The sequence below is a fragment of the Trichomycterus rosablanca genome, chromosome 14 (assembly GCF_030014385.1).
Source record: "Trichomycterus rosablanca isolate fTriRos1 chromosome 14, fTriRos1.hap1, whole genome shotgun sequence".
Classification (NCBI taxonomy): domain Eukaryota; kingdom Metazoa; phylum Chordata; class Actinopteri; order Siluriformes; family Trichomycteridae; genus Trichomycterus; species Trichomycterus rosablanca.
Genome location: NC_086001.1, coordinates 8703549 through 8818415, shown reverse-complemented (window position 1 = coordinate 8818415; position 114867 = coordinate 8703549). Strand labels below are relative to the sequence as shown.

Genomic DNA, 114867 nt, shown 5'->3' with positions numbered 1-114867 from the left:
GTCAAAACACAGGTTATAAATAATATATACATTAACTTGTAAATGGACAACAGGAGTAGCCACCCCTAGATGCCATACAGAAAACCCAAAAAGCATAGTCTGCCTAATGTGGTTTGACCTAGCCCTGTCTTTTAATATTTAGTTAACTAATAAATCAACATTTATTTAACTGCCAAATCAACATTGATAAAGAATGACTTAGAACAGTACATACAAGAATAATAGAACTTAGTGCATACAAGAATAAAAATTGCAATTCCTGCAGTATTAGGCGAAAGTATTTTGGAGTATTAATGACTAAACTAATGGAAAAAAAATATGAAAGATACCTGAAAAGTCGGAAAAGTTTAGTGCCGTGACTCCGATCCGACTGTCCTTTAAAGAGCTTTTTTAGTATCTGGCCATTTAAGCTGGTGGTTAATCTTCTCAAAATACTTATGCAAAACATAAATCCTTATTTCCCTCCTTTACGTGCTAGAGTTGTCAACAGAAGATGCAAATTGATACAGAGTTGCCTGAGCAGGACAACCTTGGTCAAAAAAGTTGTGTTGATTTTTTTAAAGTAAAATCATTATTTGCATTGAACAAGCATCACATTGAACACAACACACTCTGCAGCTAATATCACCAATTACACAATAAGGTACCCTTATTACTTTACCATTTACTTTACCAACATTAACATTGAATAATACATATGTACTTTGAATGTCATGTTCTGTATATAATCTTAAAGTAAAGAATGTACTTTGATATACATATAGTCCTATATATAGGACTTTTTATGGTTGTATTCATTTAGCAGTTTCAAGCACTACGCTGATTACACTATGCAAAGCTATCGTAAAACATATTTCTGCTAAACTTAATTTAAAGCCATACCTTTGTTTCAATATAAATTTTCTCAAATTAGGTCTTCAGCATATTCTACTGTATTACTGTTAAGGTGGGCTTGATGTGATGAGTTATTCGATTTACATTTGTTATTTGTGTTTAAAATGTCAATTTTTGTGCTGTGTTTGTGCTGCTGTTACTGGATATGTCTACTGTATGTAATTTGCTTTTTAAATGGCTAGGCAAATACTCTTTAGAATATGTTTGCTTTAAACTCTGGCTTTGAAATGGTTTGAACTAGGCTAAAAAAAAACCTCTCCTAAAGAGAATAAAAGTGCGCTTTTTACAAGACTAAATAGAATCTCTATGATTTTATTCAAAGACAGTTTTAGGCTGAGAGAACATCTTTTAACAGCAATAATGTAGCATAATTGTGGTATCAGTTCTTATGGTACAGAAATTCCAAGAGAAATGTATTATTTTAATCTGTGATTAGGCCAAGATAAGAAATCACTTTTATCACCAAGAAATCATGGTTATTGGAGTGACACCTTTTGCAGAGAAAACAATTCCACTAAAAATTAACAACCTCAGGACACCAGTATTAGTACACAAAACTGCTACAGATCCAAACAGATCTGAGCAGCACCTGCAATAAAGAACACGATCCTCTCAATCACAAGTGCCACCCAATAAGAATAGTGTTAGTGACCTAGCCTACAAACTACAGAAAAGATGAAAGCCTATCTGAAATAAAATGTATATGCTTTAGATGCTGTGCATCGTATTCTCATATTGCCGGCAGCTTCAAAGCCGCTCAAAGCATGATGAGTGTTTGACAGCAGTCACAATACAGCTGTCTCTCTAGGCCCACTTCCATGGACAACAAAAGCATGTGACCCATTACCAGAGCATGACCAGAGGATTAAGTGCCTGCAGTAAGTGTCTTGTGTGGCGGAGGATTTACTAGCGGAGGATTTACTATGCTATGTAACAGTCAAACTCTGGGATTACTGGATGCCTTGCAAGACATCATAACTGTCAGTAGTCAGTATACAGATACAGCAGTTAGTGACAAAACTTGATTAAAAAAAATAATAACACATATTTAGAGGCAATCTATCCTAAAATCAGTCACTCTATCCACATCAAAGCACATATCTATACACACTGTTACCTAGTTGGCAATTCTTTAGTCCCTGATATTATCTATAATACATTTACTCCCAAGGCATTATCATTGTTAACAGATAGACATGGTCACAATGTAACAATTAAGGTAAAAAGTAGATACCCCATTTTATTATTTTATTGTGTCAATTAATAGCAAATGTGAAAAGCAATTTCAGTGTTTTTCCAGTTGTTACTATGTTAGTTACCCAAAGCAGTCATTAGATGGTGCACAGCACTGAGGATTGCAACACACCTTAAAGGCATTTGATGCAGAGTAATTCCTGCAGTCAAGTTGTACACAAGCTAAAGTTTTTCACCGCTTGATTCTACAAAAATGGATTACGAACACTTTCCTTCCAAACACCTGCCAGATCAGGAGGATAATAATTTGGGGGCTCGTCCGGGATTGGTGCCATTTTCCTGATGCCAGCTACTTATTTAAAAATGATTCTGGTTTTAGGTTCCTGGACAACATAAAGCGTTACTTCAATGGCTTCAGTGACAAACAGATGTCGGTACTACAAGACCTGTGAAGGGGGAATCCATAGACCGATTTATCAGCTGATCAGCTGTGCCAAGATGAATGTACTCCACATGTTTGCAGGCTCCATCAAGAATGAGGTAGATTATGAGCTATTAAGAAAGGAGGAAACAGATATGAAGGTCTTGTGTGCTGGAGTCAAAGGCAACTGGACTTCTTTTTGGTTCTTTAAAACCTGCTTAACAGATTATGAGGCTGTATGAACATGGTTCTCCATATTAGATCAATGAAGTGCATACCACCAAGGGTTTGTCAGTGAAGAATTCAGACAATCTACAGCTTTTAGTACCCCATTGGGGTTATATAAATGTATTTGTATACCTTTTGGTTTGACTAATGCAATGACAGCATTTTAAAGATGTGTGGAGGGAGTGCTGGAAAGTATCATGAGATAAACCATACCTTTATGTGCTGCGTTACTCAACATCCAATGTAAACCACCCCAGGCAAGTCCTCGGCCAGATGAGGGAGCATGGCATTAAACTGAGACCCACAAAATGTTAGTGGTTCAAAAGGGAGGTTCGCTACCTTGGTCGTCTGGTGTCTGAAGAGGGAGTCAGGCTGGATCCACAGGTTTTGGAGGTAGTCTTGGCACTAAAAAACAAAGATCCTTGTACAGTTGGAGATGTTACGTCCTTTCTGGGGGTTCTTGGATTCTGTCGCTCCTACATTCAAGACTTGGTTGGCCAGGCCACTGTTTGAATTGCTTTAGACACCTGCCGACATGGACAAAGGAAACAACCGAATTAAAATGAAAGAAAACAGAAAGGCAGGGTGAGGATTGGAGATCTGCCATCCAAAACACCTAATACATGGACAGAAGAACATAGAGTGTTGTAGCCCAGCCAGTTTTGGTGACGTTAGAAAAACTGAAACATACAGCTGCTAACATTCAGGAATCAGACACCACCCGATTCCTTGCTGCAAGTTGGTGAGATCAGAGCTGCAGAATATCCGAAAACAGTGAACCATTCTCAGACAGAGCTAATGTTGTGGGAGCTTTTTGCATATATACAGTATACAGCATATATACAGTGTATCACAAAAGTGAGTACACCCCTCACATTTCTGCAGCTATTTAAGTATATCTTTTCATGGGACAACACTGACAAAATGACACTTTGACACAATGAAAAGTAGTCTGTGTGCAGCTTATATAACAGTGTAAATTTATTCTTCCCTCAAAATAACTCAATATACAGCCATTAATGTCTAAACCACCGGCAACAAAAGTGAGTACACCCCTTAGTGAAAGTTCCTGAAGTGTCAATATTTTGTGTGGCCACCATTATTTCCCAGAACTGCCTTAACTCTCCTGGGCATGGAGTTTACCAGAGCTTCACAGGTTGCCACTGGAATGCTTTTCCACTCCTCCATGACGACATCACGGAGCTGGCGGATATTCGAGACTTTGCGCTCCTCCACCTTCCGTTTGAGGATGCCCCAAAGATGTTCTATTGGGTTTAGGTCTGGAGACATGCTTGGCCAGTCCATCACCTTTACTCTCAGCCTCTTCAATAAAGCAGTGGTCGTCTTAGAGGTGTGTTTGGGGTCATTATCATGCTGGAACACTGCCCTGCGACCCAGTTTCCGGAGGGAGGGGATCATTCTCTGCTTCAGTATTTCACAGTACATATTGGAGTTCATGTGTCCCTCAATGAAATGTAACTCCCCAACACCTGCTGCACTCATGCAGCCCCAGACCATGGCATTCCCACCACCATGCTTGACTGTAGGCATGACACACTTATCTTTGTACTCCTCACCTGGTTGCCGCCACACATGCTTGAGACCATCTGAACCAAACAAATTAATCTTGGTCTCATCAGACCATAGGACATGGTTCCAGTAATCCATGTCCTTTGTTGACATGTCTTCAGCAAACTGTTTGTGGGCTTTCTTGTGTAGAGACTTCAGAAGAGGCTTCCTTCTGGGGTTACAGCCATGCAGACCAGTTTGATGGAGTGTGTGGCGTATGGTCTGAGCACTGACAGGCTGACCCCCCACCTTTTCAATCTCTGCAGCAATGCTGACAGCACTCCTGCGCCTATCTTTCAAAGACAGCAGTTGGATGTGACGCTGAGCACGTGCACTCAGCTTCTTTGGACGACCAACGCGAGGTCTGTTCTAAGTGGACCCTGCTCTTTTAAAACGCTGGATGATCTTGGCCACTGTGCTGCAGCTCAGTTTCAGGGTGTTGGCATCTTCTTGTAGCCTTGGCCATCTTCATGTAGCGCAACAATTCGTCTTTTAAGATCCTCAGAGAGTTCTTTGCCATGAGGTGCCATGTTGGAACTTTCAGTGACCAGTATGAGAGAGTGTGAGAGCTGTACTACTAAATTGAACACACCTGCTCCCTATGCACACCTGAGACCTAGTAACACTAACAAATCACATGACATTTTGGAGGGAAAATGACAAGCAGTGCTCAATTTGGACATTTAGGGGTGTAGTCTCTTAGGGGTGTACTCACTTTTGTTGCCGGTGGTTTAGACATTATTGGCTGTATATTGAGTTATTTTGAGGGAAGAATAAATTTACACTGTTATATAAGCTGCACACAGACTACTTTTCATTGTGTCAAAGTGTCATTTTGTCAGTGTTGTCCCATGAAAAGATATACTTAAATATCTGCAGAAATGTGAGGGGTGTACTCACTTTTGTGATACACTGTATATATATATATATACAGTGTATCACAAAAGTGAGTACACCCCTCACATTTCTGCAGATATTTAAGTATATCTTTTCATGGGACAACACTGACAAAATGACACTTTGACACAATGAAAAGTAGTCTGTGTGCAGCTTATATAACAGTGTAAATTTATTCTTCCCTCAAAATAACTCAATATACAGCCATTAATGTCTAAACCACCGGCAACAAAAGTGAGTACACCCCTAAGAGACTACACCCCTAAATGTCCAAATTGAGCACTGCTTGTCATTTTCCCTCCAAAATGTCATGTGACTCGTTAGTGTTACTAGGTCTCAGGTGTGCATAGGGAGCAGGTGTGTTCAATTTAGTAGTACAGCTCTCACACTCTCTCATACTGGTCACTGAAAGTTCCAACATGGCACCTCATGGCAAAGAACTCTCTGAGGATCTTAAAAGATGAATTGTTGCGCTACATGAAGATGGCCAAGGCTACAAGAAGATTGCCAACACCCTGAAACTGAGTTGCAGCACAGTGACCAAGATCATCCAGCGTTTTAAAAGAGCAGGGTCCACTCAGAACAGACCTCGCGTTGGTCGTCCAAAGAAGCTAAATGCACGTGCTCAGCGTCACATCCAACTGCTGTCTTTGAAAGATAGGCGCAGGAGTGCTGTCAGCATTGCTGCAGAGATTGAAAAGGTGGGGGGTCAGCCTGTCAGTGCTCAGACCATACGCCGCACACTACATCAAATTGGTCTGCATGGCTGTCACCCCAGAAGGAAGCCTCTTCTGAAGTCTCTACACAAGAAAGCCCGCAAACAGTTTGCTGAAGACATGTCAACAAAGGACATGGATTACTGGAACCATGTCCTATGGTCTGATGAGACCAAGATTAATTTGTTTGGTTCAGATGGTCTCAAGCATGTGTGGCGGCAATCAGGTGAGGAGTACAAAGATAAGTGTGTCATGCCTACAGTCAAGCATGGTGGTGGGAATGCCATGGTCTGGGGCTGCATGAGTGCAGCAGGTGTTGGGGAGTTACATTTCATTGAGGGACACATGAACTCCAATATGTACTGTGAAATACTGAAGCAGAGCATGATCCCCTCCCTCCAGAAACTGGGTCGCAGGGCAGTGTTCCAGCATGATAATGACCACAAACACACCTCTAAGACGACCACTGCTTTATTGAAGAGGCTGAGGGTAAAGGTGATGGACTGGCCAAGCATGTCTCCAGACCTAAACCCAATAGAACATCTCTGGGGCATCCTCAAGCGGAAGGTGGAGGAGCGCAAAGTCTCGAATATCCTCCAGCTCCGTGATGTCGTCATGGAGGAGTGGAAAAGCATTCCAGTGGCAACCTGTGAAGCTCTGGTAAACTCCATGCCCAGGAAAGTTAAGGCAGTTCTGGGAAATAATGGTGGCCACACAAAATATTGACACTTCAGGAACTTTCACTAAGGGGTGTACTCACTTTTGTTGCCGGTGGTTTAGACATTAATGGCTGTATATTGAGTTATTTTGAGGGAAGAATAAATTTACACTGTTATATAAGCTGCACACAGACTACTTTTCATTGTGTCAAAGTGTCATTTTGTCAGTGTTGTCCCATGAAAAGATATACTTAAATATCTGCAGAAATGTGAGGGGTGTACTCACTTTTGTGATACACTGTATATATATATATATATATATATATATATATATACACATATACATACACACACACAAGAGCTGCAGTTTTGGAGATACTCTGACCCAGTCGTCTAGCCATCACAATTTGGCCCTTGTCGAACTCGCTCAAATCCTTATGCTTCTCTATTTTTCCTTCTTCTAACTCATCAACTTTGAGGATAAAATGTTTACTTGCTGCCTAATATATCCCACCCACTAACAGGTGCCATGAAGAGATAATCAGTGTTATTCACTTCACCTGTCAGTGGTCATAATGTTATGTCTGGTCAGTGTATATAACTTGATTGTATTTTGTAAATATAAGAACATTTTGAATTTGATGTCTGCAACACACTTAATAAAATTATACAGGGTCAGAATAGAGGGAATATCTTATAGATTATTAAAGTTACTCTGCATTGAAATGTTTTACAATAAGCAGGTGAATTGGTAAGATGTCATAATGTCATAATTGGAAATAAAAGAGGACCACCAAAGGCTCAGATGGGTCATGGTTTACTACTTTATGCTAAACATTATGAGACAATTGTAAATCAATTTAAAAAGAGCATAACTCAGTGCATGTTTGCAAACTATTTAGCTTTTTTACTATCTAGGCCTACTATACACAATAATATGAAAAGATTTAGGGAATCTGTAAAAATCTCTATTACTGTTGAATGTGCCATTTTTTATATAAATATATCCACATGGGCTGAGGAGTACACAAAGAAAAAATCATACATCAATTACAGAAAGAGCATCGAGTTCTCTGGATGCAGTCTTATCTCAGATGAACCAAAAGACACTGGGGAAGTGGGCATAAATGGCAACATGTATCATAGTTTTAGTCCTATGATTTCATTAAGGCAACATCTTTTCACAGAATTTTAGCAAGACAATGCCAGAGCTTATTCTGCATGTGCTACAACAGCATGGCCATGTAGACACAAAGTGCCTGTCAGCAGTCTAGATAAATGTATTTATTTATTATGATTTTAACATCATGTTTTACACACTTTGGTTACATTCATGACAGGACAGGTGGTTAATGGTTACACAAGATTCATCAGTTCACAACTTTAATGTCAAACACAGTCATGGACAATCTTTAAATGTCTTTGGACTGTGGGAGGAGACCAGGAGCTCTGGCAGATAAGGGGAGAACTCCTTAAACTCCACACAGAAAAAACCCAGGACATTTTTGCTGTGAAGTGACAGTACTACCCACTGAGCCACCATACCACCTAAATCTCCCATTAAAATGCATGCGTCGTCATGTAAATAGGAATGTTGAGCACCTGAGGTCTTGTATCAAGCAAGAATGAGCAACAATTCTGCTTGGAAAACTGCAACAATTACTATTGTCAGTTCCCAAATGATTAAAAAGTGCATATAATAGGAACAGTGATGTAACACAGTGGTAAATCTGACTAGATCCTAACGTTTCTGAGTGTGTGGCATGCATCAAACTCAATTGTACGTTAAATAAAAGTCAAATAAAAGTTGAAGAGAATTAACAAATCATAGATTCTTGTTTTAATGCATTCTACAAAATGTCTAAAATTTACTGGAAATAAAGAACTATACAAATAAATGTTTCCTCTTACCTGTAAAAAACAGCAGTACAAACAGATGCTTCCTCATTATTGATAAAATGCTGGAAACACATTCAGAAGAAAAAGAATAAAAATGGATCTTCTCAGCAGTGATTTCACTTTCCAGCATGGAAAACAACTAATATAACTATAAGTAATAGCTATTATTAGTTTAAAATGATATTGTATACTAATAAATGAAATATGGAATATAAATGAAATATAGAATTTTAGAGTACCAAGTTATAGTAAGTATATCCTAACAAGTGCTAGAAAATTGGAACTATTAAAAAGAAATATTGTGAAAGATACCTGAAAAAAGATAACTATATGGCTTTCTTAGATCCCACTGTAATTTCAAGAGCTTTCCCCTGTATTTGGTAATCTGAGCTGGTTGTTAACGTCTTTGAGAATGTATGCAAAATGACAATCCTTATTTTACTACTGTATGTGCAAAAATAGTCAAATTGGCCAAAACACTCCAAGGAAACCAGATTCACTGGGACCCTGACTATGTTAGAGTGATTGTACAGTGTGAAAAAAAAAAGAAAAAAAAATATATATACACATGTAACAATGGGTGGGACAAACACTTTTGGCCAAATGATGAACACTTGAATTATTCCAATGCACCCTTAAGTAGGACCATGCAGTCGCTGCTCTTTGTGGTGCTTTGAACTGCAAGGCTAAGTTGTCAGGATTTAATGATTTACAATGGAAATGTAAAGTTTACTTCACAGTGGACAGTGTAACCATGTTCCAGCAGCTTTTAATTTATGGCAGCCTTGTTTTTGGTAATTCCTGGCATACGCCTGACATAACACATGTTTTCTCTTAACAGTTTGAGTTTACAGAAAACCCACAAAGCCTGTTTTGGAGAAAGAAGTATGTGTTTTAATTATTGAGGCACAGAAAAACGTTTTGGACATCCCCATTCTACAATCATGAGCATAGTATAGTGTCTCGAATTTATGTCAGAGGAGCAAAAACCGGGTGAGGATCATTTGGGTTTGATCACTGACCCCTCTGGTCATTGTCTGTAGGGATAAGGATTACAGAGCTGAAATTGTGCAATAGCAGAAATCCATTTACAGCTGTTTTATTGTTACATTAACTAGAAATAAATGACAAATGCCAGGAATCACAATTAATTTTGTTTTCCTTTACCCATATTTTATGCTTAAAATGTTATTTTTTTAGCTAGCCAGGCAAAAACTATTTTACTGTTCTGTATTACTATATTTACATTGCATTTACATTATAATAAATTGGTCCATTACAAATAATTGCCCGGTGCTTCAACAAATTCATTGTTGTTTTAATTTTCTAACATGCAATTAATCAACGGCACAGCAGCTAAGTGGGTAGCACTGTCGCCTCACAGCAAGAAGGTCCTGGGTTCAATCCCCAGGTGGGATGGTCCGGGTCCTTTCTGTGTGGAGTTTGCATGTTCTCCCCTTGTCTGCATGGGTTTTCTCCGGGAGCTCTGGTTTCCTCCCACAGTCCAAAAACATGCAGCCCTGTGAGTGTGTATGTGTGTCTGCTACTTATTTAATAAGTATTGTGTGTATTGTGCATGGGTTTTCTCCGGGAGCTCTGGTTTCCTCCCACAGTCCAAAAACATGCAGCCCTGTGAGTGTGTATGTGTGTCTGCTACTTATTTAATAAGTATTGTGTGTATTGTGCTTAATAAACAGGTACAAAAACATCCTATTTTACTACCTGCACCATTTCTTTTACAAAAAATATATATATTGCTTTGCAAAAATCTAATATTTAATTATAATAATTATTTTAATTAATGGAATTTTTTTATGATGGATTTCTTGAATTCTTGGAGGCACGAACTTCACTGATGAACAACAGCATTCTACATTAAGCTGATATTCTGTCTCGAATAGCAATCGACAGTTGAGGTAATTTCTGCCACCTGTTTTTTACCAGGCACGCAAATTCATATAAAAATATTTAGTGGGGAGCTTCGATTGTTTTTATAGGCATTTTTTTTTTAATAAACATATCTTCATATGGGCGCCCAGGTGGCGCAGCGGGATAGGCCACTGTTCGGCTGGGCGCCATCTAGCAGGCACAATTGGCAGAAGCACCTCTACAGAACGCATTGGCGAAAAGAAGGGGTCTTCTCGGACTGCCCACGTGTTGGAGGAGGCGTAAGCAGCAATATACCCTCTTGGAATGCAATCAGGGATCCCCAGCAGCGGAAGACAAATTGACTATGCTAAATTGGGAGAAAAATGGGAGAAAATGCATTACTTTCATCCAATCATCTACACTCCTTGATTTCTTCTCTTTAGCCTACTGCACCTTTTCCCCTGGTTAGGTGTTAGTGCTAGTTTTCATTTGACCTTACCAGATGCAAATCCAGTATAACAATCCTTTGGCTGATTTCTTACACTTCTGTCATGAACCCTGACTCTGCTGTTGTGCATTTTTATTTTCATGCTGTATTACATTGAGTTGTCTTTGTTCTACCTGTATGTTTAGATGATAACTTTTAATAACCTTTCATTTGTGTACACATTTGTGTCCAACTATTTTAGACACATTAAAAAATTTACAAAGCTGCCAATGGAAAATTATTTCCATTGTTTCAATTGACGGCTTGTTGGAGCCATGTTTTCTTATTATTTAACAACTGGTTAAGGACTGCAAGCATTCACATTTACCTGCAGAATGATTTGCATTTTCTGATTTGTGTCAGTATTTGTTTTAGAAATGTAAACAACGTCATACTCTGTTTTTTCCTAAACACTAAGAGTTTCCATGATTATTTTTTGTCCTTTACTTGATCTGAAAAAATGCATTATTAATTTAAAACCATTGTTTAAATATGTTTTAGAAAGCCTAAATGTTTTGAGTCCTATTCATAAAGACCATCTATATAAAAAAAAAGGCAGGAAACACCTCAAACAGGTCTCCAGTGTCACAGGGCGCACGCGCGCACACGCACACGCACACGCACACGCACACACACACACACACACACACACACACACACACACACACACACACACACACACACTCATACACAAGGAGACTTTAGTATCTCTAGTTAACCTAACTATGTTTTTGGACTGTGGGAGAAAATCGGAGCACCCAGAAAAAACCCATGTGAACACACTGAAAGGACACAGATCGCTCCACCTGGGAATCAAACCTAGGACCTTCTTGCTATGAGACTACAGTGCTACTATACAACCTCAAACCTACCAAAGCAAATTTGTTCTCAGTCTGGCATTTTCTGATAATATATATTAACTGCTAAGCACTTGTTTCTTGTCACATCCTTTACCTCATCTGTTGTCTCTCAGTTGTCTTCCTCAGTCTGATTTATCTTCTTTATCCTCCTCGTCCTCCTCCACTTGTCCATTTATGCCTCCAGTTCCTTAATCTTCTTCAACTCAATGAGGCCATCCTGCAGCTCCTTGCACACTTCTTTAATCTTGGCCGCAAACTTGGGCTTAGTCCCTTTGTGCAGTTCCACAGAGTCTTCGGGGCTAGAAAGAGGCCAGCCATAATTTCAATGGCAATGCTGAGGACCTGGGCGGCTTCGACGGCCCCACCGGCAGCACGCCAGGCTCTCTGGGTTTATCAGAAGCACTTTGCCAGCACTTCCGCCCTCCTTTACCACATGCTTCACGTTCTTGTTATTATATATACTGTATATTATTATGTTATATAGTATAGTTTCCATACTAGCCTAAAAAAGAGGAAAAAAGACCATAGACATTTGATTTTTATTGGGTCTATGTTTTTTTCCCCTCCCACAGAACCAAGGGTTTAATATAGGACTGGCATTAACAGCAAATTATTCACCTCAGTGAATTTGCTGTGAATATATGCAGTCTGTCTTATCTTGCTAACTCAAGGACTCGCACAACCTTAAAAATAAAAGTCGTTTTCCAGATGGAAGCATATGTTGCCCCAAAATGTGTATGTACCCCTTATCATTAATGGTTCCTTCACAGATGTAAAAGTTACCCATGCTGTTGGAACCAAACTCCCCTCAACTTTGCTTTGGTAGCAAGGATATTCCTTTTCCTCTTGGGCCTAAAGAACACCTTGTCCATAACTTCCAAACACAATACAGTGTCTGTATGTAGTCTGTATAATAATGTTAGTATAGTAGTTATGTAAGGCTGCATTTTCACTGTTTTCAATTAAATAAAAAGAAAAGAAAGTAAAGAAATGAAAATACCTGTTCTCAAAATTACTGCTTTCTGTTTTCATTTGCATTGTGCTTACAGTCACAAGTGTTTGTATTTGAAAGGGAGAGATTACGTCAAGGATTTCAGTGATGCAAGCAACTGTGTTCTTCTGTTGTTATTACAAATTTGAGTTTGAATACTGGTTTACAAATACAGATACAGGGGTCAGTAAAACATGTTAGCACACAAGATCTGACCTTTCAGCCTTTCAAAACTTTCTGTTACTGGCAGGCTGGGCGCCTATATGGACAATGATTGGCTAAGATCATCATCTAAGATCATCGGCTAAGATTGTTGGAGGGGATTCTTTAAAACTGCTGCAATTACAACCACTGATGGCTGATCGAGTGATTGTTTCTTGTCATATCCTTTACCTCATGTATGCTCACTTGTCTTCCTGAGTCTGTACATTACATTCATCTTCTTTATCCAACTTCTCTTCCTTCTTATCTTCACTTTCCTCTTCCTCCTCCTCACACTGTCTATGATTTCCTCCAGTTCTTTTATCTTCTTCAGTTCAATTAGGCCATCTTGCAGCTCCTTGCACACTTCTTTAACCTTGACCCCAAACTTAGCCCCTTTGTGCAGTTCCACAAAATCTTTGGCCAAGGACTTTGTTTGTTAGATCCAACAATAATCAAAACATGTAGGGTGCTTTTAAAAGAGCTCATTAACACCTGAGGGATACATCACAAAGGAACTCTATATTGACAAAAGTATATGTACACAATGTTAAATATGTCATTTCAGATGCACTTTTCATTAAGATGAGTGGTTAACATTAGCCTGCATGTATTTCGATGAGTTGAGCTTATTGGTGCAGTATACCACAGGAAGTACAGCTATAATTTCACTTGCCTTTGGTTTATGGCCCTGACTTCAAGACTTTTTCATTTGTGCTAATGACTTAGGTTTCAAATGTTATGTGGCTTATTACATTGAAACACTAATTGGTCAATGGTATTATACACAATACATAAACTGCCACCCTTAAAACACAAAAAATGTCCAGTATTAGTGCAAAATAAATTTTTCTTTTAAAAAGCTTACTGTTTGACTGTTGGTGGAAGTCTGGCATTTGCTTTATTTAATACTTTAGCAGTAAATTACTGTGTTAAACTACCATTTAAAAAAGAAGAGTTAATGTTGGCAGTTATGTGATTTCAGTCGTTTTAGCAGCTGTTATTTTTTATGGTACTGATTGGAGTACATTGGCTTTACCATGATGGTCTGATGTAAATAAAACTGAATTAACTGAGTAAAAAACTAAACACATCTGTTATGAATTACAGGCCGCAATAATATGGGTGACACATTTCACAGTAAGCAGAGCTCTACCTTATCATGGGATTAGAGGCTACAAGCGTGAAGGAAGAACTTGTTTCAAAATGAGCATTCCAGACCTTTCTTACTGCTTGCATGGACAAAGACAAAGGAGGAATAGGAACTTCTTTCATGCATGTCAACCTTTAATCCCATGGCAATAGAAAGCTAAGTATGTGTTCAAATCTTTAAAATAAAGTACATGTTCCAATATTTGAGATATAGTAACAGAACAGTTAAAGAAATAATGCCATGACATAGGGTACATGTCCATTAAAACTATAAACCTTTGACTTCAACTGTATATTCTTAAGTGGGCATTGTTGTCCAGTTAGGTTCTAATTTAAAACCTACATTTACTTTGTTAAATAAACCATCTTATGATGGTTGGACAAGGAATTGCATCAGTTTCTTTGCACTTATAAAATGAGACGAGTCTTAACAGTGCTGTTTAAATTCTATGGATTAATCAATTGTCAGTTAATTCATGGTTGTTCTAATCAACAACAAACTGGTTCTAAACCTGTCCGATAGCTTCCATCAGTTGCTCTCTTATAGAGTTGAGTTCCACCAAGCTGTCCTGTAGCAACTTAGCTAGCAAATGCACCTGCATCATAACCTCTTTCTTGCAACCCTTCTTTACCTCCTTTGAGTCCTTGTTAAAATACTTATCCATGTCAGACCACATGCTGTTTATGGCCACTGTGGCATTATCCATGACTTCTACAGCATGCTCCACTGGTTCTCCAGCCAGACCGATGGTCTGGAGCGCTCGCCGCACCTCCCAGTCACCGGCATAGTAATTATTACGGTGCAGCAGTGGGTGGTAGCGCAGTCGTTGCACTCCTTCGGCCACAAAGCTTAGGCCGCGTCGGAAATCAGCCAGACGAGTCTCGAAGTCCTGCAAAACCACCTCAATCTTCTTACGGTCCTGGTTAAAGGGGATAGAGATTGTAAAAAATTTAAAGTTTGAACCTTAATAATATCAATAATGTAGACAAGCTGACAATTACCCAGCTAAATTGTGTATTTGTTTACCCTTCAAATACAGTAAACCCCAACTAGAGTTCCACAGGCATGGTTATGGTATATACGATCAACAAAACTGAGCAACTTGTGGGAAAAAAACACCAGCCTTCAACCATGGTCAACCAGCTGGTGACCATGCTGCAAATTTGAAGCATAATTATTTTGATCCAAATGGCATTCACTACAGCCAGTTGTCTTGCATTGCAGACCTCCGGTGTAAGAAAATATGTTACTTAAAGCTTACATTTGTTGAACTTTGACCTGAAACTGCTGTGATTTACACAACATTGCCAAACTATGTTAATTAACTTAAATAGCAACAGAGATAACTAAGACACGATCATTATCAAGTTGCCCTCTACCAAGATCTGGAAACCTGGGGAAGTCATTGGCTTGGGTATGAATGGTGCTAAAATCAACCACAGTTTGTCTCAAACCCGCATCAACAACATCCACAGAATGTCTTAACTTCAAAGATCTGATTCACATGAGTTCAATATTCCAGAAATACACATCATTTTATTTGGTTCTTTTATGTGGTTCAGTACACTGTTTTGCATCTCAAGGTAAAAGGAGATCTTTTAATTGTTTTTTTTTTAACAGTGTAAATCCATTCAGATGTAGGAAACCTGGTTGTACCATCAGATTGTACTACTTTTTTCCACTGGTCAGGGGTCGAATTGGCATTTTTATGCATTAGCTTTTGATACAAACGCTTTCCATGAATATAAGCTAAGTATGTAAAGTTTTGGGTGGCATTGGTTCATTCAGATGGTCATTTAAGTTTTGGGGCTGTAATAATACATTTCAAACCAGAAATGTCTCTAAATACCCTTATTCAAAAGACCTGTATATAAACTTTATGGCCAAAAGTGTGTGGACACCAGACTATTGGACATTCAATTTCAAATAAAGGGGTTGATCCCCCTTTTCAAAGCATTTGTGAGGTCAGGGAATAATGTCAGATGAGAAAAATGGGAGGATGGGGGTCTCAGTATATCCTAAAGTGTTCTATAAGGTTGAAAGATCTGTGCAGGCTGCTGAAGTTCCACCACACCAAACTTATCTGGTGCACAGGGGGAAAGTCATGCTCAAACGGGAAATTATCTTCTTCAAACTGTTGGCTTAGGTGTATAAATTATAAAGAATAAACCATATATTTTCAACCCTGTTTGCATTTGGTGTGACAAACAGCTGAACCCAACAACCCAAGAGATGTCCACATACTTTTGGCCATATTAAGTGTTGTTGTGCGATTTGTGTAACTTACGTTCATTTCGTGGACGTTGTCTGAAATGGTGGCTGAAGCTGCAGCGATCCCACCCGCAGTAGCGACTCCCAACCCAACAGCAGACACAATAAGAGAAGTACCAAGCGTAAAGGGTGCCAGTGCCAGGCCGGCGATGGTGGCTACGCCACCCACAGCTGTCGTAGTGCCACCTGTGATGTTGGCGATTTTGGTTCGGCGATGGAAGTTGCTGACATCGTCTCCGATGGCGTAGAGAAGCAGCACGTCTTGGTAGAGGACCTCGGCTTGCTCTGTGAAGCTTTTGTAGAAAACACGGAGGCCACGGTGGACTTTATCAGCAATCTCAGTGAATGATCTGGTGAAAGAAAAAAAAAAGTGTGTGTAAGATAATGTTAATATCAGTAACACTTTATGGCAAAAAATAATATGTGAAGACCGTTCCTGATTATTGAGTTCAGTTTGTTCAGCCATACCTATTGCAAAAAAGTGTATGAAATAAATTGTGTTTACAACTTTTTAAACTGTTTTGTTGAAGATGTTGCTGTCAGAATGATTGTGCCACTGTGCACAAAGTGAGGTTCATATGGAATTGGTTTAACAAGTTTGGTGAGGGGGAACTCCAGCTGCTGGCACCTTAACCACTTGGCTACCACTGCCCATGTTATGGAATGTCCTTGATTGATGGCCCATCATCATTGTCAATTAAGGATGAGAAATTTAGACTTATAAATGTAACACTGCTTCACATCTGTGCTCTTGTAGTAGTCAACAGCAGCTTTTTTTTACATTTGACCATGGCTGATCTGCCACACTGAAAACCATTGTGCTTTTCAACACTGTTTATTTTTGAAGACTGTATAGCTGTATACCTGTTTTCAATAGCTGTGGCAAAAACAGCCCACACCCCACTTGTTAGACCCACTTGCCATGTGGTGTATAACAAAATAATGTACTTACTTTGTTTCATCCTCTTTATTGCTGAATTTCTCATCTGATGGCACCTCGTCCCACACTGAGAGAGAGCATCATATGTCTTTGCTGCATACATATTATTTAAAGTGCTATTTAAAGGCAACATATTAGCATTCTATACTTACATTCCACTGTGTTCCACCACTCCATTAAACTGTCAGTGTCCTGCAAAAAAAAAAAAAAAAAACCCAGAATGAAACAGTACTGAATTAAAAAAGGAGAACTCTCTCTTTAAATGTGTGTGTGAGTAGATTTCTGTTAATGCAGATTTCTTTCTGTGTTCCTAATGTAGATGTCTGTAGTAGTACCTGTTGCAATGACTGATTAGTTGTATTGCCTGTAGGTATGTGTTCAGCATATTGAATGTATCTTTTAACTGCTTGGTGAGTGAAGTATGGAAAACTCAGTATTAAAAACCTAGTCTTTGTTTTCACATTAACAGCTCTGGAATTGCTGCTTACTTAGATAAACACTAATAAAAAAAGGTTACAAACTGGATTTATGAAACAAATGTAACTCTAATTAAAATACATTCCAATATCACCAAACCATATCACAACTGTGGACACCTGTACATTTAGTACTTAAGAGTACCCAGAGTAAAAAAATCCTAATATAAATCTTTAATACAAAATTTATTCTAATTATTATGACCACTAGGTTTTTGTTCGTTGACTTTCCTCTTTAGCTCACCCCAATATGATTTAGGTCAAGCTTAATTCTGTGGCAATTGACCATTTTGTCTGGATTTAATCTAATTACAAATAAAACTCCAAATAGAAGCAAGTAAAAGCTGGAGTATTGGACTTCACTAAATTGCCTCTTGATTATGATTGGTGTCCTGTCCGGGATGTATTCCCAGTCCCCATGCCCAGTGTTTCCAGAAGACTTTCTGCACCCCTGATCCTGATTTTATTTTTTAATGAACTTGCACTGTATTTTAACTGAAGCCTAGATTCAATAATGTGATGTTTTCCATACATTGTCATTTTAACATTTGATTGGTTGGATCCTAGCAGTTAAGGTACTGGAATAGTAAGCAGGAGATCGCTGGTTCAAACCCCACCACTGCCAGGTGCCACTGTTGGGCCCTTAAGCAAGGCACTTAACTCTCAATTGCTTAGACTGTATACTGTCAGCTAATAAATATATATAAAGCCTCTGCTCAATGCCGAAAATGTAAATGGATGAGACTGACCCCTTCATCTTCCTCTTGTACTCCGTCCAGACCCCCTTCTTCGTCTAGCGCTGATACTCGTCTTACATCCATCTGAGAGGACATCCACTCAGCCTAAGAAAAGAAGAGCTAGATAGAGTTTTTGATTCCTTCACATTACCCAAAATAACTACAACATGAATGGTGTTTCTGATGGCAGAAGTGATAAACATTTGTCAAATATTTCTGTATTTCAAATATTTCAGTAAATTGTCAGAAATACAAGAAACAGTCATGCTGACAGTCAGAAATCAGTTAAGGAGGTAATAGTTTTCTTTTTATGTTTTCAGGAGGTGACACTTTTATGGTTGTCAAGCTGGTTTAAGCACATATCAGCAAGTCAAACAGCATTATATAGCTGAAAGAATGGTGTAAGAGTGGGGGTGTTACAAAGCACCAAATGGTCTCTGGTTACTGATATGTTCTTTCTGGGTCCCTGTCCCTATATATATATATATATATATATATATACCGATCAACCATAACATTAAAACCTTGTTTCTACACTCACTGTCCATTTTATGGTGTAGTTCATCTGTTACTCTGCATGCTTTGTTAGCCCCCTTTCATGCTGTTGCTCAATGGTCAGGACTCTCCCAAGACCACCACAGAGTAGGAATTATGTGGGTGGTGGATCATTCTCAGCACTGCAGTGACACTGACATGGTGGTGGTGTGTTAGTGTGTGTTGTGCTGGTATGAGTGGATAAGACACAGCAATGCTGCTGAAGTTTTTAAGCACCTCACTGTCACTGCTGGACTGAGAATAGTCCACCAACCAAAAATATCCAGTTAACAGCGCCCCATGGGCAGCGTCCTGTGACCACTGATGAAGGTCTAGAAGATGACCAATTCAAACAGCAGCAATAGATGAGCGATCGTCTCTGACTTTACAGATACAAGGTGAACCAACTAGGTTGTACTGTCTAATAGAGTGGACAGTGAGTGGACACGGTATTTAAAAACTCCAGCAGTGCTACTATGTCTGATCCACTCATACCAGCACAACACAGACTAACACACCACCACCATGTCAGTGTCACTGCAGTGCTGAGATCATCCACCACCTAAATAATACCTACTCTGTGGTGGTCCTGGCAGAGTCCTGACCATTGAAGAATAGCATGAAATGGGGCTAACAAAGTATGTAGAGAAATAGATGGACTACAGTCAGTAATTGTAGAACTACAAAGTGCTTCTATATGGTAAGTGGAGCTAATAAAATGGACTGAGTGTAGAAACAAGTAGGTGGTTTTAATGTTATGGCTGATTGGTGTATATACAGGATTTGCTTTCACCTTCCACAATAGATTCTAACTACTCTTATAATGCCAGTGAGTAATGTGCTTCGATTGATTAGTACACTAATTTATTGTTTTGTGAAAATGAATGAATGATCTGATTACACACATTAATAAACTTCCTATAATATTTCCAATAACCTTTTTTTGTTTTTACAAAGTAAAGCTTTTATGCTTGTTAAGCTGGTTTAAGCACATATCTGCAAGCCAAACAGCATGCCACTAGGTCAAGTCACAGGTTCGTGCATACTGTACAGTGTCACAGCTCCTCTAAATAAACAAAAACAGAGGTGGTAACTCACAGCAGTAATAACAGCTGTACCAATAACGAAAGTTTGTTTTTAAAATGCCCTGCAATACTTCCTATGTTGATTATCCGACCAAACACGTCAAGAATGTGCATTGACTGTGTTTGAGAAAAGGTTGGGCTGGATACCTTAGCTGCCTCTGAAAGGTAGAAGTTGCAAGACGTGGCACCACGTGGATCAAAGTCCTCAGGAAAGCATGACTGGTCCTTTGCCTTGAGGTAAAAGGTAGAACTGAAATTAAAACTGAAGCTTGATGAGCTATAAAACAGCACACTTGATGATGTACAGACACTAGCAACTAATTTAGTTGGGGGTTTTTTCCTCGCAATCTAGTCATATCCAATTACCCGAACTGCATTGCACTTCCTCTCTACTGATGCTGATTTCTACTTCTGATTGAGGACAGCGAGACTGACACACGCCCCCTCCGACACGTGTGCAGTAGCCAACTGCATCTTTTCACCTGCATGAGGCGAGTTCATATGCGGATCAGCTTTTGTGTATGGACAGCCACACCCTGATCAACGCATTATTCCTAGACTCCAGCCAACAGAGGTCATAATTGCATCAGTTATGAGGTCCCTATCTGACTCCCCACCCTGTATGAACAACAGCCAATCGTTGTTCATGTAGCCGCCCAACACAGCTGGATGGCCAGAGTTGAGATTCGAACTGACGAGTTTGAAATGTCAGCTCTGGTGTGCTAGCGTGTTTTAGCGCTGCACCACCCGCACCAGACTTAAAGTTAATTGACATTATAGAATTATTGTATGTATATTTTTGTTTACTGTTTTGAGGAAAGTAAAACCGGCATCTATACAAATACTTACCTTCGATTTTCTTTTCGGCTTCTGGGATTTTTTCAACTTTTGTGGCTTTGGGTCCTAAACACAACAAAGAAAAGAAATTTGGTTGATAAAGAAATTTAAAATTTAAATGTAGAAGAAAAAAAACAAGGCAAATAAATACCAGACCATTTCTGTCCAACTGTCATCATCTCCATTATCTCCTGCTTTAAATAGACCTGCTCCTCTCGATGGGACTCCTGCATCCTTTAGGCCCTAAATGTAACAAACTGATTGCATGCTGTATTCTGCCAAAAATTTCTCGGTCATAATACAGGAATAATTCAAATAAGAAAAACGTTCACCTTTGAACTTTTGTGAGATGGTGTTGCAACCTGTAATGCAGGAGAATTCTATATGAAATGTAAATATAACATGAAATTTTACCCAGTGTTTACAGTGCACCTTTTACCCTTAATATACGTGTTTTAATAATCCATCTGTTAGGCTTAACATTTTAATGTGTGTAATACTATAAAAACGTGAGTTTCTGTAATTGCAACTTAGCATCAATTTAAATTTCAAACACAGGAAACTGGCAACCTCACAGGCATTTACCTGCATGCGCATGATAAGCATACACATAGATTATATTTTAAATGCTTTCTCTGTCACCTCACAGCAAGAGGGTCCTGGGTTCGATCCCCAGGCGAGACGGTTCGGGTCCTTTCTGTGCAGAGTTTGCATGTTCACCCTGTGTCTGCGTGGGTTTCCTCTGGGAACTCCCCAGTCCAAAGACATGCAGTCAGGTTAATTGGAGACACTGAATTGTCCTATAGGTGAATGGGTGTGTGTATGTGTGTCTGCCCTACGATGGACTGGCGCCCAGTCCAGGGTGTTACTGTGTGCTTTGCGCTCATTGAAAAGCTGGGATAGGCACCTCCCCCACGACCCTAACTGGATAAGCGTTTAAGAAAGTGAGTGCATGAGTGCTTTCTCTGAAACAATATCTATTTTTATTGCATTTAATTGCATTACTAAATTATCTAATTTATTGCATTATTATTGTTACCATAACAGCTAATATAATTCTGACTTAACATTTGAGACAAACAGAAAAAAGCAAAATAAACCTTTGATTCCTCAAAAGGCTGGCCACCATTCATCTTCATTAGATCATCTTCAACAGCACCCTTAAAGTAAAAAATTTGTTATTGTTTTAAATGTATAATATAAATGCAGTTCATGATTTAATGACGCTTAGTAAATTAATGAAATTATAAGTACAATGATTTAATTTTAATACTGAAAACTGAAATTAGTGTAGTAGATATTTCGATATTTATTTATACACTACATGCCACACTTACCTTTGAATGTCGGCGAGGTAGAGTGACTGTAAATTTTAATGGTTCCTTCTGTGAAAGAAAATGTTTTATTATTATCAAAGTAGAAAAAGCACAATTATTTTTAAGTAAGACAGTTAAGTACCGGTTTGCAGTCTTTTATTCTTTTGGATTTGCCATTGCTGTTCTTTTGTTTACACGGTTCATCATGCAGATCAACCTGTAGAACGTTGGAACCACCATTAAAACAAAGGTTTCTAAGTAATATAATATTGAGTAATTAATAATTATTTGATTTAATTAAAGAATAAAGCTTGTTTGTAGCAGAAGGTTACCACAGGTGTAAGGTGTTATGATAGAAAACACAATAATGAGATGAAAATAGAAACAATTGAGATAAAAATGCAGTTTAATATATATTAAACTGAGATTAGTGTAGTAGATTTTTCAAGACTTATTCTTACACTACAAGCCACACTTACCTTTGAATGTCGGCGAGGCAGAGTGACTGTAAATTTTAATGGTTCCTTCTGTCAAAAAAATGTTTTAATATAAAGTACAACAATTATAATCCTTTTAAAATAGGACAGATAAGTACCGGTTTGCAGTCTTTTATTCCCTTCGAGTCACCATTGCCTGTCTTTTGTGTACACGGTCCCTCAAGGAGAACATTCTATAAAATGTTGGAACCACCATTAAAACAAATGTAATGTGGCACAAAAGATAAAGCAGGAGGTTACCACAGGTGTAAGTGTTATGATAGAAAACACAATAATATGATTAAAACAGAAACATTTAAGATAAAAATGTGTTCCATAAAGAAAAAACCTTTGATTCCTCAAGAGGCTGACCACCATTCATCTTCTTTGTGTCATTTTCAAATGCATCCTTACAGGAAAAAATTGTTGTATTATTTTATAGTTATCAGTTTTATAGTTTAAATGTCATTTGTGATCTCTGCAGTGTAAACATATATGTATACACACACACACATTAGACACCCCAGTTTACCTGTGAATGCTGGTGCGGCAGAGACACTTTGAATTTCAGTGGCTCCTTCTGTCAAAAATTCATCATAATTTATTATAATCAGTAATAAATGAAAAATAACAAGTAGTAATATAGATTTCTTAATGTGGGCAGGTAAGTACCGGTTTGCAGTCTTTCTTTTTTGCTTCACCATTCTTCATATTTCGTTTACATGGTTCATCAAGATCATTATCCTGTGGAATGTTTGAACCATTAAAACCAGTGTTCATGACGTACTTAAAACATCATTCTTAAAATCTACCTAATGCTCTCTGGCACTGTTTGTAAGAGTTGGCACAGTGCAGTCCAGCATATTTCACCCATACAGGTTTCATATCATTTATATTTTTAAGTTAAATGCTTGATTTGGGAAGGGGGGGTCTGAAAGCATGACAGGAAATAAACCTTAGAGGCGATTACAGTGCATATTACCAGCACAGGTAAATGTAGTTATTTGATTGGCCCCTGCTAATACAGGATTTCTGGTATATACATTGCCATTTCAATAATGTCAACACAGCTCAAAAAAGTGACACTTTCTGAATCATATAAAACATGATTTCTTACATGACATTACATTTATATTAGGTGCTATACCCTGACAGAAAAGAAACTGTTCTATCAAATCTAATTTAAATATAACCATTTACGACATTCCAATAATAATACCTTTGATTGCTCCAAAGGTTTTGGAGGTAAAAACAGGCTACCATTTGTCTTCTTCAGGTCATCTTCAAAGCCCCCCTTACAGACATAAGTACAACTGTTATAATTATAGATTTATACCTTAAAAAAGCTGTTTGTAAGCAAATTAAGAATTACATTTAATATTTATTGCTACATTCAACACCAAAATTTACCTTTGAATGTCGGCGAGGTAAAACCACTTTAAATTTTAAATGTTCCTTCTGTAAAGGAAAATGTTTGGTTACATTGTTATCAATATACAACGAACATAATGATTTTAAAGTTAGAGTACTGTAGAAAGTACCGGCTTGCAGTCTTTCATTCCTTTGGCTTCACCATTTCTTAACTTTTGTTGACATGGTTCTTCAAGCAAATTATCCTGTAGAATGTTTGAACCACCATTAAAACAAATATTATTTAATAATGTAATCTTGTATAATGAATAATCAATTGTTATATGATGGTCTGTAAATGAATATAACATAAATAACCTTGTTATACAACTTTACTGAGCAGAAGCTGAAGTTTAGCTTTCCACATATAACATTAAGAATTTATAGAAGGGTAATATTAAGAATGCTTTATGCTATGTTATAGCTCATGTTGCACAGTACCTAATCACTCCTGTTACCTATCCACCTATTTACCTGGGAAAAGTCCAAAAACTTTCCAATCTTATTATATTGCCCCTGTCCCAACTTTTTGGACTGTTTTGCCAGAATCAAATTATTGATTTTTCTAAATGTAATGTAATTATAAAGTTAATAAGGGCAAAATAGTAAATAACTTAAGTATGTGTTGGCTCTGTGTGTATTTACTAAATTATTTTTTTGTATTATCTGATCATTTAATACCATAAAGAAAACAATTACTGACACAGAGTCATGTAAATAAATATCAAAACCTTTAAGCCAGAAATAGGATATTCCAATATACTGTATAATACCCTTGATTCCACCATAGACTGGTTCCCATTCATCTTTTTTAGATTATCTTCAGATAAAACCTTACAGAAAAAAAAGTTTACTTAATTTTTGATGTATAATATAAATATAATTCATGATGTCATAATAATTTTTAGTAGTAGGCTAAAAAACGTTTAAAAAATAATTTTAATGTAATCTTTTATTTCAATTTACCCTTGAATGTCGACGAGGCAGTGTGACTTTGAATTTCAGTGGTTCCTTCTGTCAACAATAAAATATTTTATTTGATAATTGTTTTATCAAATACAAAAAAAATGCTGTAAAATAAAACAGGTAAGTACCTGTTTGCAGTCTTTAATTCCGTCATCATTACTCATCTTATGTTCACATGGTTCTGCAAGCAGATCATCCTGTAGAATGTTGAAAACACCATAATAAAATTTTTATTAATAGATTAAAATATAATTTATAAAATTGTTAATAACTACATTACATTATTATGGGGGTTATATAAAAAACAATAATTCAGTTTTGCCTGGTCAACTTCATTTAATTTATTAATAAAAATCCATTCCTGCATTTCGGGCCTGCAACACATTCCAAAACAATTTGGGACAGTAAAGCATTTACAACTTTGTAACACTGTCATTCCTTCTCACCCTACACCTTACATTTAAAAGACATTTTGGCACATAGGACACTAAAATATTAAGTGTTTCAGGTGTTATTTTGTTCTATACTTCATGCAAGCAGGCTCTTCTTTCATTGACATGCATAGACGTCTCTGGAAAAGAAGACGTCTTGAAGGCAGCATATGTTGCTCTAATACAGTAGTATCTGAATTTACTTTTCTGCATTAATGCTGCCATCACAGAAGTGTAAATGACCTTTGCTAAGGGCACTGACACCACCCATACCATGACAGACCCTGCTCTTTGGACTTGTTGCTGATAACAGCTGGATGGTCCTTTTCATCTTTGGTCGGGAGGCACATGAAAAAAAAAAAAAAAAAAAAATCTGCAATACGGATTCATCTGATCACAATACACGTTTCCACTGTGTGATGGTCCATCCTAGATGCCTCTGAGCCCAGAGAAGTCGACGCCGCTTCTGGACATGGTTAACATAAGGCTTATGTGGTTATATCAGCTATTGTTGAGTGGAGGTTCTTGATGCAGTGCCGTCTGAGGGATTTTAAGATCACGGGTGTTCAGCCTAGGCTTGTGCCCTTGTCTTTTACACACCAAAATTCCTCCAGATATTATGCACTGTAGAGAAATAAATATGCAAATCCCTTCCAATATTTTCTTTGAGGAACATTGTTTTGATGTGAACTGGGGATCCTCTGCTCCTCAAAGACTCAAAGTTGACCAGACAAAACATGAAATATACTTTTTAAAATGTAATTCAAACTTTTGTTAGCTTTTATTATTTTTACTGAATACTACAGAGACTTTTTGCTTGCTTAAAATGTATTAATATTTACATTTTACTTTAACAGACAAATAAAGAGCTTAAATTACCTTATGTCCACGATAACTTAAATGAGGAACTATTAATTTTGGCTTCTTCTTCTGTAAATAATAATAAAAACAATAATCAAAACATGATTTCATTAACAAAATGCAAGTTCTAAACTGTAATAGATGTAAAGGATGAAAAGTGAAACCTTAAGTGAATTTTTATTCATTTTTGCATTTGGTTCATCTCTGTCAGACAAATTGTCTTCTGAGGCAGCATTATGCATCTACAGAGAAGAAAAATATAAGATAAATCAGTTATTTCTTACATTGATGAAATAGTACTTATATAATAAAATAATAATAAATGATCTCCGACCTTTGGCAGAGCACTATATGCACCGGTAATGCTGTCAGGAGTTTTCTAGAACACAAAGAAATAAGAATAATGACTAATGGCAGGGGTGGCACGATGGCTCGGTGAGTAGCACTGTTGCCTCACAGCAAAAAGGTCCTGGGTAAGATCCACAGGCAAGGCGGTCCGAGTCCTTTCTGTGCGGCGTTTGCGTGGGTTTCCTCCCACAGTCAGTTTAATTGGAGACACTGAATTGCCCTATAGGTGAATGTGTATGTGGGCTTGCCCTGCAATGGTCTGGTACCCTGTCCAGGGTGTTACCGTGTGCCTTGCTCCCATTGAAAAGCTGGGATAGGCTCCAGCACCCCCTCACGCGACCATAGTTGGATAAGCGGTTAAAAAGTGAGTGAGTGACTAATGGCAGACATTAAGCATAAAAAATGCAAATACAAATTCCAGAAATTAAATTAGCAATAAACATCCAGAAGTCAGACCGCTCATTTACCTTCGATGATGGTGATGTAATGATGAAGGCTCTCTTTTGTTTCTGAAAAAAGGAAATACTAGTATATACTAGTACACCAGTAATACATGTGGCACAAATAAACAATAAATACTATATAACAATAACAAGAACATGCACAAACATACTGTTTTGCCATATTTCTCTCCCAAAGTGTCATCAGAATCAACAGGGATCTAAAAAGAACATTAAAAAACAAATTACTGTGATTCACATTTTAATCAAGATGCAATAGTAAATAGAACCTAATATAGTCAGTTCTTATAAGAATAGAATAGAATGACTTTGTCATATATACAGTGTATCACAAAAGTGAGTACACCCCTCACATTTCTGCAAATATTTCATTATATCTTTTCATGGGACAACACTATAGACATGAAACTTGGATATAACTTAGAGTAGTCAGTGTACAACTTGTATAGCAGAGTAGATTTACTGTCTTCTGAAAATAACTCAACACACAGCCATTAATTTCTAAATAGCTGGCAACATAAGTGAGTACACCCCACAGTGAACATGTCCAAATTGTGCCCAAATGTGTCGTTGTCCCTCCATGGTGTCATGTGTCAAGGTCCCAGGTGTAAATGGGGAGCAGGGCTGTTAAATTTGGTGTTTTGGGTACAATTCTCTCATACTGGCCACTGGATATTCAACATGGCACCTCATGGCAAAGAACTCTCTGAGGATGTGAGAAATAGAATTGTTGCTCTCCACAAAGATGGCCTGGGCTATAAGAAGATTGCTAACACCCTGAAACTGAGCTACAGCATGGTGGCCAAGGTCATACAGCGGTTTTCCAGGACAGGTTCCACTCGGAACAGGCTTCGCCAGGGTCGACCAAAGAAGTTGAGTCCACGTGTTCGGCGTCATATCCAGAGGTTGGCTTTAAAAAATAGACTCATGAGTGCTGCCAGCATTGCTGCAGAGGTTGAAGACGTGGGAGGTCAGCCTGTCAGTGCTCAGACCATACGCCGCACACTGCATCAACTCGGTCTGCATGGTCGTCATCCCAGAAGGAAGCTGACGCACAAGAAAGCCAGCAAACAGTTTGCTGAAAACAAGCAGTCCAAGAACATGGATTACTGGAATGCCCTGTGGTCTGACGAGACCAAGATAAACTTGTTTGGCTCAGATGGTGTCCAGCATGTGTGGCGGCGCCCTGGTGAGAAGTACCAAGACAACTGTATCTTGCCTACAGTCAAGCATGGTGGTGGTAGCATCATGGTCTTGGGCTGCATGAGTGTTGCTGGCACTGGGGAGCTGCAGTTCACTGAGGGAAACATGAATTCCAACATGTACTGTGACATTCTGAAACAGAGCATGATCCCCTCCCTTCAAAAACTGGGCCTCATGGTAGTTTTCCAACAGGATAACGACCCCAAACACAACCTCCAAGATGACAACTGCCTTGCTGAGGAAGCTGAAGGTAAAGGTGATGGACTAAACCCAATTGAGCACCTGTGGCGCATCCTCAAGTGGAAGGTGGAGGAGTTCAAGGTGTCTAACATCCACCAGCTCCGTGATGTCATCATGGAAGAGGATTCCAGTAGCAACCTGTGCAGCTCTGGTGAATTCCATGCCCAGGAGGGTTAAGGCAGTGCTGGATAATAATGGTGGTCACACAAAATATTGACACTTTGGGCACAATTTGGACATGTTCACTGTGGGGTGTACTCACTTATGTTGCCAGCTATTTAGACATTAATGGCTGTGTGTTGAGTTATTTTCAGAAGACAGTAAATCTACACTGCTATACAAGTTGTACACTGACTACTCTAAGTTATATCCAAGTTTCATGTCTATAGTGTTGTCCCATGAAAAGATATAATGAAATATTTGCAGAAATGTGAGGGGTGTACTCACTTCTGTGATACACTGTACATATACAGATGTACATACAGCACAATGAAAATTCTTTCTTCGCATATAATATGTTTTTGAAAGCCATTGTACAGTGTTCCTGGAGCAGAGATGGTTAAGGGCTGTGCTCAATGGCCCAACAGTGGCTGCATGGAAAAGTTGGGATTCGAACTCTCAACCTTTTAGTTGATAGTTCAAAGCTCTACCCACTAGGCTACCACTGTCCCTAAAAATAAGCTGGAAATACACATCATTTTGTCTCGTATTTAGAATCTGGTTCGCATACCAAACAAGGCACAGTTTTAATACCAGATGCCCTTTCTGAGGAACCCCTTATATTTTATTTATTCTTTTACTAGTAAACTTTTACAAAAGCACAATTAAAAGCATCCTCTGTCTCTGTATGACTGTATGGTATGCCAGCTGTACAGCACAAGACAGGAAGGACCTGGCCCGGGTGATGAGGACAGCACAGAGGATCACAGGAAGTCTGCTCCCAGACCTGGATTCAGTGTATGCTGGCTGCCTCCAGAGGAAAGACTTACTAAAGATCTATTCTATTGTATTTTTATCTGGGTTTGGGACCGGCACTGAGAGCACACTGACAAATACAGCTCCCAGTGGCTAGGCTGTTTAGAATACCCCTGCCCCAACCACCCCCAAACAGACACTGACCAGTCATGTCTGTACTTTACTATGGCATCACATGAGCATCCTAATAATGAAACATTACGTCATATAACTAATTACTTACCTTCCAAGAGTCCCTCCTTAATTTTAATTTTCCAGTCTGATGAAAAAATTAAAAGTATAAACATTCAAATTACTACGTTATACTACATATAATATACTAATATACTATAATATACTACAAATATTCAATACAGAATGCGTTTATTCATCATATACACATATGCTGGGGTCAGTGCGCAGGGTCAGCTCATTGTACGGCACCCCTGGAGCAGAGAGGGTTAAGGCTGCATGGCAGAGCTGGGATTAAAACTCTCAACCTTTCAGCTCTACCCACTAGGTTACCACTGTACCACATTATGTACATTTATGTTGAACCCAATCAGACATTCCACTGATCTAAAGCTTAATTAAGAGGGTGTCTACTTTTACTGCATTATATGGCATAAGGTATGTTGGTATGTTATTACTGACTGCCTCCCTCATGCCACTGTCGGGTAATATCATAAACTTCACTTGAGCTTAACAAGTTTTAGAACATTACTGAAGTCTACCTTAAGGGTAAATGGAAAAGTTGAAAAAGAGGGCCCTTTTAGCTGAATTATTAATAAATGGTCTGACCTAGGCAGTGTGGCTACTAACACACACACACACACCAATGAGCTAAAACATTAGGAACATCTGCATAAATACTGTATACACTACCCTGACCTGCCAAGGTCTGGACCCCACAAGACACCTAATAAAGTAGCCACTGAGTGTATGGCTAGTTACATACTGGTTTCCAGTCAGGGCTAAACTCAGGGCTGTCTTCTGGCCAGTCTTCCACACATCTCTCCTAAAAGAATCAAGACACATACAGAACATAAAGAATCTGTTCTCTTTTGTAAACCCATGTCCTTATACATAAATACATACACAAACCCCTACCTGTCCAATAAAAAGAATGTCCTCATACACTTGGCTATTTTCAGCTGGCACAGTTTCCTGTCAAATCAAAACACAATAATGATGCGTGTGTTTGGATTTCTGAATACACTCAAAAACAATGTATAACAGTTTTGTCCAAAAGAATAAGGACGTTTTTATTGGCATTCATAGACATCAGCGGTAGAAGTGGTCAATAAATTTCAATAAAACTAAATTATGACTGAATACAATTTAAGCAATTGAAGATAAGGGGCCTTGCTTAGGGGCCCAAACTGAGGCAACATGGTGGCAGTGAGGCTTAAATTGGCAGCCGTTTAATTACTAGTCCAGTAACTCAACCACTGTGCTACCATTGCCCTAAAAATACTAAATTTCCCAATCTAGAGGAAAGCCTTCCTTAAGATAAAGACTATTATAGTAGCAAGTGGTGAGTGTTCAGTATACACATACAGATTTATGTTCTAGTGTCCACAACCGAAACGTAATACTCATTTTAACTTAAGTAAATAACTAAAAGAAAAAATCTTCACATTACCTGGGTATTGGCTTTAGCCTGTATTGCAGAATTAGGAGACGCACATGTGGGCGTGGTAGGAGACTGGAGGGGTGTAAATTGAGTCTGGGGAGGAGTCTGATAAATTGGTATAAACATTATGAGTGTTGAAAGAGTACCATGGACATCACTACTAAAAGAAAACACTGGTTAAATCATTGAAATGCTTACCTGACTTGGATTCTTGGGAACCCTTCTGCGAGGAACTGGTTTTGGGGGTTTTATTAACACCTTTAAAATGCAAAGAAATATTATGGTCCTTATATTAAGTTTGAAATCACACTGATTTTGTATAATTGATTTTCTACATCTTTTAGCAATGGGTGTGGCTGAATTACCTGAATCACATTAGTTTTACATAACAAACCAATTAAGTATGATTAAGTAAATTAAGTATATGTATCAAACTGGAACCAAGTAGATCATCTAGATGTTCTTACCACTCCATTCAGTGAGGCATTTTGAGGTGGCACAACTGTTGAGCTCTTCTGAAAGTCTCGACTTAATTCTGTAGGAGGTACTTGTTTAGCAAAGTTGTTCACATGTGGCTTAGAATGTCCATTATTCATAAGAGAACCAACAGTTAAATAAGAAAATGGCTTTATTTGACACTGGCTCTGAGATAATGGGGTACCATTTGACTGAGGTGTAGGGGACAAAAGGGTGTCTGGAGAATGCAAAAAACTGGGCGCATCCTGCCAGTTTGAGGCTGTTGTAGAATGTGTAGGTTGGCAATCCCTTTGCTGACTGGCCAGTATGTATTCTAAGAGATAATTGTCAGATGATTGCTGTTCTGTTTTCTCACTGGATTCCTCTTTCCGAGGAAATAGTTGATTGGTCTTTTCAGTTTCAGGAGCAGTTCTAGTGGTGGATGTTGTAGGTTTAGTTTCCCCGTTAAACACAGGAAGTGTGGAGATGACCCAGTTCTCAAGTGTTGGTGAAGATGATGTTGGAAAGTGAGCCCAGCCATTACTTTGTCCAAGGTTTGCACTTGTCAGATTGTTGTTTTCAGAGCCCGAGCCAACACTGGAATCCTGTAGGATAACATTATATTAAGATCATGATTTTCTTTCTCAAGTTAATGACATAGAGAATACTTTAATAACTGAGGAGCATAGCTTACGTTGCCTTGTGTAAAGGGGTTCATGGCTGATGAACTGATTCTATCAACTTTCTGAGAGTTGGAGAGACAGAACCAGAATTGGTTAACTCACTGGTAGAGGTGGGCAGTAGCATGTCATTTTGTCCATTTCATTTCATTATTTGTAGTATACCTTATAACTCAAAGTCCCCTAAACTCAAAACCTTTTGTACCCCTAAACTCAACGTTTCCCTGGAACACAGCATATTCAGTTAAAAATGTATTTATTTAATCTCAAATTAACAATGAACAGCCACTTTGTTCAGCGCTTGGCTTGAGCGGTGCAGTAATACTTAATCATAGTGTGTATATGAGACGAAGCTGCATTTGTGTGGAATAACTTCTATAATTCTATAAGTAAATACACAATTAAAATGTAATTTTACTTTGTGCTTATTTATTTATTCATTTTTTTTAAGTAGTCATTTTTTTCCTGTAGCTAAGCTTGAATTTTATTCCCTTGGTGGGGTGACTACCACTATGTTTCTCCCTTTGTTGAGCACATTTAGAATAAAAAGGACATTATAACTGATTTGCATGCAAGTTTAAAATATATGCAGCAGTTTTCACATCAGTCAGGCAATAATTTGACTATTTTTAAGAGTGGCTACTCTACCAACCTCGGCTTTTTGTCATGTTTTAGGAATATAATGTATATATAAATAAAATGTATTATTATTATTAAAATGTATTATATATAATCTCTTACCATAAGAGATGATACAAAAGGATTCGATGACTTGCTTGTAAAACCATTCTAGAAATAGAAATGTAGAAAAAGGTGCATTCCTTTTATTTCAATCACTCATTACTATACATATTTACACACTAAAATAAATATAAATAAATAATATTTAAAACTGAACTATACAGTGGGGGAAATAAGTATTTGATCCCCTGCTGATTTTGTAAGTTTACCCCCTTACAAAGACTTGAACAGTCTATAATTTTTATGGAAGGTTTATTTTAACAGAGACAGAATATCAACAAAAAATCCAAAAAAAACCATTAAATAAAAGTTATAAATTAATTTGTATTTAATTAAGGGAAATAAGTATTTGATCCCCTACCAACCAGCAAGAATTCTGACCCCCACAGACCGGTTATGTGCCCATGAGGCACACAAATTAGTCCTGTCCCTGTATAAAAGACTCCTGTCACAGAATCAGTTTCTTCCGTTCAAATCTCTCGACCACCATGGGCAAGACCAAAGAGCTATCAAAGGACGTCAGGGACAAGATTGTAGACCTGCACAAGGCCGGAATGGGCTACAAGACCATCAGCAAGAAGCTTGGTGAGAAAGAGACCACTGTTGGTGCGATAATTCGAAAATGGAAGAAATATAAGATCACAGTCAATCACCCTCACTCTGGAGCTCCATGCAAGATCTCACCTGGTGGGGTAAGAATGATTCTGAGAAAGGTGAGGTCAGCCCAGAATTACACGGGAGGAGCTTGTCAATGATCTCAAGGGAGCTGGGAGCAGAGAAATGCTGGATATGACCCCAAGAACACCATCCCCACCGGGCATTTCTTTGCCTCCAAACACGGCGAGTGGAGTTGATGCCAAAGAGCTCAATTTTGGTCTCATCTGACCATATCACATTCTCCCAAGCTTTCTCTGAATCATTCAGGTGTTCATTGGTAAACTTCAGACGGGCCTGTACATGAGCCTTCTTGAGCAAAGGGACTTTGCGGGCACTGCAGGATCTCAATCCATTACGGCGAAGTGTGTTACTAATGGTTTTCTTGGTGACTGTGCTCCCAGCTCCCTTGAGATCATTGACAAGCTCCTCCCGTGTAATTCTGGACTGACCTCACCTTTCTCAGAATCATTCTTACCCCACCAGGTGAGATCTTGCATGGAGCTCCAGAGTGAGGGTGATTGACTGTGATCTTGTATTTCTTCCATTTTCGAATTATCGCACCAACAGTGGTCTCTTTCTCACCAAGCTTCTTGCTGATGGTCTTGTAGCCCATTCCAGCCTTGTGCAGGTCTACAATCTTGTCCCTGACGTCCTTTGATAGCTCTTTGGTCTTGCCCATGGTGGTCGAGAGATTTGAACGGAAGAAACTGATTCTGTGACAGGAGTCTTTTATACAGGGACAGGACTAATTTGTGTGCCTCATGGGCACATAACCGGTCTGTGGGGGTCAGAATTCTTGCTGGTTGGTAGGGGATCAAATACTTATTTCCCTTAATTAAATAAAAATTAATTTATAACTTTTATTTAATGTTTTTTTTCTGGATTTTTTGTTGATATTCTGTCTCTCTCTGTTAAAATAAACCTTTCATAAAAATTATAGACTGTTCAAGTCTTTGTAAGGGGGTAAACTTACAAAATCAGCAGGGGATCAAATACTTATTTCCCCCACTGTACATGTTTAGTAAAATTGAAAGTTACAAAGAAAATTATCTATTTTTATTAAAGAATATAGAAATGAATTATTTCAATGTAATGCATTTTAATGTTATACTGAAATCAAATGGAAAAAAGAACTATAAAAACAATAAAATATATAATATAATAAAAAATATATAAAAACAAAAATTAAAAACAATAATTCAGAAAGATTTAGAGGTATTATATATCTGACCTGAGCTGAATGTTGGAATGGGTTCACTTTGTTCTGATAACCATTCTGTTTACAAAGTGAGAAGTGAGTGTTCAGTTATTTGTAATAAAATCACACAACAGCAAATGAACCATGCAAAGTAACGCCAACCTCACCTGATGGATTCGGCTACCTGAAGAATCAGTGCCACTAAAGCAGTCAGTTATAAAATCACTCTGCAGAAGAACACAAAACAAAAAGCAGTTATGACGATGAGAACTTCTAATGTCATAAACAAGATAGAGCAGTCTGGTTACGTCAACAAAGCCTTGTTTATATAATGAACCAGTTGTACTTGCAGTGTTAATTGATTTAAATGTAGGTTAAATATGTAAGAAACGTGATGATGTGGGAGTGTACAAACTCTGGGGTTAGGTTTAATGCTGACTTAAGTTGGGTGAAACAAACTATACAAGTTTTATTATACAATACATTTTCTATTTTTTTTGCACCCGAAATCAGTGTCAATATCTGTGCCTGTGATGTCTTGAAGCCACATAATTCTAATTGCATGTACCAAAACTGCATTTTACATGTTTATGAGTGTCAGCTTATGTAACCAAGTTTCTAGGCGATACATCCTTAGTAAATAAGGATATGGGTGTATTATTGTGCCTGTGTGTGTAAGATTACCTCATATTGTCTGGGTAAAGGACTTAGCGACACTCTCCTGAGGACTTCCTGTATGTCTGTAATGCTCTATTGAGAAATAAATACCTGCTGTTAAGCACTAAGCCAGATATCACTTTTACTTTCACTTATATCCTATACTTAAACTTGTATAGGATGTGTACAGGTACACTATATGGCCACAGGTTACAAGACATCTTAACTTTGATGAAGGTTTTGAAATTGGATACCAAAAAGCTCATGTTTAGTCCACATACTTCTGGCCAAGTTTATTGTGAGTTTTATCTAAACAATGCGAATCTGCTTGGTCAAAAAAAGTCTACAATCAGTCACAGTATAAATCACCATGGGCTTAAAATACAGACGTTTTAATTGGGCATTGGACTGTGGCATTTTTGTTGAGCAGCAGCTTCTAAACCAATGGCGATGCAAATAAGAAATAATAGAAATAATTCAAATACCAAGTCTGTAATGTTGATTTTTACTTACCAGCCTTGGTTCACCAGATGTGATATTATTTTGCCCACCAGCATTCTGATCTTGTGCATCGCAAGACAGATGAGGTACACCATACAACAAGCTTGCCATTGTTTTTAAACCAGGAACTCTGTTGGTAAAAAAAGATGGGGGGGGGGGGGCATTATGACCACCTGCTTTTTCTACACTCACTGTCTATTTTATCAGCTCCACTTATCATATAGAAGCACTTTGTAGTTCTACAATTACTGACTGTAGTCCATCTGTTTCTCTACATACTTTTTTAGCCTGCTTTCACCTTGTTCTTCATTGGTCAGGACCACCACAGAGCAGGTATTATTTGGGTGGTGGATCATTCTCAGCACTGCAGTGACATTGACATGGTGGTGGTGTGTTAGTGTGTGTTGTGCTGGTAGGAGTAAATCAGACACAGCAATGCTGATGGAGTTTTTAAACACCTCACTGTCACTGCTGGACTGAGAATAGTCCACCAACTAAAAATATCCAGCCAACAGCGCCCCGTGAGCAGTGTCCTGTGACCACTGATAAAGGTCTAGAAGATGACCAACTCAAACAGCAGCAATAGATGAGCGATTGTCTCTGACTTTACATCTACAAGGTGGATCAACTAGGTAGGAGTGTCTAATAGAGTGGACAGTGAGTGGACACAGTATTTAAAAACTCCAGCAGTGCTGCTGTGTCTGATCCACTCATACCAGCACAACACACACTAACACACCACCACCATGTCAGTGTCGCTGCAGTGCTGAGAATAATCCACCATCCAAATAATACTACAAGTGTCAACAATTATAGTCAATCAAAAATAATAACAATACTTTCACTTTGTATAGCCAAGTTTTAACTTGCAATTGCAGCAACAAACTGTGTACACTGACAAGGACTTTACGTATGGACTTAATAGTAATGTTAATAATTAAAGTGTCAGTGTGAGTGTGAATGTGTGTGTGTGTATCTGTGATGGACTGGCGACCTGTTTGGTGTGTTAATCAAACCCACAATGACCCTAACCAGACACAGTGGTAGAACAGACAATGAATGAATGATTCAAAGTATTATATTCAAAACAAAGGCATGTTGGTTTTTAATGCAATGCTGTCTAAGTGAGTAAAGGATGCGGGCATTCAGTATTGGTTTATTGGTTTAAATCTCTAAATCTTTTAATAATTTTATTGACTACTGAAATCCTTAAACTATATGATTACACAGTTGTACTTAGAGCATTCACAGTCTTAATTTCATTAACATAATTGTTTTTAAATGTGTTGCAGCGATCAAAGTTGTAATAAGTGTAATAATAATAATATATTATTTTGTGCTGTTTTAAATTAAATATTTGTATAAAAATAGTAATATATATAATTCGATTCCAAAAACACCGTAGATTATTGACATAATGCATTAATATGTTTTGCAATTTTAGAGCAAGTATGAAAGTACAAAAAATCTTACCATACATGCTAGAGTCAGAGAGTCAGACAATCAGAGCACCGGCAGAGTCAGAGACACAAAATGAACTTTTCGTCAGAGAATCATCCTGAACTGCTTTCAACTGGACTGAAACAGCAGCTACACTATACTACACCTGAGTGAAAATATGCTACAGGTCCAGCCAGTTCAGCTCACTGCAGCTGTCTCATGTGGCGTCAGCTGAACACAATTATAGCTATTTGACGCATAAATAGTACATGTGACGTACATTTAGACAGCTTTAAAACCAGTTAATACCAGCTTTGTGATAAAAGATCCTGCAAATAAACATTTAATAGGTACAGTGTGACATCATACAGTGTAATGGGAGGGAATTTGTATTAGTAACATGGGAATTGTAACACATAATATATCAAGTTGTATTTTAATAGTATAATGACTAAGATTATTAAATACTACTGTTCTCTATAAGCAGGATTTGACACACTAGATTATTAGACAGTCCAATCAGGATCTTGCTGCCTTTTTGTGATTGTTGAATAATAAAATTAAAGCATTTGAGGCAGATTTTCTAACATGTGCTACATTATAACCTACTTTGCAATAAACTGTAGTAATTTGTAATTATGACCTGCAGGTTGTGCAACTGAAAAGTATTTGCATTTTTTGTACATGGGCCTTGGGTTCAAGCCCTAATTTTTCAGGACCTAATTGAGCTTGCTTTTTAGGTAGTAGCATTCACATTCCAGTCCCCATTCCAATCATGCAACATTAACTAAAATAGCACTACGCTGACCAGTAACACTGCATGAGCCATATTTAGAAAAAAAAAGGGTTGGTAACATTTGAAGAATGCACTTGCTAGCCTCACTTTCCTAGATTACTATTAGTGATATGGGAACTAGGAGATAAGATCGTCTGCTAAATGCAGAAAATGTAAATGTAAATCCCACCACCACCAAGACTGGAATCTCAGGTTTGAGTTTCAGGGGTGTCACTTTAAAACGAGATAAAAGACTTGATTGCTACACATTGGCTACAGATTGGTGGCCACGGTGATATTTTCTTGTCACAACAATGTATAAGGTTTCTACTTGATGTAAAATATGTGAAACTCAATGCCCTTCATCTAGAAATTTGTACCTTTAAACTCAACATTTCCCTTAAACTTAACATGTTCACCTTTAAAAAGAAAATAGATGTATTTAATTTCAAATTAACAATGAACAGCCAGTTTGTTTAGCGCTTGGCTTGAACGGTGCAGTAAGACGTCATCAAAGTGTGCATATGAGACGAATCTGTCAAATCCAGTCCGACATAGTATGACATAGAAACAATACTCTTCTCTTTCAGTGTGTTTATATTGCATTTGTGTTATTTTTAGTGGATAAGTGTCAAAAACCTCATTATTTTACATTAGCCTAAAATATATGCAGTTCCACAGGACCATAAAATGCATTAACAGTTTTTCCATCCATCCTTATTAGAACAAATACCTTGAAACTCAACACTGCTCCCAGAAACAAGTGACATTGAGTTACAAGGTACCACTGTATTTAAGGAAAAGAATGTCAGAATGTCATTTAGTCAGAATTTATCCACACATGCCACTCTTATCTAGTGGTTAACTATGAGAGAACACTGTCAGCTAAGGTTGTTTTTCTTGCCTTTCTTTCTTTTCTTTTACAAAAAAACCAACAACACTGCTACACTTACACAAGTATAACAATGCCAATACCATGTTAGTGTCACTGCAGTGCTAAACATGAAAAAATAAATAAAAGTCCCTTATGTCAGTAATTGATACCCTTAGAGTCTGCATAAGTGTGTATGAGTTTGTGTGCTCGTACATACACACATACCTGCAAATTACAATAAGAAGCCTCTCTTACTGACATCTGGTGGTTAGCTATGATAGAAAACTGTCAGACGAGGGGATTTTCTTTCTTTTATTTCCTTGTCTTCCTTTTCCTTTCTTTTTGTAATTTTACAATAAATAAATATAATGCATATAATGCAGTCAGGTGATGTGAAGCAATTTTTGGTACCATTTCCAGTAAGGGTATATAGATTTTTATCAACACAGTCTTAGGTTAACTATACAAAGGTCAGAAAGATATAGCAATTTAGTTAACTGATTTTTATCGTAGAAAAATTAATGGTTCTTTAATATCATTTAATGCTGGGTTATAGCCTCGTAATTCCTTGTTAGGATTTATGATTGATTACAGATAATAATAGTGGAGAGTGGCTACTATTCAATTTCAGCATAATGTGATGATGTGATTAACTAACATTGTAACAAAATAAATCATCCAGTCAAGATGTACGTATGTGATGATGATAACAATAGCTGTACATTATTAACACATGGATAATATTCTATAGTCCATATTACTGCTATAGTCCATATTACTGCAATGTATTGTTAAATAGAAATGTAAAACTTTACTTAGTGCTTTTCCATAACAGCTTCATCCTGGCCTGGATCATGGTGGGTCTGGAACAACTCCAAAAAAAACTTGGCACAGGGCATTATTACAGCCTGGACAGGACACCAATCCATCAAAGGCAGAACATAGAACCTGAGAAAACATAAAATACAAATTTTAAATGATAATTTAGCTACTTAATTAACCAACTAGCCAAAAGTACTTGTTTGTTTGTTTGGGATAGTTAGACTAAACACACCCAGGTGTGATCGGGCCAGCACTTATCTCTGGTCAAGTCTCCAGTTTTGCAGTTGTTGCTCCTAAAGATGGCACAGTCAGGTGGGAGGCAGCTCCATTTACTGTACAGATTAACTTTGTGGATATACTCTACAGTTACTCTGTAGACCACCCATTGCTCTGAACACTTTGTCACCCCCTGTACATCATTTATAATCTAAAAGGGACGTCCATAGTACCCCCACTGAGCACATAATGTTTGGGTGGTGACACCACAATGACATTACCATGGCATTCAATTTAATCTGCATAGTATGTGTATCTTATAAAATAATCAATCTAGGCCGCTCAGGTGGCACAGCGGTAAAACGCACTGGCACACCAGAGCTGACTTTTCGAACTGGTCGGTTCGACTCGGCTCTGGCTTGTTGTTCATACATGGAGGAAAAAGCCGGATAGGGACCTCATAACTGATGCAATTACGACCCCTGCTGGCTGATTGATAGCATTTGTACAGAGTTGGGGGATAATGCAATCAGGGTGTGGCTCTCCGTACACAAAGCTGATCCGCATATGAACTTACCTAATGCAGATGAAAAGATGCAGGGGGTGTGTGTTAGTTAGCTCTCCTCACTTGGGGCAGGGTCAGCACCAGTAGAGAGGAAGCATAATGCAATTGGGTAACAATTGAACATGCTAAAATCGGGAGAGAAAGAAAATAAAACAATCAATCTATATACAAGATAGGCGTACCTAATAAAGTGCACGCACACACAAACACACACACACACACAGGCACATACTGATAGAAGAGAAGATTATGTGAAAAAAAATGAACAAAATTGGAATTGCATTTGGGACAGCCACTTTAAATGTTGTGACATTATGCTTTTTACAATCTTTTTTTCTAAAATTTTATCTGAGTTTGTTTCCTCCCTAATAAGTCTTCATTCTCCCTCAACATCCCAACAACCAAAATCAGCTGACCCACCTTTATTAAAAAGATGTTTAATAAAGGGCTCTTTATCTGATACATTAGCTGATAAACACTGTACTTTTTTGCGTTTTTTATATGTTGTTAACCAGATGTACATGTTTTATCTTTACTTACACATAATTAAATAGGTACATAAATTAAATATAACTGTAAGTAAAAAAATCTAAATATAAAAAAAACAACAACAGTGAAATAAATAATAAAAGTGAAAGTAAAAGTATATCAAAAGAACAGCCAGGAACAGCAGTAATCACATTCTAAAACAAACATTCTTCATGTTTGAGCCTGTTTGGTAATGTAACAACAGGCATTTTTAACTACTACAGATAAAACCTTTTGGTAATGTTTGGTAATGGTTGGTAATGTTTGGTCATGTAACAACAGGAATATCTCTTGTTGCCAGTTCTTAAAGAACACGTGATTCAAAATAAGATAAACAAAAAATGCACCGTGGTAAAGAGAAACCAAAATTGAATTCAGAGGGGACTTCCACATCAACGCTTTAAAAGTATAAACAGTCCGAGTTCTAGACAGTTTCTTAATAACCTTCAGTGAGGTCGACCTGCAACCCTTTCTTTCCTTTGTGAGGTAAGTTTGAGGTTTATGCTTTACCTTCACAAAACAGAGAGAGAACCAGAAAACAGGGAGAAGAAATGTTTCAAAAGTACAATGGCGTTTAAGGCCACTTTCAAAAATATTTTTAAGTTTTGATTTGAAGAATAACGTCGTATAAGTTACAATTTAGAGAATAAAGTCAAAATAATATGAGAATAAAGTCGAAATATTAGGAGAATAAAGTCAAAATATTATGAGAGAAATATTATGAGAATAAAGTCGAAATATTATGAGAATAAAGTCGAAATATTATGAGAATAAAGTCAAAATATTATGGCCAAAGAGTGTGCAGCCGTCATAGGCTTGTCAGATCAGAGAAGCACGAGTCTCAGTACCTGGATCGGCGCTGAAAGCAGCTTATAATGAGTGTTATTGTGGTTATCCAATAACCCACGATTACTTTTGGGTGGCTGTTTGTATTGTATGCTTCCATCCGCATGACATGACGACTAAACCCGTCAAATACAACCATTTATAGCGATGCCATATGGCTTTAGTTTATCGTAGGAGTCCATAAGGCTCGGTTGAAGCATTGCTGATGACGAAGGCAACAAGCGCACCGTTGGCACACGTTCTTCTAAATAAACACAGTTTATTACAAAGCCGTTTCAGTGTCCTTATACTAATAACAAACTGGTGCTGATTGGCAGGAGATTGGGTATTTCTTTATTTGTGATACCGGTACAAAAGTATAACAAATCATAAACATCCCTTATTTTAACACAAGGAGGTTTCTATGGCCATAATATTTCGACTGTAATCTCATAATTATTTCAACTTTAATCTCGTTATTTCGACTTTAATCTTGTAATTAATTCGACTTTAATCTCGTAATTAATTTGACATCAATCTCGTAATTAATTTGACTTTAATCTTGTAATTATACCGGTACCTTGTTTGTGACGCAGTTTTATAGCAGTTTATAAAAGTCATGACATCCCTGTTCTAATTTCATGGTTTGATGATTTTAATAGTAAAAAAATAAAAATAAAAACAACACTCTCTTTAAAAACTTATAGCACATCTATATATTTATAAAAAGTAAAAAGAGTGCAAATTTGTGAACCAAATAAGCTTCTTATGAGCAGATTAAATACATTACACATGAGTAGAGTGTTGTTTGAACATGTCAGTAAAAGAATACTTCGCTTTGTTTTCATCAACAGCTTTAGCCTGGCTGGGGTTGCGGCAAATCTCTTTTTAACGTAAAACACTGGCCACAAGGCAAGAATACTCCAGATAGTGCAACAGTCCATCCCAGGTCTTGACCACCCACCCCAGACATGGTCAATCATGTCTGTGTAGACGGACGCTGACTTATTGTATACCACCACTGGGATTGTAGTTTCTTAAAAGAGTACCACTCAAGCAACTATTGTGGATCGTCAGCCTGCTAAATGTGGGTAAGTTTTTGAAAACACCACACGTATACAGTGTATCACAAAAGTAAGTACACCCCTCACATTTCTGCAGATATTTAAAAAGTAGTCTGTGTGCAGCTTATATAACAGTGTAAATTTATTCTTCCCTCAAAATAACTCAATATACAGCCATTAATGTCTAAACCACCGGCAACAAAAGTGAGTACACCCCTTAGTGAAAGTTCCTGAAGTGTCAATATTTTGTGTGGCCACCATTATTTCCCAGAACTGCCTTAACTCTCCTAGGCATGGAGTTTACCAGAGCTTCACAGGTTGCCACTGGAATGCTTTTCCACTCCTCCATGATGACATCACGGAGCTGGCGGATATTCGAGACTTTGCGCTCCTCCACCTTCCGCTTGAGGATGCCCCAAAGATGTTCTATTGGGTTTAGGTCTGGAGACATGCTTGGCCAGTCCATCACCTTTACCCTCAGCCTCTTCAATAAAGCAGTGGTCGTCTTAGAGGTGTGTTTGGGGTCATTATCATGCTGGAACACTGCCCTGCGACCCAGTTTCCAGAGGGAGGGGATCATGCTCTGCTTCAGTATTTCACAGTACATATTGGAGTTCATGTGTCCCTCAATGAAATGTAACTCCCCAACACCTGCTGCACTCATGCAGCCCCAGACCATGGCATTCCCACCACCATGCTTGACTGTAGGCATGACACACTTATCTTTGTACTCCTCACCTGATTGCCGCCACACATGCTTGAGACCATCTGAACCAAACAAATTAATCTTGGTCTCATCAGACCATAGGACATGGTTCCAGTAATCCATGTCCTTTGTTGACATGTCTTCAGCAAACTGTTTGCGGGCTTTCTTGTGTAGAGACTTCAGAAGAGGCTTCCTTCTGGGGTGACAGCCATGCAGACCAATTTGATGTAGTGTGCGGCGTATGGTCTGAGCACTGACAGGCTGACCCCCCACCTTTTCAATCTCTGCAGCAATGCTGACAGCACTCCTGTGCCTATCTTTCAAAGACAGCAGTTGGATGTGACGCTGAGCACGTGCACTCAGCTTCTTTGGACGACCAACGCGAGGTCTGTTCTGAGTGGACCCTGCTCTTTTAAAACGCTGGATGATCTTGGCCACTGTGCTGCAGCTCAGTTTCAGGGTGTTGGCCATCTTCATGTAGCGCAACAATTCGTCTTTTAAGATCCTCAGAGAGTTCTTTGCCATGAGGTGACATGTTGGAACTTTCTGTGACCAGTATGAGAGAGTGTGAGAGCTGTACTACTAAATTTAACACACCTGCTCCCTATGCACACCTGAGACCTAGTAACACTAACGAGTCACATGACATTTTGGAGGGAAAATGACAAGCAGTGCTCAATTTGGACCGGTGGTTTAGACATTAATGGCTGTATATTGAGTTATTTTGAGGGAAGAATAAATTTACACTGTTATATAAGCTGCACACAGACTACTTTTCATTGTGTCAAAGTGTCATTTTGTCAGTGTTGTCCCATGAAAAGATATACTTTAATATCTGCAGAAATGTGAGGGGTGTACTCACTTTTGTGATACACTGTACAACATTTTCTGTGTTTTTCAATAGAATCTACTACATGGAATCTACTTCTGGAATTAGCTTTCATTTAGTCATGAGCACATTATTGAGTATAAGTACACCGATCAGCCATAACATCTTGTTTCTACACTCACTGTCCATTTTATCAGCTCCACTTACCATATAGAAGCACTTTGTAGTTCTACAATTACTGACTGTAGTCCATCTGTTTCTCTACATGCTTTGTTAGCCCCCTTTCATGCTGTTCTTTAATGGTCAGGACTCTTTCAGGACCACTACAGAGCAGGTATTATTTGGGTGGTGGATCATTCTTAGCACTGCAGTGACAATGACATGGTGGTGTTGTGTTAGTGTGTGTTGTGCTGGTATGAGGGGATAAGACACAGCAATGCTGATGGACTTTTGAAACACCTCACTATTCCTGCTGGACTGAGAATAGTCCACCATCCAAAAATATATCCAGCCAACAGCACCCCGTGGGCAGCGTCCTGTGACCACGGATTAAGGTCTAGAAGATGACCAACTCAAACAGCAGCAATAGATGAGCGATCATCTCTGACTTTACATCTACAAGGTGGACCAACTAGGTAGGAGTGTCTAATAGAGTGGACAGTGTGTGGACATGGTATTTAAAACCTCTAGCAGCGCTGCTGTGTCTGATCCACTCATACCAGAACAACACACACTAACACACCACCACCATGTCAGTGTCACTGCAGTGCTGAGAATGATCCACCAGCTAAATAATACATGCAGAGAAAGAGATAGACTACAGTCAGTAATTGTAGAGCTACAAAGTGCTTCTATTTGGTAAGTGGAGCTGATAAAATGGATAGTGAGTGCATGTAGAAACAAGGAGGTGGTTTTAATTTTATGGCTAAATGTTATGTTATGTATACAGCCCATCTAAATGACACCTTTAATGATCTGCTACAGGGCTTCTCAATGATGCATGTGATGGACCTTTGAATATATTCCATATATGAAGCAGAGCAGCTCAATATGGCATCAGTAAATCTTCTAATATCAAGACTGCTTGATCTGGTTAAATATGGAGAGTGGAGTGAAAATGATGTTGGTGATTTGGTAACTGCACTTGTGAAGCAATACAGAAGCAAAACAGAAATGACTGATTTTAATAAATGGATGGCAAGAATACTTTACCAAGTCGAAATCCACAAAATCAACAAGGGAGATCTGATGGAGGGAGATCACAAAATCAACAAGGAAGATCACTCTGTGGATGACATTCATGCTAAAATTAAAAGAATTGCTGAAGAGCCCGGAGAAAAAGGTCTTAAGGAAATCATTGAGGAAATCAGAGCACAGACAGATATCAGTGAAAATATTCTAGTTGAAGTTCATCACATTGTGTCATGTGTGTCTTCACCACAATATCATCTAGTTCCACCACATCTGCAGGACAAGACAGCTATTTTGTACAAGATTTGTAAAGCAGTAGAGAACACCATGAAAATGAAACCAAGACTTACTCAGATAGTGAGCTGGTGCATCATGGTTCTTTCTGGATCTAGCCAGCTAATCCAGGTCCATACAGGAGAAGGAAAGTCATGCATTGTAGCCATGTTTGCAGCATATCGGGCAATCAAAGGAGATAGCGTGGACATCATCTCCAGTTCACCGGTCCTTGCTGAAAGAGATGCTACAGAGTGGCGTCCATTTTATCAAAATCTGAACATTACTGTGGATGTCAATACAAATAAAACACAAGTTCCAGAACTCAAGAAGTGTTATGAATGTCAAGTGGTCTATGGGACAACTGAGAGCTTTGCAGGAGATTGGTTAAGGGACAGATTCCAAAGAGAAAATGTGAGATCTGTCAGGCAATTTCAGTGTGCCATCGTAGATGAAGTTGACTCACTTATGTTGGACAAAGGACTAGAAGTTGTCTACCTGAACAATGAGATGCCGGTCCTGCAGCCGCTGAATGTCATCTTAGCCGAGATTTGGCATACTGTTAATCAGGAGGAACATTTGGATGTAAAGACAGTCATGGAAGTCATTAAAAGAAAACCACTTCTTTCTTTGGAACAAATACAAGCAGATGCACCATCTGGATTAGCAAACGAGCAAAAGGAATCCAGCATACCAGGCTTTCTAGAGCACATAAATGGTAGGCTAGAGAAATGGATTGAAAATGCGTTTATCGCCAAAACAATGACTCTAAACCATGAGTACATCTTGCATAAAGACACGGTGGTTCCTGTAGATTACAAGTCCACAGGAGTTGTACAAAACAACATGAAATGGGGAGATGGCCTTCAGCAGTTCCTTGAGATGAAGCACCAAACTAGACTGTCAAATATGTGCGTTATAACAAATTTTAAGTCCAATGTGAGCTTATTCAGGAGCTACAAACAGATCTTTGGACTTACAGGAACTTTAGGGAATCAAACTGAACTTACTATGCTACAGGAACTGTATCCAGGCATTAAAACCTGCAAAATCCCATCATTCAAAAAAAGAAAACTGTATGAGGAGGAAGGCATGATCATTAAAGATGAAAATGAATGGGTTCAAATGATCTGTGCTGTTGTTAAAAAGACAGTAAACTCAACAGAATACAGAGGTCCAAGAGCAGCATTGGTCATCTGTGAGACTATTAAACGAGCACAAATTGTCCATGAGGCCCTTATAAATACCCCAGGCATTTCCACTGACAAAATAAAACTCTACACAAACAACAATATGGACAATTCCAAGATCACAAATGAAGAAGTCACAGAAGGTTCAGTTATCATTGCAACCAATCTGGCTGGTCGTGGGACAGACCTCAAGGTCTGTAAAACAGTGAATGCTTCAGGTGGCCTGTTCGTAGTGCAGACTTTCCTACCTCTGAATATCCGCGTGGAACAACAAGGCTTTGGTCGAACAGCACGACAAGGAAACCCAGGGTCAGCTCAGCTCATTATGTGCGACACTCAGTTCTCTGAATCACTCCAACTAGTAATGGCCCTTGCCTCACCTCTACCCATGTTACTTACATTTCTGAATCATCTAACCTCCACTGTGGTTACATTAGGATTCACAAGGTTTGAGTTTGAAGAGGAACTCAAAATCTGTCTGAAAAACCCAGATGAGAAGAACTGTGAAGCAATGGTTAGTGCACTCAGAAAATGTATGCAAATCAACCAAACTTCTGACATAACCAGTCTGAAAGCAGCAAAAGAGGCTAGAGATATGATTGGGCAAATAAGACTATCAGGCTTTCTAAAAGAAGACATCCCAAACATCTTGAAAAAGGAGGAACTATTTTCTGACTATCTTAACATGCTGGACACCATTTATGAACATAATCTGTACAGAGACAGTCATAAAGACATTGTGTCTTCTCTTCATGAATGCTGGGGTATGTGGCTCCTAATGAAATATGATGAAAATAAATCCACAGAAACATTAAAGTTGCAGTTAAAAGCAGACTTGCAAAGTGCAAAAATGAAACTGGATCGTAAACAGTCTCCTTCATCTATGAGCTACCATTACATAAGAGTCGGCAATGAACTCCGTGGCAAAGGTTTACTTGCGGAAAGCATTGAGATGTACACAAAAGCCATTGAAAATGATCCTTGCTGGCTGGGCATTGCTTTTTACAATCGTGCTATATCAATCCTGACTAAGCGAGACAGAGGCTACATTGTCCAGGCACTGGCGGACCTGGAAAAGGCTCAGAAAGCAGTGAAATCCTATAAGGTGATGTTGACTATGACTGAGAATTTTGTCAAAACACCCATCAACAGAAATGATCACAGCATGTTTAACATGCAATATAGAGCCAAGCACCTGACACAGCACTTACTTGAAAGCAATATTCAACAAGCCATAACGGTGTTGAAAACAGCAGAAAGTAAAGGTCAAGGTGTCCGATTGAAAGGAAAACCGGTTGCACTGCTGCTACTTGATCCCCCTGTAGTTGAAATGATCTTAACAAGAATAACAGGAATGCTACATGATCGCTCTTTGGCTGAAATGATCTCAACTGGAATAACAGAGATGCTACCAGAGATTATAAATCTTACATCTCTGGGACTGGACACCGTTTTTTCATTAGAATCTGGGAGTTCTTTTGTTGACTGTTTGAGCCGTTTGTTTAACTAGCCATTAAATGGTTCACAAAAAGCCAGAAATGAAAGCTTGCTGACGGAAAACATTGGATTTACACTTGTTTCTTGTTTCTACACTCACTGTCCATTGTATCAGCTCCACTTACCATATAGCAGCACTTTGTAGTTCTACAATTACTGACTGTAGTCCATCTGTTTCTCTGCATTCTTTTTAGCCTGCTTTCACCCTGTTCCTTAATGGTCAGGACCTCCACAGGACCACCACAGAGCAGGTATTATTTAGGTGGTGGATCATTCTCTGCACTGCAGTTACAATGACATGGTGGTGGTGTGTTAGTGTGTGTTGTGCTGGTATGAGCACTCACTGTCCACTCTATTAGACACTCCTACCTAGTCGGGTCACCTTGTAAATGTAAAGTGAGAGACGATCGCTCTTCTATTGCTGCTGTTTGAGTTGGTCATCTTCTAGACTTTCATCAGTGGTCACAGGAAGCTGCCCACGGGGCGCTGTTGGCTGGATATTTTTGGTTGGTGGACTATTGTCGGTCCAGCAGTGACAGTGAGGTGTTTAAAAACTTCATTAGCGCTGCTGTCTGATCCCCTCATACCAGCACAACACACACTAACACACCACCACCATGTCAGTGTCACTGCAGTACTGAGAATGATCCACCACCCAAATAATGCTCTGTGGTGGTCCTGGGAGAGTCCTGACCATTGAAGAACAGCATGAAAGGGGGCTAACAAAGCATGCAGATGGACTACAGTCATGGTAAGTGGACAAAATGTGTCAAGGTAAAGAGTAAAAGTGGCTAAAGACTAAACATTCTTTTTAGACATGAATTTTACTTGGAGGCACAACACAGTGCTGTATATCATTTTCACAGTATGTATAATTGGGTAGGTTTGTACAAGACTATTCATTAGATATGATTGTTGTATACATTTGTAGTAAATAGATTTTTGTCCAACAAGAGGCTCAGTGAAGGGTTGTGCTATACCCACCCTTCCATGTCTATATTAATACTGATTACAAAAACGTCTTTGACTGTATTCTACCACTGGGGTAAATGTTTATGCTATCGGCACTACATATACATATCTTCAGAAAGACTGCAACAACTACAATAATACAATCAAGTAAAATTCATAGTAACAAAATAATTTATAATGTTAGTTTTGGAAATCTGTAAATAAAATGAAAATTGACTGTGTATTTAAAGTGTTGTGTTATACTGGTATTGTTATGGTTTGTGGGGCTGCAAATCATTAGATTAAAATGGTTAAAAACCCTAATAAAACCTGCTGTATTCTGGTTTTAAAGTGTCCTCATTAATTTCCTGCTGTTACAGACATGACTTAGTAGAAAATTGCATGTATTATGTGCAGTTGATAGAATTTAAATATAAATGATGCTTTACTATAAATGACACTATTCTACATTTCACTGTGGTGGCTATCAAAACCATAGATGATTTTATCAGCTGTTTCTAGCACATTCTTTATGAAAAAAAACCAGACTCTTTACAGCTGTTAAGGCTTGTAAGTTCAGGGAACAGCAGTTCTTCAGTTCTGCATCTGTCTGACTCCAGAGTTTGACCGTATGCAGTCTTAGATTATGATTCAGAAGAGTTCATTCTTATCAGTCAGTTATGACTCCAAAGTTCTCCAAAGTGCACTTTTAATTGTACTTCTTATAGTTTCCTATTCCAAGTAATGCAAAGTTCACACTACACGACTTTTCAAGTTATCAGGTCACTTTACAGTTCACACTACACAACTGGATCTCTTGTAATCGGGAGTCTTTCAAGTCGGTGTGTATTTCACACTACACGACTGATCGGTGATCGGGGGTTTCGCACTACACCATCTATCACCAACTGGAATCGCAGGCAAGCTTTTCTGGTCACGAAAACAAACGCGAGACGTGGCGAAAGGTATAACGATACCATGTCCAAAAATGCACGTCAACAAGAAGCGAGCGATCAAAGTTTGTGCACTGATTTACAGCATAAAATTAAAGAGAAACAATAAATGAATGAGTGGATTCGGCTACATGAACAGCATGGATCGTTCTATAGTGAGTTGGAGGTTAATACATTTTTTTGCAACGCAGCGTGGGTGTTGTGTTTTGTAGAGAACGATAAGGTCAGAAATACTGTAAAACTTGTGTGCAGATGTATTCTGATATAAACTATATTATGCCCCTGTCCCACCTGTTTACAACGCCTCCCCTGCATTTCCACTCGCACCGCATCTTGCGTTCTCATTGGCTGTTCGACATAGCACTCATTGCCAGTCAGGCAACTCAGATTCAGATATCTGACATGCTAGAAATCTCGCTTGGATCGAGTTGTTGAGTAGTTCACACACAGCGATCGAGAGCCGAGTTTTGATCGCCGAGCGAATGCAGAGTTTCTCCCGAGCTGGCAAATCTAGCACCGACCAGTTGCCGAGCAAAAATCTGGGCAAAAATCGTGTAGTGTGAACTAGGCATAAGATAGATGGCTGTATCCATCTTGGATTTAAACTCATAACTTAAATTTATTAGAACAACATTTTTTTAAGCTGTGTACATCAGATAAAATCATGCTATATATTTTTTGGAATATGTGTATATTTAGTATATGTGCTTTGCTTATATGTTTCTAGTGTATCTTTCATCATACAGAGCTGACACTATGGACAAAAATATGTGGACACATCCTTACTTATCATTGCATTAGCCACAAATGCAGATGATCCATTATATAAAATAAGTGTGCTTCAAATTTCATGATCTCAGTTTGGGAATCCATGTATGTGTTAAAAGCAAGTAATCAAGCAAACTAAAAACAGTTCATAAAAAGATTCTTTTTTTTCAGAGCCTGACCTTGCAAGACAAAGTAGAGAACATCTGGGAGAACATCTGTCACATTTGGCATGCTTAGGTTGGCCAGGTCAATCAGTCCTTAATCAGTGGAAGATGCCCGTCACAGTCCTTAAGCTTAAGGCTGTTTGTCTAGAAATGTGCCTTTCTAAAGGAGAGTCTGACCATCTGTCTGGGGTAGAAGCAATAATATCAGGAATCTCTGAGATTAAACTAGAATAAAGCACCAAAGATAAAACCACTGCTAACTGCTAAGATAAACATCAGTGCTTGTCTGAGAGTTCCAAACAAGCACCTAAATTAATGGGGCTCATTGCATGTACCAGGAATGTATAAAAAGTGGAAGCATTTTTTATACACAAGTACATGGAACATGAAACTGAACCTTGTGGGTCACCATACTGAAACATTATAGCCTCTGAAGATTTTTTTTAGCTAAACCAATTCATGTAAGATTTTAGCCTGAAAAATGTGTATGTATAAATAAACATTACAATTATCAGATTTTATGATGAGAAATTAGCTAAGGGCAAGAGACAAGGGGTGGACACACCAGCAGAGATGTTGCCAATGTTTAATAATAACAAAAGACAAGACAAGGTTACACATGACCTATGCTAAGCTAAATGCTAACACTAAACTAAACACACAATAAACCGGACAAAACTATACTAGACCCTAAGCTAAGCTAATGCATACACGCTACCACAAAAGCTAACAAACAAGAACTAGACAATATTCACTAAACAACACTAGAACCGTAAACCAGAACATCAACAAAACCAACATGAGGAAGAAAACCAAATCAAGACAACCATGAAAACCAAAATATACCAAACAAAGTCATGCACTGGGGGAAAAACCAAAATAGTCTCTCCTGAAGGAGCCAGGGCTGCTTGCTTAAATGCTGTGAGCATTACACCTCAAACGAGGTGCAGCTGTGGATCATTAGACTGATTAGTAGACTGATCAGAATTGAGGAGTCTAGTGCTCCTAGAGAGAGGCGTGGCACATCTTCTTCTTCCCCTTCTTCTTGCATACGGGATGCTGCCCACGTGTCGGAGGGGGCGTGGGTTAGCTTCGTTCTCCTCAATTAGAGCAGGGATCGGCATTGGTGGAAGCGTGATGCAATCGGGCAATTGGACGTGCTAAAAAGGGAGAAAAAGGGGAGAAAATGCATAAAGAAAACATATATATATTTAAAAAAGGTTCATGGAACAGCGTTCTCTTGCCAAAGAAAAATCATAACACTTTTTCTTTTTAACAGTCAAACCAGCCCTATTTATACTACCAAATACAAACTATTTATACACAAGAGGAAATAAAACAGTTACTGTATGTATCACAACAAATATATAGCTGGAGAAATCTGAAATCTAAAAACTGTCATGATTCACATCCTTTATAAAGATTTGTAAACATATTTACATTCAGCTTCTGCAAATGAAATAATTATAACCTAATAAACAATTAAAAATATAATAATACATTTAACAATAATTATTCAATTCTTATCAATTGAAATCAGTAGGTGACTCACCTGGTTTTGGAATCATAGCACACACTTGTCATCTTATGGTCACAACCATATCATTCGGGCGGCACGGTGGCTAAGTGGGTAGCACTGTCGCCTCACAGCAAGAAGGTCCTGGGTTCGATTCCTGTGGGTTTCCTCCGGGAGCTCCGGTTTCCTCCCACAGTACAAAGACATGCAAGTGAGGTGAATTGGAGACGGTTTGTGAACTGATGAATCTTGTGTAATGATGAGTAACTACCGTTCCTGTCATGAATGTAACTGAAGTGTAAAACATGACGTTAAAATCCTAATAAACAAACCATATCATTCATTTATACTGGACAGGGTGCCAATCCATCTGAGAGCATTCATTGATTAATCTTTGGTAAACACTTCTCCTGGATGTCTTGGATAGAACGCCACTCCAATGCAGGGCATCAAACACTGCCATTTTCATACTCTCACCTAATGGAAATGTAGAACAGCCAGTTCACTCACTGGCATGGTTTTAGCAAGGCTTGACCCCAGATCCCAGGCACTCACATCAGATAAAACTTATTCATTTGTTATCCTAGTAATAACAACTCAAGCAAGCAAACATGATTTGTATCCCCTTTATTAATACCTTTTTTCAGTTGTTTAAAGCATTACACAGACGAATTAGCCACACTAGCAACTTTGATTGTGTCTTATATTTCACATTTATTTATTTTTTTGTTAATAATATTAAATTCCCTTTTTAATTGCTGTTAAAAAAGGTTTACACAAGAACAAGCACAGATGTTTAACTTGTGAGAAGTGAGCCAGTAACCTATCACAATAAGGAAAAAGGTATGCTTGAAGGTCTAACAGGGATAACTGAAAACAAAAAAGGATAATATAAAACAAAATATAAAGAGAACAAGAACAAGAGATCGCACAGCTTCAGCCACAAAACTGAGAATTACAATCCATTATTATTTTTTTCTGAACAGAAATCCAACATTTCCCTTTTTGGTAGCAACTCTTTACAGAAATGATAATAAAAAATGTACTCAGGGAACTCTAACAATAGTTTAGTATGTGTCCTGGCAGTGCATAAAGCATTGTAATTGTATTCCTCCTGAAGCTTTTATAGCTTAATAACTGAAAGATCAGTTTTTTATTGGTAATTTTTAAGGTTTATGCAACTTGAACCCAGCAATTTTTAACAAAACATACCTTTTACGTAATGCTTTCTGTATAACTTCTGCTCAAGTCTACAGCTATGCTGACTTAATATTGGAACGTCCAAAATTCTAGTGCACACTATACAAGTTCCAGTCTTTTTACATTGCATTTCACCTGCTTTTATCTCCCAATTTAGCATAGTCAATCTGCTGCAGGGGACCCCTAGTGGTGCCCAAAGAGGGGGTGACTTTACTGACACACTCCCACCGACATGTGAGCAGTCTACTGATCCTTTCTTATACACCCACACGTCGGTGGATTTGCACGTGAGGCCGGCTTCGGCACGGAGAGCCACACCTCGACCTCTGCGCTCATTTACTTCTGTGCAGGTGCCCTGACACAGCCCCTCTGTTTAATCTGGTCATTTCCCACCCTGCAGGCTGGAGGCCAATTATGCCTGCTAGAGGGCACCCAGCCTAACGGTAGCAGAGCCAAAACTCAAACCTGAGAGTTCGGAATCTCTGCGCTGGTGTGCTAGCGACTTATCACGCTGCATCAACTAAGCACTCCTAAGTTTTTAGTTTCTAACAAAGTAGTACACTTGTGGTTGCCCATTACCCATGCTTGTAATCTGCATCTCTCGACTACCTAATATCTCCAGCTGTCCTGAGAGTCCAAGCCTCCGATTGTTACCAGCAATCAGTTACATAGTGTTCACTACCCAAAGTACTAATTACTTTCACCGGAAAGTAAAAATAGGTCTGTAAAGAAAATAAAAAAGTTATTAGAGAGTACCTAAGTAATTGCTAAATAGTGTGCTTAATATTTCTTCACCAACAGACAACTTACTGTTTTGAGTATAGTAAGTAATAATACATTTTGCACTAACACCTTTTTGTTTCTACAACAAAAACTTTGTATGTTAAACTACGACAGACAAACTGGATTTAAGTTGGAGTTGATGCACTTTGTGTCTGATTGTCATTTCGGGATTACAGGAGAGGGATTGAGCTGTATAGAGTACACTTTTCCTCTTTAAAGTCATATAGTGTGCACTAGAACAAATATTTGCCCTACAGTCGACCATTATGTGTTAGAACAATATTGGCACAAACCCTGTAACTTGCAGTCTAACTTAACACATACAGTGCAGCCTAATAAGCAGATCCCAGACTATCTAAGGGTTATTTGTTTAATGATTTAATGTTTTAGGGCAGTGCTATGCTGAATATCATTGCATCACAACACATTGTGTTACAGTGCTGGTCTTTCTGTATTGGCTAGTGATTTGGTGGGTTTAATAACTTAAACCTAGATCAATTTGTTAAGATAGAAAATGTATTAGGCAGGTTCTTTAAAGCTCTGCACCAAAGTGCTATCAACATCAGCACAATGCTGTCAAGTGCTGGTTAGCTGACAAGCTGGCAGTGTATGGCTTACACAAAACGTAATCAGGGAATACAAATTTAATATAAAATGATTCATTTCTTAAGCTTAGGGTGCTTCTAAAGTAAAAATTGGCCAACATCTGGACATGATTCCAAATGATTGTTTATTTAGTTACAAAAGGCTACTTGGTAAAGCTTACCAAAAATGATGTAACATGGAAAAACTAAGAAAAATTGCGTACATAATAATTATGTACAAACGCAGGGACACAACGACTGCTTTAACACTGCAAGTAAAGATGACCAAATCCAATGTGTGCATATTTAAGCAGTAAATCAAAAGTATTTTACACATTTTCAATTCCAGTTTGAGCCAGTTGTGTGTGGTACTAAAAAAAAATCCAATCTCAACAGAAGTCATGTGACTTTTTGTCTAAATCAATGTTTGGTACAGTGTGCCATACGGTAATTACTAATATTTAGTATTTAAACGCACTAATGTGTATTAATATTAATGATCCCATGGTTTCATATGGCTGCAGACAATATAAACTACAGCTACTGTGTGCACCACATGTAAATCACATGACAATACAAACAATGTGCCTGCAGTGTTAGAAGTGAGCCCTACTTAGCTTGGATTTGTAATATCTGTAATGTAAAGTTCTCAGTGATCAAAGTCTTACATTTGTGGAAATACATTTACAGCACTATGAGTGAGTTTACTTCTTCTTAGCTCCAGTTTAGCCTTTGGTGTAAAAACCAAACTGTAAACTTTAGAAGGAGATGCTTATTGTTCAAAATTGACCCACATATGGTAGTTAACAAGCTTATGTCTGCTAAATTTAATTTTTTTATGTTCCTTTTCCACGTGTGCTTGTTGTATCAAATGTATAAAGACTAATACACAGCTCATCCCAGGTACCAATTTTTATTATATTATTTGGCTAAGGGCGGCACGGTGGCCTACCACTGTCGCCTCACAGCAAAAAGGTCCAGGCGGGGGTTATTTATTCTGAAAATTAGGGAGCAAACAATGAGCAATTTGGAATTTGGTTATTACACCTGTAAATGCTGCAATAATCCAGGGCCTCTCAAAAAAATCTAAATAATATAGTCTAAATAGTAGTCTATTTGGAAACATTATAAAACACTGATATTTGGAATAGTGTAAGATCAGAGCACATTAAAAACAGATCTTAATTTTGATCTTGCAGTGTTAAGGGAGCCGATTTGTGTTAAGATTTTTAATGCTAATAATTATTTTGATTGTTAATGTTGTAGTATTGTATTAAAGGAGGGACCACAATACATTTCAGCTAAAAAATGGCAGTGAGCATCAAGTTGTAACATTTACAAGACAGTATAATAAAACCAGACATCATATATGCTTTGTGCCAAGTAAAGCGGACATTAAGATATAACAGCCTGGGTGCTAATTGAGTGCCTAGAAATCACCCTCCAACCAATGCTGACCAAGGCAAAGATAAAAGCATCTCTGCTAGCATTTCTTATCACTTTCCAAAAAACAAATCCTCAAAACTTAACGTTTGTACGATTAAACACGTTCCAGATCTATATTCAAACATCATTCAATTCAGGCAGGCAGTTCGGAGCAGTTAATTATGAATTATTTCAGTTGCGTTGCACCTTCACCCAATATTTTTGCGTCCTTTAACACCAGGTAAATGGAAGACACGAGCTGGCTGCCACAGAAAGACACCAGTATTTAGCCAACACCTGATGCCATTACCCAGGTGGGTCATATTATTAGATTATTAAGCACAGATCATAATACTTCGCCTTGATGTAAGCAGCCGGATTGGAAAATTAAAGACTATAAAATTACAGGTAATATCAGAAGAAGAAGAAGAAGAAGAAGAAAAAAAAAAAATCACTCCAAACACACCAAACAGTATACTGAAACAATGTGACACATACATATGTTGAGTATTTCTACTCTATTGTCTTTTTTCTCTATTTCTTAACATGTAATTAAGTGAGCTGTTATGTTTTCATGACAATATTACCATTATTTATAGATAATTATATCATGTTAGAAGTATTACTACTTAGTATTGGTTAGCACTACATTTGGGGTCTTTCTCTAGCCCCTGCCTGCACCACATAGGGTAAAGGGCTCTAAATTAAAAGAGGGATGGAGAGATGAATTGTATCTTCCTCCCTCTTTCCCTATGTCTCTTTATTTCCACCTAAATTTCCTCACCAACCTGTCACTTATCCCCAATGTTCGGGATGAGCGAATCATAAATGAGAATGAGATTTAGTTTTTTTAAGAGAACTATCTTCCTCACTCTTTTTTTAAGGTCTCTCTCCCATTGTCGCCTTACGAATTGATGAATGGATATGACTGATCATGACCCTGTCATAGTAGTGCCTTCCCTTTTAGCCATCCATCCATCTATCCACCTCTCTCGCCCTTTCTTTCAGTCCCTTTTCAGGAGGACACCTCCATCGTGGTGGAGGGGCTGGGCGGCACGTTGCCACCGAGGGAGCCCTGCGACAGGGTGCGTGATCGCGAGCGGGAGCCGTCGATGGAGTAGGACGAGGAGAGTGAAGTCGTGCGCGAGCGGGACAGGCGGGTCATGCAGGACGAAGCCACTGATGGGGGAGAGAAAAGCAAAACACTGTAAATCATTAACGTTCTTCATAAGCTAAGGTTCAGATTACCTAACTATTGAGTAAACTAATTCTTCAGTCTTTTGTCCACAAAGGCAACGTAAATCATCAGTATCAAAGCAGTTAAGATTCTAGCACAAATCCAGTTGGTTTACTTTATAAAAAGACAGTCATGTAAGCAAAACAAAACAAACTTAAAAACTTGAGTTCATGGTGTGAGTTCTGTACGTTGTGGAAAGGCAATGGAGAACATGACTGCAGGCTACTCACTGTATCCCATTCCCTGGATGAAGTATTTGAAGGCTTCAGTCAGCTTGCTGGGCTATAAGAAGACAGATTTGGAAAGAATGTAGCAAAGTTAACAGAGAAACCATTGAAAAGAAAACAGATGTTTGAAACAGATGTACTAGATGTTTAATTACTTGAGTGAGTTGTGGCATTCCACCAGCATCAGCCATCTGTAGAAAGCACAAATAACAGGGGTGATTTAAGTGAATTATTATGTTTTACTATAAAGCAGAGTTTGTAACGAGCTACAAAGAACATTCTGTAGATTACATGATGGATGAAGTTTTGCTGTGTTTATTAGAATAGTAAAGTAGTATCTAAACTAAGATGTCAAGTACAAACAGTGATTATGAGCAACTGTTACTGTTTTTATATGTCTAGGGCGTCCATAAATCCCCAAAATATAAAAGCTTTGTGAAATTCCATTAAATTTGACTCCAGGCCAGCAAATCAACTGTTTTTTAGATGTATACAACACAATTTCACGGTATGTGACACGATTTTCTTGGCCATGAATTAGGCCTTAACAATTAAGTACCAAAATAAGTACTGGGGATTTTTACTGGGAATTGCATCTTGATTGTTAAACTTTTGTCTATTGGTATGTTATAAACACACACTCTGTATTGAATCTGTATTGGGTAAGTCAGTCAAAATGAAATGAGTTCAGGGCTTCAAAAAATCAATTTTACTACTTTAACCCAGTGTCTGTTCTTTTATTAATAATGACAATGCTAACCTGGGTGTGATATGTACACATGAGCAATCTGAATGAAATGATTAGAGCCAGAAGGAAACCGTATAGGAACTGAATGGTACCTTTAGGAATGATGTGGTAGTTGGATCCAGTTTGCTGTTGCACTCCACCTTATGAAAGAAAAAAAACGCAGTGACTTGACTGATCCAAGTACAGAGCACAGAGAAATCAAGTCAAGTATGTAATCTCGGATATTTCCAGGTGTTTCTGATGTTTTAAAATTCTACAATAAGTTGGTGGGTATTGGTAACAGTGGCTTGGTGGGTGGCACTGTTGCCTCACAGCAAGAAAATCCTGGGTTTGATTCCCAGGTTAAATGGAGATACTAAAATTGTCTGTAGATGTGAATGTGTTTGTGTGTATGTCTGCCTTGTGATGGAGTGGCGCTCTGTCCATCGTGTATCTGTGTGACTTGCGCCTATTGAAAGCTGTGACCCTGATTAGGAAAGGTGGCTTAAAAACTAAGTGATTTTTCTTGTTTGTTAAGCAAATTTCACAACTATACAGTGAAAAAAATACAAAGTGTTGATAATGTAAACACACCCAACTGCAGAGAGTGTAAATATACATACATACATACATACATACGTACATACGTTTTGGACACCCCCGGGTTAAATAACTTTTTGCATGACCCATCATCCCTGACAAATTAAGTACAGCCTGGTTAACTTGTTAGCATCGTAAAATCTAACCAGAATCACTGAAGGTATGTTTGGGATAAAAAAAAATGACAAAAGTACCTTACTAACTGTTATTCTAAAGGTACAGAACTTAAGCAAATTTTGGGAGCCAATGTGGCACTAAGTGAATTAAATTAATACACATGATACATAAAATATGTATAAATTATTTAGTGAGATGAATTGATCTACGTGAATTAATTAATGGAAAGGACAGGCTATGCAAGTGACTGGTGAGTAAAGGACGGGCTATTTTCTTAGAGAAGACTGAAGCACATCATGGTGCTTCTACTGCCGCAAAAAAACTTTAAATCTTGTCTTAAAACCTTGATTCTGTGGGCACTAGGGTGGCACAGCAGTCTTAATACACTAGCCTAACTCAAGCTGACACTAGCCCCGAAGAACATGGAGAAAACAATAAGCTCCCACATAAGTGTCGAGATTGTTTAAGAATCCAGCACTGGCCAGACAAAGATTGTAGCCGGCAGCTTCACACAAGACAGAGAAGGCATGTGTTAGCCTGAGGCATTCTTCAATACGCAAGGGTGTGGTGAGACAGACGGAGAACACTTGTATCTAGGTTCTATTCATAGTGAACCCCCGAAAAAAGGAAATGGGAAGAAATAACCCAGATTTTGTAAAAATGCTGCATCACAAAACCTGAAAAGCGTGTTTGGATGAGTGAGAACTTACTGCAGCGTCTTCATATGGTGCCTGGTCTCCTACCACCAGCATAACAGGACATCTGGAGAGAAACGATGACAAAACATAAGACATGGATTTATGCTTAAATATTCATGCCAGGGGGTTCAAACTTTTCTTGTTGGGGGACACAGACTTTTTTGTAATAAAACAAACAAAAATATAACAGACCTACTTGATTAGTAAAAATTACACCTCTTTTTTTATTTTATTTGAGTGACTAATGATCTATCTTTGGGCGGCACGGTGGCTCAGTGGGTAGCACTGTCACCTCACAGCAAGAAGGTCCTGGGTTCGATCCCCAGGTGGGGCGGTCTGGGTCCTTTCTGTGCGGAATTTGCATGTTCTCCCCGTGTCTGCATGGGTTTCCTCCGGGTGCTCCGGTTTCCTCCCACAGTCCAAAAACATGCAGCCAGGCTAATTTGAGACACTGAATTGTCCTATAGGTACCTAGCCGCTAGGATGCATAAACCAGTGCATTGTAGTGCCGGTCCCAAGCCCGGATAAATAGTGAGGGTTGTGTCAGGAAGGGCATCCGTCGTAAAAACTATGCCAAATCAATAATGCAGATCACGATCCGCTAGCGACCCCTAACTGGAGCAGCCAAGGAAATAGATAGACTAATGATGTTAACTAAGATTTTGCCAATTTCACTCGCCAGTTTATAATCCTAATGGGAAGATTATTATACTTCTTTAAATTAAACATACACACTTCCCTCTAAACTGAGTGAAAAAACATTTATTGTCCCAGCATGTCTGAAATCTTCTGCATTCACTGTCTAGTTTTCGTTTCTTTGAAGTCGCCATGTTTATCCAAAAACTTGGGAACATTAATGTAGGTGTAACGTTAATGTTTTGAGTCAGGGGAAAGAAGATGTGGAGCTTTTTTAGATTCGTTTTATGCAATAGTGACACCCAGAGTTCAAACTGTTTTAATAATAGCAATGGGCCACAAAAGGTCGTAGTTTGGACATCCCTGATTTAAGAGATAGAATTAAATGGAGTTCTACTCACTTGAAACCACTGTTGCGGTCAAAGATCAGATCCCTGCGACTAAAAGAAGAAAAAAATAGTTTTAAGTCTTTTTCAAGTGATTTTAAAAAAAGGAAGACAAAAAAGAAAGAGAGAAAAGGCATACTTATTGTAGCTCTTCCAGAAAGACTCAATGTTCTGCAGGTTGGGAGCTTTTGAGATCCTCTCTCTTTGAGCTTTAACGATGTCTGTGTTATCCTCCTGCAAAGAAATTATATAAACATATTTATCAAACAGCTCAAAATCTTGAAGTTTTTTTTTTTTTGAACACATGCTTGTAGCCTCAGGAATAAATACAAACCTGACTGAAAAGGTGACTGAGGATCTGTTCGGCAAGGGATGAAGTCAAGGTGCTGAGCTGAAATCAGAGAAATGGGAAAAGTGTTAGAAAAGGTTTGGAAAAGGCCTTTTACGTCATCCTACGCTCCCAAGAAGAAGGCTGTTTAAATTATTAGATACCTTATAATGCTGCCTACTGAGGTGCATTAATTCACACTGACTGCATGAGGAGGGAGCAGGTAATTCCATAATTCAGTGCAGCAAAACTCACAAAAAATTACAATTATGGCAGACAAAAGAGTTTTAATTTGTATAAATGTGTAGTGTAAAAAAAGTAGAGTTTATTTCCAAATTTGGGCTTGTCAGTGACAATTAAACCATTGTCAGTAAACGGAGGGAGATGTTAGCTGGCATGCTAGGGGTTGTGTTGCCTCAGCCCATTGGTTTGAATGGCCTGAGGCTAACTCTGTTAGCTTAGTAAGCGAAAACTGTGTTCCATGTCTTATTAGAATTCCTTTCTACTCTGTCTGGTTAGCATTAGTTTTTATTTATGAGATTATGGGTATTGCAGTGTACCCCAAGAAGTACACTGTATGGCCACAAATATATTATATGGACAAAAGTATTGGAACACCCTTTCTATCTTTTAAATTCATGTGTTTCAGCCACAACAATTGCCAACAGGTGTGATTAATCAATTATATACAGTAAGTGATATGCTTCTGACTTTGCCGCAACAGTTTAGGGAAGGTCATTTCCTGTTCCAACATGACTGTGTCCCCTGTGCACAAAGCAAGGTCTTTAAACACATAAAGAAAAGCTTGGTTTGAGCCTGAACAGTTTTGGAATGAACCGGAACATTAAATGAGGCTTGATTTTGACCAACATTAAGTAAGTGCAACAACTGAGACCTTATTGTTTTTACACATCAGTACTCAGCAGTTCCATTCTGTGAACTTACATGAACTACCAAGTTGTTGCTGTTTCACTGTGACAGCAGTAATAGTTCACCAGGGTACAGATGTAGTAAGCATACTTGGAGGAATTTTGGAATTTTACAGCAGTGCTGTTGAACCGGGGAGTTCAGAATCTCAGTGCTGGCGTGCTAACAAAATATCCTACTACGCAACCAGTTTTTGTGCCAATGTTTGTCTATCTAGTTGTGTGCTTAATCATTTAATTAACCAGAAAAGGTTTGTCTAAAACCAAACTGTATTTTATTTTTCCATTACAAATTATATAATCAGCAGAACAATTTGAGTGAAAAGTTGAATCTTTAAAAATTTGTACACAAGTTTAAGATTTCTTAGCATTTAATATGTTCATATGTATTGCTGTAAGTCTAAACAAGCTTCTACTGAGTGAATAAACAACACAAGTCGCTTGAGCATGTCCGTGTGAATATCTGTGTGCACCAGACACAGGTTTAAGAAAAGAAAAGTAAGAAAAAGAAAAGTACCTTTTGGGCAGCCCAGTCCATCCAGCCACGGGCGTTGATGTCAATGTTGATCAGAACAAGTCCTTCCACAGAGTCTGGATTATTTAACTAAAAAAAAGAAAACATTTAAATTACCGACCTCTAAACAGTGCATGATTGTATGAACTGTAGAAAAAAAGTCCAATTTAATTAATCTGATCTGAACCTTTAAAACCTCTCCACTGGATAAGAGATGGACAAAAGGGGACAAAATAATGGTCCATCTGGGTTCATTAAAAAAATTCTTTATACCAAATCAACCCTGCATGTCACATGTAGAGCAAAAGTATTCTCAATGCTACAATTGTGACTACGTCTTAGGTCACATGACCCCTTTTAATCACTGATGGAAGTCCCCCAGTAATACACTACGCAGTATGAATGAGAAATGAAAATACAATGAGAGAAGCTTACAGTGAACTTTGAAAGGACGTAGGCTCCTGCTCCGACTCCAACTCCAATCACAGAACGGAAACTGGACACACAGAACACTGGTTAATAGAACGGTATATACACGCTTCCTTTATAGCACACCAAAGGCATGTGTTCTTGTTTTCTTTCCTTTGTGTATTTGGGGCATTCTGTCAGGATGTGCTTTATTATAATAGATGTTTAGCAGATTTCACAGGTTGGTGGGTTTCTCCTTTTATCAGGTGTTGGTGGGTTATTCTGCATCTTGTGTGTATGACTTGGTCTATGCGTCATCTTTGGTGTGTCCTTGATCAAGCTTGTGATTTGCTATGGTACAGTGATATTTTACTTTTTTGATATTCACTCTGCTATTGTAATTGAAGTTTCAGTTTCGGCAGAATTTACATAAAGAAATGAAGTACTGGACTCACTTGAAGAACTGCACGACTGAAGGAATCATTTCTGCAAGCTCATCCATGGACACGTACTGGTACCTAGAAATGAGAAACATGTGCTTAGTGAAGTTAGGCGTGTGGTGATGTACTGTAATTTGAAAAATGTAAGTATTAACAGAGGTAGCTAAACAGTTAAGATACAGGGCTAGTAATTGTAGGGTTGCTGGTTCAAGCCACACATCTGCCTGGTTGCCACTGTTGGGCACTTGAGCAAGACCCTTAACCCTCAATTGCTTGCAATGTATATGATCACAACTGTAAGTCGCTTTGGATAAAAGCATCTGCTAAATGTCCAAAATGTAAATGTAAATTAAATCTGTATGTTTAATGATATTGTTTGATATTTATTGATATTGGGCAGTCGTAGCTCTGTGGATAAGGTACTGGACTAGTGATCAAAAGGTTGCCAGTTTAAGCCCCACTGCTGCCAAGTTGCCAGTGTTGGGCCCCTGAGCAAGGCCCTTAACCCTCAGTTGATCAAAGTGTATTCAGTAATAACTGTAAGTTGCTTTTTAAAAATGTAAAGTTGTAATCAAATACCATGTACAATAAACTATCATATTGTACCATATAAATACTAAGTTGTGTTTTATTGTACCCAGAAGGAAAAAGTGCAGCTCCCTCCTCCTGTCCTGGGGCGTCCACATGAACCACTGTGAAGTTTTTCACAATCTCCTGCATCTCCTCAAACTTGAACAGGGTGGAAAAACAGCTCTTACCTTAAAGAAGAAGAAAGTAAAGCAAGAGATGCTTAGTAATAAATACAAATTTTAATTTTGTGGAAAAGTTATTGACCTCTTTATAATTGCATCTGTTAATGTTACACTGAAATATTTCAGGTCAATAAAAACATATTACAGAAACAAAACTATACTTTGTTAAGAGACACAGTTATTCAACAACTAGATCGTCCAAATAATACGTTTTGAATAATTATTAAATAAACACACTGTAAAACTGCTAAAGTCATTATGAATAAACACTGGGTGTGACAGGGAACCCTGTGAACTGCGGAGTGAAGACAAAATGTGTAAATGACATAGTGTCTGTAAAAGTAATCCTGGTATTTACACTGTTTTTATTGGTGAAAGAGGTGAAAGAGGCAAACGAAAGGATCGCTTGGAGGCAGTTGGAGGCAGTTATAATATCACACCAGATGTGAGGAAATGCTTTTCTATGCATTAGTAAAGGCTTCTAATGAAAACATAAATAATGAGTCATTATAGTCCTTAATGCTAATAAAATGTGTGTGTGTGTGTGTGTGTGTGTGTGTGAAACTCATTATTCATTCCCACATCAGTAAAAGTCAAAATAACTGGGCACTGTGTGTGTGTGTGTGTGTGTGTGTGTGTGTGTGTGTGTGTGTGTGACTTACTAACCATCCCCACCTCATGAAAAGTCAGTATATCTGGCCGACGGGTGTGTGTGTGTGTGTGTGTGTGTCTGAGTAAAACTCACTATCCAACCCCACATCATGAAAAGTCAGTATAGCTGGCCGACGGGTATGTGCGTGTGTGTGTCTGAGTAAAACTCACTATCCAACCCCACATCATGAAAAGTCAGTATAGCTGGCCGGTGTGTGTGTGTGTGTGTGTGTGTGTGTGTGTGTGTCTGTGTAAAACTCACTATCCATCCCCACATCATGAAAAGTCAGTATAGCTGGCCGGTGTGTGTGTGTGTGTGTGTGTGTGTGTGTGTGTGTGTGTGTGTCTGTGTAAAACTCACTATCCATCCCCACATCATGAAAAGTCAGTATAGCTGGCCGGTGTGTGTGTGTGTGTGTGTGTGTGTGTGTGTGTCTGTGTAAAACTCACTATCCATCCCCACATCATGAAAAGTCAGTATAGCTGGCCGGTGTGTGTGTGTGTGTGTGTGTGTGTGTCCGTGTAAAACTCACTATCCATCCCCACATCATGAAAAGTCAGTATAGCTGGCCAGTGTGTGTGTGTGTGTGTGTGTGTGTGTGTCTGTGTAAAACTCACTATCCAGCCCCACATCATGAAAAGTCAGTATAGCTGGCCGGTGTGTGTGTGTGTGTGTGTGTGTGTCCGTGTAAAACTCACTATCCATCCCCACATCATGAAAAGTCAGTATAGCTGGCCAGTGTGTGTGTGTGTGTGTGTGTGTCTGTGTAAAACTCACTATCCATCCCCACATCATGAAAAGTCAGTATAGCTGGCCGGTGTGTGTGTGTGTGTGTGTCTGTGTAAAACTCACTATCCATCCCCACATCATGAAAAGTCAGTATAGCTGGCCGGTGTGTGTGTGTGTGTGTGTGTGTATGTAAAACTCACTATCCATCCCCACATCATGAAAAGTCAGTATAGCTGGCCGGCGGGTGTTTCCTGTGCCATGCACGGTCACATTCAGCAAACCATGAGGAGTCTCAATTTGGTACTCCTAAAACACACACACAAACACACACAAACACACACACACACACACACAATGCTTTTGTCAAATTCAGCCAAAGTTACTAGTTTAAATCAAATTGAAACAGTTGTGAAAAGATTGTGGTAGGGAGTTCCAAGGTTTCCAAAGTAGGGGTTCCAATGCTGAGGAACTAAAAGACCTGCTGCCAACAGTTACAAGTCTAAAACATTTGACATCAACTGCATTATATTATTTACTGTCTATTAAAAATGAACATTAAACACTCAACACCTAAAGCATTTGAGCAGTCCAGCATTCTACATTCATTGTTTAATTGTTTAGTCACTTACCTGACCGCGGTCCAACAATATCCTGGCTGCAATCTCTGCCTCCTACAACAAGAGAGGAGAAAGCAACATTTATTACAACAGAATTTAATCTAATCTGCCATATCTGATGATATTAGTTTTTTTTTTAATTACTAATAATTCAATAATACACTGTACATCACTAAGTGAACTACAGTTGCTTTACTGTTTAGTACATTAAGAACTCTCGGGCAATGCCCAACAAGCCCTCAGGCTCATACACACAATAAATAAATATTTACTACCTTTACTACATAAACCTTACCACAATTTATTTGTAATTATTATTATATCTGACCTTTGCGTTGTCCGCCTGACCCGTAAGCAAAGGCTTTTCTTCAGTATTGGAGATCTCTTGCATTTCAGTTGTCATGATTAATCCTTCCTGTGTCCTGTGCAAAGAAGAAAAAAAGCATTTTAACTGTATTGTTAAAACACATACATGGACAGATTGCCCACTGCCCACAGCAGCTTGCAGGATTCCATGGGGTTTTGCATCAGTCTGTTAATTAGAGAGAGAATTAATTAGCCTTAACCGAGTGCACCGAGATAGGAGCACACAACAATGTTGGCATTATTCAACCTTTATATCCCTTAATGATCATTCAAATGTGACCTTTCGGAGCAGGCTGATGGCATTTAGACGAATCAAGAACACATGGTAGCATGTAAACACACTGCATGGAAACGTTTAGTACAGTTGGAGTACACGGCTCTATGGGAAAAGTCTGGCATGGCGTTAAAAACTGTGTGAGTGTTGTAATTTAAGGGGGTCTCAAGAAGCCACAGCAGCCCTGTTTTTCCTTCCAATGCTTCCCTAAAGCGGCCTGTTATTGCTTCAGTATTACTGAGCGTAAAGCACAGAACAGCTGGGTGTTAAGACTATTAAGGGACAGTGGTAGCCTAATGGGTAGAGCTTTGGGCTATTAATCGGAAGATTGTTGGTTCAAATCCAGACTCTACTCTCTGAACCCCTAAGGACTTATTTTTATATTCTTGTTTCAGTGCACTGACTCCATCTACAGTCACATTTCTTAAATAGTTCAGATCTTTATTCCACATAGTGCTCGCTCCACCCACAGGTCTCCTCACTGATCATCTCAGAGCGCTAAAAAAATTAGAAGGTGAGATTCTATAACAGAAAAGGTAACCAGAGCACTCATGGACAATTTTGTATCTCCAGTTCACCTCACTTGCATGTCTTTGGACTGTGGGAGGAAAACGGAGCTCCAGGAGACACACGCAGACACAGGGAAAGCATGCAAATTCCACGCAGAAAGGACCCGGACCGCTCCACCTGGGAATCGAATCTGTGAGGCAACAGTGCTACCCACCAAGCCACTGTGCCACCTGATTTATTGCCATAAAGCACAGGATAATCATTTGAAAGTCACAGATGTTGTGAACTACAAGATTCTTAATACACTTAAGTTTGCTGCATGAAATATACTGCACCTGGTATCAAACACACTTAATATGTTTAAGTCACATACGTAAAATAATGGTTGTTATATTTAGACATGCCTGCAGTTCAGAAAAAACAGTTGAGAACATAATGTCACTGCTAAGTCAAAATGTACAATTTACAAAATACCTTTACCACAAGACAGCCAACAATCTAGAAAGGTAAGACTTGCAAATCTGTTTTTACCCTGGTCACTGACAGCTTACTATACCATTAGCTCAGACGTGCAACCTCTGGAGAGTAGGCGAGCGCTTCTCTGGTGTATCACTAGGGAGCTTCAGTCAGTGTTAGTGTGACAGATTTGACACTGAGATGACACAGTGAGTCTCTCTAAAGCAAATCAAGTCTAATCTCTCACTCACCACCATGTTTGACTGTTGGTATGACGTTCTTATGGTGGAATACAAGACCAGCTTTACACCAGGTGGAACGGAACCCATGTCTTCCAGAAATTAGTCTACAGAACATTATCCCAAAAGTGTGGTGTTCTTTTTGGTCAGCATTGGTGTGCACCTTGCTATTCCCCCACGGCTGTCATTCCCCCCCCCCCCCCGTGCCTTTCTTATTTCTTATTTCTTATTGTTTATAATCGGTAAAACACGCTAGCACACCAGAGCTGACATTTCAAACTCGTCGGTTCGAAACTCTGCTCTGCCATCCAGCTATTGGCTGTTGTTCATACAGGGTGGGAAGCCGGATAGGGACCTCATAACTGATGCATTTACAACCTCTGCTGGCTGATTGATGGCGCCTGAACAGAGTTGAGGAATAATGCTGATCAGGGTGTGGCTCTCCGTACAGAAAGCTGATCCACATATGAACTCGCCTACTGCACACGTGTCGGAGTCTCACTTTCCTCAATCAGAAGTGGAGATCTGCATCAGTAGAGAGGAAGCGTATTGCAATTGGGTAATTGGACACGACTAGATTGGGTGGGGGGGGGGGGGGGGGGCAAAGTTGTGTTAACTTGGGTTATATTTATCTAATATTAAAAGCAGTTTGATGATCTGAACCATGTGGGTGTGACAAGTACACAAAAGTAGAAGAAATTAAGAAGAGGGTGAAATACTTTTTCACAGTACTGTTTATCACACATGCTGTCTAAATAATCAGTAATAGATTTCAAGTTCTTAGGACAAATGCTTATTATCAGAAAAGTAACTATACAGAAATGATGTGTCTGTAAAATGCATTATACTCGTATATTCATTGCACACATCTGCAGACAAAAATTTCTACTTCTGCAGATTCACACTGTTACCAGCAGATGGCGCTAAAATCCAATAAGTGACACATGCGACTATAAACAGTATATGTTCAACAAGCAGATCATAAACATCTCACACAAGGCTCTTTATCACATTCAGCCTAAAGGGACAGTGTAATTACAGAAGAGGTGGTGAAACTGCTAATTTGCTATGCACAACCAGCAAACAGGAGTCAAACTTGTTCAGCCGGCATGTCTTTAGTTAATCCGATCTCTCGAGGCATCTAACAGCCATCATCATGTTTGTCTGAGCTTGTATTCTCATAAAAAGTGAAATAAAATGTGCAGTAAAGCTATAAAAGGAGGATAAAGGCAAATTGTGAGAATATTACATTTGTGTATTAATAACAACCTGTGTAAGAACATTTGAACTGACGCAACATGGAGTGAAGATAGACTAAAGGCAAGGGAGGCTCACTCCTAGGGGCGATTGGGCTACGCACCACCAAAGGGCGAAGGGGAAGAATTTTTTGGACAGTTTGTTTTGCCTTTGAATATCATAGTCCAATCAGCGTCAAGTTGTGCTCTGTACAGCAGCGCTTTCCAACCTTTTTTTGTACCATGGACCGGTTTCATATAAGATATAATTTCACAGACCGGCGGGGGCGGGAGGATTTAAAATAGAAGAACTATAGAATGGAAAATCGGTGGGAACCCTGAGCTTTTTTCGCTGCAACAAGACGCTGCTCCCACCTAGTGGTGATTAGAGACACTAACACCCCAAGAGTATTGGAAATTTAATTGCTTGTAGCGATTTGTAATTATTTATCCCGCCCGGTGGTTGGGGATCACTGCAGTACAGTACCGCCCCATTTGGGCGATTTCAGTCTGATTGCAAACCGCCCAGATTGCTCATATAGACTCTCATGTTGAGGCTTATTTATCAACTGTAGTCCCTGCAATGCAATCCCAATTGGTTCTGGGGGGGCTAGCCCTTCTGTGCTTGCGACATATGTAACCTGGTGTAAGGATAAGTGCCAAGGTTCAATTTCACCACAGGTATCATTCCATTTTCCCTTAATATTCCTTGGTATTTCTGTGAATCGATTATGCTGGTCACATGGACAAGACTGACCTTCATGCTTGACTGTAATAGGATAGTGGGATAGTATTCATGTGGTTATAAGCCTCGCCTTGCTTGCACCAGACAAACTGCTGGCCACGGTGGCCAAACAATTTGAGTTTTTACTCGTCACCCCAGACAACTGTGTCCCAGAACTTTGCAGACCTGGCCAAATTTCCTTCTGGGGTATTCCAGTTGACCCTTTCTGTGCTTCTCGGTCAAGACTGGCATGCATCATGAAGTCTGAATACTTTTTGAGCACAAAATATAATTAAACTTTACTATATATATATATATATATATATATATAAAATGTAAAAAAATTAAGAAAAACCACAGGAATGAGAAGGTGTGTCCAAACTTTTGGCCTGTACTGTGTGTGTACAGTGTATCACAAAAGTGAGTACACCCCTCACATTTCTGCAGATATTTAAGTATATCTTTTCATGGGACAACACTGACAAAATGACACTTTGACACAATGAAAAGTAGTCTGTGTGCAGCTTATATAACAGTGTAAATTTATTCTTCCCTCAAAATAACTCAATATACAGCCATTAATGTCTAAACCACCGGCAACAAAAGTGAGTACACCCCATAGTGAAAGTTCCTGAAGTGTCAATATTTTGTGTGGCCACCATTATTTCCCAGAACTGCCTTAACTCTCCTGGGCATGGAGTTTACCAGAGCTTCACAGGTTGCCACTGGAATGCTTTTCCACTCCTCCATGACGACATCACGGAGCTGGCGGATATTCGAGACTTTGCGCTCCTCCACCTTCCGCTTGAGGATGCCCCAAAGATGTTCTATTGGGTTTAGGTCTGGAGACATGCTTGGCCAGTCCATCACCTTTACCCTCAGCCTCTTCAATAAAGCAGTGGTCGTCTTAGAGGTGTGTTTGGGGTCATTATCATGCTGGAACACTGCCCTGCGACCCAGTTTCCGGAGGGAGGGGATCATGCTCTGCTTCAGTATTTCACAGTACATATTGGAGTTCATGTGTCCCTCAATGAAATGTAACTCCCCAACACCTGCTGCACTCATGCAGCCCCAGACCATGGCATTCCCACCACCATGCTTGACTGTAGGCATGACACACTTATCTTTGTACTCCTCACCTGATTGCCGCCACACATGCTTGAGACCGTCTGAACCAAACAAATTAATCTTGGTCTCATCAGACCATAGGACATGGTTCCAGTAATCCATGTCCTTTGTTGACATGTCTTCAGCAAACTGTTTGCGGGCTTTCTTGTGTAGAGACTTCAGAAGAGGCTTCCTTCTGGGGTGACAGCCATGCAGACCAATTTGATGTAGTGTGCGGCGTATGGTCTGAGCACTGACAGGCTGACCCCCCACCTTTTCAATCTCTGCAGCAATGCTGACAGCACTCCTGCACCTATCTTTCAAAGACAGCAGTTGGATGTGACGCTGAGCACGTGCACTCAGCTTCTTTGGACGACCAACGCAAGGTCTGTTCTGAGTGGACCCTGCTCTTTTAAAACGCTGGATGATCTTGGCCACTGTGCTGCAGCTCAGTTTCAGGGTGTTGGCAATCTTCTTGTAGCCTTGGCCATCTTCATGTAGCGCAACAATTCGTCTTTTAAGATCCTCAGAGAGTTCTTTGCCATGAGGTGCCATGTTGGAACTTTCAGTGACCAGTATGAGAGAGTGTGAGAGCTGTACTACTAAATTGAACACACCTGCTCCCTATGCACACCCGAGACCTAGTAACACTAGCGAGTCACATGACATTTTGGAGGGAAAATGACAAGCAATGCTCAATTTGGACATTTAGGGGTGTAGTCTCTTAGGGGTGTACTCACTTTTGTTGCCGGTGGTTTAGACATTAATGGCTGTATATTGAGTTATTTTGAGGGAAGAATAAATTTACACTGTTATATAAGCTGCACACAGACTACTTTTCATTGTGTCAAAGTGTCATTTTGTCAGTGTTGTCCCATGAAAAGATATACTTAAATATCTGCAGAAATGTGAGGGGTGTACTCACTTTTGTGATACACTGTATATATATATATATATATATATATATATATATATATATATATACATACATACACAGTACAGGCCAAAAGTTTGGACACACCTTCTCATTCCTGTGGTTTTTCTTAATTTTTTAAAATTTTCTACATTGTAGATTAATACTTAAGACATCCAAACTATGAAGGAACACGTATGGAATTATGTAGTAAACAGAAAAGTGTTAAACAAACCAGAATATGTTTTATATTTTAGATTCTTCAGAGTAGCCATCTTTTGCTTTAATGACAGATTTGCACACTCTTTGAAATTTTCTCAACCAGCTTTATTAGGTTTCCACCTGGAATGGTTTTCCACGAATGTTTGTGCCTTGTCTAGAGTGAATTTTTGGAATTTGTTGCTTTTTTAATGTGTTTGAGACCATCAGTTGGGTTGTGCAGAGGTAGAGTTGGTAAAATATAAAACATATTCTGGTTTGTTTAACACTTTTTGGTTCACTACATAATTCTTCATAGTTTGGATGTCTTCAGTATTAATCTACAGGGTGGGCCATTTATATGGATACACCTAAATAAAATGGGAATGGTTGGTGATATTAACTTCCTGTTTGTGGCACATTAGTATATGGGAGGGGGAAAACTTTTCAAGATGGGTGGTGACCATGGCGGCCATTTTGAAGTCGGCCATTTTGGATCCAACTTTAGTTTTTTCAATAGGAAGAGGGTCATGTGACACATCAAACTTATTGAGAATTTCACAAGAAAAACAATGATGTGCTTGGTTTTAACGTAACTTTATTCTTTCATGAGTTATTTACAAGTTTATGACCACTTATAAAATGTGTTCAAAGTGCTGCCCATTGTGTTGGATTGTCAATGCAACCCTCTTCTCCCACTCTTCACACACTGATAGCAACACCGCAGAAGAAATGCTAGCACAGGCTTCCAGTATCCGTAGTTTCAGGTGCTGCACATCTCGTATCTTCACAGCATAGACAATTGCCTTCAGATGACCCCAAAGATAAAAGTCTAAGGGGGTCAGATCGGGAGACCTTGGGGGCCATTCAACTGGCCCACGACGACCAATACACTTTCCAGGAAACTGTTCATCTAGGAATGCTCGGACCTTACACCCATAATGTGGTGGTGCACCATCTTGCTGGAAAAACTCAGGGAACGTGCCAGCTTCAGTGCATAAAGAGGGAAACACATCATCATGTAGCAATTTCAAATATCCAGTGGCCTTGAGGTTTCCATTGATGAAGAATGGCCCCACTATCTTTGTACCCCATATACCACACCATACCATCAATTTTTGTGTTCCAACAGTCTTGGAGGGATCTATCCAATGTGGGTTAGTGTCAGACCAATAGCGGTGGTTTTGTTTGTTAACTTCACCATTCACATAAAAGTTTGCCTCATCACTGAACAAAATGTTCTGTGTAAACTGAGGGTCCTGTTCCAATTTTTGTTTTGCCCATTCTGCAAATTCAGTGCGCCGATCTGGGTCATCCTCATTGAGATGCTGCAGCAGCTGGAGTTTGTAAGGGTGCCATTTGTGAGTAGCTAATATCTGCCGAAGGGATGTTCGACTGATGCCACTCTCCAGTGACATGCGGCGAGTGCTACGCTGTGGGCTCTTGCTGAATGAAGCTAGGACAGCCACTGATGTTTCTTCATTAGTGACAGTTTTCATGCGTCCACATTTTGGCAAATCCAACACTGAACCAGTTTCACGAAACTTGGCAAGCAGTTTGCTAACTGTAGCATGGGAGATGGGTGGTCTCGTACGGTGTCTTGCATTGAAATCTGCTGCAATGACCCGGGTACTGCGTTCACCAGACATCAACACAATTTCTATCCGCTCCTCACGTGTTAACCTCTGCGACATGTCAATGGCTGTAAACAAAGAGAAGCTTGTAAATAACTCATGAAAGAATAAAGTTACGTTAAAACCAAGCACACCATTGTTTTTCTTGTGAAATTCTCAATAAGTTTGATGTGTCACATGACCCTCTTCCCATTGAAAAAACTAAAGTTGGATCCAAAATGGCCGACTTCAAAATGGCCGCCATGGTCACCACCCATCTTGAAAAGTTTTCCCCCTCCCATATACTAATGTGCCACAAACAGGAAGTTAATATCACCAACCATTCCCATTTTATTTAGGTGTATCCATATAAATGGCCCACCCTGTACAATGTAGAAAATAAAAATAATCAAGAAAAAACATTGAAGAGAAGGTGTGTCCAAACTTTTGGCTGGTGTGTCCAAACTTTTGGCCTGTACTGTATATATATAGTGGGTAGCACTGTCGCCTCACAGCAAGAAGGTCCTGGGTTCGATCCTCAGGTGGGGCGGTCCAGGTCCTTTCTGTGCGGAGTTTGCATGTTCTCCTCGTGTCTGCGTGGGTTTCCTTCGGGAGCTCCGGTTTCCTCCCACAGTCCAAAAACATGCAGTTAGATTAATTGGAGACACTGAATTGCCCTATAGGTAGGTGTATGTGTGTCTGCCCTGCGATGGACTGCACCCCGTCCAGGGTGAAATGGAGATACAAAATTGTCCATGACTGTGTTTGATATTAAAACTTGTGAACTGATGAATCTTGTGTAACAAATAACTACTGCTTCTGTCATGAATGTAACCAAAGTGTGTAAAAACATGACGTTAAAATCCTAATAAATAAATAAATAAATAGCTTGTAATATATATTATATGCTGTATCATTATATTAATATTTTTTATTAAATCTCTTATTGGGAATAAGAAATTTTAGCATTGATTTTTAAATACAATTTTTAAATGTCAAATTTCATGTTTTTCCCCCCACAAATTTAGGTTTAAGTGAACAATTTCCATTTATTTAATTTAACATGGAAAAAAATTTAAGTGTTAAAAATTTGCATAAAAATTTTGTTTATTTTTCCCCACAATAAATTTGAAACAGCAAATAAATAGCAGTTGTGTTGATGTGTTTTCCCCCACTTATGCATAATTCTATTAATTTTTTTATAACTTTAATGTTTTAAAAACATTTTTTATCAATAACACAATTTTATATAATTGAAATTTAAATCGTATTTTGTATTGTATTGTATATACTGTACATATTTTACATTTATTTTTGTACCGTATTTTGTAGTTTTTGTTTGTTTAGATTTTAACGTCATGTTTAACACATATGTGTCATTTTATGGCATGATCAGTATTATGTTTGGATCTGGTTATTGTATTTGTCTTTATATTTTGGGCCCATTTTATATTTTTGTATATTTTGTAGAATATTCAGATCTAATTCAAGATTATTATGATTCCTGCAACAGGAGTGGAAGGTTGGTGACTGTACAAGAGCAAACAGCATAAGCATTACTACAGGCCTGTTATGAAATGCCATCTGTTGTTGCCTGATCAAATGTCAGCACATTGGACAGACTGTACACAACTACTGATAACACTGGTGCAATCCCAAAAGCCAAAGCACGGACTGTCAGTGACTGACAGATATTTCTCAGTATGTGTTTATGCATCTGTTTGTGGCAGGCAAGCTTGAACAATTGTATCCAATGCACATTAATAATAATAATAATAATAAAATCATATTGAACGGTTAGACATATGTCTTCCATCCTTATATCTGTGTTATAATGGTGTAAATTAGTTAAACTCAACACGGGTAACCTTCTGTAACTATCTCAGAGTAAACAGAGCAAGTGAAGCAATAAATGCAAATATACAAGTATTAAAATCAACAAAGATGAGTCACACAATGCATGATATTGAATTCCCACACACTGCAACTTTCTTCCACAACAAACTAATTAAAACAGATTCTCAGCTTCATATGCTGAGGATAATTAAATGGAAAAAAAAAGCTTATATCTGAGTGAAACTAACCGTTATCAAATAAACAACAGACAAGTCAATGCACAGATAACATACAGGCGAAACAGGCAGCCAACATGCACATGACTTGAAGTCTTAGGGTCTGAGGACTAAAAATCTTATATCTAAGTGATGTGTAGAAAGAAACTAATCATTATCAAATAAACAACAGACAAGTCAATGCAACCATCGTGCACAACTGAGGTCTAAAGACTAAATCTAAATCTGTCCTCGGTTGAAACAGTTTCTACAGAAATACAAACTGCTTCTCTCCTAAGCCTATTGAGCTTTTGTGGCAAACAGTCACCCAATCCTAAGACCAACATGTGCAATGCCAAGTGTCAGCTTGTTAACATGATCCTGAGAATTAAATACGATTCTCTGCTTCATATGTTGGGGACAATTTTGTCTGCATATTTAATTGAATTTTAAAGCTTATATCTGAGTGACGAGTAGAAAGAGTTATCAAACTGTTATCAAATAAACAACAGACAAATCAATGCACAGATAACATACAGCAAGACAGGCAACCAATGTGCTCATGACTGAGGTCTAAGAGCTTTTTGGCAAAGTCACCCAATCCTAAGATCAACATGTGCAATGCCAAGGGTCGGCTTGTTAACATGATCTTGAGAACGATGAATCAGTGTACTACCTGACATAGTAATGAGGGGGAAAGATTCTTAGATGCATTTTTATTTTCCCTTAAATATTTACATATACACTGATCTTCCTAATCTTGAGTATACACACAACAACTAAAAAGTCGCCTAGTGGTAAAACAAGCTAATACACCAGATGAGGGATAATGCGTTGATCAGGGTGTGGCTCTCCGTGCACAAGGCTGATCCACATATGAACTCGCCTCGTGCAGGTGAAAAGATGCCCTGACTGTGGAGAGCAGCAGGCTATTGCACAAAGAGCCTAATCGTGTACTGAGAGACATGCTATGCCGCTCTGTAATTATTCCCACCCCTTGTGAAGGTGTCTCGACGCACCACCAGAGGTTGTATTTGCAGCAGCAGTGAGCACACCAGTTGTCCTTATTGTTGGATGGCCAGCCAGGTCAGCAGAACAGCTGGGATTTAAACTCAAAACCATACGGTAGTGCGTTTGATCATTAAACCGCTACACCTCCCAAATGCCCCAAGATTTTATTTATACATTTGCTCCCAATTAGGCATAGCTGATTTGGGGTCCCCAGCAGTGGAAGACTAATGCGTCCAAGCAGGGCACGGAGATGGCACACACTGATCACCTTGTTCCTCCACTTTTGTACAAGCGCCTCAGCTACTAACCAGGGTCCTTACACAGCATCAAAGACCCCACCGCCCTCATTAGTAGGTATTTTCCCACACAGCAGACTACTGGCCGATTTGTCTACTGCAGGCACTGCTAGCAGGCGTCCAGCCTAAAGGTAGCAGAGATGAGATTCGAACTCTGACAGTTTAGAATCCCAGCGCTGGTGTGCTAGCAGAATATCCTGTAGATTTTGTCTTCTTAATACTTAAAAAATACTTTGGACCATAATCAATGCTTTTGTTTCAAGAGGCTACAGGCTACAGAAACTAACTATGTGCAGCAGAGATGATTTGCTGCTTCCAATAAGTGTACCGCCTATTATTATTTTAATTACACTCTTATTTTAGAGTGCAGACGCAAACAGCAGTGATACGTGTGGCCCTATTACTGAATAACAGAAAGATCTCAGTTCATGCAGCACAGTACAAAGCAGTTCTGCATAAGATTCTGCACTAATCAATGCCTCTTTCATTTCATTCTCCGCCCTTCAGCCTGTGACTGGAAAGTCGGACGTCTCCAAGGATGTCTTCATTCTTCAAATGCACTTCGAGGAAATGATAAAGTTGGAGGTTTCCAGAGCAGGGATACGTCAGTGTAAGCTATGAAGAAGTCTTTTGCAGCCTAGTGTGTGAAGCGGCCTACAGTCCACCCCACCCTCACATCTGGAGCAATTTACAAGTATTGGCAGCAGCAAAGTCATAATTATTGCAGTATTAATCATCAGTCGCACTGGAATCGTTACACAAATAGCTGTTTCAATCTTAGTCATTGTTTACATTTAATAGTCATCCTCTCTGCACTTTAGAATGTTCATAGTTCCCAAGTCTCTCAACCCACATTGTTGTTGTCCATGTACAATTGTAGACAAACTTAAAATACAGCAGGTGATTTTATATAATCTGACCAGTAAATGTGAGGTTTAAATATTAGGTTTAGGACTTAATACACATATACACACACACACTCATACACTCGGGGTTATAAGGTGAAGGCTGTGTGATTAGTTGTTGTAACAGGACGACAGCTGGCGAAGTTTCAGTGAAACGATTTCCACACTGCTGCTCACAGGGGACGATACGGAACAAACACACACACACACACACACACACACACACACACACACACACACACACACACACACACACACACACACACACACACACACACACACACACACACACACTCCTTTTCCCCTTTCCTGCCCATTTTCCACTTTCTTGCTTTCCTACTTTGACCTTCTTCTCTATTCAACCTTCCTTGTTTTGGTAGTTGGGTAGAATCTAGCTGCAGGTATACTGTATATGTATGCAGGTTTTTATAAATGTAAATAAAGAAACATAAGCTGCTAAATGTGTGCGTTTTGCTGACATGTCCCTTGTGACTTGTCACCGTATTAATATAATGGTATAATTCTATTATGGTAGGAGTGGTCTCATCCAGGGTCGTCCCCACCCGCAGGAGTCACTAAGCTGTTTAATACACATGAAAACATGTTGTTTTTGACAGGACATGTTATTACAGGTTACACAAGATTTATTAGTTCAAGTTATCAAACACAGTCATGGACAATTTTGTGTCTCCAATTTACCTCACTTGCATGTCTTTGGACTGTGGGAGGAAACCAGAGATCCCGGAGAAAATCCATGCAGACACGGGGGAACATGCAAACTTCACATAAAAAGGACCCGGACTGCTCCACCTGGGAATCGAACACAGGACCTTCTTGTGTGAGGCGACAGTGCTACCCACCGAGCCACTGTGTCGCCAAGATCTCACCAGAAATGCAAAAAAATTTATACCATAATGCAATCATGCAGTGTTGACAGTTGTCAAATACTTTACCAAGACATTTTGTCATTGTTGGAATTTGGTTCGTGTTTGCAAACGTTTGGACACCGCAGCTCAAATTTAACATCAAGCCAAAGGTGTCCCTGAAAGTTCACTAATAAACGTGTGTTTTGCAGATTTGTAACTGAAGTCTACATTTTCACCTGGAAAATCAATAAAGAAAAGAATTTGACCAGTAGTCCAAACATTTTGCACAAGACCATACAGTTGTGCAAGATTCATGCATAAAACAGTCACACACAGCATTTCTGTGACCACATTATGTGAACATAACTTCAAACTGTTCAGTACAGGTTATAAAGGTCTGAAGGAACTCCAGTGACCTGCACAGAGCCCTGGCCTCAACCCAATTGAACACTTCTGGGATAAACATTTAAAAGCCAGCCAGGCCTGTTGGTCTACCATCGGTGTCTGGTATCAAAATTGTACTTTAAGGCACCTAGGTGGCGCAGTGGGATAATCCGCTAGTACACCAGTGTCGAGATTCGAATCTTGGCTCTGCTACCGGTTGGCTGGGCGCCCTTTAGCAGGCACAACTGACTAATGCCTGCAGCAGATAAAACTGGCCTCCAGTCTGCTGGGTGAGAAAGACCGGACTAAAATGTGGGGTTATCAACGCTGTGTGAGGACCTTGGTTGCCCAGGGCACCTGCCTGTACAGAAATTGGAGAAGCGCAGAAATTGGGGTGTGGCTCTCCGTACCTCACGGGCAAATCCACCAGTGTGGGAGAGTAAAAAGGGATTGGTGGACTGCACACACATCGGAGGTAGTATGTGTCAGGCGAATATACACCCTCCTTGGGCATCATCGGGTACCCAGCAGAGGATTGGCTACTCTAAATTGGAAGGAAAACTGGCACAAATTCTGACAGTTACACTCCGAACACCCTCCCAGAAGAGTAAAAGCTGTTATAGCTATAAGGAATTAGTGAGGGGGCAGGCGCAGCAGACTTATAGACAGGTCATAGTTTGGCCATATTGTAAACATGTAAGGTTTGCTTCCTTGGTTTGGTCATCCGTCTGTACATTCAACATAAAAAAAGTCACAAATCTCGTCAGTAATCAAACCTAATAGATGATTTAGCACTGCAAGCACAGCCAGACGAAAAATGTACTCTCAAATAAACTCAAAAACAACCCGGCTCATTGGAAAAACAAACCTAAAAATAGTGAGTGTATTTTATGCATGCACATATATTATCACCTTTTCTGAATTAATAACAGGATGATCACACTTACATGATAGACAGTTGGGCTTGCAGTGCCTTCCAGAAGAAGAGTACAAATAAACACTATATATAATATATTCAGAGTTTCAATACTCTCAGTTATATAATAGATGTAGAAAAATGTGTCCATTTACTGTATGTGTAAATATAATGTCGTATAAAAGCAGATGCTTATTTGATGTGTTTCATTTTCATTGACATTACATTTTCAGTACAATTAAATTCTTTCTTCGCATATCCCAGCTTGTTTTGGAAGCTGGGGTCAGAGCACAGGGTCAGCCATCGTACAGCGCCCCTGGAGCAGACAGGGTTAAGGGCCTTGCTCAAGGACCCAACAGTGGTTAGAGGGTAAGAAAGTCGGATCATAGGTCCTCATAACTGGTGCGACTGCGGCCCCTGCTGGCTGACTGATGGCGCCCGCACAGGGCTGAGGAATAATGCTGATGGGGTGTGGCCCTCCATACACAGTGCCTGTCAAGTGTATGAACTCGACTCGTGCAGGTGAAAAATGCACTATCTGTACTGACTGTACCCTCCCAGATGGAGGGGGCGTATGTCAGTTAAGAGGCGGTGAAGGGTCGAATCAGTATAAAGGACGCATTCAGGGTAACTGGACACCACTAGACTGGGGGATAAAAATTGGGGGAAAAATAGGGGGGAAAATATTTTTTAACAAAAGGACCCAACAGTGGCCTGGATTTGAACCGGCAATCTTCCGGTTGATAGCCCAAAGCTCTACCCACTAGGCTATCACTGTCCCTAAAACGACTTACAACTGAGAGTATACATTGCAAGCAACTGAGGGTTAAAACTGGCAAGCTGGCAGATGCTGGGCTTGGACCAGCAACCTTCGGATTACTAGTCCTGTACCTGAACCGTTGCTAGCCTTGCTCTACTGAGAGAGACAAAGAAACACACGTTTCCTAGTATTAATTCTCAGTAGAGGAGTGTCTGTTTTTTTTATGCATCTTTCTGTACAAAGGCAACCAAGGCCCTTACACAGCGTTGATAACACCACCCCTTATTCCTGCTAGAGGGTGCCCAGCCGAAAGGTAGCAGAGCCGAGATTCAAACCCGGGAGCTTAGAATCTTGGCGCTGGTGTGTTAGTGCAGTGGTCCCCAACCACCGGGCCACAGACCGGGTCATTTATTACCGGGCCACACCGAAAGAATAAATACTTTTTTTTTTTATTGAGATTTTATTGACAATCACACTCTAAAAGATGTTTTATTTTGAAAAAACTGATTCTTTTTTAATAACATCTGTCTGTTCCTCTTGACATGTTTGACGCGTTCCTATTTCAGTCATGTGATACCAAAAAATTAAGCCCACAAGCTAGCTAAAATGAGCAAACGAATGTCTTTGGAGTGTCTCGTTGCAGCAAAAAAAGCTCAGGGTTCCCACTGATTTTCCATCATTGGTGAGTTGTTTTGTTATTCAATTCGTGTTTTTTTTTTTTTTAGTTTTTTCTTCCCTTTATCTCCTAGTTTAGCGCATCAAATTTCTACCCGTCAATCATCCTCTCACTAATGCTGGTCCCTGCTCCTGACTGGGGAGGATGAGGCTGCTCCACGCCCCCTCCGACACGTGCACAGCAATCGAACATCTTATCACCTACACTTGACGAGTGCAGTGCAGTGCTGTGTACAGAGAGCCACACCCTCTACCGCACTCCTTTTTCATCTCCGTGCAGGCACCACCAACCAGCCAGCAGAGGTCATAATCGCACTAGTCTGAGAGAGAATCCCCATCCGGCTTAATCCTGCCCCTATCTGAACAACAGGCCAATCGTTGTTCATGTGGCTGCTCAGCCTCAGCCAGCAAGGCAGAGCCGAGATTCGATACAATATATTCGAGATCTCAGCTCTGGTGAACAGTGTGTTTTCACCGCTGCGCCACCTGAGCGGCTTATATGAAACTGGTCCGAGGTGCAAAAAAAGGGTGGGTACCGCTGTGCTAGGGGACTATCCCGCTGTGCCACCCAGGCACCCAGGTGTTTGGTTTTTTACTACTCAGACATCAGAAATTTCAAGTCCTGACATTTATAGTAACAGAGCAATTTATTTAAATATATCGTGAATATGTGAATCATCTTAATCTGTTGTCTATGATATCAGATCATAATCACACAATGGCGTATTCTTTCTACTAAACTTATAACACAATAAAGCAGTTGTACAGAGCTAAACACTACTTGCTTTGACTCGGTTCCTCACAAACACCCTAAATCACTGGTTTCACCCACTACTGCAGTATGAAAAAGTTATTCAAGTGTTTAGTACATGAATACAGAGCTACAGAGAACACAGATGACATGGAAGTACATGAAGAAATAAAAAACAACATATTTGGGTAGATACATGGCATATTTTTGTCATGAGGCTACGTCTTGCGATTTAGTCAACCACAGAATGAATGGTATTCATATTTAGAATGATCAAATAAAAATACATTATGTACCGTTTAGGAAAAACAGTTTGTTTGTTTGTTTATTAGGATTTTAACATCATGTTTTACACTTTGGTTACATTCATGACAGACACGGTGGTTACTCGTTACACAAGACTCATCAGTTCACAAGGTTATATCAAACACAGTCATGGACAATTTTGTATCTCCAATTCACCTCACCTGCATGTCTTTGGACTGTGGGAGGAAACCGGAGCACCCGGATGAAACCAACACAGACATGGGAAGAACATGCAAACTCCACACAGAAAGGACCCGGACCGCCCCACCTGGGGCTCGAACCCAGGACCCTCTTGCCGTGAGGTGACAGTGCTACCCACTTAACCACTGTGCCACCCTAAGAAAAACAGTAAACAAGACTTTCTGTACGTGAACCTCTATCTATAAATACTGTAGTTTGTAACTAGCTCTTGTAATAATATAATAGCCTGTCCACTTCGATCTCAAATACAGGGTCAAGAAACTAGATACCAAGACACAACAATAAGGGAGTTTGAGATCACTGCGCAGCAGAAGTGGGTGTTTGTGGGGTACATTGTTAATTAATAAATCTAGAAACCATAATCCCTTAAACAATGTAAAATAATGCCTTTATTACACCTGACAAGGACGCTGTAAAAGAATTGTGCTTAAACTTATTACTAAAATAAAAGATCTACACACAATAAAAGTGGGCACGCCAACATCACACATGGGCGAGTAATAAGGGGCTATTTCTGATTAATTACAAACACCAGAAATTGACAGATTTTAAATTAATGATTGTACACCAGTAGGTGCTTGTGTAGCACAGCAGTCTATTACACTAGCCCTTCACCACTGAGGTCAAGGTTTGAATTTCAGAGCAGCCATCAGCCAGCTGGGTGTCCACACAGACACCGTTGGCTATGTCTAGAGATGAAGGGTGATCGAGGGAGTGGTTTGGGGCATCCTGACTAATACCAAAGTCCTGCAATGGTTTATCACCTTGTCCATAGTACACAGATCAGGCATAACATTATGACCACCTTTCTAATATTGTGTTGGTCTCCCTTTTGCTGCCAAAACAGCCATGCAACTGCGATGTATTGTGTATGACGACACCTTTATATCAGATCCAGAATCAGAAACTTCTTCAGCAATTGATGAATTGGACCACAGGGGCCAGCCTTCGCTCCCCATGTGCATCAAAAAGCCTTGGCTGCCCATGACCCTGTCACCGGTTTACCACTGTTCCTTCCTTGGACCACTTCTCATAGATACTGACCACTGCAGACCGGGAACACCCCACAAGAGCTGCAGTTTTGGAGATGCTCTGACCCAGTCGTCTAGCCATCACAATTTCGCCCTTGACAAACTCGCTCAAATCCTTACGCTCGCCCATTTTTCCTGCTTCTAACACATCAACTTTGAGGATAAAATGTTCACTTGCTGCCCAATAGATCCCACCCACTAACAGGTGCCGTGATAAAGAGATAATCAGTGTTATTCACTTCACCTGTCAGTGGTCATAATGTTATGTCCAGTCAGTGTATTTCTGCCAGGACAAAACAGTTGATAATAATTCTATTGATCTTTATGAGAACAATCTAAGACAGGCTTAATCTGTTTCTGAATATAATTATGGGTCACATGTAAATGTCCTACATGAATCAGGGAGCGGGTGCAGCAAGCATATGGACAGGCCATAGTTTTGGCCATATTGTAAACACTTAAGGTTTTCTTCCTTGGTTTGGTCATCCGTCTGTACATTCAACATAAACACAGATGAAAATCTTGTTTAATTGAAAACCTAATTTACATTTTCGGCATTTAGCAGACGGCTTTTATCCAAAGCGACTTACAGTACTGTGACAGTATATTGTCTAAGCAATTACGGGTTAAGGGCCTTGCTCAAGGGCCCAACAAAGGCAACCTGGCAGTGGTGGGGCTTGAACCAGCAACCTTTGGATTACTAGTCCAGTACCTTAACCACTAGGCTACAACTGCCCCTGTAATTAAGCCTAATAGATAATTTAGCACAGTCAGGCTGAAAATGTACTTTTAATTAACTCAAGAACAACCCAGCTCGGTGGAAAAACATACCTTAAAATAGTGACCGTACTTGTTGTATGCACATTTATTATCATATTATCATTTCTGGATAAATAACAGGATGATCACACTTCCATGATAGACAGTTGGGCTAAGTATACTAATTAGACATACTACATAGTACAGTAGCGTACAATAAGGGACACAGCCATTGCATTGCCATTATACTGTATCTTTGAGCTCCACCTTCAGGAGATCGGCTTCAAAATTTTAGATGAAGTTTGTTTCCTCCCACCATTTAAGCCAAAATCAATAGAGGGAATCTCCAGACTTTAATCTCATCAGTGTGTAAGACTATAGACAGCCTAATTTATGTGATTTGATTCAGTTCTTTAGGCTGCTGCTAATATAAATGTCTCATGTTGCTATACTACCCTTCTTGTAACAGAGTCGCTTTTAACCCAGACACTAAAGATGAGCATTTGTTCTATTCTTAGAAAATGATTTAAAAATACATCAAGCTCATGAGGATATAAACAAAACAGGGACTCATAGTACTAAGGGAAAGCCCAGACTCTAAATTCTTTAAGAGTCTTAATATAACACTAACTAAGGATGTCGGCTGTAACATTCTATGATTAAATCTACACTGATCAGCCATAACATTAAAACCACCTCATTGTTTCTACACTCACTGTTCATTTTATCAGCTCCACTTACCATATAGAAGCACTTTGTATTTCTACAATTACTGACTGTAGTCCATCTGTTTCTCTGCATGCTTTGTTAGCCCCCTTTCATGCTGTTCCTCAATGGTCAGGACCACCACAGGACCTCCACAAAGAAGGTATTATTTAGGTGGTGGATGATTCTCAGCACTGCAATGACACTGACATGGTGGTGGTGTGTTAGTGTGTGTTGTGCTGGTATGAGTGGATCAGACACAGCAGTTTTTAAACACTTCACTGTCACTGCTGGACTGAGAATAGTCCACCAACCTAAAATATCCAGCCAACAGCACCCCGTGGGCAGCGTCCTGTGACCACTGATGAAGGTCTAGAAGATGACCAACTCAAACAGCAGCAATAGATGAGCGACCGTCTCTGACTTTACATCTACAAGGTGGACCAACTAAGTAGGAGTGTCTAATAGAGTGGACAGTGAGTGGACACGGTATTTAAAACCTACAGCAGCGCTGCTGTGTCTGATCCACTCATACCAGCAAAACACTCACTAACACACCACCACCATGTCATTGTCACTGCAGTGCTGAGAATGATCCACCACCTAAATATTACCTGCTCTGTGGTGGTCCTGTGGGGGTCCTGACCATTGAAGAACAGGGTGAAAGCAGGCTAAAAAAGTATGTAGAGAAACAGATGGACTACAATCAGTAATTGTAGAACTACAAAGTGCTTCTATATGGCAAGTGGAGCTGATAACATGGAAAGTAAGTGTAGAAACAAGGAGGTGGTTTTAATGTTATGGCTGACTGTACCGTAACTAACCTTGTTTTACGCTCCTATCAAGACTCCTTATCACTACTGTAGTTTACGTATGTAAACGTCTGTATCTCCAGGTGGGAAAATTCCTGGCAGCGAAAAAAAAGAAAGAAAAAAGATCCAATTAAACAATATTAAAGGAAGTGCAAATGGCTCTTTCAATAACTCAAGCAACACAGATTTACAGTAATATAAGATTATCTTGAAGTTTCTGGGGAAACTGTAACAGGGAGAAGGTTCTAAATCGAGTAAGGAAGTCAGCCAAGAACTATCAGAACAATGTTCCAGTGTGAGAAGGTCACACACAGCGGGGGTAAGGTGAAAGGAAGGGGAAAAAAACACACACAAGTTAACTTTCATCTGCCTGTTTTAGGATTCAATAGATCTTGATTCTGTGTTGAAGAAAACCAGCCCGGAAATACAAATTATAATAATAGTAATAACAATAATAAAAGAAAATAGGTATATTTTTTTAAGGTGGAATCATTAAAATATGTTTTTTGGTACTGCAGCACTGAAACAGCTGGTCAGCAACAGTAATTTTTTAATAGCTCACTAATTATCCTGTTAGTTGGAGGCGAGTCCAGAAAAATTAGAAATTTTGTGATTTGGGACTCTGTTGACGGTCAGTGGGCCGAGACTTAATAGCTTACATTCATTGGAAAGATTTGAAAGGATGTCTTGCTGTGTGACTAACAACGTGTGTTCGTTCTGCTTTAAAAGGAGCAGCAGTAGCATCTAGTCCCCCCTTGAGATGGGAGGATTAAAGCAGACCCAAATGCCTGGAGCGAACATGTTTACTATAACCCAAATACAAAGTACCTAAAGTTTAAGTAACCACACATTGGAGGGCATTCCCTGGGTTCTTGAATTCCATGTCTTTGCCATTTTGCACATAGCTTGGATGGTGTGTCTTTAGCCTGGTGGTTTATTGTTCTCATCAATTCTTGTTTGCAAAACCAAATACTGATATAATTTTGAGTATGTATTTGCTAGACTTTATTGCCCTATTGATAGACTTTATTGCCTTTATTGCTTCCCATGCAAACAATATACAGTTAACCGAGTTAATATGTTCAGGGAAGGATTCTACAACCTGATTGTGCTTAGTTGGGCTCCATAACAAGACAATACATCAAGGGAACCATGTTAGAAAATGTGTCCTAGATAAAGTACATTGAATTAAAATAACCAACATCTTTAACACAGTGGCACAAATCAACACTGTGAAAGAAAGCAAAGGCAAACAAAAGTGGTCTTGCCATTTGAAAATATAAACACCAATAAACCAAATGTGGAGCAAAGAAATCAATTATAAGTAAAGCCCTACCTAATTCAAGGTTGTAAAAATCATGTCGGACGCTCAAGTGCCTCATGTTTACAGGTTACTTTGCACTATGAGGTGGTCCTAGCAATTCTACAGCAATTCAGTTAGCAATCGCTTAGTCAAAATGTCCAAGATGTCAAAGTCTAAGGCAGCTAAAAACACTTTGAAAAACTCCCAATTAATTCTGTGGATGCAGAGTCTTTGAGACAGAGCAGGAAGCCTCGCACCATCACTGGATGGTTTAGGTTTACATTCAACCATTAGACTAAGCTGTGCTGTGTATTATAGCTTTTAATCTATCATTCAATTTATGAGTGTAATTTAATGACCGCTGTGAAGTGGCACTTGTTTTTCAAAAATCACAGATTTTTAAAGAAATTTAGCAAAATTTTCCCAGGCCCTGATTACATGACATGACCACACCCCAACAAATCCCAGTGGTGGGTGTTATCAAAGGTGAGCTACAGGTGGAAGAACTAGTGAAAATCAGTGCAGCCCTGAACAAAAATTAAGCAACCCCCTCCAGTGTTAATACACAAGGAAACCTTTATTATTGGTCAGCAAGGAGTCAAGCATCATCATGTAACGTGTAGACAACATACTTCCAGTGCCACAATGAATGGCAGCCTACTCAGTAGCTCTGTGTTTGCAGTGCCTATTACTGCAGTTTTCTATTTTAGTGTATGTTTAGTGTGCATTTTGTGTATTTTAATGTATCCTATGAATATGGAGTCTTTTTTATTTAAGAGAGTGGCAAATCTTTGGTTTATTTGAGGGATGAGCTGTATAATTTCCTTTAGGATCAATAAAGTATCTATCCATCTATCCATCCATCCATCCATCCATCCATCTATCTATCTATCTATCTATCTATCTATCTATCAATCTATCAATCTATCTATCTATCTATCTATCTATCTATCTATCTATCTATCTATCTATCCATCCATCTATCTATCTATCCATCCATCCATCCTTCCGTCCATCCATCTATATATCTATCCATCTATCTATCTATCCATCTATCTATCTATCCATCTATCTATATATCTATCCATCCATCCATCCATCCATCCATCTATCTATCTATCCATCCATCCATCCATCCATATATCCATATATCCATCCATCCATCCATCCATCTATCTATCCATCCATCCATGTATATATCTATCCATCTATCTATGTATATATCTATCCATCTATCTATCTATCCATCTATCTACAGTAGAAGCAGTTAGACTGATTTGTAATTTATGGGCATAGACAGATGCACAATATTTATATCACCACCACCCGTGTACTAGCTCCCAAGTGGTGGAACGAACTTCCTCTGTCTGTCCAAGTCTCTCAACGTCTACAAAAGATTAAAAACCCACCACTTTACTAAGCACTTAAGCTGAGAACTAACATTTACTTACGAACGCTCTTATTCATTTCTTATTTTCCTTTAGCAGATGTGTTCTAGGACTGTTGTTTACTTTAACTAGAATAGGAAATGTCTACTGTGGAAGCACTTTTGTAAGTCGCTTTGGAAAAGAGCGTCTGCTAAATGCTGAAAATGTAAAATGTATTGCATGTAACTATTAAAAATTATGCCATAATTAAAGAGAGAATCCTAGAGAGAACACTGCTGCTCTGATGAATGTGACCGACCTGTTGAGAATGTGTAGGCGTGTAGGTGTGATTCCTGTACTCTGGTAACAGGTGGTACTCTGAGATTTTGGTTTGATAAGAGGTGGTAGACAGTCTAAAAAAGACTGACAAGTACTGATCATGAAAGTGGCTGAACACGTTTTATATGAGGCTTGAGACCTCTTATCTATTCTCAGACTAGTACAGTGATGGCTTGTTAACACATTGTAGGAAGGCTGAAAAAACATTTGACATTTTACATGAACACACTTCCAGAGAGGTAAACATTAACTTATATGACAGCTATCAAGTAGTTGAGTGTAATACCGTTATCGTAATTATGCTACTACTGTTACGTTCAGTGTATTTAGCTTCTGTGCAAAGACTCTCACTAGAATTGATTTTATGTATCCAAATCTTTGGAGTGCTACTAAAAATAACAGATGACTGTGGGTCTGTCTGAAAACCTAGTGAGCTGCCTTGGTGCCTCCTGCCTACCTAGACAGCTGCCTTAGTAGAGAGAATTCTAATAAGACATCGAACTCATAAGGCAGATTATTTGGACACTACGATTATGGTGATTTTCGCTTACTAAGCTAACACAGTTAGCCTCAGGCCATTCACACCAATGGGCTGAGGCGGCACAACCTGCTAGCATGTTAAATTGTCACTGACCAGCCTGAATTTGCAAATGAATGACACCTGTACACCCTTACACAAATTATGTGCCACACTAAATTCTGGGATTGCGTTCACCACTAAGGAAGCATCAGATGCTCCCTCGTTATTCAGTCAGTTTATCACTTAGAATTAAGGCACCTCAGTAAGCAGAATTTCAAGGTATCTAAGAATTTAGACAGCCTTTTTCTCTGGAACACACATAGGATGACATAAAATGCCATCTATGTAGAGAGCTCACTAGGTTTTCAGACAGACCCTTTGTCTGAGAGAGGGAAGGCAGAGCGAGGTATCACATCATACAATCTAGCTATGCATGTTAAAGTCTGCTGCTGGCTGGTAAAAAGAAGAACCTGACAGCTATCCATGTATCAAGAAGAGGAAGAGTCATGTGAAGGATAACAAGGCAATTTGGGGTTGGGGTGAGATAGATCATAAATCTATCAGCTATAACATTATGACCACCTTCCTAATATTGTTGGTCTGCAATGCACTGTGATGCACTGTGTATTCTGACACCTTTCTATCAGAACCAGCAGTAACTTCTTCAGCAATCTGCCCATGACCCTGTCGCCGGTTACCACTGTTCTTCCTTGGACCACTTTTGATAGATACTGACCACTGCAGACCGGGAACACCCCACAAGAGATGCTCTGAACTAGTCATTTAGCCATCACAATTTGGTCCTTGTCAGACTCGCTCAAATCCTTACACTCGCCCAGTTCTCCTGCTTCTAATATCAACTTTGAGGTTAAAATGTTCACTTGCTGCCTAATATATCCCACCCACTAAGATGGGTGCCGTGATGAAAAGATAATCAGTGTTATTCACTTCACCTATCAGGGGTCATAATGTTATGCCTAGTCAGTGTATATAGGCTACATTATTAAAATATGTATTTAAAACCTTAAAACACTAGTTGAGCATCTTTAGCTTGAGCGTCTCTAGCTTGTGTGTCAAACCTTCAAGAACGGTATTGCTAGTAGTTCCCCTATCTGGATTTGACTGGTCATGTGGGATGCATGGTGTCGTTTAAAGTTGCAGTATGTTTTATGTTCACAGATATTTTTAGGTCTTGTGTTATGGGACACTTGAGTATGCAAGGACATATTCAGACTAGCTCGATGCCGATGAAGAAATCATATGATGGATGAAGCTGTATGAACACAAACATATTGCATAATTAGAAGGTTCTTGATGTCACTGTTCATAAGTCTCACTGAATCAAATAATGGCTTGTGATTATGACCATTAAGATGACAACATCAGGGATGTTGTTTATAAAGCAGGCTGAGGAATTTAAATGGATTTTGTTTAAGTGGATCAGTTACCTTGCTCCACTCACAGTAAACCTTCAGGGGTTTAAAAACTATTCCCCATAAAAATGGGATAATCCTGTGCGTCCATACTGAACAGTACGCAAAAGCAGTACGTGAGAGCGGCTAGTGTGTCTAAATACGTAGTATTTATTAAACAGTATGTGAAAAGTACCCAGATGATCTACAGCATGGGCAGCGAAGCGGAACCGGGGCGGAAAGCGGAGAGTCGGCTGTTTAAAAGTATAAGTAAGACAAAAATACATGACGAGAATGAAAAATACCAAAAATTTTGGCGAGTGGGGCTTTTAATGAATAGTGGGGCTTTAACTGTGGCGATGTGACGTCATGCATCATGTGACATTGGTAAGATCGTGGACAAAGTACATTTACCGGCTGAGAAGTGCGCACTGCTTCAAATTTAGTACGTACTGTTTACGTATGCAATTTCGGATGCAGCCCTGCAGTTTTAGCGACTGATGCTCTCTGAATTTGAGCATCTACTCTTACTGGAACATTCATCCGTCTATCCATCAAGCTATCAATCCATCTATCCACATATCCATTCATCCCTCTATCCATCAATATCCATTCATCAGTCCATCTGTCTGTCCATCTGTCTGTCCATCTGTCTGTCCATCTGTTCATCTATCTCTACAAATAATATTGCATTTAACCTACAGCAGGTACCAAAGCCATGAGTTAGCAGAGCAGTGTTACTGTTACTTGTCAGCATTTCTAGCTGCGTGTATCACAACTAAGTGTTAGCTGAAACAGTTTGGTCATACTTATGTGTTAAATGAGGTACACTACATGGCAAAAAGTATGTGGACACCAGACCATAACCTTATAGGTACGACAGTCATTAAATTTACACTCATAGAAGCTACAATACACAGCACAGCTACCTTAATGGTTGAAAGTAAACCTAGAACATCCAGCAACTGTGCGAGGCTTCATGTTCGAATATTCTCGTTCGTGTTAACACCCCCCCCCCCCCCCCCCCCTTACAGAATTGTGAAAACACAAGCTGTAAATTTTGAATTTCACAGCAAATTGCATATTACCTGGAAACCGGCTCATTTCACAGGTTCATAAGGCGATTTTCACGGCCGTAAATTAGGTAAGTCCAAGTCACTTTATTGTCAATACTGCAATATGTACAGGACATACAGAGGATTGAAATTACGTTACTCTCTGACCCATGGTGCAAAACTAAACATTAATTAAAACAATAAACCTAGAGGCATTAATTATAGAACATTCAGGGTACTACAGGCTTCATGTCTGTGAAAGATTGTGCCCATTTAGTCAAAAGAGCATTTGTGATGTCAGATACTGGTGTTGGACTGGAAGGTCTGGCTCATGTTCAACATTCCAATTCCAAAGATGTTCAGTGGGGTTAAGGTCAGGGATCTGTGCTGGCCACTGACATTTCTCCACACCAAACTTGTCAAACCACGTTTTTTTTGGACCTCGCCTTGTGTACCAGAGCACGATCATGCTGCAACAGGAAAAGGGCTTTCCTTAAAGGCAAACAGAGGTGAAAGCACATAATTTGTCTTACATTATTGATTTTATTCACCTGTTAGGTTTATTTATTTATTTTATTAGGATTTTTAACGTCATGTTTTACACTCTTTGATTACATTCATGACAGGACAGGCAGTTACTGCTTACACAAGATTCATTAGTTGAATATCAAACACAGTCACGGACAATTTTGTATCTCTAATTCACCTCACTTGCAAGTGGACTGTGGGAGAAAACTGGAGCTCCCGGAGGAAACCCACGTAGACACAGGGAGATAATGCAAACTCTACACAGAAAGGACCCGAACTGCTGCATCTGGGAATCTGGGACCTTTTTGCTGCGAGGCGACAGAGCTATCCACCAAGCCACCGTGCTGCCCCACCTGTTAGAAATGGGTGTAACTGAAACATCAACGTCAATATTTAAGAATAGTGTCCACATACTTTTGGCTATTTAATCTAGGCTGTATTTATGCTGCAAGACTGTGTGTGGTGCATTTTAATGACCATGAATAAATGATAGTGAGACATTTACTGTAGGATAAATGCCATGTAGAATGCCAGTCTATAAATTATGCAGATTTATCCCATCAATGATCTGACAAATATTGCTCATTGTGCATGAGCGTATCTGCCACACGGACCATGCGAAATGTAAAACCGAGCAGACGTTCACAATAAAGTATCTAAATCACAAGATACTGAGTGACTGCTCGAATTGAATCCTTTGTTTGCCTACTTGTCGCTCTGAGATTTTCAGAAAGAGAAGAAACGCTTGGATAGAGTGAAAAAACAGAAGTGCAAAACTGGCCACCATGGAGACACAGCGAGGTGCCAAAACACTCCTAGCTGGGTTTTTACACTTCTCTAGTTGCCTTGTACCAAATTTTCTACGTTTCCCACGGCAATAGAGAAGCATTTAAGTTAAAGAAAAAACACTGAATCAGCAAAATGTAGTCATACCCTTCTCCTCTCTATTGTTGCTCATTTATTCATCTTCACTCTGCAACAGCTTCGAAACACTAACACAAGCTTTCTAAAATCCCAGATTAATGAATTCATTTGTGTATTCATCATAAATACCAGTTCACTAATTATTTTATCTTGTAAACAATGGGCAATAGGAGTACTCCCTGAACAAAGCACAGATCAATCACAGGGCCACACCCTACTCTTACTCATTCACTCAATCTAGGATAAAGAAATTAAACAGACTTCCTACTAGGGCTGGGCGATATGGATCAAAAATTATATCTCGATATTTTTTTCTGAATGGCGATATACGATATATATCTCGATATTTTTTTATCCCATAAGGTAATAACAAAAGACACTTCTGAGACAAAGCTACATGTTCCAATTTTTTTTACAGGCACTTTTATTAATATTCATGCTGGGGAAGCTTCACACAAGAACTTCACACAAGAGCTTCTTTTACTGTATAGAACTCAGTTCTGTAATACAGGCAGAACTAATCGTACATGTTACTGTGTAACTATTACAACATTTAATGCATTTTAATCAGCGTTCTGCTTCATGCACTTTATTATTATTTAACAGCTTTATTTGTTGTTTAATTGCTGTTTGCTCCTTGTTTACTGCAGAGTTAGTTCATGCAATTTAATAATGTTTGGTTGTTAATTGGCCGACAACAAGAAATAATATAATAGAAGATAAATAAATAAATGACGTTTCGGACGTCGGGCGATCGTCCAGTATAAACTAACACGACCACGTACAACATCCAGTACAGAAATCACTCCCCATAATGTTTGTTTTTACAGATAGAGCAAATATCTGCACATCACATATACAAACACAAGAGTCAGAACAACAGGAGACGCACCGTTACGTTATTATTACTTTCTCAACACTTAATGTGAAGTAAATACGTGCATGTCAGCGTGTGCATGCGCTTGTGTTGGTTTTTAAAACAAATAACGACTCGTTTTCTTGTTTTTTAACTTTGGGATTTGAAGTGAAAAACGAATGAAGGTACACGGAGCTGGAACCTTTTGTCTGGACTTGTTTTCGGCGTTCTCTACAGAATACATTATTCTGCTGCTCATCTGACACTTTGAATTCGAACCATCTCCAAATAATTACAAAAAGAGTCATTATTTTTCTTTTTAGTAAACAGCTCCTCTTCGATAGCTTCTGTCGTGTCTTTATCCATCTCCATGCTATCGCTGCCTGCAGGACTTACTGGTGAAGCGGTGGGGAGGGGTGAGTTGTGTTCAGTGAGGGAGAGAGGCGGGGCAGTGAGGGAGAGGGGCGGGGCAGTGAGGGAGAGGGGCGGGGCAGGTGAACATGTGCAGAGACAAACTGGGAGAAGAGAAAGACGAACTGTCGGATCTAACTGGAACGTAACATCTATATCGATATATGCGATATTGTCTTATCTTATATCGCGTATGAAAATATATCGATATTTTATAAAATCTCGATATATCGCCCAGCCCTACACTCTACCTACATTCTCAACCAAGAATAGCAACTACAATAGTAAACACAATACAAACACATACCTTTAGAAACACACCACATTACTAGATACATGATTTTTCTATTCATTTTCCACAAATGCTCTTAACTCGTCCTGGCCTTAATTTGTCCTAAAATACAGACATGGTTTATAAAAGTATGCTTTTGCATGTCTGTTCATGCCTCCTTCAAGCAATAATAACAGCAACAGATGTGATGCAAACATGCATCTGATTAGTACCTGCCATACACAGTTGTATGTATTCACACTATTAACACTCAAGAAGATGTTCAGACCTCCTAATTTGGGTAAATGGACAAATGTATTGTATAGTAAAATATATTATATATTAATTTAAGACACAAAAGCTAGGATATGCGAAAATCATTGAACTGTACACGTGTACATGTATTTATGACAAATAAAGGTGTTCTGTTGTAAGCAGTTGTAGCCTAGGGGTTAAGGTTCAAACCCCACCACTGCCAGGTTGCCACCGTTGGGCCCTTGGGCAAGGCTCTTAACCATCACTTGCTTAGACTGTAAACTGTAAGTCACTTTGGATAAAAGCATCTGCTAAATGTAAATGTAAATTTAAGAGTCAGATACTAAGTGACTAATCCAAGCAAACATACACTGATGAGCCATAACATTAAAACCACCTCCTTGTTTCTACACTCACTGTCCATTTTATCAGCTCCACTTACCATATAGAAGAAGAAAAACAGATGGACTACAGTCAGTAATTGTAGAACTACAGAGCAGGTATTATTTGGGTGGTGGATGATTCTCAGCACTGCAGTGACACTGACATGGTGGTGGTGTGTTAGTGTGTGTTGTGCTGGTACAAGTGGATCAGGCACAGCAATGCTGCTGGAGTTTTTAAATACCGTGTCCACTCACTGTCCACTCTATTAGACACTCCTACCTAGTTGGTCCACCTTGTAGATGTAAAGTCAGAGACGATCTCTCATCTATTGCTGCTGTTTGAGTTGGTCATCTTCTAGACCTTCATCAATGGTCACAGGACGCTGCCCACAGTGCTGTCCAGCAGTGACAGTGAGGTGTTTAAAAACTCCAGCAGTGCTGCTGTGTCTGATCCACTCATACCAGCACAACACACACTAACACACCACCACCATGTCAGTGTCACTGCAGTGCTGAGAATGATCCAACACCGAAATAATACCTGCTCTGTGGTGGTCCTGGGAGAGACCTGACCATTGAAGAACAGCATAAAAGGGGGCTAACAAAGCATGCAGAGAAACAGATGGACTACCGTCAGTAATTGTACACCTACAAAAAGCTTCTATATGGTAAGTGGAGCTGATAAAATGGACAGTGAGTGCAGAAACAAGGAGGTGGTTTTAATGTTATGGCTGATTGATGTCGTTTCTAGTTGTTTTCCTGGATGACAAAAAACCTATCAAGCAATAAGTGATACCAGAGCTGGATATATTAAGATGAATGAGCAGAATGTCACTTGCTGGCACAGTATTTACTAAAGCTTGCCCTGATTTGTGCAACCCTTGTGTGAATTAAGAAATAAACTCTTCCAGTCTTTCAGTTACGCAAAAGGCATCAATGAATAAAGAACTGAGATATAAAAAATAAAAAAAGTAAATAAAAGTCAAAGGGAGTTTACAGACTGGCAAATTTAGCAAGGAACACTGAGAACAGAGCAGGTATTGTACTACCACCTGGAAACGATCTTACTGCTTTTGAAAGGCAACTATTGTGATGTTTGTATTGAACAGCAATAAACAGTTGGGCAATTTAAGAGTAAATCAAACAGGAATTTCAGAGTGATCCAAGAAAGTCACATATTTATTCCTGCCGCTTCCCCGGGGGGGGGGGGGGGGTAGCATTCCTGAGTAAAGTATGGGTGGGACACAGAAGCAGCTGTTTACCTGCCACCTGTGGTTTAAACTCTGATTAATTTGATCATGATTCAGTAAAAATTCTTTCAAATTACGGACCAGTGACCTCTTGCACAAAAAGGTGGTTTATATAATATAGTTTTTTTTTTTTTTATTGGACATGCTTAGTGGTTAAAGCAAATACAGGTAGGTTCAGCAAACTAGCTTACAAATATACCTAGTACACAACCCAAATGAAGTTAAATATTTATAAATGTGCAAATGGTCTTTTAGCCAAAATGGTAAAATATGTAGTCAGCAGGGCAAGTGAATAACACTGATTATCTCTTCATCCTGGAACCTGTTAGTGGGTGGGATATATTGGGCAGCAAGTGACCATTTGATCCTCAAAGTTGACGTGTTAGAAGCAAGAAAAATTGACAAGCGTAGGGATTTGAGCGAGTTTGACAAGGGCTAAATTGTGATGACTAGAAGCCTGGGTCAGAGCATCTCCAAAACTGCAGCTCTTGTGGGGTGTTCCCGGTCTGCAGTGGTCAGTATCTATCAACAGTGGTAAACCGGCGACAGGGTCATGGGCGGCCAAGGCTCATTGATGCACGTGGGAAGCGAAGGCTGGCCCGTGTGGTCCGATCCAACAGAGGAGCTACTGTAGCTCAAATTGCTGAAGAAGTTAATGCTGGTTTTGATAGAAAGGTGTCAGAATACACAGTGTATCACAGACCAACACAATATTAGGAAGGTGGTCATAATGTTATGCCTATCGGCAAGATAGGTATTATGTTTCTGTCTGCTTATTTTATCCTGCCTTTATAATTTGGGCTGTTTTGTATTTTATTTTTTATTTTTATGGCTGCATGGTATGTTAGGACTGTTCCTGTGATTCTTGTGTACGAATTTGTTTTATGGTTCCAGGCATGTGTACTTGTAGTCTATCCTTGATGTATTTGGGCCATTCTATCAGGATGTGTTTTATCGTTATAGGTGTTTGGCAGATTTACTTAAAAGTAAACATTTTAAGACACTGTAACTAGTTAACAAATAAGTAATTAAGTCGACTTTTAACTACGAGGGTTCTTCAAAAAGTTTCCACACTTTTTAAACTCTATTTATTAAGAACTTCAAAAACAAATGACATCACTGTTCTACATCACCTTCCGATGCATTTTTCCCAGCCTCGTACCAACTTTTTAATGCCATCAGCAAACAATATTTTTGGTTGAGCGTGCAGCCACTGGTGTACCGCTGCTTTCACATCATCATCACATGAAAATCTTCTTCCCCTTAAAGCTTCTTTAAGCTTTAAGGTGGAAATCAGATGGCACTAAATCCAGACTATAAGCTCCCTCTCAGTCTCTCAGACACGACCAATTACTACTCCTTCCGTCCTCACCATTTCCAACTAAAATATAAAAGTGCTGAAACTTTTTGAAGATACCTCGTATTTACTATAAAATCTATTAATATTTATTTTTCTAGTCTGTGTTTACATTAATAAACATTCATCATTTGTGTTGTTTTGAAAGAAATCCATCAGATCTCACAAGGGAGAACTTAATACTAAGGTTATGTCAGCTATTTCTTTTAGGTCATACATGGGTCATCTAAATTTAAAACAACAGGAAATCTCTTAAAAGCAGTGCATGTTAAAACAGTAATGAAACTGTTCATATCTGCATCCAATGCCACAATTCCATGCATGCTGGTGCATGTAAGCATTGGGTTATATTTATTTATTATTTACTTATTAGGATTTTAACGTCATGTTTTACACACTTTGGTTACATGACAGAACAGCTAGTTACTGGTTACACAAGATTCATCAGTTCAAGTCTTTAATGTCAAACACAGTCATGGACAATTTTGTATCTCCAATTCACCTCACTTGCGTGTTTTTGGACTATGGGAGGAAACCGGAGCACCTGGTGGAAACCCACACAGACACGGGGAGAACATGCAAACTCCACACAGAAAGGAACCGGGCCACTCCACCTGGGAATCAAACCCAGGACCTTCTTGCTGTGAGGCAACAGTGCTAACAGTGCACTGAGCCACCCAAGCATTTGGTTATAGAGTGAGAAAAACCTAACCACTTCTGTTCTGCCAACTTTACATGTAAACATGGATGGTCTTTTGACCAAAAATAACAATGCTATAGTGTATGTCTGTGTAAATCATCTTCTTGTTCCTCAGCCCCAGTCCCGTTACGGGGTTGGCATTTCCGGCTTCTTCCCGTTAGGGGTCGCCGGTGGGATATGGCACAGTTTTACGCCGGATGCCCTTCCTGACACCACCCTCCCTATTTATGCGGGCTTGGGACCGGCACTACAATGCACTGGTCTGAGTCTATATCTGTGTAAACGCAGACTAAAAATACTTTTGCAGCAATGTGGTTCAGTTTTGGCCCATTTCTCCTGGCAAATCTTTTTTTATTTTCCTAAGTTCACTGAGGCTCCTTTGATGGAATCACAAATTTAAAATTCATTTTGCATTTTGAAAAGGATTTAGGTAGTAGATTGACTAGGCCGTTCAAGAGTTGTTTTGTCTTTGGGTTTGTAGTCTTGCTAAACCAGTCATATTCTCTTCAGATTAAGTTCTACTCTTTGTTTTAGTTTAGATTTAGACATATCTCCCATACATTGCTTTAACCATGTTTTCTTTGTTGCCAGGAATCAGAATCGACTTGACAGCACTTATTTACTTACTTACTGAGAAGAAGCCCTATACCACCCCCACATCAATGCCATACTGTGGGTATGGTGCTTTTACTGCTTCATGGATTAAATGGGGTCATACCATTTTAAACAAGCATCGTATTTTCTTTTTTGTGATTGTTTCAAAAGTTTTTGGATTTGTTGCGTTGGGTGGAGGAACTCGAATAGTTGTGATGTAGTTCATTGATTAAATGTGTTCCTGCTGTTTTCAGTTGCCCTACAACTTTTTACAAGTGACCAGTGGCTTCTGAAAAACCTACATGTGTTCTTATGAACTTTACTAGCACATCAAACCTTTTGTAATAACAGATGTTTAAGGTGTTTGCTATGGTATATTTTTGTTGTTAATCTTGTACCTGAAAACATCTTCAGCCTCAGATACATTTTCTTACATTTGCATTGACATCTTAAACCAGTCTCACTGCTTGTTTTGACTGTTGCAATATCTATCAACATTCATGGACTCAGTGACACGGCGTATGTTCAAGGCCAGATCTGACACACTGTTCTAGTTTCAGAGTAATCAATAAAGATTAATGTACAGTCACAGAACCAGTCTGGTCAAAGTCAGCCTGGTCAACAATGTAACTATGTAAGTAGTTTAGTCTAAAAGTATCAAGAAAATTGGTAACCAGCATTACTTGTTGGTTTAACATAATGTAAAGGTATGCATTATGTACAAATCCTATTTAGAACTATACAACTTGCATAGCTGTAGACCTGTTCTATTTAATATACAAAAACAGAACAAAATGATCAAAGGTTTAGAGATCGTTGTTGTAGACTAGAAGTGGAAATGTTAACACCATGTTTTATTCCTTTGTAAACTTTTTTTTCATGTCTGTTGAACACAAACAGGGCTGCATGATGGCACAGTGGGTAGTGCTGTCGCCTCACAGCAAGAAGGACCTGGGTTCATGTGGCAAGGGTGCTTTCTGGGTGGAGTTTGCATGTTCTCCGTGTGTCCATGTGGGTTTCCTCCAGGTGCTCTGGTTTCCTTCCACAGGTCCAAAGACATGCAGTCAGGACTGTGTGCATTACTTTTACACATTTATTGTTTATTAAATAGGATTTTAACATCATGTTTTACACACTTTGGTTACATTCATGACAGAAACGGTCACTCAGCACACAAGATTCATCAGCTCACAATATTATGTCAAACATATTATGTCTCCAATTCACCTCACTTGCACGTCTTTGAACAGTGGAGGATACCGGAGCACCCCGGTGGAAACCCACACAGACACGGGGTGAACATGCAAACTCCACACAGAAAGGATCCAGCCACTCCACCTGGGGATCGAACCCAGGACCTTCTTGCTGTGAGGCGACAGTGCTACACACTTAGCCACCGTGCCAGATTCATTTTTTTTTAAATCAATAAATGTGTGAACAGTTCAAAAAATTTGACAGGATTGCACAACCTTGTGCAACCTTGTACCACTCTGATGAAATTGCACATTAAATAACCCTGCAAGTGCAATCATGATTAAATTTAATACTGCAGCTTTCGATCTCAGACTTGCATGCCACAATTTAGTACAACTTCAAAACATTGTGCAACACCGAGGCAGATTAATAACACACTCAAAATGGATACAGTCTCCACCCAGACTGTGCTAATGCAATGCCTAAAGATCTTCTCCAGCCTGCTATGTTCCCTACTCTGAGGTGCATTGCCTAATAAACCTAACAGTGTGCTAAAAACTGTGCTGCAGCACAAAAGAAAGCATTGATGTGTCTAAAAATGCTGCATGATTCATTTTATGGTTCAGCTCAGCTGCAGCCAGTGGTGCTTTAATTCAGCTCTCCTTTTCTTACCCGAGCTATGATATGTCTGTGTGAGACGGTCAAAAAAGGTGCATTTAAACATGTCTGGGCACATTTTTGCACTTGGGACATGTCTGAGAGTGTTCCTACAAAAAAAACAGGTAACACACCTCTTTTTCACATTGAGACACACACACACACACACACACACACACACACACACACACACACACACACACACGGGGTGCCTTACTCCTGTCACTAACATACTATATAGATACACACAAGGGTCCCAGATCATATAACACGTATACAGCCAGATGTTCACGTGCTGCTCCCCACAAACAGCTCACAACAGTACTAAATAAAGTGCTGGCATACTATTACAAATATTACATTCTTAGTAAAACAAAAATCAGCACCTATCTTAAAGTGTTCGTTAAGTATCAAGTGCATAGCCAATGCTCCTAATCTGTATAATGTGTCTAAACATATAGAAATATGTACACTGATCAGCCATCATTGTCTGATACACTCATTGTCCATTTTATCAGCTCCACTTACCATATAGAAGCACTTTGTAGTTCTACAATTACTGACTGTAGGTCCATCTGTTTCTCTACATACATTTTTAACCTGCTTTCACCCTGTTCTTCAATGGTCAGGACCCCCACAGGACCATCACAGAGCAGGTATTATTTAGGTGGTGGATCATTCTCAGCACTGCGGTGACACTGATATGGTGGTGGTGTGTTAATGTGTGTCGTGCTGGTATGAGTGGATCAGACACAGCAGCGCTCACTACCACTATTAGACACTCCTACCTAGTTGGTCCACCTTGCAGATGTAAAGTCAGACACAATCACTCATCCATTGCTGCTGTTTGAGTTGGTCATATTCTAGACCATCATCAGTGGTCACAGGACGCTGCCCACAGGGTGCTGTTGGCTGGAAATTGTTTAGGTTGGTGGACTATTCTCAGTCCAGCAGTGACAGTGAGGTGTTTAAAAACTCCAGCAGCGCTGCTGTGTCTTATCCACTCATACCAGCACAACACACACGAACACACGACCACCATGTCATTGTTACTACAGTGCTGAGAATGATCCACCACCCAAATAATACCTGCTCTGTAGTGGTCCTGGGAGAGTCCCGACCATTGAAGAACAGCATGAAAGGAGGCTAACAAAGCAGGCAGAGAAACAGATGGACTACAGTCCATAATTGTAGAACTACAAAGTGCTTCTATATGGTAAGTGGAGCTGATAAAATGGACAAGGAGATGGTTTTAATGTTATGGCTGATCAGTGTATAACATAACTGGAGTGTACTGTTCAACACCATTAACCATTAAATCTTGTCATTTGCTAATTTACAAGTGGGCATTTTTGCCAGCCCCCAGTCTTTCCATGTTTAGCAGGCTATTAATAAATGTAACCTTTTATGTAAAAAAAATTTTTCCTATGTCGGTGGTCTGGTGACGACTGGTTCTGTCTAAGACACTAAATCATGCCAATAGCCCTTCAGGACCCCCTCTTTACAATGCAGCAACCCTACTGTTTTACCACTGGCCATTTTTTCAAACACATCTGCACACCTTGGCTTGTTATGCAGGAGAATCAAACATGCAAACTGAATGCTGATAAAAACCAAGATTGACACATAAGTTCAATGCCACCTAGTGCTGACTGGTTGAACTTTGCCTGCTTGGGATGTTTTTGTTTTCTAGTGTAAAGAGTCTTGCATAATTAAAGAATAAAAATTGCCCTATAATTGCAGTATGAGTCTAAAGGGAATTGAGAAGCAATCCTAACTATATCCGCAGCTTTATGCTTTGCCTTGTGGACTAAAAAAGAAATAATAGAATCTATTTAGTTCTAAAAAGGGAAAATGTTCTTTTGCATATATGAAGCAGCCAGCTGCTGAGAAAAGTCACAAATGAATGGGTCTTCATATGCCCTCATGGTTTTAAAATATAAATACAATTTTAAACTATTCTCACAGATTCTATATAATTGTATATGTAAGTGGAATCACAGCTTGAACCAAGCAGCAAATCTTAATATTCTACCTAGTCAATCCTGTTACCAAACCATTTATTGGTAAAACACAAAGCAGTCCTTGATAACAGGATTATCCTTAGGGAAGTCTTTACTACAGGCTACAAAAATAGCACCTCTAGTAAGCCTGAATAGTCAAAAGGGTGAAACATTTTAAAGCAACCTGCACTGATTCTCACATATGTATATGGCCGGTTTAAAATGCATAGGGTCGAATTTTACTCTAGTGGTTGCAAAATATCATGATCATGATTGTGTTCACTCTTTTCTCTAAATAAACAGTATGAGGCATTATAAATGCATTTTTGTCCAGCATGACTGTACAAAGCAAGGTCCATGAAGACCAAAGGCCAAGATTCTAGTGACCTGCTCTGAGCCTTGACCTCAACCATATGTAAACCCATTAGGATAAAATGGAACATTAATTGTGAGCCTACTATGGGGGGGCTGTTTTAATGAATTTTATTTGACAAAACAGTTATAATGAGCATTTCATTAAAAACTGCTCTTTAACACGAGTATAATAAGAATACTACTGTTCTGTTTACATCCTGTTGGATTTTTAAATTAAATCCTGTTCTCAAAGTATTCTTCACGCCCATTCAAAGTTTGGATCAAATTGTGTTTTTCACTTTTTATTAACAGTCGAAGGCTATATATGATAGGTTATTAAAGGTGTAATTATAGGTGTTATATCCCTGCTAGAGGATCAAGCTACCAGCCTAAGTTGGTAACCACTAACCAGATGAACCAGCTTGGTCTGTGTTTTGGCAAAAGATAAATCCTGGTCTACAGTCAGTGCCAGTTAAGAGTTATGCCTGTTCTTCTTTGTTTACATAGAATTCCTTCATGTACGTTGCTCCCCTCCGACCTCAGAATACACATAAATGGTAAATTGGCTGCTGTAAATTGCCTGTAGGTGTGAGTGATTGAGCGGATGTGATGGACTGTGATGGACTGGTAACCTGTTGAGGGTGTAGTCCTGTCTTGTGCCAAGGGTTTTTAGGTTTAGCCAGATCCACCGTGACCTCCACCAAGACGGAAAGTTTGAACTGGTTTCTTAATAGTAAGTTTGGAAACTTCACCAATAAAGCAACCTGCATTGATTCTCACATATGTATATGACTGGTTTAAAATGCATAGGGTGGAATTTGACTCTAGTGGTTGCAAAATATCATGATCATGTTCACTCTCTTCTCCAGATAAACAGTATGATGCATTAAAAATGCATTTTTAAACATAACTGTACCCCTGTGCAAGTGACAAAGCGAGGTCCATAAAGACCAAGGTCCAAGATTCTAGTGACCTGCACCAAGCCTTGAAGATGAAATGGAACTGGTTGTGAGCCAGACCTTCTTAATAAACAAACACCCGTGCTTCTTTTTTTTTTTTTTAGGAAATGGGCACTCCCAAAGGCACTGTTTGAAATTTTAAGGTACCTCCCAGAAGAGTGAAAGCTGCTGTAGCCACAAAGAGGGTGGCACGCAATTCTTCTTGTCTAGACCAGCACCATGTCTAGACCCGTTCGGGAGCCAGTGCTTTCAAATCTCTCCACATCACAAAAACAAGCTTAAGGACTAAAACTAGTGTGAGAATAGAATATAACACAGGTACATCATCAACAATGCAGGAACATTTTTAATCCACCAGCATGTCCAATGAAGCTGGATGTCATAAAAGGGGGTGCGGGGGGGGGGGGGGGGGGTCTGATTTAGTTGAAATATGTACATTGTACATACATATGTACATTTAAATGGTTTACAAGTAAAAAAAACAACTATTTTGAGTGGAAAGACAAGCAACAAAGGTCAGATTTGTGAGAAAGCATGAGAAATGCATGAATGTAATCGAATGCTGTATGGCTGTGTGTGCAGACTGAAGCTTACACTGCAGATATGGAACGTGTGGCACTTTTACCCATCTACAATATCAGCACATTTTAGAAAATCCCAGTCAGCTGTGATAATAGCAGTTTTATTATAATGAGTATTATTGTTTTTTTTATTATTATTATTATTTGTCGTAGCCTATTGTTAAGAACACGTGTGCGATTAAAATACCTGTTTGTTTACATATTCCAAACGTTACAAATGTGCCTTCAAGAGACGCGAGTAGCACAGCTGTTTTCAATAGTAGTTTTTTTTTTATAACAGGAGGTGTAAATACAGCTTAGTCTCGTTTATTCTAGTATTGTTCACACTGCAGCAAATAATCCAAGGGCATAATAGGTCTACCCTGGTTTTGTTTACAAAAACACGGTCATTTTGCGTTGCCGTTAGATTAAAAAAAAAAAAGAAAACAAACAAGCGAACAAAAACAAACATTGACAGTAACTGTGCAGGGTGTTGAACGCAGCACACTTACCTTGCAAACAAAGAAAAATTCTATCTGAGAGTTGTTTAAATGCACTCAACTCCGGAGCTCTTCGCAGGATAAAGCTGTTGTTTTTCCAGTTTGCGTCCCGAATGTGCTCTATTTCGCTCACTTTCCGCCTGTTGTTTTTGTTTTGTCAGCCAAACCCTCTTCTCAAAATCACCGCGTTGTTTTCTCCTCTCTCCAAAGCAAAAATGCCACAGAGCCTATGGAGCCGTCAATCAAATACGGAGGAGGGGGTTTACTCTCGACAAAGATAGGGGGATGGGATTCAAACAAACGCGAAATCTAGGTCGGGTCAGCACAACATTTAAAATACAAATTGTTCGAGACTATTATATTATTAATGTACAAAAGAAGATTTGTTATTTGTAAAGACATGTCATTCTTACAATTTTTTGCCGATGTGTATAATCCTGTTTCCCCCTTTTTTCCTAATAATGGTACAGTCCAGTTGTTAAAGTAGCTTGTGGAACAAAACGCGCTCGCATTCCAAGGTTCTGGTTACAGCTGGAAGGTGGAGAGTCATTACTGCTGAAAGATATATATACACACTTTACCAAAGTTATAGTCTCTGACTCCAGCCCAAACTTAGTGCTGTCTAAACTGCTCAGGGGAACCGAAGAAGGTTTGTTTTGTATTCACACGAAATGTCAAAACTCACCAGTAGTTCCTCTGATGTGGTCCAAGGAGGCTGAGGGTGGATGTTGACAAACTCATTTGCAGCTCAAAACAGTGTAAAATACAAATGTGAAAGACAAAGTCCCTAAAACTGACTTTTCTGTTTACATTTACATGTTTACATTTTCTGCATTTAGCAGACACCTTTACCCAAAGCGACTCACATTACAGTTACAGTATACAGTCTGAGCAATTGAGGGTTAAGGGCCTTGCTCAAGGGCCCAAGAGCAGCAACCTGGCAGTGGTGGGGCTTGAACCAGCAACCCTCTGATCACTGGTCCAGTACCTTAACCACTAGGCTACAGCTGGCCCTATTGTTCACACTATTAGTAGAAAGAACACTACTCCACAAAGTTGAATCAGTTCATGTGGACACAAGTTTGTTGTAGAGGTACGTTTCACCACTCAATCCAAGTGACTTCTTCAGTCTGAGCTGGTGGTGAATAACCCCAACCTTATATGCAGCCGATTTGCATAACGACCGATCACCGCCCATTGCATAACAATGGAACTGGTGATCAGGTCCATATGCAAATCCCAATGACCATTAATTACAATGGTCATGTGTGCCTTTCACACATGATTAGGGTATAGCTCCTATTACGGCGTTGTAAGATGGTGAGAGATGTACTCTCAGGCCCCCTCCCCGGTTCAGGGATGGTCATTCCCTCTTCACATACAGTGTATCACAAAAGTGAGTACACCCCTCACATTTCTGCAAATATTTCATTATATCTTTTCATGGGACAACACTATAGAACTTGAATATAACTTAGAGTAGTCAGTGTACAACTTGTATAGCAGTGTAGATTTACTGTCTTCTGAAAATAAGTGAGTACACCCCACAGTGAACATGTCCAAATTGTGCCCAAAGTGTCAATATTTTGTGTGACCACCATTATTATCCAGCACTGCCTTAACCCTCCTGGGCATGGAATTCACCAGAGCTGCACAGGTTGCTACTGGAATCCTCTTCCACTCCTCCATGATGACATCACGGAGCTGGTGGATGTTAGACACCTTGAACTCCTCCACCTTCCACTTGAGGATGCGCCACAGGTGCTCAATTGGGTTTAGTCCATCACCTTTACCTTCAGCTTCCTCAGCAAGGCAGTTGTCATCTTGGAGGTTGTGTTTGGGGTCGTTATCCTCTTGGAAAACTGCCATGAGGCCCAGTTTTCGAAGGGAGGGGATCATGCTCTGTTTCAGAATGTCACAGTACATGTTGGAATTCATGTTTCCCTCAATGAACTGCAGCTCCCCAGTGCCAGCAACACTCATGCAGCCCAAGACCATGATGCTACCACCACCATGCTTGACTGTAGGCAAGATACAGATGTCTTGGTACTTCTCACCAGGGCGCCGCCACACATGCTGGACACCATCTGAGCCAAACAAGTTTATCTTGGTCTCGTCAGACCACAGGGCATTCCAGTAATCCATGTTCTTGGACTGCTTGTCTTCAGCAAACTGTTTGCTGGCTTTCTTGTGCGTCAGCTTCCTTCTGGGATGACGACCATGCAGACCGAGTTGATGCAGTGTGCGGCGTATGGTCTGAGCACTGACAGGCTGACCTCCCACGTCTTCAACCTCTGCAGCAATGCTGGCAGCACTCATGTGTCTATTTTTTAAAGCCAACCTCTGGATATGACGCCGAACACGTGGACTCAACTTCTTTGGTCGACCCTGGCGAAGCCTGTTCCGAGTGGAACCTGTCCTGGAAAACCGCTGTATGACCTTGGCCACCATGCTGTAGCTCAGTTTCAGGGTGTTAGCAATCTTCTTATAGCCTAGACCATCTTTGTGGAGAGCAACAATTCTATTTCTCACATCCTCAGAGAGTTCTTTGCCATGAGGTGCCATGTTGAATATCCAGTGGCCAGTATGAGAGAATTGTACCCAAAACACCAAATTTAACAGCCCTGCTCCCCATTTACACCTGGGACCTTGACACATGACACCAGGGAGGGACAACGACACATTTGGGCACAATTTGGACATGTTCACTGTGGGGTGTACTCACTTATGTTGCCAGCTATTTAGACATTAATGGCTGTGTGTTAAGTTATTTTCAGAAGACAGTAAATCTACACTGCTATACAAGCTGTACACTGACTACTCTAAGTTATATCCAAGTTTCATGTCTATAGTGTTGTCCCATGAAAAGATATAATGAAATATTTGCAGAAATGTGAGGGGTGTACTCACTTTTGTGATACACTGTAGATGGCCTCTTGTCAAGGATCTGCACATCTTCATCATTCTCAGAAGAGGTTGATCTTCTATGTTGGGCCATCCGTTTCGCCAGTGGCTGTTTAGTTTCCCCGATGTACGGTTCTCGGCAATCCTCCCGGCACCTAACAGCATACACTACGTTACTCTGTTTGTGTCGAGAAACCCGGTCCTTAGGGTGAACTCATGGCGTAGCGTGTTCTGGGGTTTGAAAGCAACTGAAACACAGTGTTTGGAGAATATCCGTCTCAATTGTTATGCTACTCCCGCCACATACGGAATCACCACTGGTTTACTACTATTCTTTTTACATCCTGCTGAATTTTGAGAGTTTTGAGAGTTAAATCCTGTTCTTAAAGTATTGTTTACACCCATTTAAAGTCTGGATTAAATGGGTTTTTCTCTTTTTATTAACAGTCAAAGACTAAATATAACAGGTTATTAAATGTGTAATTATAGGTGTTATATCCCTGCTAGAAGATCAAGCTACCAGCCTAAGTTGGTAACCAGATGAACCAGCTTGGTCTGTGTTTTGGCAAAAGATAAATGTACATTGCTTCCCTCCTACCTTAGAATACATGTAGAAGGTAAATTGCCTGTAGGTGTGAGTGAACAAGCGGTTGTGATGGACTGGTAACCTGTTGATTGTGTAGTTCTGTCTTGTGCCAAGGATTTTTAGCTGAAGCCAGATCCACTTCGACTTCCACCAAGACGACAAGTTTGAACTGGTTTCTTAATAACAGGTTTTTAAACTTCACCAATGTTTAATATGTGCAACAAACTTAAAAATCAAGATGTAACCATATGTACTTCATGGGTCCTTTAAGCATTTATGTATGAGTTATATTATCAGTAAAAAAAAATAGTTGGCTCAGGGGCAACTGGCTTTTGATTACCCGTTATCAGACCCACCTCCCACAAAAACTAGCAGTAATGTTGCTTCTGTCATGACTGATAAAGAAGGAAAAGCAAAAACAACCTAAAGTAAATGTCTATCTAGATCTATCTTCCTCGCTTATTTACCGCAGCTATTTCCATTAAATACTTAGCATATACACTGATCAGCCATAACATTAAAACCACCTCCTTGTTTCTACACTCACCATCCATTTTATCAGCTTCACTTACCATATAGAAGCACTTTGTAGTTCTACAATTACTGACTATAGTCCACTGACTATGTCAGTGTCACTGCAGTGCTGAGAATGATCCACCACCCAAGTAATACCTGCTCTGTGTGGTCCTGGGAGAGTCCTGACCATTGAAGAACAGCATGAAAGGCGGCTAACAAAGCATGCAGAAAAACAGATGGACTACAGTCAGTAATTGTAGAACTACAAAGTGCTTCTATATGGTAAGTAGAGCTGATAAAATGGACAGTAAGTGTAGAAACAAGGAGGTGGTTTTAATGTGGCTGATTGGTGTATATCACAACTGTAAAACAAGAAACATGGTAGAGACTTCTTAGGTGCCCTTAATATCTAGAAAATGATTCCTTTTAATACTGTTGTGTGTTTACTATTAATCTTTTTTTAAATGGCTTTTAGTAGTAGTATTATACAGTACAGTAAGTAAAACCAGTCCAAAGTTTTAGAACATTCAAGTTGAGCTGAATTTGGACGCTTCAGGACCAGAATAAAATACCCTTTCAATATTGGCTAAAGAAGTGTAAACAGGTAAAAGGTCAATGATTTAACTTTAGGTTTGAGGCTAAGTGGTAAACGCAGGTTCACCACAGAGGACAGGACTTACAAAGTAAATAATGACCAAGGTCCAGTTTACCAGAATAAACTTGGGACTACATGTTCCAAAAAGAACAAACACCCCAAGTCTAAATATAGCAGAAACCCAAAGACCCAGTTCCTCAATGATTATGCAAAACGGCAAAGTTACATTAGGCTCATGCTTTATAAAGTGTTCAAATCATGTAAAGCTGACTGGAAAAATAATAATTAATAATTGTAGTCAGTAGTGTGGTGGTTTGGGATGCAACATGTGCCAGTTATTACTATTTAAAAACATTAACAAACACCAAATTACCAAATTAATTCATTAAACCTTTATAAGACATTTTGGAGTGACCATAGGGAATATCTAACTTTCTATCTTTCCAATCCTTTTAACTAAGAGGGGTGGGTGGGTGCTGGAGCCTATCCCAGCTTTTCAATGGGTGCAAGGCACACAGTAACACCCTGGGCGGGGCACCAGTCCATCGCAGGGCAGACCCCCATACACACACCCATTCACCTATAGGGAAATTCAGTGTCTCCAATTAACCTGACCATGTTTTTTTTTTTTTTTTTTGGAAACCGGAGCTCCCAGAGGAAACCCACGTAGACACGGGGAGAACATGCAAACTCCGCACAGAAAGGACCCATACCGCCCCGCCTGGGGCTCGAACCCAGGACCTTCTTGCTGTGAGGCGACAGTGCTACCCACCGAGCCACCGTGCTGCCCACATCTTATCACAAACCATTTATAAGTAGTATGAGTGCATTTCAGGAGTTTTTAGCGACAAAGGGTTGTACCCTTTTTATCTGTGCTGAGAATGATCCATCACCTAAATAATACCTACTCTGTGGTGGTCCTGACCATTGAAGAACAGGGTAAAAGCAGGCTAAAAAAGTATGTAGATTAATAGATGGACTACAGTCAGTAATTGTAGAACTGCAAAGTGCTTCTATATGGTAACTGGAGCTGATAAAATGGACAGTGAGTGTAGAAACAAGGTGGTCATAATGTTATGCCTCATCGGACTGGACAAAATCTTTGGCACCCTGATTAGCTCAGGGCTCTGTGGAACCCTTTGGATTTCCTTCACACCATACAACCATGCTTTGTGCACAGGGGCAAAACCTTTCTGGAACAGGAAGCAATTAAAAGCAACGACATTATTTAAGAGAATCAATTTGACTGTGACTGAAACACCAGAACCTACTGATTACAAAGGGTGTTCACATACTTTTGATCAAATAGTATAGAAACAGCCCAAAAACAACAACAACAACAACATGCAGTTGTTTGTTGTCTGCAGTGTGTTGGAGATGTTTTGCTGAGGAGTGTGGGGAGTGTTTTTTGGAATGATCCATGACAACATTGTGCATGAACAGCTGCAGTGCTCTGGGTGGGGAGCGTGACTGTTTTGCACCCGTGACTCCTGATTGGCTGCTGGGAATGACGTCAGGTACGTGGCTGACCTAGTTTAATGCAGTAGCCACCATGACATCAGCACTGCATTTATAATACCTCTTTCTCTCTCTCACACACACACACACACACACACACACACACACAGAGACACACACACACACAGACACACACAATTTCACACCTATTAGCCTGGTCTGCATTCATCGGTTGTGATGACGTGATACAGGATACAGAACGCTCTACTGCATCCTTTCATTCATTCATTCATTTTCACCAGCCGCTACATCATGATTAGGGTCACAGCAGAGACACCCTGGACAAAGCCCTTACACACATTGATCCATTCCTTCCCTTTCATCAAGAAGCAATTTAAAGTCCAATCCAGCTTGGAGAAAAACAGAGAACCAGTGACCACTTTCATAAATTACACATAAACTACACTTTAGCAACTTTACTATTAGTAGGGTTACAAACAAAGTGTTGGCTATATAATGGATTGATTATGATGCGTTAACCTCTGGGACCTGTTAGACTGCACTGTCAGCAGCTACATGCTATTTTGAGGAGTAACTTAAGATGACACACATTTTAATAAGTAATATGCCCTGACAAGACTGGAATATGTGATTCCAAACAGTTATTGAGGAGCAAAGTGCATGAGAAGATGTAAATCTAACCGAACTGGTGATTCAAGAGCATAGCTGTGAACTTTACTTTATGCAACATACAGAATTTTAAATGACTTGAATTGTTTATTTTTCTCTCTCCAGAATGTGCTCCTCTATCATGATTTCTGCAACTGTTCTTCTTTAGTAACTAGATAGAACACAAAGCCACCCAAACAAATTAAACACTGCTGGAAAACAGGTGCATCTGTCCAAAGACAACAGAGCAAGGTATGTAGGTTAGGCAAGGTAGGTTTTTATTATTTATTATTTGGGGCCAGAACATCACACAACAGTTACAGTAGTTACACACAGGTTTGTAACTGCAGTACTGGGTGACCTTTGATGGCAACTTGCATTAATATTATGAGTTATGTCGTGTAGGATAGCTACATAACATCTCTGTTTGTGCCCATTTTCAAAATTTGGCTCTGACTTGCAAGTTCTTGGCAAAGTTGCTCAGTGGGTTTGAGGTCAGGTTCTGTGCAGGCTGCTGGAAACTTGTCATGCCAAGTCTTTATAGATCTGGCTTGATTTACAGAGGCACAGTCATGCCAAAACGGCTTTCCCTAAACTGTTGCCACAATGCTAATAGAAGAATGGATTTATTTGTCATATATATACTATATACAGGTGTACAGTACAATGAAATTCATTTTTCACATATCCCAGTTTGTTTGGAATCTGGGGTCAGAGCACAGGGTCAGCCATATTGTACGGCACCCCTGAAGCAGAGAGGGTTGAGGGCTTTGCTCAATGGTCCAACAGTGGCTGATGGGGACTCTCTCTCAGACTAACATGATTACGACCTCTGCTGGCTGGTGGCGCCTGCACGGAGATGGGAAAGGAGTGCGGTAGAGGGTGTGGCTCTCCGTACACAGCGCTGTACTGCACTGCACTCGTCAAGTGTAAGTGATAAGATGTTCGATTGCTGTGCACGTGTCGGAGGGGGCGTGGAAAAGATGAATTCCAGTGTTAAGATGCTGGATAGATCTTGGAAAAAACAAGAATGATTTGAAGGAATGGATGATCACACCAGCTTAGGTTCCAATATGTGGC

General features: G+C 39.4%; 2 protein-coding genes across 4 annotated transcripts; both read right to left on the bottom strand.

Annotated features, from left to right (window-relative positions):
- Nucleotides 1-13749: 13749 nt before the first annotated feature.
- On the bottom strand, nucleotides 13750-36234 carry si:cabz01007807.1 (uncharacterized). 2 transcript variants are annotated; one of them, XM_063008555.1, is made up of 40 exons: nucleotides 36123-36234; nucleotides 35637-35702; nucleotides 35120-35179; nucleotides 34986-35030; nucleotides 33098-33145; nucleotides 32371-32421; nucleotides 31688-32281; nucleotides 31419-31478; nucleotides 31230-31325; nucleotides 30695-30751; nucleotides 30543-30602; nucleotides 29829-29864; nucleotides 27340-27387; nucleotides 27194-27235; nucleotides 26713-26757; nucleotides 26543-26620; nucleotides 26397-26447; nucleotides 25215-25283; nucleotides 25087-25134; nucleotides 24894-24953; nucleotides 24252-24326; nucleotides 24121-24168; nucleotides 23930-24004; nucleotides 23383-23454; nucleotides 23243-23290; nucleotides 23060-23119; nucleotides 22830-22904; nucleotides 22714-22761; nucleotides 22377-22451; nucleotides 22256-22303; nucleotides 22019-22078; nucleotides 21251-21280; nucleotides 21075-21161; nucleotides 20931-20984; nucleotides 20229-20312; nucleotides 18475-18567; nucleotides 17402-17441; nucleotides 17262-17316; nucleotides 16326-16659; nucleotides 13750-14957 (listed from the first exon to the last, which is right to left on the bottom strand). In XM_063008555.1, exons 1-40 carry the CDS (start codon nucleotides 36219-36221, stop codon nucleotides 14544-14546), a joined length of 3588 nt encoding a protein of 1195 aa, XP_062864625.1. In that variant the 5' UTR covers nucleotides 36222-36234; the 3' UTR covers nucleotides 13750-14543. The 2 variants fall into 2 exon arrangements, with proteins under 2 accessions (XP_062864625.1, XP_062864626.1); XM_063008556.1 differs by having other exon boundaries at nucleotides 22714-22758.
- A 17635-nt stretch (nucleotides 36235-53869) lies between these two features.
- Nucleotides 53870-107278, bottom strand: ndrg2 (NDRG family member 2). 2 transcript variants are annotated; one of them, XM_063009042.1, is made up of 16 exons: nucleotides 107072-107278; nucleotides 67572-67665; nucleotides 67256-67297; nucleotides 66827-66932; nucleotides 65131-65251; nucleotides 64509-64571; nucleotides 64081-64141; nucleotides 63649-63735; nucleotides 62212-62268; nucleotides 62017-62111; nucleotides 61893-61931; nucleotides 60868-60919; nucleotides 59554-59601; nucleotides 58869-58904; nucleotides 58717-58768; nucleotides 53870-58428 (listed from the first exon to the last, which is right to left on the bottom strand). In XM_063009042.1, the coding sequence occupies exons 2-16, from the start codon at nucleotides 67644-67646 to the stop codon at nucleotides 58265-58267; spliced, it is 1098 nt and encodes a 365-aa protein (XP_062865112.1). In that variant the 5' UTR covers nucleotides 67647-67665; nucleotides 107072-107278; the 3' UTR covers nucleotides 53870-58264. The 2 variants fall into 2 exon arrangements, with proteins under 2 accessions (XP_062865112.1, XP_062865113.1); XM_063009043.1 differs by lacking the exons at nucleotides 66827-66932; nucleotides 67256-67297; nucleotides 67572-67665; nucleotides 107072-107278 and adding an exon at nucleotides 66159-66191.
- Between the last annotated feature and the right edge of the window lie 7589 nt (nucleotides 107279-114867).

Coding starts and splice junctions, on each gene's coding strand:
- ndrg2 (XM_063009042.1), bottom strand. CDS start 67,646: ATGACAACTGAAATGCAAGAGATCTCCAATACTGAAGAAAAGCCTTTG. Junction 58,769..58,868: donor GAATGCCACAACTCACTCAA/GTAATTAAACAT, acceptor GTCTTCTTATAG/CCCAGCAAGCTGACTGAAGC. Junction 58,429..58,716: donor CATCCAGGGAATGGGATACA/GTGAGTAGCCTG, acceptor CTCCCCCATCAG/TGGCTTCGTCCTGCATGACC.
- si:cabz01007807.1 (XM_063008555.1), bottom strand. CDS start 36,221: ATGGCAAGCTTGTTGTATGGTGTACCTCATCTGTCTTGCGATGCACAA. Junction 33,146..34,985: donor CATTCCAACATTCAGCTCAG/GTCAGATATATA, acceptor TTCTATTTCTAG/AATGGTTTTACAAGCAAGTC. Junction 17,442..18,474: donor TACAAGAGGAAGATGAAGGG/GTCAGTCTCATC, acceptor TTTTTTTTGCAG/GACACTGACAGTTTAATGGA.